General features: G+C 45.2%; 2 protein-coding genes and 2 long non-coding RNA genes across 5 annotated transcripts; 1 reads left to right on the top strand and 3 right to left on the bottom strand.

Moving 5' to 3' along the window:
• Positions 1-33,690: 33,690 nt before the first annotated feature.
• Positions 33,691-39,430, bottom strand: LOC148223067 (uncharacterized). The gene is made up of 3 exons (XR_015805038.1): positions 38,332-39,430; positions 35,952-37,706; positions 33,691-35,493 (listed from the first exon to the last, which is right to left on the bottom strand). It is a non-coding gene; the product is annotated as an uncharacterized LOC148223067 (long non-coding RNA).
• Positions 39,431-39,602: 172 nt separating this feature from the next.
• LOC148223066 (uncharacterized) lies at positions 39,603-44,410 on the bottom strand. The gene is made up of 3 exons (XR_015805037.1): positions 44,106-44,410; positions 40,753-40,978; positions 39,603-40,552 (listed from the first exon to the last, which is right to left on the bottom strand). It is a non-coding gene; the product is annotated as an uncharacterized LOC148223066 (long non-coding RNA).
• A 7,538-nt stretch (positions 44,411-51,948) lies between these two features.
• Positions 51,949-69,015, bottom strand: GLRX3 (glutaredoxin 3). Its single transcript, XM_088169470.1, has 11 exons — positions 68,827-69,015; positions 65,666-65,774; positions 63,294-63,368; positions 61,647-61,848; positions 57,277-57,449; positions 56,133-56,194; positions 55,934-55,991; positions 55,150-55,202; positions 54,203-54,242; positions 53,067-53,159; positions 51,949-52,176 (listed from the first exon to the last, which is right to left on the bottom strand). Exons 1-11 carry the CDS (start codon positions 68,964-68,966, stop codon positions 52,126-52,128), a joined length of 1,056 nt encoding a protein of 351 aa, XP_088025596.1. The 5' UTR covers positions 68,967-69,015; the 3' UTR covers positions 51,949-52,125.
• A 5,301-nt stretch (positions 69,016-74,316) lies between these two features.
• Positions 74,317-78,865, top strand: C8H10orf143 (chromosome 8 C10orf143 homolog). 2 transcript variants are annotated; one of them, XR_015805224.1, is made up of 5 exons: positions 74,354-74,452; positions 76,076-76,207; positions 76,334-76,399; positions 77,033-77,768; positions 77,810-78,865. XR_015805224.1 is itself a non-coding variant. In XM_088169469.1 (4 exons), exons 1-4 carry the CDS (start codon positions 74,375-74,377, stop codon positions 77,060-77,062), a joined length of 306 nt encoding a protein of 101 aa, XP_088025595.1. In that variant the 5' UTR covers positions 74,317-74,374; the 3' UTR covers positions 77,063-78,865. The 2 variants fall into 2 exon arrangements, 1 of the variants encoding a protein (XP_088025595.1); XM_088169469.1 differs by having other exon boundaries at positions 74,317-74,452; positions 77,033-78,865.
• The last annotated feature ends 23,960 nt before the right edge of the window (positions 78,866-102,825 follow it).

Here is a 102,825-nt window from a genome sequence, read left to right as displayed (position 1 = left end):
CAAGAAAATCCCAGAACCAAGAACCAGGAGATTTTTTTGGAGAATATTTCCATGGCTGTGACTAAGGGAGCCTGTGGGGCATGCTGAGCTGTGGAGACTGAAAAAAATAAAATAAAATAAAATAAAATAAAATAAAATAAAATAAAATAAAATAAAATAAAATAAAATAAAATTAAATTAAATAAAATTAAATTAAATAAAATTAAATAAAAATAGTAAGAGTAATAATAATAATAGTAATAATAATAATAATAATAATAATAATATTTTTTAAAAACCTTTTTCAACACCTCCAAACCCCCCAAAGCCCCCCGGTTCATTTCCAAACCGTTTTGTTCTTCCATCAGTTCAACCCCAGCTTTCTTTACCCAAATCCCTCCCTTCTGATCCAGGCACTGCTCTCAATTTGCTCCTCAGAACCAGAAGAACATTTTGGGAGGCCTGGCCCCTCCCAGGCACCCCAGTGCCCCCATTTCATCTGCTGCATTATCGAATTGCACTGCAGTTATGGACTTTATTTCGTGTTATTTCAAATTATTTCATATTTTAACGCCATTCCGCTCGACCTTTGCTCTAATAAATACCTGAGGCAGGAATTCAGACAAGAAATTCCAACTCGGAGCCTGCAGGGGAGGAAATGCTGAGGGAAAGGTGATGGTGCCCAAATCAATACAGAATACATTCATAAATTAACAATCACTCCACACTCAAACATTCATTGCTGCAGGAACACTGCATAATTAAACCACGGGAATGAATAACTAATTAAAATTTAATCTTCATTTTTGGTTCTTTTTTAAGCCTTTGGTTAAAAAATGAACTTGGCTACCTGACTTTATTTCTGCTGGAGGTTACGCTGGTCACGACTCCAAACACTGCAATTTTAAACTGGATTTGGGGAAAGGAGAAAGGAAAAGGAAAAGGAAAAGAAAAAAGAAAGGAGAAAGGAAAAAGGAAAAAGGGAAAGGAAAAGGAATAGGAAAAGGAAAAAGGAAAGGAAAAGGAATAGGAAAAGGGAAAAGGAAAAAGGAAAAGGAAAAAGAAAAGGAAAGAGAAAGGAAAAAAGAAAGGAGAAAGGAGAAAGGAAAAAGGAAAAGGGAAAGGAAAAAGGAAAAAGGGAAAGGAAAGGAGAAAGGAAAAAGGACAGGAAAAGGAATAGGAAAAGGAAAAAGGAAAAAGGAAAAGGAAAAGGAAAAGGAAAAGGAAAAGGAAAAGGAAAAGGAAAAGGAAAAGGAAAAGGAAAGAGAAAGGAAAAAGGAGAAAGGAAAAAGGAAAAGGGAAAGGAAAGGAGAAAGGAAAAAGGAAAGGAAAAAGGAAAGGAAAAAGAAAAAGGAAAGGAAAAGGAAAAGGAATAGGAAAAGGGAAAAGGGAAAAGGAAAAGGAAAAAGGAAAAAGGGAAAGGAAAAAGGAAAGGGAAAAAGGAAAAGGAAAAAGGAAAAAGGAAAAGGAAAAAGGAAAAAGGAAAAGGAAAAAGGAAAAGGAAAAGGAAAAGGAAAAGGGAAAGGAAAAAGGGAAAGGAAAAGGAAAAAGGGAAAGGAAAAAGGAAACCCCAAAGCAAATATTGCATTTGAAATTCTCGAAATGAAAACTCAGGAAACGCCTCCAAGATCACCCAGTCCAACCTTTGACCTTGTCCACTGAACCAAAGCAGCTTCTCTGAAATCATCCAGTAATTGCTCACAGATCTCTGGGTGTTCTGCTGATTTCCTGGGATAAATTCCAAACCAAGCCCCTTGCCTTGAAACTCTAAATCCCTTAGCACTCACACAGGGATGGAAGGAGCAAGGAACAGCCACACAGAGAGAAATTTGGGGAAATGAGTTCCATTAGCAGCCCTTCCACAGGGCTGAAATACAGGAATTCATCCTTTTGGGAAACAGCTGGGAGTTATACACTGAATTTTCAGCTATTTTGGGCAGGATCGTTCCTGGTGCAGAAAAACGGGAATGGGTTTGGGGAGGCAGCAGCCAAGGACACAGAATTGTGTGTCAGGGAGGTCACAGCACTGAGCATCGTTAGTGCCTCACTGGTCAGTGCTGAAAATCGAATTTCCCCCAGTTTTGCTCATTGCAGATAAAAAATATCTTTTCAGCAGGGAAAGAGAGAGAAGTAAAGCAAATAGGAGAGGGAAAGGGGAAAGGGGAAAAGGGGGAAGGGAGAAAGGGGGAAAGGGGAAAAGGAAAGTGGGGAAAGGAAAGGGGGGAAAGGAAAGGGGGGAAAGGAAAGGGGGAAAGGAAAGGGGGGGAAAGCGAAAAAAAAGGGGAAAAGGGAGAAAGGTGGAAAGGGAGAAAGGGGAAAAAGGAGAAAGGGGAACAGGGGAAAAGGGAGGAAGGGGGAATGGAGGAAAGGAGAAAGGGAGAAAAGGAAAGGGGAAAGAGAAAAAGAGAGAAAAAGAGAGAAAAAGAGAGAAAAAGAGAGAAAAAGAGAGAAAAAGAGAGAAAAAGAGAGAAAAAGAGAGAAAGGGTAATCTATCCCCCAGATAATTATCCAGAGGGAAAATGAGCTGGAAAACCGAAAAGCAAAGCCCTGGCAGCAGCTGTGCACGGGACAGGCCTGGAGCCAGATGTGGATGTTGTCACCCAGATCCAGGGAGGAAGGTAATGATATTCAAATGGGCTTTACCATAAAGCTGCCTCCGTTTGCACAGGTACAAAAAGAGTTTGCTCAATTGAGCTGACACGGGAGGTTTTATTGAGATAATAAAAGGAAGTATCAGGAAAAAAATAAAAGATGGATCTTGGCTGGAATTAATCAAAAAGCCTTGAAGAGAGTAACAGGAAAGGCAAGCGAGCCTGCCTGCCAATTCACGAGTTTAAAGGAGGCAGAAAAATACATTTCAATTATGCCATCAAAGATCACCCAACAATCCAAAGGCTATAAAAGCAGGGGCTGAAATATTAAAATAGATAAATCTGAAATGACCCCAAAAGACAGGCAGCTCGATAAAGACAACACCAGGGAGAAGTAATTACAGAGGGGAGAACTGAGCAGGCTGGGAATGAGCTCGGTCGTTTGCTTCTGAAGGAACAAAAAGTGCAAGAAAGAAAAAAAAAAAAAAAAAAAAAAAAAAAAAAAAAAAAAAAAAAGCAGTGGAATAACAAGGAGGTCATTATGGATTGAAAAGGAATAAGAGGAAAAGGGAAAGGACAGGTGAAGTTAAAAGTCCTATTGGGAATGAATGGGAATTAAGAGGATAATCGTTTATCTGTAAAAGATAAAATTCTGATAAGCCAGAACGCTCACAGACAGGAAAAAGGGAAGATTTTGATTGAAGGATGTGAAATTCTTTCTTCCTGGGTGTTGGTTGGATGTTTATTGGTGCAAATCTGGCTCTCCCTGGTTTTCAGAATTTCCTCTTCCTCCCTGAGTTTTACATTCCAAGGATTTCCCTGCCCCACTGGTGGCTGGAGCAGGATTTGTTTCCAGGATCAGGGAATCCAACTGTGCCCCATCCCCACCTTGTCCAGAGCACTCAGAATCCTCCAGGAATTGCTGGGACACTCCAGGGATGGGGATCCAACCCTCCCTGGGCACTTCCAATCCCTGCCCACCCTTTCCACGGGGAAATTGTGAGCATTGCAGCTTCTCAGTGCAGGCCCAGCAATGAGGCCACTCCAAAGAACTTGTCTGGAAATTCACTCTTCCATGAATTCCAAGGTGTCAAACTCCAGCCATGGGGTCAAGGATTCCCCTTTCCCCCCCCCCCCCCATACAACATCTGGAGCCACAGCTGGGCAGTCCCAGCCCTGCTCACGAGGTTTTTCCACCCCACAGAATCTCAGCAGCCTCAGCTCCATCCCACAGGTCCCTCCCAAGCCCAGCCTGCATTTTCCAGGTCGAGCTGTGGCCTTGACACTTCTCCACCCCAACCCTGCTCCATGGGGAAGTGAGGCAGGAATTTTATTCTTCCAGAATTTGGTATCAGAGCCAGAAAGACGAATTGTCCATGAAATTCCGACCCAAATGGTGCCACATGGGGCTAAAAAGGCGGGAAAAGGAAAAATCCTTTTTTTAAGGTTTTTTTAGATTGTAGATCGAGATTTTAGATTTTTTAAAAAATCTTTTTTTTTTTTTTTTTTTTTTTTTTTTTTTTAGGAATGTGAAGTCATTACTTCAGCAGCAATGGTGCATCAGCCCAGCTCAGAGACAAGTTCAGGACACCAGGTTTGCAGTTCTGTTCCACAGCAAAGGAGAAAACAGATTTGTTTCATCCAGGAAGGAAAATCCTGCCAGGTGCTGGGAGCTGTTGTGACCCAAAATCCCCTTTTTTCCCAGCTGGAACCCCAGGCTCACCACCTGAGCTGAGAAGAATCCACTAAAGCAGCAACTCCTCACATTTGGGTAATGAAAATCTGGCTACACCGACTTAAGGCAATTCGCAGTTGTTAAATTTAATTTCCCATCAATAAATATAATTACCTAATTCAATTTCTGCCTCTTAATAAAAATGGTTTCCAATGTCGTTAGAGCCTCAATCCCCAATATCTGAGACTGCTCAGGATTATGGGCTGTGTAAATACAATTTCTGCAAGCAGATGGATTTTCCATGCAGATGGAGAAACACAAATTGGAATCAGTGGCTCTGGCAGCTTCCAACACCTTCAACCTGAAAAAAAAAAAAGAGAAATAATAAAATTACAGAGGTTTTTTTTTTTTTTTTTTTTCTTTATCACACTGAGAAAGGAAAAGCTGTGCTTGTACATTCTTTAATTTGACCAGGCTTAAGAAGTTCCTTTTCAGGAATTTAATTAGCTCAAATATATCCCCAGCAGAAAAATTAGGAGTGTCCTCGAGGTTGATTTGGCACTCTGCAAACACTGGAGATTCCTCTTGAAATAATGGTGCAGATTTTAATGAAGCCACTTGACCACAGCTCTGGCAGCCAGGAGAGGATTTCTCCTCACAGATCTGTGTCAAAATGTGATGATGATAAAAAGGACATTTATCATAGCCTGGAGCTGCACAGGGGGGCTCGGTTGGACATCAGGGGGAATTTCCTCATGGACTGGAGGGGCTGCCCAGGGCAGGGCTGGAGTCACATCCCTGGACGTGTCCAGGGAATGTTTGGGACAGGGAGAGTGAGGAATGTGGAGATGGTTTGGGTGGGAATGGAACCATAAATCCTTAAATCCCACCCAGAGCCACCCCAGCCATGGCAGGGACACCTCCCACTGTCCCAATGTCCAACCTGGCCTGGGGCACTGCCAGGGATCCAGGGGCAGCCACAGCAAATCTGGGAATTCCATCCCCACCCTGCCAGGGAACAATTCCTGCCCAAAATCCCATCCAAATCTACCCATTGTCAGCTTAAAGCCATTCCCTGTGTCCTGTCCCTCCATGCCTTGTCCCCAGCCTGTGGGAATGTTTTTAGAGGAAAATGGATGTGCAGTAAACGATCTAACAAAGAGATCTGAACACTTCTATGAGCCCGAGCTGTGTAGTTTTGCTCTTGAAGTCACCTTGAAGGAAAGGTAAAAAGAAAGACAGAAAGGGCAGCAGCTGCTTCACAAGGAAACAAGGGGTGAGACAGGAAGAGCTGGATGTGATTGGTGAAAGCCAAGGAACTCCAAAGCCAATGAAAAATAGAAATGTGTGCCTTGTGCAAGAAGGCTTTTACCAAGAAGTTGCATGATCACGTGTAAAGTTAAAAAAAATTTGTATATTAAAGTTAAAAAAAAGCAAACCAATAAAGCAGCATTTGCTCAATCCATGTTAAACCATGCAGTGTCCAGTTCTTTATCTTCTCCCCAGTCCCTCTCCATCTTTTTCCTGTGGCTCCTCCAGGTGCTGTGAGGCCACAGTGAGGTCACCCCAAACCTCTCGTGGCCAGGTGAACAATCCCAGGTGTCCCAGCCTTCCCTCCCAGCAGCTCCAGGTCCCTCCTGTGCTGGGGCAGCTCTGCAGGTGAGGCTCACCTGGGCACAATCCCAACCCCTTCCCTGCTGCCCAAGGAGATACCTGCACAGAAAAACCAAAAATTTCCTCCCTGTGTCCCATTTCCAAGCCTGTGCAGAAAGTTTCCACTTCAGGGATCGATTTTGAACCTCGGCTTGGGAATTGCACAAAAATTCAGGCACGGAGTGAGTGAAAGGCCTCGATCCAGGAATGAGGTGAAAATCCATCACTGCCTGCACCTGCCACCTACAATCCCAAACACTCCTGAGCACCAGGAGAGCACGAGAGGAGGGGAAAAAAGGGAATGAAGGCAGCCCTAAAAAAAAAAACTAAACCAGAGCAAACTTTGCAGAATACAAATCAGAGCTCAACCACAGCTGCTGTGGAGCTTTTAATTGCTTTTAAGGGAAGCAAATCCCCGTGGGCTGGGAAGATGGGACAGCTTGAGGTCTGAAGTCATTTACCAAGTCTATTGTTCTGAGGTGCCTTCAGGCAGAATCACTTCTCTCTTTGCTGTTTGTTTTTGTTTTTTTTTTTTCTTTGTTTTAATATTATTTAGCTGTGGGAAGCATCATTGCAGCCTGCCCCGTTCAAATTTGTCTTTGTTTTCCTGGCAATTAGGCCGGTCCTGATGGGATGGGGAGGATGATTTGAGGGGGCAGGGACACCTTCAAACCCCACCTGCAGCTTCCCAGCCTCACTTCCATGTGCTGGCAATGCATTTTCCAGATGTGCAAAAAATGGTGTTTGCTCCTTTTCCAGCATAGGAAGCTCCGTGGGGAGTTCCAGCAGGGAGGAAAAGGATAAATGCACTTTTTTAACCACCCAAATTCCAAAGAGAATCTTTGTTCCATCCCATTCCTCTCCCTGCACAAACGTTGTTCCCTTCATCCTCTCTCTCCCCGTTCCCAGTCACTGGACCCAGATTTTCACTGGGAAAAATCACTCCAGACTCAGCCTCAAGCACAATGCAGATAAAAATGGCAAAAGGGATCCCAAGAATCATCCCAAGAATCCTTGTTTCCTCGGGGAAACAAGGCAGGAATCCCTCCTGGGGAAGGCTTGGCAATGTGGTAAAATTATTTTAACCCTCAGAGCCTTTGAACACCCAGAGTTGATTCCTGGACATCAGAGCCAAGAGAAAAGAGGGAGAGCTGGGATTTGGGGGAGATTTTCTCTCTGTGCTTGGATTATTGGCATTTCCTGCCAATCCATCCCAGATGTCCACGGGGGTGCAGAGGGAATTCCCTGCCAGCAGCACAGGGATGGAGGGGTTTGTCCCTCACCCAAAAACCTCAGCCAGGGGTCCCAGCAGCCCAGGGGGAGCTCCGGGTGTTTCTGCACTGGTGAAGATCCTGCCCTGCTCCCTGCAGCCCGCCCTGGGCTCTGTGCCCCCAGGAAAACAAGGGAAAAGGAACCAAAACTGCTGGGAAAATCCTGGATCCAACCCTTCTTCTGGCTCTGATATTGTACACACACCTGAATTTACACACATGGCACACACACCTAATATTACACACATTGTACACACATTTACACACACCTAATTTTACACTCATTGTACACACACCTAATTTTGTCTCTCTTTTATCACCGTTTTCATTATTGACAGGGGCTAATGCCAGCTGGGATCATCAATTAACACACATTCATCAAAATCCACCGCAGTTCCCCATTCCTGGGAAGGTTTGGTAGCAAGGACACTCCTCCCATTTCCCTTCACTCACCCTTTGTGTGAGGAGCAGCCCAGGACAAGGTGTGGCCATCACTCCCTGAGTTTTGGGATCAGTTCTACGATCCTCATGCAAAACCCTTCCCTGACAAGTCCCTGATTCCCCCACAGCTCCCTTTTATCCTGCTTTATCTGGCACCAGGGGCTGTTTTTCATGACAAAGCTGCTGCACTTCTTTGCTTTTCCCCTTTTCTTCTTTCTGTCTTTCCCTTTTCCATAATTTATTCCTTAAAGATAACACCAGTGGCAATGAAGAACTGCTCCTGAACTCTGACAAACTGCCCAGCAGCTCCTCAGCCACTCTGAGGAGTGTGCAATAAATCAGATGTTTCACCCAGCCTGAACAGACAGGTTGGAAAGCAGGCAGAAATAACTGCAAATGAAGTGACTTTGTTTTAAATGCAGCCAGGACAGGGCCTGCTGATACTGTGGAAATATTGTTCTCTGAATTTCCTTACTCTCCATAAGTTTCTTCCTCATCACGCTCCTGACTTGGAAAAGCAGATTCCAGACTCAGCCTCAAGCACAATCCAGATAAAAGTGGTAAAAGGGATCCCAGGAATCCCAGGAAGCTGGGGAAACAAGGCACGAGTCCACATTGGGAACGTGATAAAGTTATTTTAACCTTCAGAGCCTCTGAAATGCAAATAATGCTGGAGTGCCCAGAACCTGACACTTCCACACTTCAAATACACAGCAACACCCGGAAAAAAGAAAAAAAAAGAAAAAAAGAAAACAGGGGTGACAATCTCTCCTTCTCAGAGGGTTTCCAGAACCCCTCAGCACTCACAGAATTCCCCCCCTGGCATTTCTCCCCTCTCAGGCTGATATTTTATCCCACACATTTTGCTGTCTGTACCTTGGCAGGAAGGTGCTCTCACTGAACTGTCCCCGGAGGAACTGGGCTCAGAAATGCCCATCAGAGGAGTTAATTGCTCTTTACAATAATTATTATGAACCATCTCATGGATAAGATGTGGTTTATCCTGACAGCCCCTACGGCTGATGGCTCCAATAAAACATTTCAGCAGGACCTGGATGCTGGAAAATCCATGGCAGAACTGTTGGGTTGGAAGGGACTCCCCAGAATTCAAATCTCATTTTCTGGGGATATTTGATCCCAGCAAGGGCCAGCTAAACAAAGTAATTTGGTCCAAAGCCTGGGAATGCAGCATGGAAAACACAACAGCAGCTGATTTACTCCACAGCCTCAGAAATGTTTTCACTCCAACCCTGGCAGACAAACAGAGAACTGAGCCCAGGATCTCCAGCAGAGCTGTAGAAACAATTGATTTTTCAGTTCAGTAGCCAAATTGGAAAAGTAAATAGTTTGAAATTACCCAGAATGGGGTTTTTGTTGGTTTTCTTGTTGAACTGAAACATGGGCTGAGGAGCTGCAGCTTCTCCAGCAGCCTGGCCAGGGGGATTTTGCAGCCAGCACAGGAATGGTCAGGATTGATTCCTCCAAAAAAGGGATTTTGGCATCACCCTGCAGCCTGTGGGGAGGAGGGGCTGGGCCTGCCCTGCTCCTGTTCCCATGGGCTGAGAAAAGCCAGGACCAGGGCGTGGAATTATTGCTGAGGGAATGATTCCCCACGGAATTAATCTCGATGGAATTATTCCCAATGGAATTAATCCCGATTAATTATTCCTGACGGAATTATTCCCAATGGAATTAATCTCGATTAATTATTCCCGACTGAATTATTCCCAATGGAATTAATCTCGATGGAATTTAATCTCGATGGAATTATTCCTGATTAATTATTCCCAATGGAATTAATCTCAATGGAATTTATATCAATGGAATTATTCCCAGTGGAATTATTCCTGATTAATTATTCCCAGTGGAATTATTCCCAATGGAATTATTCCTGATTATTTATTCCCAATGGAATTAATCTCAAGGAATTTATATCAATGGAATTATTCCTGATTAATTATTCCCAATGGAATTAATATCAATGGAATTATTCCTGATTAATTATTCCCAATGGAATTAATATCAAGGAATTTATATCAATGGAATTATTCCTGATTAATTAATCCCAATGGAATTATTTCTGATTAATTATTCCCAATGGAATTAATATCAATGGAATTAATCCTGATTAATTATTCGCAATGGAATTAATATCAATGGAATTATTCCCAATGGAATTATTCCTGATTAATTATTCCCAATGGAATGAATCTCAATGGAATTAATCTCGATGGAATTAATCCCAATGGAACGATTCCCACTGAATTACTCCCCGTGCCCAAACCCGTGCCAGCTGCAGAGCAGCACAGGGAGAGGGGCTGGGATCCCCCTGGGAGGGCAGGAAAACCCCAAATCCCCGGACACTGCAGCTCTTCCCCAAATAATCATTGCAGCTTCTCAGTGCAGGCACAGCAATGAGGTCACCCCAAAGAACTTGTCTGGAAATTCACTCTTCCATGAATTCCAGCAGAAGCTCTGTGGCAGAAGCTGCAGACATGCTGCTGTTGCCAGCATGGACAGGGACTGCTGCTCCTTGGGGGATGGTCATGGCAGCACAATTCTGGAATCCCTGAGGCTGGAAAAGCCCTCCAGGATCATCCAGGGCTGGCTGTGCCCATCCCCACCTTGTCCAGAGCACTCAGAATCCTCCAGGAATTGCTGGGACACTCCAGGGATGGGGATCCAACCCTCCCTGGGCACTTCCAATCCCTGCCCACCCTTTCCATGGGGAAATTCCTGCTGCTGTCCCCCCTGAGCTCATTCCCTCTCCTGTCCCTGTCCCTCCTCCATCTGTCCCCTCCTGCCAGGGACTTGTGCAGAACCTGGAGCTCCCCCTGAGCCTCCTCTCCCCAAGGAATCCGAGCACAGCTTCCAATCCCAACCAAATGCACAAATCCCAGTTTGGCACCACCAAATTCCCAGCAACAACCGCAGGGATTGGCCCCCACACAGATCCAGGACATTTTGCAAGGCAGGCTGGGAAAACCAGCACGAAGGAACCATGAAGAAGGAATTTTTTTTTTTCCTTGCTCAAACCAACCAGACACAAGTGAGAGCTCCCAGCCAAATTAACTGTAGATTGCAAATTACTACTAAAAATTACTGGGGGAAAAAAAAAATCTCTGTTTTGAATTAGAAATGCAAAATCCTCGAGTTCTGCTTTATATTTATTAAAAAGATAATAATCTCCCGAAGATAATAAGAAATGCTTTACCAAAAACTCGGAGATGCTCTTTCCAGTATTTTCTTAAAACTAATCAAGTTGGAAATCCCACGTTTCCTTTTATAAACAAGGTCATAAAATGCCTTAAAAATCTCCCAGGAAATTCATGGAAATTTATTCAGTCTGGTATGAGAGAGTAAATCTCTGTTATGCTTGTGGATCCTTCCCCAATCCATGTACATTTTAATTAAGCCCATTAATTTTACAGGATTGCTGCTTGTTTGTTGCTGGATTGTTGCTCAGAAGAAAGCAACTTTTTTTTCAATGGAAATTCAATTCCAAGAGCTTCAAAGTAAGTTTTTCTTTCAGCCAGCACTGAGCAACACAAAATATTTCCTGCTGCATAGAAAGCTTTGGTTTTCTCTTTTGTATAAGATAATTAAAAAAAATGATTTCTTTTATTCTGGCTCCACTGAGAAAATCCATGTGCTTCCTCAAACTCTGTGTCATTCCAAAGGATCCTGATCCATTCACTCCTATCTAAAATTATTGGAGGAACTTCCACCTGTCCTTGTGGCTTCCAGGCCAAATTTCCTAAATTTCTAACAATACCCTGACCTGGTTTGATTATTTGCAGCAACTCTTCCACCTCTGACATTTGATTTTTATATCAATTTTTATCAGCACTCAAAAATTCAAAGCCAATTAAAACATCCTCAGGGAAATAAATGTTGATAGTTTGACAAATATTCCATAAAACTGCTCAGGATTGAGTGCTTAGAATCCTAAAAAAATGGAATTTTGAGGCTGGAAGGGACCTAAATCCCACTCATTCCACCCCAGCCATGACAGGGACACCTCCCACTGTCCCAATGTCCCAATCCCAATGTCCAACCTGGCCTTGGGCACTGCCAGGGGTGAATATCCCCAATTTTCCCTGGGTATTATTCTCACTATTGACACAAAATCCATGCAAAACCCATCACACAACAAATGCAGTGAAGCAGAATTGAAAATCTCTGCGTTTTCTGTCCAAATTACTGTCACCACTGGAAAAAAAAAACCAACCAAAAAAACAAAAAAAAACCAACTTAGTTCAGTGTAGGGACTTAAATTGCCAGAAGAATTCCTTGTGTCTCCATAAAGGGAACATAAATCCTGGCAGAACCCATTCCCTACCCCCAACAACTCATTCTCCAGGTTGTGTTTTCCCAGGCTGCCTCTGGAACCTGTGAGGAAAATGAAGAACGAGTACACGAAGGAAATGATAATTTACAATATGTTCTGAAGCCAGGCTGCATTGAAAACAACTGGAATTTGAGATCTGCTTGTCAGGGGGGAAAAAAAAAAAAAAAAAGCAGCTAACAAGGAAACGATGTAAATGCTGTGCATTTGTTTTGTTCCTGCTCTAAATGCTGGAAGTGTCTGACAAATCCCCATAATGAGCTCCCATCTCCAGGTGGAAGGAAAAGGAGATTTGTTCAAGGCTGCAGGGGGTGGAAGAACAGGGAAAACATGGAAAAGCAGGGGCAGCACCTACAGGAGCTCTGAGAGCCTTGGGATACAAAGAATAAACTGATTTTTTTGTTTGGGGAAAAAAATTAATTCTCAAGAATGGTGAAGTGTGGTGGCTTGTGAGGTTTCTGCCCTCTGGCAATAGCATTGCTCCAAGGGAATCAGATCCCAGAATCCCAGATGGTTTGGGTGGGAAGGGACATTAAAATCCATCCCATCCTCCCCCCCTGCCATGGCAGGGACACCTCCCAATATTCCAGGGTGCTCCAAGCCCTGCCCAACATCCCCTGGGCACTGCCAGGGATCCAGGGGCAGCCACAGCTGTGCCAGGGACACAGGACATGGAAAAAGCAGCGAAGTTGAAGGAAAATGTTCGGAAATATTATTTAAAATAAAAATAAAATTCCTGCCAGCTAAGAGCAAAGCCAAGCTCCAAAGCCTTGAAATTGTCCCTGGGTGCAGAGGGAGCATCCTCAGGGAGATCCACACAGGAGCTGCACTCTGTGATCCATGGGGAATAGGAATAACCCAGGAATATGAATATCCCTCAGAATATTCCAGGAGTTCTCCTGCCTGGCACTGCCACCTTCACCTCCCACCCTGTGCACTCCACTCGTGCCTGTTCCCCATCCCATCATCCCATCCCATTATCCTATCCCATCCCATCCCATCCCATCCCATCCCATCCCATCCCATCCCATCCCATCATCCCATCCCATTATCCCATCCCAAAGTTCTTTTTTGTGCCATTTGGGTGCCCAAGGTCTCTTTTTTTGGGGCTCTCTCCTTTCCTTCACCTTCTCTCCATCCCAAACCAAACAAGTTTAAATGGACCTGATGGAATCCTGGAAACTCCTGAGCTGGGGCCCTCAGGGATGATCCAGTCCAGCTCCTGACCCTGCACAGGACACCCCAAACTCCCACCCTGTGCCTTGTCCAAACTCAGCAAAGGCTCACCCATGGTGAATTAATTCTAATGTTTGGAAGACAAAAATCTCAGTCCTACACAGTTTTATCTCCCCCACTGCCAGTCCAGGCCTCAAAAATGATACAAAAATCCCAATTCCTCCTTCCAGCCTCACTCCCAACAATTGCTACTCTCCATTTCCAGCTCTTTGCCCAAGGCTCCTAAAACATCATGTGGGGATTTGGGAGCTCCATTTGAAACAAATTGTTTTAATTAAAACAGTAATTTCCAACCCCGAGAGATGCAAACTCTTAAAGAGTTGCCAGGAGGGAGAGGCACTGATGGAGAGCAGTGAGCAATTCCAGCCAAGCTGCTGTTGGTTCTCTGGGAAAAGGGTTGGGAAAGCAGAGCCAGCACCAGGAGCATCCCCAAAACCCAGGATTCTCCTCCCAGAAAGGCTCAGCTCATTGCTCAGCTGTTGAATCCTTGGGATATAAGGGGAGGGATCAGGAATGCAAGGAATAAATCTTCCCCTCCACGGAGCAGCTCCTCAAAACAGGCACGGAGAGAGGGGGAGCAGAAAATGTTTGAGCTGCTGGAAGTGAATGCTCTGTCTCCAACAACTCAGCTGTGCCTCTCCCAGACAGCCAGGAGCTCTGGAAGATTATTCTGGGATGGGCCACAGCTCAGGAGGATTCAGAAATGTCAAGTTCACGTGCTCTTTTCCCCATAAAACCAGATCTTATCCAACCCCAAATCAAATTCTTGGGGGCTACCCTGGAAACGTCAATATCAGCCAAAAGAAGAAAATAAAAAGTTTTTTCTAAATGTTTTTTTCAAGTTGTAAATGGGAGGAAAACAAGAAGAATATCCAACAACAATCAACAATAACAATTTGAACAATTTATCCAAGAGCTTCTTCCCAAACGAGCCTTCCCCATTTTCATTTCTAATTCTGGACTATTCACAAACTCAAACCTCAGAAGGCAAAATCTGCTTCTTGTTACAAAGGTCAGTATTTCTAATCTCCACTTGTTTGACGTTTGAGGGCTGAATTTATGTCATAAATGTGCCTTGAAGGAATTTTATTCCTGTTCTGATTTCTGGAATGGCTCCTTTTCCAAGAAGTGTTGGTTTGGGTTTAGAGCTCTGGGTACCCAGCTGTCCCTGAGAATGTCCAGCTGGAATTCAACCAGAGAGTGGCAATTAAAAATAAAGATATTTGCATTTTCCTGGTCTGACCTGCTGAAGCAGAGAATCATGGAATGGTTTGGGTGGGAAAGGATCCCAAATCCCACCAATTCCACCCCAGCCATGGCAGGGACACCTCCCACTGTCCCAATGTCCAACCTGGCCTTGGGCACTGCCAGGGATCCAGGGGCAGCCACAGCAAAGCTGGGAATTCCATCCCCACCCTGCCAGGGAACAATTCCTGCCCCAAATCCCATCCAAATCCAACTTTTTTTTAATTTAGCCATATTTCAGGGACTTGCCATCCTCCAGCAAACCACCCTGTTCTGGAAGCCAGGAGATTAAAATTTCACTTCTAGGCACCATCACCTCTCCTGAAATAATCCAGAATTACATTTGCAAACACACACACACAAAAAAATTAATCAAAAGCCATTTTTTTTTGCCAATGTGGATTGCCAGTGAGGAAAACTCAAGCTGCACCCAGGGAGGGACAGGCTGGGAATTAAGAAGAATTTTTTCAGAAGAATAAAGAATTGGAATTCTGTGCCTGGGGAGGGGTGCAGTCACCATCCCTGGATGTGTTTATAAAATCCTGGGTGTGGCACTGGGTGCCCTGGGCCACTTGAGGGGTTGGGGCTGGGTTGGACTCGATGATTTTGGAGATCTCTTCCCACCTGGTGATTTTGTGAAAACAATTCCATTTCAGAGTGAAAAGCAAAATTCCTGAGGGGGGGGAAAAAGTAAGAAAGCAAAAAATTTAAAAACCCCAAAACTTTTCCCAAGCAAAATCTCCATTTATTTTCTGTTTTCCCCTGGGTTTCTCTGCAGGAATCCCAGCTCATTCCTCCCAGGAATTCCTGCCTCGACCTCCTGGAGACTGCAAGGAGGAGAAAAATGGGATTTTGGTTAAAAATTCCCTCCTTGCTTGACTCAAAGCTCGTTAAATCCCGAGGAATTTTAAGCTGTTTTAGGGTAACTTTGTAATACTTATATCCCCAATCATCTGTTCTAGTAGGGTTAAATATTAAGTTCTGCAGCTTTAAGACTAGTTAAAAAAAAAAGAGAAAAAGAAGAGAAAAAAAGAAGGAAAGGGAAAGGACAAGGGGAAAGGAAAAGGAAAAGGGAAAAGGAAAAGGAAAAGGGAAAAAGGAAAAAGGAAAAAGGAAAAAAAGAAGTACAGAGTTTATTATCAGAAACTACATTTACTCCCCCACATCCTTCACACAAACTGTATTGTCGACAGTGAACAGCAAAAAAAAATAAATTTCTCCTTTGCTCTTAATTAGTTTCTGGCTAACTAAAACAAAAAAGCTCCCTGGGCTGTAGCTTTTTTTTTTCCTTTTTTTTTTAAATTCTTCAAACCTACTCTAACCTAAAAACCCAGCAGAGCACCAGGCTTGGCCTGGGCTGCAACATTTCCCAGCACCAAAAAAAAACTAAAAACAAACTAAGTCAGCCAGACCACAACCCACCAAAAAAAACCAAAAAAACAAAAAAACAAACACACTCTTCTAAATTTGTCACCTCACCAAAACAGCAAAAAATTTTGCTGTTCAGTATTGTTCATTTTTGTACTGAGAAGTGCTTTGCCTGTTAAATAAATAGGGTGTTTTTTTTTTTCCAAATTATCTCCAAAAAAGTATTTCCCCATACCAGTTAAAAGAAAAAAAAAAAAAAGAAAAAAAAAAAAAAAAAAAAAAGAAAAAAAAAACAAAAAAAAACCCACCAAAAAAAAAACCACCCAAAAAACCCCCCAAAAAACACATCTGTTTCCTAAAAAAAAACCCAATTCAACAATTTCCTCCCAGATTTGCCCAGTCCAGCTCAGCAGCCATTTCAGGCAGTGCCTTTCGAGGCTCTCCTGCCCTCCTTTCACAGCCTGGCTGCTCAGGTGAGGGCCACGAGCAGGTAAAGCTGCATTTCACCCAATTCTCTGCACGAATAAAATAAAATGAAACAGAATTACCAGCGGTTTGAATCACAGCAAATCGCGACTCTCAAAATTCCCCTGCAGGGTGTTGTTTAACCGCACATCCCACAAAGGCAAAGTGATAAATTCAGGTTGAAATTCAGGTTTAAATTCAGCTAATCCCGGGATCAACGGGAGAATGTTAAACAGGGAGCCAAATGTTTGGTCTTATTTTTAATTTTAATAGAGATGAAGAGCCTGGAGGCACCAAAATCAAAGCTCACAGGATGCTGAAGTGCTGGGAGCACTCTGAAATCACCCCTGCCCAGCACCACTCCACTCATCCGAGGAGGAATTTTTTTTTTTTTTTTTTTCAGAACAAAGTTGCTTTTTTTTGCCTTTCATTTTTTTAAAAAAGTGTTTAAAAAAAAAAAAAACCCAAAACCATGATTTCTCTTTGGCGAAAGAACCCTTTGAAGCGGCCCAAATAACCTTTGAAGTGAAAAACAGAGGAATCATTTTGTGTTCGTGAGCCCTTTTCCCTCTTCCCCTCCCTAAAAAAAAAATGAAGGTGCAGAACTCGGTGAAGAATTTATATCCTGGAATAGGCGACCTCGGGAACAAAATGGGACAAAAAAAAGGGAGTGGAGAGATCTGGGGGTGTTAAATCAGAGCCCCCCCGGGTGGAAACGCTGCTTAATTAGTGCAGATGAAGAGGCAGGAGACATTAATGGGCTGCTGAAAATGTCCCTTTTTGGAGCTGCCAGCCTCGCTCAGAAAGCTCAAAAATTTATGAAACCTCAGTGAACGCTGCTTTTCTCAGGCACAAAGGCCATTAAGAAGTCCTGGAAGTGGTGGAGACCACACAGCCCATTAGCAGCTGGATTTTAACGCTCTTCTCCCCTTCCTTCCACCCCCATAAATGTATTTCTCTCCTCTAATATTTCCTAAGAGGCTCCCGTGGCACTGATTTTTTTTTTTTTTTTTTTGCCCTTGTACATCTTTCCTCAGCCTCAGAACAAATGGGACCGTCTGGTGTCACTCAGAAACGAAAAGTTTTCAGGTAATTCTCTGCGGAATGATGAAAAATCCCACAGGTTCCAGAAAGCAATTGGTAAATACAGGCTCCTGCTTCCATAAAAAGCAATTTATTAAACACAAATGTTGGGCAACGTGAAGTGTTTTACTGCTGCAAATTCAATACTGCTCGAAACACACTCTGAAGTCAATAACCCAGCAGTAAAAGCAGCAGCACACACACAAATGTCTCATCTTATTCCACGAGCCACCATTTTCTCCCACACAAAATTCCCATCTAAACATCACCTTCCAATTCTTACCTGAGCTGTCCAGTGGAAGGAACAGCAACTTGGCTTTTTATTTTTACCTTTTTTTTTTTTTTTCCCTCTTAACAATACCCCATTTAAATTAATTTAAAATGAAATTTTAATTAATTAATTAAATTCTTTAAATCCTTTTTCATGTATATTGGATGCTTAGGAAGAGGGAAACAGTCTTCCTGGGAAAGGAAAAAAAAAAAAAAAATCACACAAATAAATCATGCAACAGGAAAGCTCATAAATCTGCATTTATATTGGAAGTAAAAACTGAACTCACCAGAGGTGATTTACTGCCTCTAATAATGAATGTGACTGTTGGGTCCTTAGATTTTCATTAGCGTGGTGAAAGAATTTATTTTATGTGCAAATATTTAAATACTTGTAGAAAGCAAATGTAAAAAATATTGCAAATATTAAGCCTCCAATTACTTCGAGTTATGCGAAAATTCATTGAAAAATAATTTCCTGCCTGGAGAAAAAAAAATAGATTGTCAAAATCTGGGGTTCCTGCTTTGCCAGGGAATCCGAGGGATTTGATGGCTTTGTTTGGAGACTGGGTGAGGAAATCTGAGCATTTCCCACAGAAATGGCACAGGACAGGTTTGGGGATCCCTTATGAACCATGGAATTGTTAAAGCTGCAAAAAAATCTCCCAGAGTCCAACCATTCCCAAGGCCAGCACTGCCCCATGAAATCCCCCCAGGGATGGGAACTCCAGCCCTGCCCACACCTCCAGTGAAAAAAACCCTTCCTAATACCCACCCTGGAGAATCCTGAGCCAATCCTTCCTCCAGAGGAGCAGAACTGAGCCCTGCTGATGGTTTGGGGGACAGGGGAGGGGATGGGCCCTGGATCTCTCTGGTTTTGTCTTGTCCTGATGGGATGAGGAGGACGTGGAATGGCTGGAGCAAGGCCAGAGGAGGTGAATTTGGAAAGAGAACTGCAAGGTCTTCCCTCTGAGCCAGGCTGGGGGAGCTCACCTGGACAGGGGAAAGTTCTGTGGATCCTCCCAGGTCTGGGGGATCACAGGAACCTCCAGCAGGAGCTGATGGGACAAGGAGAATGGGGACAAAGTGAATTTAGCTGGATTTTGGGCAGGAATTGTTCCCTGGCAGGGTGGGGATGGAATTCCCAGCTTTGCTGTGGCTGCCCCTGGATCCCAAGGCCAGGTTGGACATTGGGACAGTGGGAGGTGTCCCTGCCATGGCTGGGGTGGCACTGGGGGGGATTTGAGGTCCTTTCCCACCCAAACCATGCCATGGTGGAGGAAGATGAAGGAGAACCACAAACACCTTGAGCTGCTTCACAAAATGAACAGCAAGGATCCCAAAGGTCCTGCAGGCAGAGGATCCAAGTTCACACAATTCCCTGCAAGACAGAGCAGAAAAAACCCACAAATGTTCTCATTTCACATCTCCTGTGCTCACACCACAGCCATCAGGACACACGAGCCCTTTTTTTATTCCTTTTTTTTTTTTTTCTGGTGATTTGGAACCATTTGAGTTCAGCTCCAACCAAATATAATCTTAATGGCAACGAAAGTTCAGCTCTTCCCTCTCAGCACAGGAGAGAATTCCTGTTGGCTTTATGTGATTTCAGTTGATCACTCTGTGCCTACTTACCTTAAGCAACCAGCTGTGATGCTGCTTTATTTTTCAGAGCTTCAATAAAGAAAATGCAGCAATTTTGTAAATTATAGCCCCGCCATGGATAGCTCCCACTTCCAACGTGCTTATCTTAGCTCGTGCTTAAATCAAATCAAACACTTCCCTTAACGGCAAACCCTGCAAAAAAAACCTGACAGGACAAAATGCAAAACGCAGAGGGCAAATCTGAGATGTGATTTAACTTGATTGCAAAAGGCATTTGCCAGAGGAGGATACGAGCCCAGGGGGTACCAGGGGTTTATTCCAGCTCTCCCCGAGGGGTTAGCACAGAATTCCATCAGCTCAGCAATTAGGGAGGCACAATTCCACACCCCATTCCCATCGTTGCCTCAGGTATGGATATAGGACAAAAATGGATCGTGTGGGAAGGGATTTAAACCCAGCCAGGGTCACCTCCCACCATCCAGCCCCAATGTCCAGCCTGGCCTGGGACACCTCCAAGCATTTTAAGCTCTGAAATATGATTTTAGAAGATTTAACTCCTCCCAAATTTCCCAAAGAGCAGAGGGTGCAACAGGCACCTCACCAGCCTGTTCCCCTCCTCAAAACGCTGCCTGGTCACAGATTCGTATCCAAAATCAATGTTGGATTTTATGCTCACCTTCCATTAACTGCCAGGAGCACCTGAACTGGGATGAACGCCTGTTTATCCATTTTAATTGGATATTAAAGTGTGTTTTGTGGCTACAGCCCAAACATCAGTGGCATATTAACTTACAATAGCTCGAACAACAACAAGAAACCCAGCCCACCGTGGGCACACGGGCAATTATTCCGCAATTATCCAGAAATCACATTACCCACTAATTGTCTGACAGGTGCCTAATTGCTTCTCTAAATAGGGGGTGAGGTTCTACCCCTGGGCTTTCTCCATTCTTTTTCTTGACCACCTTTCCTTCAAGCACTGGAAAGAGGAAAGCAGAAGAACCAGTTTTGGTTCTGCTGGGGGCTTTTCCCAGCCCGAATCCGTGTGCTCCTTCCCCCAGCTCAGTGCCACCCACCGGGGGACAAACCCCTGAGGGTCCAAAAACTTTCCCGGGTTTGAGCCCGAAGCATCCACGGTCAAATTCCAGCAGGTTTTTAAGGAGATGGGGGCTGGGAAGGGGACTTGGATGTGCCTTGGTGTTCTTGGAGGTTTTTTCCAACCTTATTGATTCCATGCCTGGCACGTTCCCAACCCTCCCTGTGTGAGCAGAGCTGTCACACAGTAAAACCTCCCACACCAATGCAGGTGGAAATGATCCCGTTCTGAGCACAGATAAATAAATATCTTTGTGTATGTGTGTGTGTGTCATTTATCTCCTCTAATTTGAAAATTCTCTTTTTCCATGAGGGAAATGCTGAGTTAGGAAGACAAACACAGGAGGAAAAGGAAGACTCTGGTATCTCTGAGGGGCCCTGAGTGATGAGTGCTGCACATAATTGGCTGTAGCAATTAAGGCATTGGTGGAAAATGCTGCCCAGAGAGCTGAAAAAAGGCGATTAAATAGAATTCCATCCTCCACCATAGCTCTGTCTAGGAAAGGACAAACTCATTTCATAAGAGCACGGACTTCACCTTGAAGGCTCCACCCTGGGCAGTGCAGGAGCCCCAGATGGGCTCAGAGTCCCGAGTTTCACACTTGGATCACTTTGGGTCCATTCCCACCTTGGCTTCATTGTCCAATCCCAGCTCCAGGCTCTGCAGTCCCATCCTCCCACATTCTCTCCTCCACTCGCTGCTCTTTGCACTTTTTGGGGCTGGAGCTGCAGCGTGTCCTTGGTTGTGGGGCTGGCAAAGGATTGTTTGGTGTGCCTGAGCTGGGAGGAGAGCTGGGAACACTTTGTGTGCACTTCAGAGTGACATCCCAGGGCAGGATAGAATGTGGGAAATAGAAAAATTAAACTGAAGGCATCGAGAGAGTGGCCAGGCAGGAGCACCAGGGGTCCCAGGGGTGCTGGGGACAGGGAGCTGCTGCAAACCAGTGACAGAGGCACCAACCTCTGAACCTGCAGCTCCTCACTGTCAGAACCTCGGTGTGGAATCCCCGAGCTCAGAAAAGCCCCCCAGGACCATCCAGTCCAAGCTGTGACCCATCCCCACCTTGTCCCAGCCCAGAGCACTGAATTTGGGCTAGAATGCCATTTGCCATTAAAATCTGCCAATTTTAAGTACCTGAACAGCATTTATACTTCTTGAGAGAAACAAGCTTAACCCTATTATGATTAGAAAATGATTTGTTGTGTCACAGGAGAATGACCTCCCACAGATGATATCAATGGAGAAGATGCATAATGCACAACATTTTATGTTGAAATAATCTACATAGTCTCCATTTTAGTGTCCATGTTCCCTATTGGATAGCACTTTACCTAAAAAAGGCCTTTTACCTCCAGGGAAAGCCCCAGATTATTTAAATTTTGTTCCAATATCACATGGTGTTTGATAGAGCTGGTACTGATAACCTAAACACCTTTGTGAACCAGAAGGGTGTTGCTTCATTAAGCAACAATGAAGTATGAAATATTATTAATACAATGAAGTAGGAAGTATTATTAATACAATGAAGTATTCAATATTCTCAATACAGTGAAGTATTCAATATTCTCTCCGGGCCTTCCAGAGCCCCCAGTGCATCCCTAGCTGTGGAAATGAGCTGCAGGACACCCCCCATGAGTTCCCAGGCTGGTTTGCAAACACAAACTCTGCAGAGCCCCTCCCAGGGAACAATTCCTGCCCCAAATCCCCTCCATCCCTGTGTCCTGTCCCTCCATCCCTTGTCCCAACTCCCTCTCCCCATTCCTTGTTGGCTCCTTCAGGTTCTGAGTGGCCAAAATTCGCCCAGAGCTTCTCCTCTCCAGCTCCATCCCAAATCTCCCACCTTTCCCTCACTACAGAGCTGTTCCAGCCCTTGGATCAAATTTGTCACGTTGAAAGCAAAATTTAAAAAAAAAAAAGAGCCTTAATGAGGAAATCAGAGGATTTGCAGGAATTAGCTGTAGGGCACTCGGATTTCTTGTTAAGAGCAGCAGCTTTGTGGGAATGTCACAGAGTAAATAGCACAGCAAAGCATCATTACAGCAAAATTAATTCAATGCTACATTACAGCACATCTCATTTGACTACTGTAAATCTCCTTCTGTGCCTCCTAGTAGTTATTTAATGAAAAACAAGCAAAAAAAAAAAGGTGAATTGCTCTCATATCTGTCCCTGCAGCTCCCAGAAATCCGAGTCCCATTCAAACGTGACAAAAACACCATTTCTGCATCATTGTGGGAATGATCCTCATCAATCCTTCTGCAGCCACTGAACACACAGGATTTGTGCTTCTTATGACAAATAAATCTTAAATATAAATTCTCTTCTTAAACACAAAATTAACTCCCCGAGTCCACGTTCAGACAATTGACACCTTCAGTGATTGAGGCCAAACAAATCACAGAGCTAAACCGAGGCTTGACTTCATGGAAAAGCTGTCTAGAAACAGCTTTTGATAAATCTGAAGTTTTCCACGACTGTATCCAGTGGCCTCTAGCTCATCCCTCATAATTGTAAGAGCAGGAAACACAAATAAAACGATTTTTGTCTGTGCCTCCTTCTTGTTGTATTTCAGTGCTCTGAGCCCACTTGCAGCTTTGCAATGGATACAACTCCCCAATTTAAGGATGAGCTGCAAGGAAAGAATCCTTTATTTTGTTGTTAAACCTCACTCCTTCCAGGCTGTTAAATTACCCCAATTTTATGCACAGAATATTTGGTGTTTTCTGTGGCACATCAAGCATTACCCAGGCACAGCAGCAGTGTCTATCCCGAGCTTGCAGCCCATCCATCCTGCTTTTTTTTTTTTTTTTTCTTCCTGTACAGTTTTGTCGAGTCTCCCAAATGAAGTTTTACACAAGATGCTCAATTTTTGCACAGCAGACCACAGGATTTGGCTGGAGCCAGGCTTTAATTGCAGCACTCCAGGATTTCCTCGCTGGGAATGTAGAGTTCTTTAAATGAAAAATAAAAAATAGGAGGGATTGGACACCTGACCAAAGACACTGAGGGGAAAGAGCTGCAAAAGGGTCACACAAACAGCACAAAAAAAAAAAGAAAAATACAGAGCCAAGGCACAGACATCCAAAGGGAATTCCTCTCTCTTATGGGATCATCCTCCATTTCCCAAGTGAATAAAATCCCTGCTGTACTTGGGAGACCATGGACACCTTCAGGCTCCGGGTGAGCTGGAAAATTCCTGCCAGGAGTAACCTGGATCACGGCAGGGGTGGCACTGGATGGGTTTTGAGGTCCCTTCCCAGCCTCTGGAGCCACTCACCTCACTCTGGGATGAGCCTTTCCAGGAATTTTTCCCTCTTCCATGTAAATTATCCACAGATTCAAAACGTGCAACTGATTTCAGCTGAGACAACGACAAAAATATTGCTTCTAAACATAAAATGAATTTGTGTCAAAACTCTTTGATACCTAAACTGAAATCAGCTGTGAGTTGACCAACACGGGGCTGATCTACAAGAAAATCTCTGTTCTCTGTAAAAGGACGAGAATTATTTAAATTTTGGTGAAAAATCCTTTTTAAAATTTTGGTGAAAAGGCTCAGAAGAGAAAAGCACAATGACCAATTCTTCATTTCCCATGACAGCAAAGGGTCTGGACAGTTGTCAGGCACGAAACCCCAAACCTTTAAAAGATTTCTCTGAGCAGCTCTCCCTAATTCCAAAGTGCAGAGTGCCGAGGGAAAAACTCCAAAAAAACAGATTAAGGGATTTGAAAGCAGCACCACAGATCTTCAGGGGCCAAAACACTTGATTTATCAAAGAAGGGTGAAAGGGGCACTTTGATCACAGATTAAGAAGCCAAAAAGGATAAAAAAAAAAATCCCTGCTGGAGCAGCACTGCACCCAGACAGGAACACAGATCCATTTCCAGGGCTTAGAGGGGAAAAGTGGCAGAACCACAAAGGAAAAAGCGACTCTTGAAGCTGAGCTGTGAATAATTAATGACTGAAGAAAATTACCAAAGGTTCTCAGGGCTGCTCCACTGCCAGAGGTCTTTAACACAAGGCTGAGGTTGGGGGTTTTTTGTTTTGGTTTTTTTTTTTGTTTTTTACACGAAATGCTCCAGTTCAGCCAGAGCTGCTGGACTGGAATTAGCTCAGGGAAATCCCACAGGGCTGGGCACTGATCAGATCCTGACTGGGATGGGCCTCAACCCCAAACAAACCCCAAATTTCTACTCATTTGCTTTCAATACCATTGGAAAACACACAGAAACTTCAGTAGAGTGTATTTCCATTAAAAAAATGTTAATTTTAAAATTTCATTGCTGCTGCCACAGGAGCTGCATCCTCCTTTATTTTCCACAAATTCCTCCAACTCCAGCTCTGCTCTTTCCAGAGGCTCAGGAACCAGAGCTGGCCCAGCCTAAATAGCAAAGATAATTAATCTGAGTAACAAAGCTAATTACCATGGTCAGAAGCACTCAGGCTGTTGAATTATCTCCTCTTCCACGTCTCTCCCAGCAGCCCAGCCAGGCTCTTACTGGTTTGGGAGCCCCCCTTTACTGGTTTGGGAACCTCTATTCCCAGCCCACCCAAATTGCCTCGCCCTTAATTGATTCATTAAGGTAATCACTGCTGTCACCTCGAGTGCTCCTTACAAACAGCCACAAATTATTCCAAGGTTTTTTCCCCTCCTGGGGGAGCCTTCCAAGCCCATGAATCAGGAGCTGCTGGGCTGTTTGGGGCACTCGTTACCCACACGGAATTCCTGGGATAAAAAGCAGAGGAACAAGTGCTTTGCCATCAGTCAGTGACTTCATTTCCCCCCTGTGAGTTCTAAAATTTGTCACTTAAACAAGCACTGGTGCTCCTGATTTATAGGAGGGAGGGTTTGGCCACAAAGATATTTCATCCGTGGGCAAATCTGTTTTATAGCCAACGATTTGTCAGGTTCCTAAAGCTCTGCCAAGAGCTGTTATTGATTGGGAGAAGGCAAAACCAGCAAGGAGAAGCCAAAATTTTGGCATCACGCACCAGAAAAGTGACAGCAGCCATTAGAAAATTGTTATCCAAGAGGAGAAAATGCTTGGATATGGATTTGATCAAAATTCAAAAGCAGCTGTTGCCCAAAGAGGAGTTTCCCACACCACATCTTCCCAGGCAGGTACAAAATTACCACAAAAATCCATTTAATCATAGAATCATGGGGGGGGTCTGTAACTCCTAAAGCTACAGAAATCTATCCCCATATAAATATTTTAGGTTAAACCTCGAATTTTATATTCTCAGCCTCTGCTGAGGCCTGAAGACCACAGAGCAAAGCACTCAAGTGGTGCCACAGCAGCTGAAACCAGAGCAGCCTGGACTGGGGGCAGCTGCTGAAGCATCTCCAGGTCCCCAATTTTGTGTCAGACCCCTCCACGAGGGATGCAGCCCCTCCCAGAAATGAGGAAATCCAACAATCCTGTTCTCAGGGCTGCTCCTCCTGAAGAGGGAACATTCATTATTTTCAGGATTGAGTCGCTGCAGGCAGGGCTGGGCTCCTCCTTTCAATGTTTTGTTCCCATTTTCCCCATTTTTGAGGCAACAAAAGCAGGGAGGGAGGGAGGGAGAGAAGAGGGGAGGTGGCCCTGGGTGACAAATCCTCTGTCCTGCCACTGCTTCTCCTACAAATTGTCCCCCTGAGCTTTGGGGGAGCCCCTCTGCATGGGAAACAAGCCCTGGCACCAACCACACCGGCAAAATCCCCTCACATCAATTAAACTGCTAATTGGAGGGGCGTTAATTAGAGAAGAAGCTGGGCAAAGCAGACAGGTCATCCCAGTGCTGCAGCCTGGCTGAGCCTTCCTCCTGCAACATTCCTTTGCCTTGGAATGGCAAATCCTTGGGGGGTTTTTTGGAGCTACCTGTGAAGCAAAAAAAAAAAAAAGATCTTAAACTCTATTAACTCAACAGCTGACACGTTGTTTATAAAAGATCCTGAAAGCTTCATCCTTTATTGAAAGCTTCCTGGAGAGAGCAATAGCCAAGGAGCTGTAAATCATGTGGTTATCCATGGAAAAATCAGGAAATAAAGGATGTTCCAACCCTGCTCACATCGCTCAAAGGGAGAACAAAGCAGCAAAGATTTGTTTCAAATTTCTTGCCCGGGATAATCCAAAGAAGCCCCACACCACCAGCAGGGCCAGGATATTATCATGGAACAGCAGCATCAATAAAATACAGATTTACCCCCACACCCTTCTAGGGAATTAGGGAAGTAAAAACAGGGGGAATTAACCCAGAGATTCCCTAGGGAATCCTCAGTATCCTAATTTTTGCAGCACAGGGATAAGAAATGCTTCTTTCACTGTCTTTAATAACTCTGTTTTCTTTGCCCTTTAAAAACTGTAAGCCTTTGGTGCAAATCGTCCTGAGTGAGCAGTGGATTCAGTTTCCCCTCCTTACCCAGCATCAGGAGTCAGGCAGAAGGTTCACAGTCATTGTGGCTCTTTTATAGAATGATTAAAAAAAAAATTAAAATTCCAATGCCACTCTAGGAATTAGATCTTAACAGATTCTTACTTTAAGAAAACAGCTGAGACCTTAATTGAAACTTTCATTTAAACAGTGAAAATGAGGCAGGGCCTGGAATGAGATTTGCTCCAAGAATTAACCAATATTAATGTAGATCAAGCACTGGGAGAAAACACCACAAAAAAAGAGTTTGAGAGGGCAAAATGAGGCTGGAGGCCAGTTAGGAGAGAAAAGTGAGGAGGGGGAAGCAGCAGATTCCCAGTTTGGGGATCCCCTGGGAGGGTTTGGGGTTTGGGAAAGCCTAAGCATTCCACCCATTTTCCTGGTCCTTTCCTTGAAACTCCTCCCTTGGCTTTGGATGAAAAACAGGATTTCACCCTTTGGACCACTGAGAGAAGAATTTCTCCATTTTTACCAAGTTTTTCATTTTTTTTTTATCCTTTTCTAAGCCCAAGAAGCCCCACAATCAGCATTTCCCTGTGGCTGCAGGCAGCAAACACCCCCAGGTTTGTCTGGTAATTCCAAGCCTAAGCAGAAAATTCCAAACCTAAGCCGAAAATTCCAAGACTAAACAGAAAATTCCAAGACTAAACAGAAAATTCCAGGCCTAAACAGAAAGGCCACACTGGAACAGCCCCAAAATTCTGTCCCCCTCCCACCAACCCCCTCCAAAACATTCCCAGCCTCTTCCATGGAAAAAAAAAATCAGCCAAGCAAGGAAATAATGATGCAGTTTTGCACTGCTCTCAACAATGCAAGGTCAGTTTGTAGCATCTAAAATGGCAAAAATAACAATAATAACCCAGGAAGAAACACAACTGACATTTAAAAGGATTTGATTGATGCTGAAGCCCGTGGGGAAAAATCATGGAGATTCAGATGGGGTTGGAATGCTGCTCACCAAAATAGAGACTTTGAGACTGAAAGGTCTTAATCCTGGGAAATAAAAGGGGAAGTGGGGGGGGAAAAAGGGAAAAAAAATATAGATAAAAAAAATTCCTTGGACTTTTGTTCCTACAGAACAAAAATGTTCCCATAGAACAAAAGTATAATCCAACCCAATAACAAAAAAATATAAATGTAATGCTATTGAGCATGCAGTTTCCAAGCTCCTAAAAGCCATAATGCATCCTGGCTAGAAAACAAATTTTCTCCACAGCATTACAGGATTTGAGAGCAGCAGATTTTGTCAGTGGATTTCCATGATGAATCAGGGAAATTGGAGACTGAGCCATCATTACAGCCCCAGGCGTCTGCAGGGAAATGGGAAGGAAAGGGGAAATAAAAAATTAGAGAAGAACCTCAGGAACGTTCAGAAAATCACAGGCATGTGGAGTGGAAATCACAGTTTTGGGTTTTTAGGGATGTGGGGGGATTTGGGAACTAAACAGACACAGAGGGGTCTCCCAGAGCTGAGGGCAAATCCAGCAGGGAAAATGGAAAAAAAAGAAAAGACCTCTGGGTGTTTAGATGGATGCAACAAACTGAAATCTCCAGAAATTACTGAGAATGAATCTGAAATAACTCCACCAGCAACTGGAGCACCAAACCACATCCCCAAAGGCCAAATCCACGTGGATTTTAAATCCCCCCAGGGATGGGGACTCCACCCCTGCCCTGGGCAGCTGTGCCAGGGCTGGACAAACCTTTCCATGGGGAAATTATTCCCAAATATCCACCCTGAGCTCAGCCTGGGGCTGTTCCCTCTCCTCCTGTCCCTGTTCCCAGATCCCAAATCCCCCCGGCTGTCCCCTCCTGTCAGGGAGTTGTGCAGAGCCACAAGGGCCCCCCTGAGCCTCCTTTTCTCCAGGCTCAGCCCCTTCCCAGCTCCCTCAGGAATTCTCCATTCCCTTCCCAGCTCCCTCAGGAATTCTCCATTCCCTTCCCAGCTCCCTCAGGAATTCTCCATCTCCTTTCCCAGCTCCCTCGGGGATTTTCCAGCCCCTTTCCCATCTCTGTTCCCTGCCCTGGACACTCTCCAGCCCCTTCTTGTCCTGAGGGATGAACAGGATGTGACATTTAAGGTGTGTCCCTGTGTTTGGGTCAGTATTTCCACGTTAAAAACATTGATTTTTGTCCTGGGAGGGCAGAGCTGTTGTGGCTCTCACACCACACGTCAGCAGTGACTGGGACAGAAGTCACAACCCCAGATTTCAGTGCCACAGCCTCCTCATGAGGACACCTTGAACGACACAAAATTATTATTTCTTTTCATTGTACCCACAGAGACAGACCTGTGTGAGCCAGAAATATTCCCTGGGTCACCCAAAGAGCATCTGGAGCTGGAGATGTTGGTTTTCACGTTGGAGGGATAAATACAGAGAGAGAGAGAAGTCGAAGAGCATCTGTGAGACACAAAAAAGCTTTTCCAGTGAAACTTTAAGGTCCCTTCCAACCCAAACCACCCCGTGGTCCCATAATTTTGTGGCAGGAGGAGCCACAGGACCCAGAAGTAAGAGGGGATTTTCTGAGCTTACACCATCAAAATAATCAAGATCATGAAATGATCCATGAATAATAATGCAGTTCGTGGCTGTGAGAGGCTGAATTTTACACCAGCCCCACCACAACCCCCAGGCACTCTCCAGGCTCCCAAACCACCCAGGACTGTTCAAGTTCCCTTTTAATTTTGGCTCCAAGCAGCCTGGGAAGGTCTCTGGCTCTATTAATGGCTCTCATCTATCACTTAAGCCCAGAGCCACTTTCCAGCAGCCCTGTGATCAGGGAGGAAATGATCCTGACAAAACAACTTTGTTTTTTTTTATGGCTTTCTAATCATTTTGCTATTGTGGAGTTGTGGCTGCAGCGAGGACTCTGTGATTTACAAGTGATTGTTGTGGGTAGGGGATGTCACTTCCAGTGGCACCTACACAATTTAATATTTATGGGGGTGTTCATCTATCACACAGCATTTTAGGGGTTGATGGATGAATGTTGCCTGCTGAAAATGAGCTTTTCCTTAAGAATCACTGAATTATTGAGGCTGGAAAAGCCCTCCAGGAGCAGAGTCCAGCCTTGGATCCTCACCTTGTGCCCAGCCTGGAGCACTCAGTGTCACCTCCAGGAATTCCTGGGACACCTCCAGGGCTGGGCACTCCAACCCTCCCTGGGCAGCCCCTGCCGAGGCCCTTCCAGGAAGAAATCCTCCCTGAATTAATTAATTAATTAATTAATAAGGAATTAATTCCTCTGGGGAGCTTTCCTTAGCTCCACTGGAGCCCCAGGGTCAAGGGCACACACTCATGTTTTACACACAAATGTGTCCCCTCCCCATTTCAGGCCCTCTATGAACCAAAATTAAATTATTATTAATCATGGAAAAGGCTAAATTCCAGAGGAGAAACTCGAGTGCTGGGATCAAAGGAGCTGAGGGCACACTGGGGACCACGATGGTCACCAAGGGCTTTTCCACCCCAAAGCACTCCAGGATTCCCTGATTCCAGGATCAGAATTTATTTCCACATGTGCATCCAACCAAGCAGATTCCCGGGGGAGGGGTGCCCAGACCTGGAGAATCTGGGATGAATTTTGGGATAAGTCCAGCAGCAGGGTCAGATCAAACACCCTGGAGGCACCAGTGGTGTCCAGAGGAGCTGTGACATCTCGGATTTGTCTCTGCCCAGATAAATCATCTCCTCTGCAGATGAGTGACTTGCAGGGGCAGACAGAGCAGGGCACGCTGTGCTTGGGTTTGCAGGGCTGTTTTAGGGGTCACTGAGCCAATTCTGACACTCAGAACTGAAGTTTCCACTGAATAAATTCCCAAACCCATCAAACCCTGCACCCCTGAAAACACCCCTGAAAATACCTTCATTAAATAATCCTCCATTTCATTAATTATCCAAACACTGGAGACAACAGAGAGCCCTTTAATCCATTTTTTTAATGGCACTAAAATATTAGGACTGTCCCTAACCCGTCCATGGATCTCATTCCCTTTTTCCTGGGGGTTCCTCTGCTCACTGGAAATGGGAATGAGCAGCAGCCCAGCCCTTCCAGCCACCCCATGGCCTCCCTGCATCCTGGCTGCTGCTCTGCTCCCTGCTGGAAAAAAGGTGGAATGTTGGTTAATGTGCTCAGATGTTGCAGATTTCAAGAGATTTTGGGCCCCGTGGCACCTCTGGGGCCCTAAAAAGAATTTCTCCCATTAAAACCTCGGCCTGCACTGAGTTCTTGCCCCTCTTTTCCACACTGACTTCCAGGAGATTTTTTTGTGCTTCTCCCTTCCCATCCCTGCCCCGACAGCTTATCCTGAACCAGAAAATCTTTTCCCTAAGCTCCCACTCCTCCTTTTCCAGCCAGCAATTTGATTTTTCACCACTTGCACCCCCAGTTATCCTCTGTATCCCCTTGAATTCCCCCCTGTGCTTCATTCCATGGTCTCTGATTTCAAATAATTCCTTCTCTGGCTCGATCTGGACAGGAAAGTCCTGGAGGAGCCATTTCCAGAGCAGAGTGGATTAAGACAGAGACAAAACTGCTGCTGGAATTTCCTCGGTGCTGCCACTCCAGCTCCCACCTTTTTTTTTTTTTTTTTTTTTTTTTTTTTTTTTTTTTTTTTTTTTTTTTCCCCCGGTTCTTAAAAAAAAAAAATGAAAAACTCTGTTGTGATCCCAACACCGATTCCTTACGTGGTTCTTTTTTCTGAGGGAGGTGAATGTGGATGCTCAGCCAGTTCTGCTGCTGTTGGAAAATCAGGATTAATTAATTAATTAATGAATTAATTTCCTGCTCCCAGGAAAAGCACGGAGGAGTCCGGCAGCACTGACGCTCCGGGTGGGAATGCACCGATGGATTTCCCTGGATATTCTCTGTTTAATGGCTTAGGGAGCAGCAAACACTCAGAATTATGGAGATTTATGGTGGATTTTGCTGCAGATCCAGGCTGGGTAAAGCAGCTCTGAAATCCGGGAGCATCCTGGTGTGGGAGAGGTGAATAAAAATAAACCTCACACTGACAGCTGGGTTAAAAATTAATCAATAATTACAGGAGAGGGAGGAAAAAGAAATGAAAGCAACCAGTTCTGTGGTTTTGATGCTATTGGAACACTCACAGAGCACGGTGCCTCCAAAGTGATCCTCAGCACATGCAGGGATGAGGCTCCTCCAGGGAGGGAATTCCAGCTCTGGGCAGACACAAATTCCTGAGGCTCCGGGAATCTCTGAGCCCACAAACATTCCCTGAGCACCACAGCCCATCCCAGGCGTGCCTGGTACAGGGGACACCACCACGACATTGGCCTTCAACTGCTGCTGTTGGAAATTCATTTCCATCCATTCCCCTGAATTAGAACATTTAGGAGATTAAGGAGAAAAAAAAAAAAAAAAAAAAAAAAAGACTCTGTCCTAGGAATAAGGAAACAAATCTCTGATTAAAAAAAAAAGAAGAAGAAGAAGAAAAAAAAGAAGTTATCTCTTAATGAACAGTGAAGTCTTATTACTGCAGCTTGTTACAACTTCAAGGTTTCCAGCAGAAACTTCTCCAAGGGAGATAAATATCCCATTAAACCAGCCCTACATCCCAGAACTCCTGCATTTTAAAAGCACCCTGGAGGCCAGAACTTGTACAGTTCTCTCTGCAACTTCTGCTCTCTTCTGAAGCTCTGTCTCCAGAAGAAAGACTCTTTCTAGTCAGGGATGTCGTGGCTTCCACGCAGGCTCCAAATTTTGGCAGAACAGACCTTGCAAAGGAAATTCTGAGGGGTGGGGGTTTGCTGCAGAAAGGGAATATTGGATTTGTTAATGTGAATCCTGCTGTAATTCCACGTTTATCCTAAAATCCCAGAATCCCAGGATGGTTTGGGTGGGAAGGGATCCCAAATCCCACCCAGAGCCACCCCAGCCATGGCAGGGACACCTCCCACTGTCCCAATGTCCAACCTGGCCTGGGACACTCCAGGGTCACTTGGACACTTTCCCTGCTGCCCTGGACTCGATTCCACACCCGGGGCAGTTCGTGGGGATCTGCAGCATCCCAGAGAAGGCTCCTGGGACAGCCCAGCCCAGGATGGGCAGTGACCCCACAGAAACTCCGGGAATGAGCCACGAACCCCGTGCTTCCCTGGCTCCTGCCCTGCTCCCTGCTGGAAGGAAGGAGCAATGTTGGTTAATGTGCTCAGATGTTGCAGATTTCAAGAGATTTTGGGCCACCTCTGTGTCCCTAAAAAGAGTTTTTCCCCATTAAAACCTCAGCCTGCAGCGAGGTCATCACTCAGATTCTGCAGGAATTCAGATTTTTATCCACTTTTATCAGTCAGGATCCCAGAAGTGCCTCTTGTTTGTAGACACTGCTTTTCTTAAAGAGCTCCAGAGCTTAATTCTGCTTTTCATTCCAAGCTACACAGGCAGGGTCCCCAGAGATTCATTAGTGGCACCAAGGAAGCCAAAGGAGGGTGGGGATTTTATTTTCCAGGGTCCAAAATCACTGAGGCACCACCTCAGAGCTGCAGTTCTGGGGATTTGATTCTGTTTTGTTTCCTCTTGCTTTAGAAATTCCAAAAGTCGTTTGAAATCTCACCACGGTTCATTGTTAATCGCTGTTAAAGTTTTTCTGCCACCAGGTGGGAAATTTCTTATCGCCAGATGCCACCTTTTCCTGCTTTAAAAATAAATTAAAATAAAATATAATTCTTGTGTGTTTCCAGGATTAGTTTCTAACACACACAGAGCAAACCCTTCCCACCTTCAGCCCCAAATCACAGATTCCCAAATTGGGTTGGGAGGGACCCCAAATCCCCCCCAGTGCCACCCCAGCCATGGCAGGGACACCTCCCACTGTCCCAATGTCCAACCTGGCCTTGGGCACTGCCAGGGATCCAGGGGCAGCCACAATTTCCCTGGATAATCTGCCAGGGCCTCCCCATTTTCCTCCAATATTTACACCCCACATCAGCAAACCTGAGTACCAGAACGTCTCGACCATAATTAACCTTTTAATTAACATATCCACCAAACAAATTTACTACAGACTTGAAGGCATCCAAAGCACAGCTGTGCTGGCTGGAAGCTGGACGTGATTATTTTTGGAGAACAGAAAGCTCAGCTTCCACTCAACAGATTTGCAACAATTAAATCTCCACCACTGGCACTTATTTTACATTTCTTATCTCAGGAAATGACTTTTTTTTTTTTTTTGACCAATTGAGCACCTGCTGCTTCTCAGCTGGCCCTGGAATCCAAGTGCAAAAAATGTTGTTTGAATCATAAAGTTAGAAACAATAATCTGGGTTGAGTATTTAGTGAGAGTTTGAGTTTTCCAGGTCCCCACAGCTCAGGGATGTTCCAGGGGGCTGGAGCATCTCCAAGGCTGGAGACCCCACAAGTTCTTGGTGTCCATCCCTGGATTTCTGGGACAAAGATCCTTCAGGAAATCCCAGGTGGTTCCCAGCACTGAATGGATTCACCCTCAACAGCAAATTCTGGGATGTGGCAGCTCCCCACGGCCCCCCAGCCCCACATCAGCTCCACTCCCTAAGGATTCACATCCCCAGCTTTGCAGAAAATGCACAAAAGTGGTAAAATCCTGACGTTTCTGTGCCTCCATCCTGACTTCTTCCTGTCCCTGGAAGCAGCTCTGCCTTTCCAACCCAAAGATCTGACAAGTTTTCATGTTTAAGTAGCTCTTTACCCCAAATTTCCTGTTCTCCTTTCCCCTCTTGCCCATGACCATGCCCTCAGTGCACAGCCTCTGATGTTCCTCTTTTCCTTCCCTTTTAACTCGAAATCATTCCCTCTGGACTTCCACAACTCACAAATAACAGGAACCAGATGCTGCTTTCTGGTTTTCCCTTCAATTTCCAAATTACTTCTAAATTGTGACCTTGCCTACCAAGATTTTGCCTAAAGCAAGGTTTTATTGCTGTGTTATCAACGGCAGAAAATAAACCCCTCACATTAGAAAAAAGAAACAGACCTTTAATTAACTGTAATGATGGTTCTGGGGGCCATTATCACACATTCCAGCTTCAATAAAAAGCTTTTAAGAGAGTTGACAGCAAGTTCAGCCCTTATTTCTCCCTCCTCCCTGGCACTCAGACTGAAGGAAGGAGGAAAGCTCTCAGCTGCCTCTAAAAAGGAAAATTTGGAATATCTCAGACACTTGAGCAGTTGGTTGTACCACAGAAATGTCCTCAAAGTTCTCCCTGCAGCTTTTTATCCACTTCAAAATGAAAGAATATCTAATTATTATTATTATTATTAATTTTAATAAATTAATTTTGGTTACACCCCAGAGTTTGGTACCATCCCACCTCCGTTGCTTTTCCAGGCACAGAGCAGCAGGAATGGAGCACAGGAAAAATCCAAATTTCCTCCTGATGGCGAAGCATTCCCCGAATTTTCTATTCCATCATCAAGGATGCAAATCAGAATTGGTGCCAACGTTTCTTCCAGGCTACAATTCCATGACAGGAAATGGATTTAGATGCTGCATCTGGGAATTTGACTTTTGCATTTATAGAATCTGTGCGTTGGAATATTGATTAATTTCTCCAATATCCCCTTGGTTTTCCCAAGTAATAATTGTTCTAATCAAATATCTTCCACAATCATTCCAGGTGGGAATGGAGGGATTGATCCTGAATTGTCCTGGTGAGTCCCAGCAACGCCTTCAGCACAGGCTCATAAAGTGACATCATTGCTGCCATCCCAGTTACAAATTCCAGTCTCAATTTTTCTTCATTTGCATCCAAACCTTCCAAACCAGAGGGAAAGAAATGAGATTTTTAGCGCTCTGACGTCGATAAGGAGCAAACCCCTGCTAGTCTGGAAATTAATGTTTTCATTCTCCAGCAACCCCAGCAACCCAGCTGGGAAAAATAACAGAGGAATTCATCGAAAATACACTGCTTGACCAGGAGGAAAGCCTCTCAATATTCCACAGGAAAGGGCAGCCAGGGATAAAACAGAGGAATTGTGCTTTAATGTGTTAACCAGCCCCACAAAAGCCGTGTGTCCTGGTTTGAAAAGACAAAAAAGGTGTCTGCCAAGAAAGGCAAGAGCTTCTCTTGAAATGGAGACTGCAAACCCCCTCCCTCCAAATTATTATCATTTTGAAATTAAGGGGCTCTCAGGAAAAAGATATGGGAATAGGAATAACAGTTCTTTACCGGGAAAATTAAAAATAAAATAAAAAAATACAGTAATACAAACCACCAGAGCAGTGTCAGGGTGAGAATCCAAGGTGCCCCCGTCAGTCAGTCAGGGTTGGTGCAGTCCCATTCCATGGTGGCTGCATCCTCCTGCAGTGACAGATGTGGTTCTGCTGGAGCAGGGCTCCTGCACAAGGTGCAGTTTTCCTCCAAAGCTGCAGGGATGATGTGCAAGGCTCTGGTTTTCCTCTGTTTTAATCTCCTTTGTGTGTAGTGTTAGGGAAAATATAAAAATAAAAGCCATAAGGAGGAGGAGGAGGAGGATGCACAGGTAGGTGACAATGACTTTTCTGTTCCTCTGCCTTTCTCCACACAGGAACAGAAAATCCTTATCCCTAAAGTCCCTGGAGAACTCCAGCAGCCTCCAGGGAGACCCCCAGAGCAGGAACAGAGGAGCAGGGGTTGGACACCAAAAGGCTCTGAACTCATCCCACGGGATTTTCATTCATTGCTGCCTCTCACCTCCCTCACCTACCCTGAGACTTCACGGGGACAGCAGCAGGAATTTCCCCATGGAAAGGGTGGGCAGGGATTGGAAGTGCCCAGGGAGGGTTGGATCCCCATCCCTGGAGTGTCCCAGCAATTCCTGGAGGATTCTGAGTGCTCTGGACAAGGTGGGGATGGGCACAGGCTGCCCTGGATGATCCTGGAGGGCTTTTCCAGCCTCAGGGATTCCAGAATTGTGCTGCCATGACCATCCCCCAAGGAGCAGCAGTCCCTGTCCATGCTGGCAACAGCAGCATGTCTGCAGCTTCTGCCACAGAGCTTCTGCTGGAATTCATGGAAGAGTGAATTTCCAGACAAGTTCTTTGGGGTGACCTCATTGCTGTGCCTGCACTGAGAAGCTGCAATGCTCACAATTTCTCCCTCAGCTCCCTGAGGTTCCTGGAATGCTTGTGAGATGAGTGGTGGTGCAGAGGACCAGCTCTCCAGGCTTTCAGGGGTGGCTGAAGAATGGAAATGAAATAAAAAAAAAAAAAAATGAAACAGAATTCCAGCACCCCTGGGAACAGCGGGGGCTGCAGCAGCTGCTCCATCCTCTCCTCAAAGCCTCGATGCCTCTGGAGTCTCTGCAGGGCTCAGAACGGTCTCATTTCCAGCAGGCACCGAGTGCTCCGGGCTGGGGACAGGGTGGGGATGGGCACGGCTGGGACTCCATGGGCTGGGAGGGCTTTTCCAGCCTCAGAGATTTCAGGATTCTTGTCTCAGGGATGTGCAAGGATCTCAGGAACTGCAGCTCCCCTAGGAATTAACAATTAACAATTAGCAATGAAGGCACAGCAGAGCGTGAGGGGGTTTTGTGTGTCCTGGAAAGGAGAGGGCTTAGTCCTCCTGAGCAGGAATGAAACATCAATACGGCTGGAATTGAATGTCTGAGACCTTTAGACAAATGGGATTTCTGTCCCTGCTGCAGCTCCCCCGGCCTGGCACAGCCAGCAGCATTCCCTGCACATCTGAGGTGAATCCCTCCTGCTCCCAGCAAAGCAGGAGAGGGAGAACCATGGGGAGCTCCAGTGTGCAATACTCCCGGGATTTCTGCACTCCTAATCACATATTCACCCCCCCCCCAAAAAAATGAGAAATTCCACTTTTATCAGCTCTCTGAATCACAGCTCCCATGGATAATCTGTTTTATGCCCACCATCCATCTTCCTCCTGAATGAGAAACTGCTCCAAAATCAGATCTGCTGCTCTGGGGGCTGGGGGAAGGAGACAGATCACTCCTAATGCTGCCCTGGATCTGCTCACAAGAGCCCTGGAGATGGGGAATGAGAAAGCAAAGAACACATGGAGGAGTTCACTGATTAGGGAGCAATTACAGAGAGATTTCAGGATTGATGAGTGTGGGTAGGAGGAGGAAGTTTAAGCCACGAAACAAAGACACATTGAGTTCAGAGAAATTAAATTCAATTTTCCTGTCTTCTAATGCTTGGAAATACCCAAAGAGCCTTTGGGATGGGCCCTTCCAGCTAAGGGCAAAGGATGGGAAGGGAATGGAAAAGAGAAAGAGCTGAAATGCAGACATGGTGGGGCACAGCTGCCCCATGGGGAGCACAAACCAGTCAAACCAGTCAAACCAGTCAAACCAGTCAAACCAGGGGTGCCAGTTCCAAGCACAGAGCAGGGCTGGCACTGCCATTCCAGATTCATTCACCCCCAAGCAGAGATGAACTCAGGCCTCCAGAAGCCAGAGGTGAAACAACTGAGTGACAATTCCAACATTCCTGTTAGGATCAGAACTGATGAGATCAGGATTATTTCCTGATACTTTTCCTTTTCAGATGCAGCTTGTCCTTTATTCCAGCGTTTTCCCTCCAGCTGAAACCAAATTCTTGCCTTTGGCTGCTCCTGCAAGGTGAAAACCATCCTTTGGATCTCACCTTTGGATGCCAGGTGTGCCTGGAACTGGGACAGCAGCAGGGCAGTGCTCAGGGAAGGGTCCCTGCCCAGGGGAACCTCGTGGCCAAAGGAAACTTGAAGGCAGCCAGAATTGAGAGCAGAAACAAAAAGAGAAACAGAATCAAAGCTGCCCCTCAAGAGTCAGGCCTGGAAAGAAAAAAAAAATAGGAGCTTTCAAGCCTGACTAAAAATAGCTTGCTTGAATTTTTTTTTTTTTTTTTTTTTTTGTGATGCCTGCCAAGATAGGAAATGACAGGAGAAATGAGAAATCAGCCTGGCTGTGCCCAAAGCACGGCCTGGGAGGTCGAGGGGACCACGGAGATTGCCCCAAACAAATCAGCAGCACAGTGATATTTCCTGCCACACCTCAGCTGCACAGGTCCTCACTCCTTCCTTAGAATAACACCTCAACCACAAACTGATTATTCCCCTCCTCAATCCCCAGTCCAGGCACAAGCTCACTCTTTTTTTCATGTTCCCCACGGGTGATGGGAGCTGTGTTTGCTGTGGCAATTTCACTTTTGCAGCTCTATTTAGAGTTTTAAAACCCGTGTGCTTCTTTTAAGTCTCTCCTTCCTTTTATTCACTGTGCTTTGTTCATTTATTATTGCAGGTTCAGCCTTGTCACACACACCTTTTATTCCTCCATCTCATGAAGTTTTGATTGTGCCGTTGCAGCCAGGAACTTTTCTTCCCTCATGATTTAGAAAACTGCATTTCAGAGAGTTTACTCAATACAGGACGTGACAGAACCACTGCTGCCAGGGCCACCTCTGACCTGTGTCCCCATTTACACGGCTCTTAAATCCCCCCAGCGACTGGCACACCCAGCATTTCCCATGAAGGAATTTCTATTTGCCCTAATATCCAACCTGAACGTGCTGTGGTGGAGGAATTTCTGCATGGCAAGGATTGTTAAACGCTGGGAGGAGCTGCCAGGGACGTGCTGGAGGTGGCACTCAGTGCTGGGGACAAGGTGCCAGTCAGTCATGGTGATCCTGGAGGGCTTTTCCCACCTCAATAATTCCCTAACTCTGTGATTCCAGCACCTCCTGCGTCCTTCCCTTGTGAAAATTCCCTCTCAGCAGCCACAGAGCTCAGAGCCACAAACACCCTGAGGGTCTCTGAGTCCCTTCCCCTCTCCCCCCCATCCAAACTCCTCTTTTTTGCCCCCCTGATCCCTCCCTCCTGCCCCTCTGCAGGTTTGCACCCCCTGCTCATCAGCCCAGCCTGCTCTCCCCAGGCTGCCACGAGATGCTCAGCATTCATCAGTTGATTGTTATTAACCCAGTTCCATTGGAGCTGTGCATTAATGCTGCTCCAGCCCTAAATCCAGCCTCTAATCAGGCATTACAGCACTCAGCTCATTATGCTGCTTGTGTACTTGGCAATAATCCTCTTATGAAGGGATAGGGGTGGTGGTGTCGGAGCTTTGTGGGATTTCAGCAAATTTCTGCAAATTTCAGCAAATTTCAGCAAATTTCAGCAAATTTCAGCAAATTTCAGCAAATTTCAGCAAATTTCAGCAAATTTCAGCAAATTTCAGCAAATTTCAGGGCTGGGGAGAGGGGTTTTTGGGTCAGGATTGGGTGTCTAATAGAAAAGGCTGCTCAGGATTTAATACTTCCCCTAAAAAAAATCCCCCCAAAATCCCAGCAAACCTCATACAGCACATTCCTAGAAGACAGAAAGTCACCATTCCCAGGACAGGACAGGACAGAAAATCTCCATTCCCTGAGCATTTTTATATCCAGGACAGGACAGGACAGGAAATCTCCATTCCCTGAGCATTTTTATATCCAGGACAGGACAAGACAGAAAAATCCCCATTCCCTGAGCATTTTATAGCCAGGACAGGACAGAAAAATCACAATTCCCTCAACATTTCTAGGACAAAGCACAAAATCCCCATTCCCCCAAAACTTCCATTTCCAGGACAGGACAGGACAGAAAATCCCCATTCCCTGAGCATTTCCAGACCAGAAGCAGCAGATCCCAGCCTGGGTCAGGTTGGGAGGGTCCCCAGTGGGTCCAACTGGCACAGGATTGAGTCCAGATCCTCTGGAATATTCCCAGTGGGAGGTGGAATATTCTCTGGAATATTCTCCTGGAAGGTGTCCCAGGGCTGGGGGGGGGGGGATGAGATTTTCTTGGAGGTTCCTTCCAAGCCAAACCCTTCTGGGCTTCTGTGCTGACTGGAGCCTGCAGGGCCAGAAAAATGGAGTTGAAAAGGTGAGAAATCCACCTCTCCCTGTGCTCTTTCCTTATTTACAGCAGGATTTATATCTCTATTTATCCATCACTTGAGTTACTTCCCAGGGTTCCTTTACCCTGCAGCAGTCCAGGCTTGCAGGAATCCCACAGGGGAAAAAAAAAAAAAAAATTTTACTTCCCATGCTCACCTGGCCAGGTATTTGTAAGGAATCCCCTCCCTTGCCAGGCACTGGAATGCAGCAAACACGAGCCTCAGCAATAATTTAAAGGTGGAACGAAGCACTGGACTATCAGTTCAAATTAAATCCACTCCATCCTGGCAGGAAATCAATAGCCCACAAAAATAAACAGCACCTGGGGAAGCAGAGCCCTGGGCACGGCGTTTTCCTGGATTGCCTGGGAGGGAGCACAGCCCTGCTTGGAAAACACAGAATTGCAGTGATTAGCCCCATTATTTGCAAAATTGTTGTAAACATGTTAATAATTAATCAGTATCTGCAGCGTGCCCTCATCGATGTGGTGGTTATTAAAATCCATTCATGATTCCAGGACATTCATGAGGATATTTTGAAAATCCTTTTTTTTTTTTTCCCCGAGTGTAGCAGATGCTTTTTGTGGTTTTGTGGTTTAACAGCAGCTTTATTTTTTACCAAAAAAAAAAAAAAAAAAAGTAAAAAAAAAAAAGGAAGACAAAGCATATAGAGATAATTTCTCTGTAAAATGCATTTTAATGCATCGCTGCTCATTTTCTCAAAGTCATTTTTTTGGGGGCTAAAGATGTCTGGTAGCAAAATTATTTGTGATCAGACTTGGCACCGTGCAAAGCCTGATTGGAGCTGCAGGTAATAAAATGGAAACTAAAATATTTAAAGCAGATTCTCCCAAACCAGGCTGCTCCCATCAATGAGCTTTGTGGGATGTCTACAGGAGAGAGGGAAAAAAAAAAAAAAGAATTAAAAATTGGGATGACAGTTTAAATGTATTTTCCCTTCACCCTGTGATATGAGGAATGAAATCCAGAAAAACATCCCTGGGTTACAGCTGGAGGTGCTAAAATTTGCCAGCAGCTGTGCAGGCTTGGAGCCAGGCTCTGCTGGGGCACAGAACACAAATTGACAAATTGAATTTGGGCTGGACACCCCGAGAGGGGCAGGGAACTGCCAGGAGGCCAAACCAGGCAATGGGGAGAGAGGAAAATCCACCTGAGAGTGAGGAAAAACTCCTTTATTTGTGGGAATCCTGTGCCAGGGCCTGCCCACCCTCCCAGGGAATAATTCCATCCAAAATCCCACCTCTGGCATTGGGCACCAATTCACCCCAAAATACCTGGAAAATTCTGTGGCAAACTCCAGTTTCTGGAGAGAGCACAGAGAAACCCTCCCATGGAAAACTCAGATTTTTTCCTCTCAGCACCAAAGCCAGCCCAGCCTGACAACTCCATCCCATTCCAGCTGGAAATCTTATTCCAGAAATCAAAATTGGCATTTTGCAAAGTTCTCACGAAGGAAAAGGTTGGGAGATGCTGAAACTTAAAATGCTGCCCCTAAAAAGGGGGGAAAAAATAAATTTGAGACACCCAAAACCCAGCTTGGCTTTGTGAGGGAAGCAAGGGAATAAAAAACTGGATGCAATAAACAGCTCCTGGGTTTGGACCAGGGAGTTCTTTTGAGGAAAAGTGTGGATAAGGCTGGATTTGCCTCTGGAAACATCTGGCAGATGTGTGGGAAGGATGAAGGGAACAGGAATGAGTGGAGCAGCCCCAGCTTCCCGTGGGGGGACTCGTGTGTCACTGCTGGGAAACAAGAGCTGGGAAAAATGGGGGAAAATGGGAAAAGGGGGGAATGGGGAACTGGGAGAAGGTGGGGGAAAAGGGGAATAAAGAGGGGAGAAAAGGGGGGAATAAAGGGGGGGAATAAAGAGGGGGAAGGAGAGGGAAAGAGGGAGGAAGGAAAAGGGAAAAGAGGGGAAAGAAGGAAAAGAGGGAGGAAGGAGAAGAGGGGAAAGAAGGAAAAGAGGGAGGAAGGAAAAGGGGGAGGAAGGAAAAGGGGGAGGAAGGAAAAGGGGGAGGAAGGAAAAGGGGGAGGAAGGAAAAGGGGGAGGAAGGAAAAGGGGGAGGAAAGTATTTTCCTTTTGATTCAAGTAATAGAAAAGTAGATCTTTAAAAATTTAGGAGGAAAAAAAAAATCCATCAGCAGTCATTCATTAAATTCAGAGAGTAAATGAAAAGGGAACAAATGCTCTGGTCTGTGCCACTCAGCTGCTGTCCCCAGGGCTGGCTGCTAAGAGTTTGGAATATTTGGAATATTTATTTGGAATATTTGGAGGAGCAGGATTTCAGCGTCCCTGGGGAAATTTGGGTTCCACAGGAACATTTTGTGAAGTGGCTGCAGCTCAGGAGGAGTCGTCAGGACCACGAGGGGAGGCAGGGAAAGGCTGAGATTTCAGCATGAGGAATGTTCCCCCCACACAAACGGAGGGTGATGACCCCAAAATCGAGCCCTGGGAAGTGGTTTTATCCCCCAAGGAATTCTGATACTATTTTTATTGCCATTAGGAAGATGCAGAAGGGAAAAAAAAAAAAAAAGAGATCAATCCAAAATAGGATTTTCATTAAAGTCACTGGTGCAATTCCTTTGTAATGTTTGGAGCTAAATCCAGCAAATTGCCGGGGAGGGGAAGATTTCAAAGACATTAAAGGCATTTTCAGGAATTCCAGAATCGCTGAGGTTGGAAAAAAGCTCCAAAATCATCAAATTCAATGATCCCAGAGCAGTGCCAGGGCCACATCCAAAGGGTTTGAGATGCCCCAGGGATGGGGACCCCAGCAGTGCCCTGGGAGCTGGGGCAGGGCTGGAAAAGCCTTTCCAGGAGGAAATTCCCAGGAAGGAAATTCCAGGAGGAAATTCCCAGGAAAAAAATTCCCAGAAAGAAATTTCCAGGAAGGAAATTCTCAGGAAGGAAATTCCAGGAAGGAAATTCCCAGAAAAGAAATTCCAGGAAAGAAATTCCCAGGAATTCTCAGGAAGGAAATTCCCAGGAAGGAAATTCCAGATTTTCCCAGGAGGAAATTCCAGGAGGAAATTCCCAGGAAGGAATTTCTAGGAATTCCCAGGAAGGGAATTCTCAGGAGGAAATTCCAGGAAAGAAATTTCCAGGAAGGAATTTCCAGGAATTCCCAGGAAGGAAATTCCAGTAGGAAATTCCAGGAGGAAATTCCCAGGAAAGAATTTCCAGGAGGGAATTCCAGGAAGGAAATTCCCAGGACGAAATTTGCAGGAAGGAAATTCCCAGGGAAGAAATTCCAGGAAGGAAATTCCCAGGAAGGAAATTTCAGCCAGTCATTTCCTGAGCCCGGGCCACGAGGGGATTTTTGTCATTTTCTGCTCCTTTTTGCTGTGCTTGGCCAAAGCCCTGACACCTCCCACCCAGGCAGGGACTTGGTCCTGCTCCTGCACCAACGTCAGCTCCACGTTGGAATTGTTTCCCAACTCTTTTATGCATTTTAAGTCATCCAAAATGTGAATTAAAGCCTCTGCCTCACCTGGAAGTTCTCCTGGCTGTGCAAGGTCGGGTCACCCCACAGGTGTTGGGTTGGTGACATCCAGCTCCCCATTCCTTGGAGGGGAAAAACAAACAATGCAGAGCAACAGCTGGATTTGTTTGAAATTTAAAAATTATTTTTAATTTGTTTTAAATTTTAAAATTTGGATTGTTTTAAAGGTCTTTTCCAGCCTTAAAGTTCCCATGATTCTAACTCTTTTTGTCCTGAGATATCAGGCTACAGAAACAACAGATTCCATGGAATTCCAGACTGGTTTGGGTTAGAGGGACCCCAAATCCCCCCCAGAGCCACCCCAGCCATGGCAGGGACACCTCCCACTGTCCCAATGTCCAAGCTGGCCTTGGGCACTGCCAGGGATCCAGGGGCAGCCACAGCAAATCTGGGAATTCCATCCCCACCCTGCCAGGGAACAATTCCTGCCCCAAATCCCATCTCAACTCACTCAGCTTGAAGCCCTTCCCCTTTCCTGGAAGGCTCAGGGTTGAGCTCTGGCATAAATCCTGATTTAATCCCAGTCCTGAGCAGAGCAGAGGAAATCAGGATTCTGGTGACAGCAATCCCTGTGTTCCAACCTCGTGTTCCTATTCCACATTTTGCTGTTCCCAAAGGTCTCTTGTGTTTTATTTATGCTTTAAAAATGAAGGTGGAGGTTTCACTGATAGGAAACCACATCCTCCCCTCCCATTGTGCTGTTTCTCTTTCCCTGTTTTCCCTCAGCATTCCAGCTGCTTCCACATGCAGATCCAGTTCTTCCCCGGAGCTGGGAGAAACTTTTCAGGTGCAGCTCTTTCATTTGGCAAAAACCATTTGGGGCAGGCAAAGCTGTTTAAAAATTCAAATGAGGTTTTCAAATGGTTTTTCAGCTCAGGAATTCGGAAACATTTCCTGAAACACAGGAGTTGGTTCTCAGGGAGACTGGAAATGAATTCTGGATGAAAGTGAAGTGAGGAGAAAAAAGACCCCTTTTAACACAAAACATGTTTTGAAAATTACCATTTCGGGGCATGAAATTGTGTTGTGTTTGATCTGAAGTTAATGAGGTCTGCTCAGGTACCAGGCTGCCACAGAATCCTGAAATCCCAGCATCATTCCGGGTGGAAAACAACTCCAGGATCATCCAGGGCAGGCTGTGCCCATCCCCACCTTGTCCCCAGAGCACTCAGAATCCTCCAGGAATTGCTGGGACACTCCAGGGATACACAGCCCACGGGAAAAGATCCCAGAAATGCCAAAAGGAGGTGCCTGGAGGAGCAGGAGCTCCCTCCCTGCTGGCTCAGCGCTGCTCTCTCTGTGAGCTCCAGCCCATTGCAAGGGAGGGACAGGCTGGGAATTAAGAAGAATTTTTTCACAGAAAGAAGAATAAAGAATTGGAATTCTGTGCCTGGGGAGGGGTGCAGTCACCATCCCTGGATGTGTTTATAAAATCCTGGATGTGGCACTGGGTGCCCTGGGCCACTTGAGGGGTTGGGGCTGGGTTGGACTCGATGATTTTGGAGGTCTCTTCCAACCCCAAATTCTGTGAATTCTCGGATTTTCTAAGGCCTGTCTCTACATAGCACACAGCATTATTATTTCTTGACCTTGCATCTTTAACTCCCTTGCATTTCCCCATCCTGAGATTTGCTTGCACGCAGCTTTCTGAGAGTTTTCTACCTTTTCCATTTCCCACAGTTTAACACCCTCCTGGCACCCCGAGCGATTCAGAGGACAAAGTGTTACCGTGTGCAGCATCCTGCTGCTTCCAGCTCGTTTCAGTGGAATCCATCAGGCAAAAGCTTGGGGCTGTTTGGGAGCAGGGGCTGCAGGCAGAGATCGTTTCTCACTAAAAAGAGACAATTTCATTCCACTGCAGCCTCTCCTGCTCCATCCCTTCCACTGTGACACCTTTGAACTGCTCACAGGCAAAGCACAGGAGGGCAAGAAAAAGATTCAATATGAAAATGTCAGTTTTTTTCTTCTTCTAAACAATGAATCCTAAACTTCAGCATTTTAAGAAATCTGTCCTGCCACGCTGGAGTGTGAAGGACTGAATTCATTTCCTGTTCTCCCTCTGAAGAGACCAGAACGAAGTGATTCTATCAAATCCACCCCTGTCCCACTTTCCATTATCCCAGGTTGTTCCAAACCCTCCAGCCTGGCCGTGGACACTGGCAGGGATGGGGCAGAGCCATTTCTGCAGTTTGAAAACCTTGGCAGCCCCTTGGGGCAGAGGATTCCCCTCCGTGAGCCCCCTGCTCCTCTCTCAGAGCTTCCTACCAGAACTGCCCTCTCAGCGCTCATCCTCAGTAAAAACCGAGATCTTCTGCCTCAAATTTGTTGGCTAATTGCATTTTCTCATTATCCTCCCATCACTCTGGGTGCCAGCAAAGCGTCCAGGTTGTTTCCACGGGGTGTAAAGTTGGCAGAGAATAATGGAGATGCCACGGCTCATCCCAGAACTGATACTGCCATCCCATAATCTGCTTTTTTTGGGTGCTCTCAGAGCCTGGGGATGTGCTCAGAATGGTGACACCGCTCTGCTGCTGCAAGGGGAACGCTGGGAGGTGCTTCCCACCCCAGCACTGCCACCAAAGCCACCTTATCAAATAATCGGCACGCTTCGATTTTCCCGAGGAAAGCGGCGACAAACGGCCGGGATTTGGGGGCACAGGGAATTCTGCACATCCCTGCCAAAACCACGGGCACAACTCTTCCCTTCCACATCCTCCAAAGCCACGGAATTCCACCCTGCTCTGAGTTGGAAAGGACCTTCCAGCTCACCTCGTGCTGCGGGCAGGGAGCCTTAAAAATCCGCTTTAAAAACGATGTGTACAATGCAACCTCTTCAGTTCAGACGTAGAAGGGAAACTCCGGGTGATTTTTTTTTTGCCCTCTGCAGGTGTAAGAAATCCTTTCCCGGCGTGTTTTTCCCGCTGAACATCAGCGGTGATGGCACTGACGCGATTTACAGCGACAGCATTTACACGAGCTCCCGACTCCCCAAACTCCTCCCGCGCACACAAAGCTCCATCTAGCGTCACACAGGAATATTCCCGGGGAAAAAAAAAAAAAAAAAAAAAAAAAAAAAAAAAAGAGGAAAAGCAGGGGAAAGCCACTTGATAACAATTACTAGGGGGGTTTAGCTGCCCAGGGAAAAAAAAAATTAAAAATAAAAAAAATAAAGAAGAGTTTCCTGCCGTGCTTTGCAATGCAGCTCCAAAGCAGGTGAAGAGCAGATCTTCCATCCTGGCTTTGGAAAAGGGAGGGACAGGACACAGGGAATTGTTTCCCATTGCCAGAGGACAGCGCTGGATGGGATTTTGGGCAGGAATTGTTCCCTGGCAGGGTGGGGATGGAATTCCCAGATTTGCTGTGGCTGCCCCTGGATCCCTGGCAGTGCCCAAGGCCAGGTTGGACATTGGGACAGTGGGAGGTGTCCCTGCCATGGCTGGGGTGGCTCTGGGTGGGATTTCGGATCCCTCCCAACCCAAACCAGTCTGGGATTCTCTGATGGCTCACACAGACCCATGAATTCCGTAATTCCCCCAAAGTCTGCCCTGTATCCAACCCTGGAGCCAAATCCAAGAGGAACCTGTGCAGAGCTCGGGGGGCAGAGCTGGGCAGCCAGGCTGGGACCCCACAGGAGCCCGAAATCCCCGAGAGTTTGAATCGTCCTGACAGCTCCAGTCTGCCCAGTGGGAGCATTCCCAGTTTAACCCAAACCTTGCCAGGGCCACGAAAGCCTCAACTCCTGCCCTTTCCTTCAGAGGCACCCGTGACACCCCCGGGGGTTCAGAGCTGCTCCCTGGGAACACTCAGACTGAGCAGCGGCTGTTATCCCGGGACAGGATTCCCGGCCCCGCTATCCTATTATCCCGGGACAGCATTCCCAGCCCCATTATCGCTCTATCCCATCATCCCACAATCCTGGGGCAGAATTCTCTATCTCGTTACCCCTCAATCTCATTATCCCGGGACAGCATTCCCAGCCCCGCTATCCCATTATCCCTCAATCCCGTTATCCCGGGACAGCGTTCCCAGCCCCATTATCCCGGGACAGCATTCCCAGCCCCGTTATCCCATTATCCCTCAATCCCGTTATCCCGGGACAGCATTCCCAGCCCCGCTATCCCATTATCCCTCAACCCCATTATCCCGGGACATCATTCCCAGCCCCATTATCCCTCCATCCCGTTATCCCGGGACAGCATTCCCAGCCCCGCTATCCCATTATCCCTCCATCCCGTTATCCCGGGGCAGCATTCCCAGCCCCGTTATCCCGCGCTCCGCGGTGTGCAGCGCCGCCCCGTGGCCATTCCCGGTACTGCCGCCGGCAGGAAAATCCCCGGGGTTGAGTTTTTCCCTCAAATCCCGGGCTCGCCACCCGGCGAGAATCCTGGATGTGAACAAAGCTCCATTCCCGTCCTCCCGCTGGGAATCCCTGTAGAGAATCCTGGAAGTGAATCCCAGCTCCATTCCCGTTCTCCCGCTGGGAATTCCCAGCTCCATTCCCTTTCTCTGTATAGGAATTCCCAGCTCCATTCCGGTTCTCCCGCTGGGAATTCCCTGTAGAGAATCCTGGAAGTGAATTCCCGGCTCCGTTCCCGTTCTCCCGCCGGGGAATTCCCGGCTCCGTTCCCGTTTTCTCTATGGGAATTCCCGGCTCCGTTCCCGTTTTCTCTATGGGAATTCCCGGCTCCGTTCCCGTTCTCCCGCCGGGGAATTCCCGGCTCCCGTTCCCGTTTTCTCTATGGGAATTCCCGGCTCCGTTCCCGTTCTCCCGCTGGGAATTCCCTGGGCTCTGGCTCACAGGGACCCCTCCCAGCCCACTGGTGATGGCAGAGCTGGAATTCTGGGATGGCGCAGGGATTTAGGAACCCTGGGCTGGCAGTGGGGTTGAGGCTTCCCTGTGCTGACATCTCTGTCTCCCCTTTCCTGATTTTTTTTTTTTAGCTCAATTCCAGCAGTTTTCCCGGCTCGGGAGGGGACAGGGACATGCCCGGAGTGACACCAACCCTGGGACAGCCCCGGGGACGAGGGGAGTCACAAAAAAATACTTCTTTAACCAAAAAAAACTCCTTTAACCCCCAAAAAAACTCTAACCCAAAACAAAGCTACTTTGACCCAAAAAAGCTCCTTTAAAAAAAAAGCTCTTTTAATCCCAAAAAAACTCCTTTAACCCAAAAAGAAGCTCCTCTAACCCCCAAAAAAGCTTCTTTAAACCCCAAAAAAGCTCCTTTAACCCCATGTCCCCTGACCGTCCTTCAAATCCCCCAAATCTCACCCAAACCTCTTCCCTGGAATGAAAACTCAAAGGAAAAACAAGTCCCTGTTTCCCCCCTTTTTATCTCAGCCCCATGAAATGAAATCCCAATTACTCCCCATGAAATACCCAATTAAAATCATCACCTAACCCAAATTTCCCCATTAAACACCCCCTAATTACAATTATTATCTAACCCCAATTTCTCCTCGGCCCAGCACAATCCCTCAATCAATGCTCACTTGCTGCCAGGTGAATTTTTAATTTAAATCCCAGGTTTTGCATCCCTGATCCCAGCCAGGTTCCAGTACCCTTAAAAACCTGGAATATTCCATGGGGGTTTGAGGGAATTTCTCATCCCAGCACCGAGGAGGTGACAATTACCTGTTAAGTGAAATTATTTCATGTATTTATTAGCACAGAGTTTAATCATTGACTGTTCCTCTCTTCATCATCCTCAGGAATAGTTTGGGGTTTTTTTGTTTTTTTTTTCTCTCTAATATCCCAATATCAAAGTGCAGGGAAAAAAATAATCCAGATGAAATTAGGACAAGCAAGGGAAATATTTCAAAATAAGGAGGGAAATAGAAACGAGGATGGAACTGCAGCCACAGCTTCTCTGGGCACCCACAAAATTTTCCTTCCTTCCCAATATCCAATACTGGAATAAATAAAAAAATACAAATTTTCAGGAATCAACTGCTATCCCCTGCTGCTCTGTTGCCTATAAATCCATTAACAGGACTCCATAAACCCCAAATAAATTCCACTGCACCGAATTCTGAAGGAAAACTAAATAGCATTTGGTAGTTAGTATTTAATTAAAGCTTCTTACTCCTTATTTCACCACAGGGATGCTACGTTTTGCTGTAATAAATTATTTTTTTTCCTCCTGACAGCTACCTGAATGCATTTGCAATTCACTTAAGAGGATTAATTAAGGCTTGTTTTCACGACAAGTATTTTCTTTTAAAGCAATTAAAATCAGGTTTAAACTTATAACATGTATTTGATAGCAATTACTAAAACTAATCCCAGAAAATTAAATATCCATCCCTAGGAATCCTCTAACACAGGGAAGGAATTGTTTCCCTGCAGCCAAACTTTTCCAGGTTGGGATAAACTTAAAATCAGGTTTGGTTTAAATTTTAGGAACTGGATTATCAGGTTGGGATTAATTTAACACCAGGTTTAGTTTAGGTTCTAAGGCTTGGATTATATTTAGAATTTAAGGAAAAAAAAGCCCCAAATTTGCTCCCAAAACTTCCCAAGCTGCTCCTGAAGGTCTTGCAGGCACCTCTGGAAAAGTCAATCCTGGTCCCTCCTGACCAGCAGAGATTTCTCCAAGGATTTTGTGACCTGGAATTGAGCCAGACTCAGGCACAGAAATTCCAAATTCCATCCCCAGCACTGAGGATCCCTGAGGGTTCACCAACACTTCCAAAACCCCTTAAACATCCCCCAAAAACCCCAGGTTCAGGACTCAGCACCCCAAATTAGCAATTACTGCTCAAAAACCAATTAAACATTCCCCCAAACCCCCCAGGTTCATGACTGAGCACCCCTAATTAATAATTAGTGCTCAATAAACCAATTAAACATTCCCTAAACCCCCAAGTTTAGGACTGAGCACCCCTAATTAGTAATTAGTGCTCTAAAACCCCTTAAACATTCCCCTAAAAACCCCAGGATCATGTCTGAGCACCCCTAATTAGTAATTAGTGCTCCCACTTAACGAGCAGCTCAGGAGGAATTCCCTAAAGCCGTGATCCCCAAGTGATTTTCTTGCTCATTAAATCTGGAAACAATTAATGGGGGCAGCAGAAGGTGCTGGATGCTCCATTAATATTCCCCTAATGAGCTGAGCCCCAAAAAAAAACCAACCCAGATCCAGTTTCACCTTCAGGAATTCTGGGATGGAAAATATGGAATAATGAGATCATGGAATAATGAGATCATAAAATCATGAAATCATGGAATAATGAAATCATTAAATCATGGAATCATCATGGAATAATCATGGAATAATCATGGAATAATGAAGTAATAGAATAATTAAATAATGGAATAATGGAATCATAAAATCATGAACTAATGAAATAATGGAATAATTAAATAATGGGATAATGGAATAATGGGAATCATGGAATAATTAAATAATGGGATAATGGAATAATTAAATAATGGAATCATGAAATAATGGAATCATGAAATCATGAAATAATGGAATCATGAAATCAAGGAATAATGGGATAATGGGATAATGGAATAATGGAATCATGGAATCATAAAATCATGAACTAATGAAATAATGGAATAATTAAATAATGGGATAATGGAATAATGGAAAAATTAAATATGGGAATAATGGAATAATTAAATAATGGAATAATGGAATCATAGAACGATGAACTAATTAAATAATGGAATAATTAAATAATGGGATAGTGGAATAATTAAATAATGGAATCATAAAATCATGAAATAATGGAATAATGGAATCATAAAATCATGAACTAATGAAATAATAAAATCATGGAATAATGGAATCATGAAATAAAGAAATCCCAACACCCCAAATGCTGGAGCAGTGAATTTTAATTGACCTTTTTGTTTTCTGCACTCAAACTCTTTTCATACACAGAATATTTTGATTTATTTCCCGCCTCCTTTCCCTCCTGATGCTCCCCAGGGCTGAAATTGTTTCTCCAGGTGAATTTTGAACTGGGAATTTATTCCAGGGATTTCTCTTTCCCATTAATTCTCCCCTTTCAGCACAGGCAGCAATTCCCCATTTTCCTTCAGCTCCTGAAAGACACAAAATGCAGAAATTATGGATTTTTTTGGGATTATCCAAGGGGATTCCAGCAGGGAATGCATTGGTGCCTCACTAGAGATTTAATCAAATAATTCAATTCTTTATTTAGTAAATAAATATTAATATTTAGGGAAAAAAAATAATCAAAATATTTCAGTGGGAAATCCCAGCCTGAAAGCTCAGCTTGGATCCTGGGTCTGCCCCCAGGTGGAATTCCAGGACATTTCAGAATATTCCAGAATATTCCAGGACCTTCCAGAATATTCCAGGACATTCCAGAACATTCCAGAATATTCCAGGACATTCCAGCAAATTTTCCCCAAGGATAAAACACCACCCATGGATGGAGTTTGTTGCTCCCACCCATAAAATCCAACAAGAAAATAAAATAAATGAAAATAAAATCATTAAAAAAAAAAATCAAATGCAAGGGAATCAAATGATTAAAAAAAAAATCAAATGCAAGGAAATCAAATGATTAAAGGAAATCAAATGAAAGGAAATCAAATGATAAAAAAAAATAAAATGCAAGGAAATAAAATGTAAGAAAATCAAATCATTAAAAAAAAATAAAATGCAAGGAAACCAAATGCAAGGGAATCAAATGCAATCATTAAAAAACACAACAAATTTCCTTTATCCCAGGAATGGTTTTTGGGAACGAAATAGAAAAAAAACCCAAATAACAAAACAAAACAAAATCAGGAGCAAAATTCAGGATGAGAAAAATGCAAAAAAAAAAAAAGGGAAAAAGGAGCTTTTCCCACTCATGGATTGGAGATTTCCAGCTCCTTTTCCCTGGGAATGCAGAGGATGGAGGGGAGAGAGGCAGGAAAATTCCCAGAAATTGAGATTTTCCTGGAATTCATTCCATCCCTACCTTGACAATGTCCAGGCCCCCCACCAGCTCCCCCTTGACATAGAGCTGGGGGAACGTGGGCCAGTTGGAAAAGGATTTCAGCCCCTGGCGCACCTGGAACGGCAAAATGGGGTCACTGGGATTACTGGGATTACTGGGAATTATTGGGGAATTATTGGGGAATTATTGGGGAATTATTGGGGAATTATTGGGGAATTATTGGGGAATTATTGGGGAATTATTGGGGAATTATTGGGGAATTATTGGGGAATTACTGGGGAATTATGCAAGAATTCTTGGGAAATTCTTGGGAAATTCTTGGGAAATTCTTGGGAAATTCTTGGGAAATTCTTGGGAAATTCTTGGGAAATTCTTGGGAAATTAATTATTCAAGAATTATTCAAGAATTATTCAAGAATTATTCAAGAATTATTCAAGAATTATTCAAGAATTATTCAAGAATTATTCAAGAATTATTCAAGAATTATTCAAGAATTATTCAAGAATTATTCTGGGGAATTCTTGGGGAATTATTCAAGAATTCTTGGGGAATTACTGGGGAATTCTTGGGGAGTTATTCGGAAATTATTTGGAAATTCTTCGGGAATTATTGGGGAATTATTCAGGAATTATCTGAGAATTATGTGGGAATTACTGGGGAATTATTCTTGGGGAATTATTCTTGGGGAATTATTCAAGAATTATTGAGGAATTCTTTGGGAATTCTTGGGGAATTATTCCTGGGAAATTCTTGGGAAATTCTTGAAGAATTATTCAGGAATTATTCTGGGGAATTATTCAAGAATTATTGGGGAATTACTGGGGAATTCTTGGGGAGTTATTTGGGAATTATTTGGAAATTCTTCGGGAACTATTGGGGAATTCTTTGGGAATTATTGGGGAATTATTCAGGAATTATTCTTGGGAATTATTCAGGAATTATTCTTGGGGAATTCTTTGGGAATTATTCAGGAATTATTCAAGAATTCTTGGGGAATTATTCTTGGGAATTATTCAGAAATTCTTTGGAAATTCTTTAGGGAATTTTTCTTGGGAATTCTTTGGGAATTCTTCAGGAATTCTTCTCGGGAATTCTTTGGGAATTTTTTGGGAATTGCAGCAGGAAATGAATCCACAGCAGGGAAAAGTTTTTTTACCTCCTCATCCTCCAGGATGTCAAAAGTTTCGTAATCCACGCTGGGAAAAAGAGAAAAAAAAATTAATTATTGCTATAAATTATAATTACATATTTTATATATTTCTATATTTCATATAAATGAAGGGTTATTTCTATTTATTCATATTGGAGGTTGGAAGAAATGCTCAAAAAAACAACAAAACCCCACAAAAATTGCAAAGAAACACCATGAAAATCTCAGCTATACCTCAAAAATTCTCCAAAAAAAATTGCTAAATCATCAAAGTTTTTTTAAAAATTATGTTCTCAAAAAAAAAAAATCAGTTTTAAAAAAAAATCCTCAAATTTCTCCAAAAAAATCCCTCAAAGTTCTAAAACCTCAAGATTTTTTTAAAAACCCTAAATATTCTCAACACTCCTCCAAATTTTCACAACCCCCAAAAATCTCGAAAAAAACCTCGAAATCCTTCCAAAAACCCTCAAAAAAATCTCACCAAAAGCACTAAAAAATTTTCAAAAAGACCCAAAATTTCCCCCCAAAAATCTCAAAATTTCTTAAAAGCCTTAAAAATTCCCCAAATCCCTCAAAAATCTCAGACACTGCAAAATCTTGAAATAAAAAACCCTCAAAATTCTTCAAAAAACCTTCAAAATTCTCACTAAAAAAAACTCAAAATTTTCACCAAAAATCCTCCAAAATTCCCCAAAATTCTGAATAAAAAACCCCATTACAAATCTTGAAAGAACCTTCAAAAATTCCCCCCCAAAAAATTCCCTCAAATAATCTCAAAAAACCCCATTAAAATTCTCCCTAAACCTTTCAATTGCTTGAAATCCTCTTTCAAAAATAAAAATTTACATTTAGGGGATTAATTCCACTCTTATTTCCTGCTGGATTTTTTATAAATATCCAATAAATTCAATATAAAATTCAAATTTTAACCCCAAACTTACCCCATTACTTACCCAGTGTTATTCATGATTTCTATGATTTGCTTGCTGAAACCACATTTTGCCATCTAAAATATAAAATAAAGATATTAAATATATTTATTTTTTTAATCCATGGAATTCCAGCCACAGTAATTCCCTTTTTTTTTTTTTTTTTTTTTTTGCTGGCCTTTAATTCCTTTTTCCATCCTTTTCTCTCCTGATTTTTTTCTGGATTTATGGAAAAAAAAATCTGTTTTATTTTGATTCCACATGATAATCAACTAGAATAAATAAGAATGGCAACTTGTTGTATTTATTGTCATTAATTTCATTATAATTTAACTAGGAACAATGGCAAATAATAAATAATTTAATTATAATGAATTAATAATTAATGCCCACTGCCAACTCTTCACATAAGCACAGGAAATAGCAATTTCAATTAATTAATTAATTGACAGGCATTAGAGATCTCTATTATCTATATTAATGGAAATCTCAAATAATTAGATAATATCCATAGAATCACCTAATATTTAGATAATTTTCATTAAAACATTGACTATTTATAGATAATATTCATAGAAATAATTAATGTTTAAATTGTATTCATAAAAATATTGAATATTTAGATAATATTCATTGAAATAGATACTATTTAAATAATAATCAACAATAATAAAAAAATGGTTTTATTCTGTTTTTATGTTTTATAAAAACACCAACTAAAAAGGTGAAGAACTTTTCCAGCAGCACTGACTGGAATTAAGGAAGAAGAAATTAAAAATTCAATTATTTTCTGTATTTCCCACGTTACCTGTTTGTTTCCCTTCATAAAGAGCATCACAGGAGCTTTGTTTATCAAAGATTTCAGCCTAAAAAAAAAAAAAAATTAAAAATATTTTGGTTATCAGCTCAAAAATGAGAAGTGAGGAATCTGCAGGAATTGCAGATAAGTAAAAATTAATTAAAAATATATTAATTAATATTAAAAATTAGTGACAATTTTCCCCCACCTGTCCTCCAGCTTTTGTGCCTTTGGGCAGATCGTGTCCAGCTCTCCTGAGGCCTCGAGCTCCTGGGGGAAAAAAAGGAAAAAATTAGGGGGAAAAATGAGGGGGGAAAAGGGGGAAAAATGAGGGGGGAAAAATGAGGGGGGAAAAATGAGGGGGGAAAGGGAAAAATGAGGGGGAAAAGCACAAGTAAGAGGTGGAAAAAGGACAAAAAAACGGTGGAAAAGGGACAAAAAGAGGCGGAAAAAAGGGACAAAAATGAGGTGGGAAAAGCACAAATAAGAGGTGGAAAAGGCACAAGAAAGAGGCAGAAAAATCAAAAAAATGAAGGGGAAAAGGCAAAAAAATGAGGGGGGAAAGAAAAAAATGAGGGGGGAAAAGCACAAATAAGAGATGGAAAAAGCACAAAAAAGAGGCAGAAAAAAGGCAAAAAATGAGGCGGAAAAGGTACAAAAAAGGTGGAAAAAGGTACATGAAAAGGTGGAAAAGGCACCAAAAAAAGGTGGAAAGGGCACAAAAAAAGGTGGAAAATGCACTAAAGAAGGCGGAAAAAGCATAAAAAAAGGTGGAAAAGGCACAAAAAGAGGCGGAAAAAGCACATGAAAAGAGGTGGAAAATGCACCAAAAAAGGCGGAAAAGACACAAAAAAGGTGAAAAAAGCACAAAAAAAGGTGGAAAAGGCACAAAAAAAAGGTGGAAAAAGCACAAAAAAAAGTGGAAAAGGCACATGAAAAGAGGAAGAAAAAGCACATTAAAAGGCGGAAAAAAGCATAAAAAAGAGGCGGAAAAGGCACAAATAAAGGTGGAAAAGGCACAAAAAAGGTGGAAAAAGCACAAAAAAAGTGGAAAAGGCACATGAAAAGAGGCAGGAGAAGCACATTAAAAGGCGGAAAAAAGCACAAAAAAGAGGCGGAAAAGGCACAAATAAAGGTGGAAAAGGCACAAATAAAGGTGGAAAAGGCACATGAAAAGAGGCGGAAAAAGCACATGAAAAGAGGCGGAAAAAGCACATGAAAAGGCAGAAAAAGCACAAGAAAAGGCACATTAAAAGCACAAGAAAAGGCACATAAAAAGCACATGAAAAGCACATGAAAAGCACATGAAAAGCCCATAAAAAGCGTGGCAGGGCAGCGGCGGCTCTGGGCACCTTGACGATGTCCAGGCCCCCGATGAGCTCCCCAGACACGTAGAGCTGAGGGTACGTGGGCCAGCTGGAGAACTCCTTGAGCCCCTGGCGAACTCCCTCGTCACAAAAAACGTCAAAGCTGCTGAAAGCCACGCCGTGCCTGCTCAGGATCTCCACCATCTGCTTGCTGAAGCCTGAAAAGGCAAATTAAATGGAATTTCAGCTGAGTTGTGCTCACCTGATGAGGTCCTAAATGGATTTTTTTTTTATCAATGGTCAGCTGCGGGTATATGGGTTAATAAAGTGTAGAAATGTAGGAACTGATAAAGCATGGAAATATATAAATGAATTAAATATAGAAACTTATAAAGCATAGAAATATATAAATGAATTAAACATAGAAACTTATAAAGCATAGAAATATATAAATGAATTAAACATAGAAACTTATAGAGCATAGAAATATATAAATAAACATAGAAACTAAGAGAGCACGGAAATATAGAAACAAATAAAACATAGAAACTTATAGAGCATAAAAATATAGAAACAAATAAGATATAGAAACTAATAGAGCATAGAAATATAGAAACAAATAACACAGGAATATATAAAGAAATAAAGCATAGAAACTAATAGAGCACAGAAATATATAAACAAATAAAATATAGAAACTTATAAAGCATAGAAATATATAAAGAAATAAAGCATAGTAACTTATAAAGCATAGAAATATATAAATAAATTAAACATAAAAACTTATAGAGCATGGAAATATAGAAACAAATTAAACATAGAAACTAATAGAGCATGGAAATATATAAACAAATAAAATATAGAAACTTATAGAGCATAGAAATATATAAACAAATAAAACATAGAGATATATCAAGAAATAAAGCATAGAAACTAATCAAGCATATTAATATATAAACTAATAACACGTATAAATATATAAACTAATAAAACATATAAATATATAAACAAAATTTATAAATATATAAGCATATTAAAACATACCAACATGCAAACAGATAAAAACATACAAACAAATAAAACATATGGACAAAGGAAACATTCACAAATAAAACATATAAAACCTATTCAAACAACATAAAAGGGCCAGAAATGTTTAATACGTGGTAATTATTTCATATGGTTTCTGTTTAGGTATTTATTATTGATTTATTTTTGTTAATTTATTACTGTTCTCACTGATTCAGCTTAAAAACTTGACTTTTACAAATATTTTCTACTTAAATTTTCTACTTCACTTTAGGAGCATCCTTCCCTGCCTCACCTAGAAGGCAAATATTTTTTTATTTCTTCAATTTTCAATGTTTTCCTGAGTGTTTAATGTTCTTTTCTCACCTCTCTTTTACCTTCCCACCATGTTTTATTTTCCTTGCTGACACATTTCCATAGGAACCCTCTCAGAGCCCAGTGTGGGTTTGTCTGGAGCCTCTCTAGTTCTGCTTACAGTGAATTATTTAATTTTTATTACAGAGCATCTTAATGTATGGCAGCCAATTAATAATTTTATTATGACCTACAGACTAATCAGAAATACTAACATTTCCATATTCATGGAATTATTCTTGAATCACAAAAAGTCAGTGTGTCACAGTTTAAGCTACAAGTTGTTTTTTTTAGTTTTCTTGCAGTGGAAAATTTTAAGATCTTTCTTTCTATCTGCAACTTGGCATTTTTGTTTGTCTGTAAAAACCTTTTTTGCTTGGTAAAAATATCTTTTGTTAGAGGTGGATTTATCCTTTGCTCTGAGTCATAAAATCCCCTTCCAACTCACTTGCTCTTTATTTTCTCAGTTATCCAGTAAAACTGCCTCAACAATTATTTTCTATATTAAAACTTAATTTTATTTCTATTCCTTCTTCAGATTCCACAGTCAAAAATCTGTTATACACACACACACATCTGTGAGATTTTCCTGTCAAATCCTTCTTTTTTTCCAACATCAAGGTGTTGCTGTTGAAACACATCATGACAGAAAGATTTCTATGAAAATGTTTCTATGAATTATAGGCAGGTGATTTTATTGAAGAGCTCTGGCAATCAGGGGTGCAGACCCAAATCTGAACATGGTTTTATATATATATATAAAAAGATGTTATATATATATTTATATATATATATATACAGATGATTTTATATATATAGGTGTATTTTAAAAATGTTTTTTTTTATATATATAGACATGTTTATATATATATATATACATGTTTTTTTATATATATATATGTAGAAAAAACATGGTTTTTATATATATGGACATGTTTATATATATATATACATAAATGTTTACATATATACTCATGCATGTTTATATACATATATATAAAAACATGGGGTTTTTAACATACATATAACTATATATTAATTATTAAACCCATATTCTTCTATTGCATACATTGATCTTATCCAACCATGAACTCTTGTAATTTTTATTACACCCCCCAAATATCCTTTCCATGATCCTTGTTAGGATTCCATCGTTTCTCATGATTCCTATTATGATTAAACAATAATTATATCCAATTCCCAAATAATGGTTACATTGAACAATCAGATCATTGATTACATGATGATTGTATGATGATCATATGATGATTACATGATGATCATTTGATGATTATTTGATGATCATATGATGATTATTTGATGATCATTTGATGATTACTTGATGATTACATGATGATCATTTGATGATTACATGATGATCATTTGATGATTACTTGATGATCATTTGATGATTACTTGATGATCACTTGATGATTACATGATGATCATTTGATGATTACATGATGATCACTTGATGATTACATGATGATCATTTGATGATTACTTGATGATCACTTGATGATTACATGATGATCATTTGATGATTACTTGATGATCACTTGATGATTACATGATGATCATTTGATGATTACTTGATGATCACTTGATGATTACATGATGATCACTTGATGATTACATGATGATCATTTGATGATTACTTGATGATCACTTGATGATTACATGATGATCATTTGATGATTACTTGATGATCACTTGATGATTACATGATGATCATTTGATGATTACTTGATGATCATATGATGATTACATGATGATCATTTGATGATTACTTGATGATCACTTGATGATTACATGATGATCATTTGATGATTACATGATGATCACTTGATGATTACATGATGATCACTTGATGATTACATGATGATCATTTGATGATTACATGATGATCATTTGATGATTACATGATGATCACTTGATGATTACATGGTGATCATTTGATGATTACTTGATGATTATTTGATGATCATTTGAAGATCACTTGATGATTATTTGATGATCACTTGATGATTACATGATGATCATTTGATGATTACTTGATGATCACTTGATGATTACATGATGATCATTTGATGATTACTTGATGATTATTTGATGATCATTTGAAGATCACTTGATGATTATTTGATGATCATTTGATGATCACTTGATGATTACATGATGATCATTTGATGATTACTTGATGATCACTTGATGATTACATGATGATCATTTGATGATTACTTGATGATTATTTGATGATCATTTGAAGATCACTTGATGATTATTTGATGATCATTTGATGATCACTTGATGATTACATGATGATCATTTGATGATTACATGATGATCATTTGATGATCACTTGATGATCACTTGATGATCATATGATGATTATTTGATGATCACATGATGATTATTTGATGATCATTTGATGATCATATGATGATTATTTGATGATCACATGATGATCATTTGATGATTATTTGATGATCATATGATGATTACATGATGATCATTTGATGATCACATGATGATCATTTGATGATCATATGATGATTATTTGATGATCACATGATGATTATTTGATGATTATTTGATGATCATTTGATGATCACATGATGATTACTTGATGATCACATGATGATTATTTGACGATCATTTGATGATCATTTGATGATCATATGATGATTGTGAAGGTGTGGCTCCACATGATGAAGAAACAAACCAAGCTCAATATTGGTTCCCAGGGCCCAGTTCCCTTTCCCAGCCTTCCCAGACTTTCCTTTCCACCCCCTGAATGTACTGAATACAATTCCCAAGATTTTTAGGACCATTTTTAACCCTGTGCTGTCCGTGCCATCACTTCCACACCAACACCTCCAGGAGCCCTTTGGCTGAGCACAGCACTTTGGGGACACATCCCCCCCGAAACAGAAAGAACTGGGGAAAAGCTGCCAAAAAAAAAAAAAAAAAAAAAAAAAAAAAAAAAAAAAAAAAAAAAAAAAGAGAGAGAAATTCCGTGATGTGCTCACCACAGCGAGGCTCCTTGGGAGAGCCCTTCATGAAGAGCATGCAGGGGGCAGAGTTGATGAGCTTCTTGAGGCGGGCATGCAGCTGTTCCTGGGCACAGCTGGCAGGGCTGGGCACGGGGCCGGCTCCAGCTGCGTGCCGCTGCACCTTCTGTGTCAGCTCGGGGGCGTGAGCTCCATCCAGCCTGTCCACCTTCTGGGAGTTCTGCAGGGACACGACACAGCCCCCAGTGCACGGGGGGTGAAAACACAGCTCTGAGTGCACAGGGGGTGAAAATACAGCTCTGAGTGCACGGGGGGTAAATTAAATAACACAGCCCCCAGTGCACAGGGGGGTAAAAACACAGCCCCCAGTGTACAGGGGGTAAAAACACAGCCTTCAATCCAGTACAGATCAAAACCACAACAGACCAACAAACACAGCCCTCAGTGCAGCATGGACCAAAAAATACAGCCCTGAGTGAAGCAAGGGGCAAAAATACAGCCCTGAGTGCCCAGGGGGTAAAAATACAGCCCCAGTGCACAGGGGGTAAATAACACAGCACTCAATCCAGCATGGACCAAAAAACACCATGGACAAAAAAATACAGCCTTCAGTGCAGCATGTAGTAAATAACACAATGGACCTAAAAACACAGCCTTCAATCCAGCATGAACAAAAAAAAAAACCAACCCTCAATCCAGCATGGACCAAAAACCACAGCAAACCCAGCCAGCTAAGCCCAGCTTTGCAAGGAGGGGCTGCATCCTCGTGCCTTTCTGGTGGTGTTAATGAAGCCTTAGGGATTTCAGCTTTTCTCTTTTTCTCCTGTACTGCATTAGTGCATAACTCTGAAGTGAAGTGAAATGTAGTTAACCTAATCCTCACATTTTGGTCAGACAAAATCGTTCCTCTAAGCCTGAAACTCAAGGAAACTCTACAGCCTCAGGCCCTGAAAAGTACAAATAAAAGTGAATTATGGGGGAGTGAACTGGGGGTAAATGGCTTCATTACCTGGAGCTGTAATTGGAGCATTAACCCTGATATGTAAATGGACCAAAGTTTCAATTGTCTGAAAAATTCCTGATTTGTCCACCTTGGGTGCAGCCTCTGAGGCTTCTGACTGCCCAAGGTGGATGTACTGAAGGCCTTAAATAAATCCCCAATTTATTCTCTTAACCTTGTCCAGCCTCTCTTCTAGGGAGCCACTCCAAGGCACCAGGAACAGCAACAAGTTTGCCTCTAGAATGACTTATTAAAGAAAATATTGTCAGTTTTATCATCACAGGCAAACAGCACCCAAACAGAATTGTTATTCCTATTATTACCATATTTACTTGTTTTTATTTTCCCAGCTACAACACAAAGAAACGTTGCTCTAAGTTTTTTGACCCAAGTACAACAAGTAAAATAAAAACTATATATGAATCCCAAAGCACTTAAGGAAGCCCTGAAATATTCCATATAAAGTGCAAAAACCATTTCTATCTCCATTTTTAGGTTCCAGTGGATAGACTTCAATCAGTTACAGAGATGTTTCACTGAGAAAGCTCCTAAGGTTCAGCTAGAGTAATACAAAAGTGTAAGTATTAAGAGTCCACATGGATTCTATTTTCTTTTAAATCCATTTTCTCTTAAACTCATTTCCTCTTAAACCCATTTCCTCTTACCTTAAAGAACAAGAATGTTGGAACAGAACTAATTCCATATTTTTCAGACACTTCAGGCACAGCCTCAGCTTCCAGCTAAAAACAAAACCAAAAGAGAGAAAAAAAAAAAAAAAAAAACCCCGGATTATTTTTCATAATCTTCTTTAAAGTTTCACTGTGAGTGTCAATCCTGGAATGCTCTCCCTGGCATTTTATACATTTAAACAGGATCTGCTGCTGAAGTTTGTGAGATATTTACATTTAAATGAGACTCTCTGGGCTGCCTGGCACCCACTGAACCTCCACGGTGTCAAAGCAGGTTCAGAGGTTTTTATTTTGTTGCACATTCCAGAAGACGCCCGGAGGCTGCCAATAAAATCTCGGGTGCACTCCTGACCTGGGAAATTTTCAATCCTGTGCAGCTCCTGCTATATTGGAACCCATCAATCACTGCCCCCAGTTATGTCCCCATCACAGAGGTGTTTTTGTGTCCCTTTGGGGGGCTCTACATCACCCCTGACATCTGCAGCCTCCTGCAGACTGTGAGGGGTTCCTGCAAGCCACGGTGCTCAATTTGATTTTTAACTCCTGCAGGGCTGCTGAGTGCCCAGCCTGGGCTTACTCACTGCTCCCACTTTCCTCATGGAGGGATTTGCCAGGAAAATTTCTCTTAACTGGCTCAGATTTGGAGCTGCTCCAGCTACTCGGGTTCTTAATGAACCCACTAATTAGAGAGGCAAAGCAGGAGCATCAAAACTGAGCCCCAGCCTCCTCCCCCTGCAAATCACCATTGCAGCAGAATCAACTGAGAAACCACAGCTAGAAAATGAAAGCTTCCATTCAACTCAAATATAATTGAAAGAGAATAGATAATTCCAATTATTGATTCTTTTTCCAGAGGCACATGATGATTTATACCTCTAATATTCATTTTCTTTCCCAGCAAAATTTCCTGCTTGGATATTTATGTTCCACATAACACAGAACAGATTTCATTTTGTATTTGCTCTTACAGGCACAGCTTCCCAAAATGTGTTTTGTGAGTGTTTTGGGATGTGAACACACTCATTTCAACCAAACATCTCAGGGGGGTAACAGGTGCTTGCCAAGTCAAAGGCAGGCTGCATATTCTGGAATGCAAAAATCCCACCAAGAACTGCCAAAATCAAACCTATTCCTCTCTTCCCTCTAAAATATAGCAGTAAAATTCACCCAAGAATTTTCATCAGCTTATTTTCTCTAAGCAAGAACACCAAGAATATTAAAATTACTAGGAGGAGAGAAGTAAAGGGAAGGATGTGCCACTATCTTGGTTTTACAGCCCTGAATGACTTTGGAACCTCCTTATTAAAAAATAAATTACAGCAGAATAATAAAGGTCATAAGTAAATAATACAGGAATGATAAAAAGGCAACTGAGAGATTCCAGACTTTGTTGGGCTGAGTAAAGCTACTAAACTCTAGATAAAATTAAGCCTCTTGAATTTGCAATATGCTGAAAATTAGTCTTTTGAAGCTCTAAGTCATAAAATACCATTAAAATAATTCTGTCCTGTTTTACAAATATCAACTGAGAGGAATCATGGAAAAAAGAAAACCACACACACACATCCTAAAGGCTGGAAAAATCCCATTAAAATACTCACACACAGCTGGCTGCTCCATTGCTCCCTGCCCTCATCATCCCACAATTCATTAACCAGAGAAATTTGGTTTAAAAACCAACAGCACATGGATGAAGTGAATTCCTTTTTCCTTGCCCTGGATCTCAGTGGGATGTGCAGAGGGTGTCACAAAGCAGAGGGACAGCATTGCAGGGGCTGAATTCACCTTCCTGAAGGCTCATTTATTGGGAATTACTGGGAATCCTGAGAGCCCTTAACCAGTAACCAGGGCTGAACACCCTGGCACAGAGGGAGGTGTCCCTGCCATGGCAGGGGTGGCACTGGGTGGGTTTAGGGTCCCTTCCTACCCAGAGCATTCCAGGATTGCCTGAGCCCATCCTTGATATCAGCAGCACCTCTGGGATAACCCTGGATGGGTTTAGGGTCCTTTCCCACCCAAAACATTCCAGGATTCCCTGTCTGAGCCCATCCCTAATGGCAGAACACCTCTGGGATAACCCTGGATAGGTTTAGGGTCCTTTCCCACCCAAAGCATTCCAGGATTGCCTGTCCCTGACAGCAGCACCTCTGGGATAACCCTGGATGGATTCAGGGTCCTTTCCCACCCAAAACATTCCAGGATTGCCTGTCCCTGACAGCAGCACCTCTGGGGTTCCAGCTGTGAGAGGGCCATCAGAAATGTGAGCCCACAGAGACACTCCAAGAGGAACCTCCCCCTGTTTGGGCCCATTGCCCTCCCCCAGGGCTGGCCCCGTGCCAGGAGCTCACCTGCACAAAGGTGACCTGGCTGTGCTCCCGTGCCAGCGCTGCCATCACCTCGTTCATCTGCACACACTGAGGAGCCCACGGCGCCCAGAAATGGACCACCACCAGGGACCTGGGGACAGACAGACACACAGACAGCGCTGCTGGGGACAGACAGACACACAGACAGTGCTGCTGGGGACAGACACACAGACAGAGCTGCTGGGGACACACAGACAGATACAGAACTGCTGGGGACACACAGACAGAGCTGCTGGGGACACACAGACAGACAGAGCTCACTCCTGGGGACGGACAGACGGACAGACAGACAGAGCTCACTCCTGGGGACACACAGACTCACTCCTGGGAAAACTGCCCCACAGGAGCAGGATCCTGCAGTCACCCAGCCTGGGAAAAGCCTCCAGCACCGCAGCCAGGTGCCCCATGGCCACCTTGTCCCCAGCCCAGAGCCCCGAGTGCCACCTCCAGGATCTCCCTGGCCACTCCAGGGATGGGCACTCCATAAAAACCCGTCCCCACCACCTTCCCGACATTACAAAAATTAATAATTTCAGTAGAACCAGGACTTTTCCTTGCCCAGGAACACCGTGAGCCCAGCACTGCAGCACACACCCACCACACTGCAAGGTTCTTTTCCTGCTTTCTTTAGCTCCAACTCCTCATTCCAGCCCTGCTGGGATGTTTGGGATTGGTTCTACACAGCATTTAAAGGTGGGAGTAGAAATCCCATCACGCTGGGGACCAACATCTGGGATGCCAACAGTGCCAAGATTTTGGAATTTTCAATTCTGTTCACCATGTTTGCAGAGGTCAAACCCACCAGAGAATGGGAATAAGGAATTAAAGAGATAATGTATTAATGTTAATTTACTTAATAAAAGAGAGAAATCAAGTCACCCATCCCACAGCAGCCACTTCATGTCTTTTATTCCTAAAGAATGGAAGTTCATGCATGGGCAGCACAGCTGGAGCAGGTCCTGATCACACACCCTGGATGTTTTCACAAACTGGATTTCTCAATGACATTCTAGAAAATTCTGGTAGAAAAACAACAGAACAACTTTTCTTTTTTCCTCCAAGTCCTCAGTTTAAGTCTGTGCCCACAGCCTGGCCACAGGGATGGAGCACAGGACAAATCTTCACAGAATTATTTCATCCTCATCCCACCAGAGCCTGGTCCTTCCTTACCAACATCCAGCTGCAATATATTCATTTTTATCTTCAGGAAGAACCTATTTTAAATTCATTTGCACTATGGGTTTTGGAATTGTTTTGGTTTTGTGATTTTTTTTAATATAATTAATTCACAGAACAATTCAAATTTTGCAATTGAACTGCTCTCTGAGCACTTCAATTTCACCTTAAAAAAAAGTAAGAGTAATTGAAAACATTAAGAAAGATAAAAATAATGACTTAGAAAAATGAAGCACTTGAGTAATTCTAAACAAAGTGTTCCCTGCATTGAACCAAGGTTAAAAAAAAAAAGCTCCACTATTATACAGGTTATGACAAATCCCCAATTTTCTCTTTAAATATCAAGATTGACACTTCTGCTACAACACAAACTTACTGATAACTCGATGCAAGGAATGTCAATTTCCTGAAACAAGAAATCCTCTGAAACTAACGTGGAATTATAAATGTTGTTTTCAAAGGAAGCTGAGGAAGAGTTACCAGAATTCTCAACTCATCTTGGGTCCAAGAACATGGATAAAATAATCCATTCCTTTAGAGAGAAAATGGAATTATGTTCTGTGACAAAGGCAATGAGAAAATTACTGGTGGCTTTTTAAAAATAACCTTAAAACATTGTGTTTGTTCCTGAAGCCATTCTCATCTGAACACACGAGTTTCTTCTGTAATGTCCCTATAAAATAATCCAGCTGGAGCACAATTCCAGGAGGGAAAGAGGAAGTCCTGCAGCAAGTTTGGAAGAAATCCTGTTCCTTTTTCCCAGAGCCATCATTTAACAGCATTTCCTTCCAGCACACTTTTAATCACCTGTAAATCCGTGATTACAGAGGTGGTTACTGCAGCTCTTCCCTCCCAAAGCTGAACATGGCCATGGAATATTGGAATAAAAACACTGGGATTGTTCCAGGACAGGGCTGGGAACACCCTGGGACAGTGAAGGTGTCCCTGGATGAGCTTTCAGGTCCCAAACCAGGCTGGGATTGTAGGAAAAGCAGAGCCCTGTCATTAATCATTAGAGCACAAAACCAGATTAATGAGAGCCCTGGGCAGGAGATGAATAATTCAGAGTCACTTGTGTGACACTAAACACCCAAACGCTGCAGTTCCCACTGAAATGTCACTGCTGTTCCCACTGATGTCCCCATGGAAATGTCACTGCTGTTCCCAGTGATGTCCCCATGGAAATGTCACTGCTGTTCCCGTTCCCGTTCCCACTGCTGTTCCTGTTGAAGTGTCACTGCTGTCCCCACTGCAATGTCCTGCTGGTTTTGCTGACACCTTCCGCGGCTGGAGGACAATCCCAGCTCGCAGGGCACCTCTGGTTTATGGGATTTTTCGAGTCAATTCGCCCAATTTGGCCCCAAATTCCCCGCGGCAGGAGCAGCTGCAGGGTGGCACCGGCGACTGCTGAGCCAGGGGAACGCGGGGCGGGCAAACCCCGAGCCTAAACCGAGCCTAAACCGAGCCTAAACCGAGCCAAACCTGAGCTAAAGCCGAGCCTCTGCACAGTTTGGGGCTCGGTTTGTCTCCATTTTGGGGTTTTTTTATCTTCCCCGCGCAGCTTTCACCGAGCGCTGCGGCAGCACCGGCCCCTCCCGAGCTGTGCCCTGCGGGGACCCGGCAGGGGACACCGGGATGGCACCGGGGAATGGGACCCCGGGATGGCACCCAAAGAGGGGACACCGGGATGGCACCGAGGGATAGGCGCCGGGGATGGCACCCAAAGAGGGGACACCGGGATGGCAGCGGGGAATGGGTCACCGGGATGGCACCCAAAGAGGGGACACCGGGATGGCAGCGGGGAATGGGTCACCGGGATGGCACCCAAAGAGGGGACACCGGGATGGCACCAGGGATGGGTGACCGGGATGGAGCCCCGGAGATGGCACAGCGGGGACGGGACCCCCGGTAAGGGACTAAGGGACAAAGGAACGGGACCTGCCCTCCTCCCCCCGGTGTCCCCTCACCTGTCCGGCCGCTGCAGCAGCTGCTGGAACTGCTCGGCAGAGCCCGCGGCCGCCACCGCGCCCGCCATGGCCCGGCCGAGGGAGGGGCACGTGGTGTCACCGGGGGGGTCACGTGGTGTCACCAGGAGGGTCACGTGCATCCGCCCGGCTCACGCGCTTCCTCCCGTGTCATGTGATTCGCCGGTGTCACGTGTTTTAGCTGTGTCATGTGATTCTCCGCGTCACGTGTTCTACCGGTGTCACGTGTTCTCCCCGTGGCGCGTGACATCGCTGTCATGTGTCCTTCCGCGTCACGTGATCCACCACGCTCACGTGTTCTCCCTGTGTCACGTGTCCTCCCTTGTCCCTTGTGCCAGCCCGTCCCGTTCCAACGGGATCCCATTCCATTATCCCATCCCTGTATCCCATTATCCCATCCCATCCTATCCCATTACCCCATCCCAGTATCCCATCTCATTATCCCATCCCAGTATCCCATCCCATTATCCCATCCCATTATCCCATCCCAGTATCCCATCCCATTATCCCATCCCATTATCCCATCCCAGTATCCCATCCCATTATCCCATCCCTGTATCCCATCCCTGTATCCCATCCCAGTATCCCATCCCATTATCCCATCCCTGTATCCCATCCCTGTATCCCATCCCATTATCCCATCCCATTATCCCATCCCATTATCCCATCCCAGTATCCCATGAGCTGGGGTGCTCCAGGTCACGCCCAGCCTGGCCTGGAGTGCTCCCGAGCCTCCCAAATTTGCCATCTGTAAAATTCCCCTAAAAAACGCTGTTCTGGGCTGCTCCATCTCGGTCAGTGGGCAAGAAAAGAGATTTAATCCAGGTTTAATCGGGTTCTTCCATACCTGGGAAAACAAACCAAAAAAAATGGGATAACACTGCCAGGGATCCAGGGGCAGCCACAGCAAATCTGGGAATTCCATCCCCACCCTGCCAGGGAACAATTCCTAATTCCCAAATCTAGCCACTTTTACCTTAAAGCCATTCCCTGTGTCCTGTCCCTCCATCCTTGTCCCCAGTCCCTCTCCAGCTCTCCTGGAGCCCCTTTAGGCTCTGCCAGGGGCTCTGGGCTCTCCCTGGATCCTTCTCCTCTCCAGGTGAGCACCCCCAGGTGTCCCAGCCTGGCTCTGGGGCACTCCTGGAGCGTGTCCAGGTCCCCCTGGATGCCATCCCATCCTTCAGGGCTGTCACTGCACCCTCAGCCTGGTGTCACCTGCCCAGTGCCAGCCCTGCCACCATCCCCTCGTGTGTCCCCAGTGTCACTGGTCCCAGTACAGCCCCCACTGGTCACTGCTGGCCAGCAGCACTCGGAGCCAGTGACCCTCTGGAATGTCAGGCTGCTGCTCAGGATGACAAATTCCCATTTTTCTCTGCATTTTGCCAGGATATCCCATGGAAAAGAACGGGGGATGTTGTCAAGGTGAAATGAGATTCTCACCCTTGGAGCTCGCTGCCCATAAATCTGGAACCAGGATTACCCCAGCCATGGGAATTGCAGCGTGGATAAGAAGAGTGAATATTTATTTTGGTCTGTCCAATAATCCTCCTGATGCAGAAAGAGAGAAAAAATTAATCCAAACCACTCTGGTCTCTGTGTTGTTAAAAAACCATCATGAAACAGTCTGAGATTTCACTGCTTGGATAAATTGAATGTAAAATTTTGACACATTAATCAGCAGTGTTTTATCTGAATTCTCAAAAAACAAATTAAAGCAAAATAAACAATTAATATCTCCATTTATTGTATTTTCCTATGGACTAAAATACTTTCGAAGAGAACAAAGAAAAAGATATAAAACTGCCCATTTTACATAAATACATTATAGTTGATATCCATTATGTGAGTGGAGAAAAGAATCTAATTCTGTTTATTTTCTCAGCCATTTTAACCTGACAGAAACCCAGTGAATAATCAGAAATTCCAGCCTTTAGGAAAAGCATGTTTGGGATTTTATCCCCTGTTTTACTGAGTTTTGGCACTTTTAAAAATTATTGCTCCTCTCTCATAAAACAAGTTAAAAAACGTGAGGTTTTTTCCCTGCATAAAATATTTGAAGAAAATAATTTTGTTTAAATCCTGAATTCTTGTGCTATCAATAGGATTGCCTCATTTATTTTAGATTCCAGCTCATCCCAAATAAAATCCCACATGGAATAAAAGGGAAAACACCTGGGCTGGGACAAACCATTAGTGAGGCTAAAGCAGAGAATTCCACAATCAAACCTATTTTCCAACGGGAAATCCTTTTCCCTTTGGAGCTCTCCACAAATACAATTTTATTGTGGACATTCCCTCTGTATTACAGCCATTTTTTTTTCCATGGAAAAAACTGGAATTTCTGGAATTCCTGCTGCAGACGGGGTTTGGGATTCTTTTTCTGTGTCTCAGCCCCTCTCCTGATGAGTTCCCAAAACAGAGCTGAATTTTGGGCTGTGAAGGAATTCAGCAGAGGGAATCCCAAGGGTGTGGGTCCAGATATTATGGGATGGAGGCCAAGGCTCCGTGCCGTGGTTCTGCTGCAGGAATGAGGCGTGGGACAGATGGAAGCCCTGGAAATAAATCTCTCCCCTCCGTGGCCGATGTCAGCTCCATAAATCAACCTTGAGAAGCTTCCCGAGACCTTTCCCAACTTCCTTGGGAAGGGAAAGCCGAGGGTTGCTGCTCCAAATGGATTGGCCCACGGGGACAGGGAAGAGTTAAATGTCCCTGTCCTCCAGCTGTATTTCTGGGATCCCATATGGAGCCTTGGCAGCAGCGTGCCAGGGAAGCTTCAAGGACTCGGGATGGAGCAGGCAGGGGGACAAATGAAGCTGGCAGCTCCAAGGACATGCAGATTTTCACCCAAAGTGGGGTGAAGAGGAAAAAAAAAAAAAAAAAAAAATCTAAAGGGAAGAGGCTGGCTGGGTGCTCCCAAATCCCACAGCAATTTTCCAGTGGGTTTCCCAAAGAATCAGGTGTTGCCTTTACCTGTGCAAATTCTGTGGACACACACATTTAGGGAGCTGGGGAATTCCAGCTTGGGAATTCTTTCCAGGCCTGGATTTCTCCTGACTCTCAGCTCCATTCCCAGGCTGACAAGCTGACTGCAGCTTCAGTTAGGGAGGAGTCTCCCAGGGTGACAACACGGTGACAAACAGAGTGGAATTCATCACCAACATTAACCCCTGGTGTCTTTCCCGTGGGACACATCCTGAGGTGCTGTCCCAAGGATGTTTTTCCCAATTGTCCCATGAGCTCCTGTCCTGTCCTGGCTGCACTGACACACTTTAAATCCGGGCTGTCTGTACAATAAATTGGCCTTTTTTCCCCACAGAGCTCCGTGTGTGTCGCTGTCCTTTCTCTCTCTTTGCAGCACAGTGACCACAGAATTCCCAGGTTTTAGTGCCCAGCTGGAGGAGGGAAAGCTCCTTCCCTATGGACACAGGGTTAGTCTGACACATTCCAGCTAGGAATTCCCTAAAATATTGATATTTTAACCTAATTCCCTTTCTGGCCAGTCCTTGATCCCACAATTTGTTGCATGGCAGAAAAGTTCCTGGTGCTGAATGCTGTTCATATTATAGACAAAGACAGGAAAGAGACTGGAATTCCACTTGGAAGTAGATGGAACTTGCCAAGTACTCAGGATATATCCACACTCTGTTTTGATCCAGAAATAGTATTTATTGCAATGTAAAATACAAAAATAATAACTTCAGAATACACCTAGCAGCTTTTTTTTTTATGTGGCTACATCCTTTTTTAATTCCGATATTTTTACTGGGAACTGGCACTGGAAAATATATTTAATTCAAGCCAAAATTTCCTTTATATGTATATTTAAAAAAAACAGTATTTCTATATAAACTCAATTTTTAAAACTCAACTTTAGTTTCCATATTTTATTTCAAAACCGTTGCATTAAAAAGCATAAATTCTGTATTAAAAAATAATTTTTTAATTTGTATTTTACGTTGGTATAAGAGCACACGCCATAAAAAGTTAAGTGGCAAAATGTAATGGTAAAATGTAATGGTAAAATGTAATGGCAAAATGTAATGGTAAAATGTATTAATTTTTTTTAATGCATATTCTTATATAGAAACTTTTTAACAAGCTAAGACACAAGCTCAGGCCAATACTTTTAAACTTATTAGAATTTTAGTTTTTTAGCACGTATAAACTATACATATGGCCTATCTGGATCCATTTGAAAAATGTAAGCAATATTCTTACTATAGCTTTATTATGTTTAAAATTATGTTCTTGGAGCCCCCATGGAACTTTTAGTATCTAAGACTGTGTTTTTCAACCTTTACTAGAACATGTACTACCACGCTGGTATTTAAGACCTTTACTTACTAAAAACACTTAAAACTCATTTTAATTACTTTCTTATTTGCTTATATTGAAACTTAAACTTATACCTCTTTGTGTGAATGGCTTAACATCCTTCAATCCATCCCAAGGCTTTAATTCAATCCCTGCACTCTCATTTCTGAAAAATTCCGACTCCTGACTTGCTGATTCCAACAGGACACCTAAGCAGGCTCTGGGGTGGAACTGGGAGGTGGCTTGGAAATAATGAAATAAATCTGATTTCTTGTGGCTGGGTTTGGTTCCAGCTCTGCAGGGATTTGGGATGTTCTGCAAACTGGATTTACCTGGATTTTGGTTATTCTGCTATCAGGCATGGCAAGTGCTAAATGGAAAAAAAAAAAAAAAGAAAAAAAGAAAAAAGCCAGGAGAATGTGTGGATTATCCTTTGTGAGATGCCCTCGGGCGCAGGGAATGTGACAGAGCATCTCCTGGAGTACAACTGGATCCCGAGTGGGGGACAAGCTCCAGAAGGAACGAATGCCAGGGAACAATCTGTGCTCTCTCCTGAAAAAACTGCTCGGTGCAGTGGGAAAGGCAGCGGTGTTTTATTAGAGAGGGATGGAGCTTCTCCCCTGGGAGAAAGGCTGGGAAAATCGGGATTGTTCAGCCTGGAAAAGGATCCGGGGTGCCCCAGTTGTGACCTTCCAGTGCCTGAAGGAGGGACAGGACACAGGGAATGGCTTTAAGCTGACAATGGGTAGATTTGGATGGGATTTGGGGCAGGAATTGTTCCCTGGCAGGGTGGGGATGGAATTCCCAGATTTGCTGTGGCTGCCCCTGGATCCCTGGCAGTGCCCAAGGCCAGGTTGGACATTGGGACAGTGGGAGGTGTCCCTGCCATGGCAGGGGTGGGATGGGGGGGATTTGGGGTCCCTTCCCAGTGTGGCTGCTCCCGGATCCCGACGGGCCGGGATCAGCGATGGGAGCGGAGCGGCCGCGACCGGGACGGGTCGGGAACCGGGCGGGTCCAGAGGAGGCTCCGGGGGCAGATCCCGGGGCGGTGCCGGTGCCGGGGGAGGTTCCGGGACGCTTTCAGGAGCGCATCCCGGTTCCCGGGGCGGTCCCGGGGCGGTCCCGGTTCCAGGGGCGGTGTCGGGGCGGTCCCGGTTCCAGGGGCGGTTCCCGGGGCGGTTCCCGGGGCGGTTCCAGGGGCGGTTCCGGTACCGCCATGGCCGCGGGGCCCGTACGGGGCCGGCGCGGGGCGCTCGGGGCGCTCGGGCCGGGGGGAATCGGGGAACCGGAATGTGTGAGTGGGGAATGGGAATGGGAATGGGAATCGGGAAGGGAAACGGAAATAGGAATCGGCAACGGGAATGGGAACAGGACCGGGAGTGGGAATGGGGACGGGAATCGGGACCGGGAACGGGAACAGGGAATGGGAATCGGGAAGGGAAACGGAGAATGGGAAGGGAAACGGGAATGGGAGCGGGAGCGGGAATAGGAACAGGAATAGGAATGGGACCGAGAGTCGGGAATGGGAACGGAATTGGGAATCAGGAATGAGAATGAGAATGGGAATCAGAATCGGGAATGGGAATGGGAACGGGAATCGGGAATCAGGAGTGAGAATCAGAATCAGGAATGGAAACGGGAACAGGACTGGGACAGGGACCGGGAATGGGAATCGGGAATGGGAATCGGGAATGGGAATGGGGACCAGGAGCGGGACTGGGAATGGGAATGAGGCCGGGACCGGGAATGGGGACTGGGAATGGAGCCGGGAATTGGGAATGGGGAGCAGGAGCGGGAATGGGAATGGGAATGGGGAGCAGGAGCAGGAATGGGAATGGGGAGCAGGAGCGGGAATGGGAATGGGGAGCAGGAGCGGGAATGGGGCCGAGGCTCCGGGCCGTGCCACGCTCGGTGCCGCAGCAGTGACCGGATTGTGCAGCTGGAAAACTGGGAACGGCTGCCAGTGCTCAGGAAAAGCACAAACCCCATCTGCAGGGATGTCCCCATCCCTGGCGTGGCTTTTCCTGCTGTTCCTGGATTTAATGACTGTTCCACACCACTGCTCTGCTCCTTCCATGAACCCCATCCCAAATGCTGAGGGGTGGATGATGGAGGATGCTTTTCTGTGGGAATCGCTGCCTTGGGACGGCAGGGACAGACTCAGGCGCTCTCTATTGTGGTGTTGAAGTTTGCGGTTTATTTCCTAGGGCTGGGTTTATATCAGGCCGTGCTGGGAACTGCAGCCACAGCTCAGAGCAGGATGGAGAGAGGGACAGAGTGAGAGTGAGAGGAGAGAGTAAGAGTGAAGAGCAAAGAGAGAAAAGAGCGATTTTCCCCTTCACAATACATTAAATCTTCTTCTATGTTGAATATTCTAATTTCCACTAACCAATCTAATACAAGATACAAATTCTTTAACATTATAGGAATCACTATATTACCATGTTTTACTGCTTTTCTTATCTCTAAATTTCGTCTGGGACCCTTCCTGCCATGCCTAGGGAGGATGTCTGTTTGATTTTTGGTATTTGCAGCATTTAGCTTTATCTAAACAAAGGGGCCTGCAGGCATTCAGTTGCTTTCAGCCACAGAGTCAAAAATTGCTCTCATTTCTATTTCACTTCTATTTTCCATATTCTCAAAGCCTTTTGCTAGGCACTCATATTTACAAGGTTTCCCTAATTCATCCTTCCCAACACTTTTCCCAGGGGCATTCCACGGAGCTGAGGCACAGAGAGGTGGGAGATACAAAATTCCTGCTCCCAGCATCAGGGCCAGTGAGAAATCCCAAATGCTCAAAAATGCTGGGGTTGGGTGTTGTTCCCTGTGGATCCCTGGGAGGCACAGGCAGGGAAATGCTGAGGATTCGTGTCCTGTGCCTTGCACTGCCAGGTGAATTTTGCTTTTGGATTTCCAGAAGCGAGTGTGCCAGCTGCTGGACACCTTTCCAGGGGAGCCTGGTGCCCAGCTCGTGGATTGTGCCATGGATCTGGATTCCAGACACAAATTCCTGCCTGACCCTGCTGCAAAGACAAAGCACAATTCCATGGTGAGTCCCCAGTGGCCACGTGTTTGTCACAAAATCGCTTTTCAAATACGTTTTCTAATAAAGCTGCAAATAATTGCCCATTTTTAATTTTATTTGTATGAATTTGTGTCTGGTTTTGTTCCTCAGATTTTGGAAAATCATGGGAGCAAAGGCACTTCCCAGCCCTGCCCAAGATGTGTTGCTGGAGAATCTGTAAGTGTGGGAATCTTTTTTGGGACTCATTCCCCAGTATTAGATCCATGAAACATGAAATTAAGAACCACCACAACTGCATTGCTCAGGAATAAAGCGTGGAATTTAAAAATAAAGGAGATGGATTTAGCATTTCAGCAGAGCACAAATTCATATTCCCAGCAGCAGCTGGAAAATCTGGAGATTCTCAACACATTTTTCAAACTCTCTCTAAAAAGCAGAGTTTGGGAAGTAACTGAAAGAAACAATAACATAACACTTCCTCTACCCTGATTTCAGTTGTTTTTGATTTAGTGGATCATAACAAAATATTCAGGAATTTCATTCTGTCTCCTATTTTGTTCCTGTAATTGGATATTTCTTTCCTTAAGAGTAAATCCAGCCTTGAAAATATTGCTCCTTCCAGAGCCAAAATGAGGAGAGGTGTGGGGAAAATGCTGGATATCCATAGCAAAATCTGATTTATGGAATTAAAGGCAAATTTTCCACCAGGAGCTGTGAGTGAGCAGACAGTGATTGTGTTAATTTACTTCCACTCACCCTTGGAGAAAAAAAAAAAGGGATTTTTTTTTTTTTAATGATTTAAAGTTTTGCCAAATTCCTTTGTAATGACCTGAAATTTTCTCATTCCAGGGTCACTTCAGTCACATCCTGAGCTTCTAGAAATGGAGAAGGAGCAGAGGAGCAGCCCTGATTTCCTGCTGGGATCCCCAGGATGCATCTGGACCCTGGATCCTGGATCCTGCCTCAGCATCCCTCCCTGCCCTGCTGCCACTCAGGACACCCAGATCTGCAATTCTGCACCTGCTCAGAATGCTCTGCTCCTCAGGAAGCTCAGGAATTGTGTAAAAAGGACAAAAAAAGGTTGATTTCACGGTTAGGTAGCTCAGAATTTATCTAAAAAGGACAAAGTAAAGCATATTTCATGTACAGGTAGCTCAGAATTTATCTAAAAATGACAAGAAAAGGCTGATTTCATGTTTAGGAAATTCAGAATTTGTCTGAAAAGGACAAAGTAAGGCTGATTTCATGTATAGGTTGTTCAGAATGTGTTTAAAAAGAACAAGAAAGGCTGATTTCATGGTTAGGTAACTCAGGATTTGTTTAAAAAGAACAAAGTAAAGCATATTTCATGTATAGATTATTCAGAATTTATCTAAAATGATTAAAAAAGTCTGATTTCATCTTTAGGTAAGTCAGAATTTGTAAAAAGGAAAGGTATAGGTAGCTCAGAATTTATCTAAAAAGGATAAGAAAAAGCTGATTTCATGGTTAGGTAGCTCAGGATTTGTGTAAAAAGGACAAGAAAAGGCTGATTTCATGTACAAGTAACTCAGAATTTGTTTAAAAAGGCTGATTTCATGTTTAGGTAACTCAGAATTTGTTTAAAAAGGCTGATTTCATGTTTAGGTAACTCAGAATTCCTCCTGAGGGGGGGGTTCCAATTTGGGTTCTCTTTGTTTGGCATTTTCCAGGAACACCAAATAGGGGAAAGCAGAGCAAGGCTGCTCTGATATTTCAATTAATTAACTATATTCTCCTAATGATGCCATCCGTGTGGGATCCCAAACAGGACACGAGGCACAGGGAAGGTGGCTGTGCCCATTTCCAGCTGTCCCAGTCACCTCTGCCTGGCAGAATCCCAGCCTGGTTTGGGCTGGACAGGACCTCAAAGCTGCTCCAGTTCCAGCTGGGCCAGTGCCAGGGCTCCAGGGGCAGCCCCAGGTGCTCTGTGCCACCTCACCTGCCACCCCTGGCTCTGCAGAAATTCACATTTCAGTCCCATCCTGTGGGATTTAGCCCCAAGTGGAAACCCTGGAGCTGCTGCCCTGACTCCTCCTGAGCTCTTCTGAGTTTTATTCTGAATTAAATCACATGGAGCTTCTCTCAGACACCTCATCCTCCCTGATTTTTTTCCCAAATGGGAAGGCAGACACTGCTGGATAAATTTCAAAGTGAACTTTTCCTCTCAGCTGTGAATCCTTACCCCGTGTTTTCCAGCAGGGCAAGAAATGCTTTTTTAAATCAGGCTGGAAACAAATTGGAGTTTAATTGTCTGCTCCACTGAAAGCTTTTAATAGTGATATTTTTTTAAATAGATGTGTTTGTAATTTATTTTGGGATTTTGCAGGCTCATAAAGAGGGCACAGGCTGGGGCAGTGAATATTCCTTTAAAGCAGATTTGTGTCAAATCTGCAGTGGAACCACGGAGTTATTTTTGTATGCCTTGCAGAACTCCAAAATTTTGTTTTCTTGATGAAAAAATATATAAATTTTCTATTTCCTACTGCTGTGGTTTGTACACAGAATAACCAGAGTGATGCTTTATTTACCTGTACATAGAGAGAAAGGCCCCTGGCCTGTTTTTAATTCAGGTTTAAAGATCTAATTCTTATTTTTAACTTTGTATTTTGTAAATTGTTCCTTACAAAAGCAGAAGCATTAAACACCACTTTGGCTGCAGCATGGGATTGTCTGGTTGTGTTATTCCAGGAATGAATTCTGAGGGCACTGAGGAATAAAGGTGAATAAAAGCTTGGATGGGGAGAAGAAATATATTATTTATGTCATGTAAAATCTTTGTAGTAGGTTTAATTGCTCACTTTATTAATTTGATGGTAATTGCAAGTCCACTTGGCATCTTGACTGAGAAAAAAAAAGATGGAAAATCAAAATATTGGGATAAGTGGGGTTTAAAGGCAACCTGGGTCTGACAAGCCAAGACTTACCTATCAAAATAAATATAGTTCAAATATTGAAATTTATTTTTGTTTCTTTTAAATATTATTATTTATTGGACAGCTTTAAAATCCGTGGTGTTTATGTCTAAATGAGCTGCTTAAAACCTCAGCAGCTCTCCTGGGAGCGTGGTGTGATAACCCTGAGTTAGCAGATTCACAGTCAAACATAAATAACTCAGGGTTTGCCTTGATTACTGCAGGTAATTAGCAAATTAACACTCACACGGGGCATTTCCTCCCACGCCAGACGTGCCCTCAGCATCCCTGTGTGTGCACAGAGCTGGGCTTGGTGCTGGGAGCACCAAGGGATGGAGAAAAGTCGATTTTCCTGGGAATTCAGCTGCGGGGTTTGGGCTTGGGGTTGTTCCTTGTGTCCCACAGGTGACAAATGGCTTGGCCAGGGGTCCAGCAGCTCCTGTCCCCACCCCTGGGGCCACCAGGGCTCAGCCATTCCTCTCCCTGAGCTGTTCCCAGCTCTTCTCAGGGAAGCAAAGCAAAGCTGTGGCCACATTCTTTAGAAACAAAAATAAAAAATCCCAGGAAGATGCAAGAGGAGCACGGAAAATTTCAGGCTGGAAAAGGCTCTGAGACCATCGAGTGCAGACACTGCCCCGTGTCCCCAAGTGCCACCTCCACGGTGAAACCCCCCAGGGATGGGGACCCAGCCCTGCCAGGGCTGTACAGCCCTTCCCAGGAATGCTGGAATTCTCCCAAATATCCAACCTGGCCCTCCCCTGGGGCAGCTCGAGGCTCTTTGTTGTACAGAATCCCAGACTGGGTTGGGTGGGAAAGGATCCCAAATCCCCCCCAGAGCCACCCCTGCCATGGCAGGGACAGCTCCCACTGTCCCAATGTCCAACCTGGCCTTGGGCACTGCCAGGGATCCAGGGGCAGCCACAGCAAAGCTGGGAATTCCATCCCCACCCTGCCAGGGAACAATTCCTGCCCAAAATCCCATCTAATCCTGGGAAAGCCATTCCCTGTGTCCTGTCCCTCCATCCCTTGTCCCCAATCCCTGTCCCTCCATCTCCCAAGCCTGGAGCTCTCCGTGCTGGGCTCTAAAGTTCCAAACTCTGCTCCTGGCCCTGCCTTTCCAAGCCCAGCTCCTCCATCCCTCGGGATGCAGGATCAGCACATGGGATCCATCCACGGAGCTCTTCCTGCCCCTCAGGATGGGCAGGATCAGCTCCCAGAGCCTCCCCGTGGTGCTGCTGGCCCCGTGGAGGCAGGGGGGGATATTTGTGTGTGATTATGGTGTTGTTACTGCAACAGTTCCCGAAATCGCTGCGTGGTATTTGCTTGCAACACAGGGTGTCATTCATGAGTTATACATAAATGGCAGCTTTACATATTTAAAAGGAACATGGACTGCTTCATATCTGAAGTATGGTTCCCAGGGGAGAGCACCACCATTTGATCTATTTTTGATTAAAATGTAAAAATTAAAAATTAAATCAAATGGTAGTCAAATTCCTCGGGGAAAACATACTTCAGTTATGAAGTATTCCCCGTAGTAACCTTGAGAATCTTACAGCTGTATTGTCTCATCTGTAGGTGGTCTTTTTATGTCTCACATAATTAAAATGAATTGCTGGTGGAGAACCCCTACTACTGCATACAGATTTATGAACCTGGAGGCACCTCCACTCCCAGACAAACAGGGACAGCCACGGCTCCCTCTGCAGCTGTGCCGTGGCCGGGCAGCCTCTGGAATCTGGGATTTCCTGGGAATCGGGACTGCAGTGGGGAGGGAACCTTTCCCTGTAAAGCCACGCTGCATCCCCAGGGAGGAGCTGGGGCTGGGAGGAAAGGACAGGATAACTGAGGTGGGAAAATCCCTCCCAGAGCCCACCCTGTACCCATCCCCACCTTGTCCCAGAGCACTCAGAATCCTCCAGGAATTGCTGGGACACTCCAGGGATGGGGATCCAACCCTCCCTGGGCACTTCCAATCCCTGCCCACCCTTTCCATGGGGAAATTCCTGCTGCTGTCCCCCCTGAGCTCCCCTGGCCCAGCCTGGGGCCGTTCCCTCTCCTCCTGTCCCTGTTCCCAGATCCCAAATCCCCCCGGCTGTCCCCTCCTGTCAGGGAGTTGTGCAGAGCCACAAGGGCCCCCCTGAGCCTCCTTTTCTCCAGGCTGAGCCCCTTCCCAGCTCCCTCAGGGATTCTCCATTCCCTTCCCAGCTCCCTCAGGAATTCTCCAGCCCCTTCCCATCCCTATTCCCTGCCCTGGACACTCTCCAGCCCCTCCAGGGCTCTCCTGCAGTGAGACCCCAGAGCTGGACAGAGCCCTTGAGGTCCCTGTGGTGGCACAGGGGGACAATCCCTGCCCTGGTCCTGCTCAGGACTCAGCCTTTCAAATATCCAAGGAGCCCTTGCTGTACTAAGCAATGGCTAAATGTCACCAGAACATGATTGTGAAATTGGATTTCCTAGGAAAATGTGCTCTGCACAATCTAATGCAACTTATTTCTAGCAAGCTGCTTTATCAGGCTGCCTTGGAATATGGGAATGTATATTTGATCAGATTAGAGAATCGTGGGGATCAGGAAAAATAAGACTCTAGACTTTGCATTCCCATTTTCACCCAGCTGAAGGACAAACATGTCATTTATTTTGTGTTTGGTTGTGATTCTCATGGCCCTGTTAATGTACCCACAGCAGTGGCTTGTGACTGTGCATCCTGCTCAAGCTGTGACTAAAACTTCCCTAACAACATTTCTGTAAAAAAAAAAAGAGGGGTATGGAAGCGAAATGCTTGGATTTATAGAGAAAAGAAAACAATTCTAACAATAAAAGTATCAAGTCTAAGAGTTCCACAGTGCCTGGCAGAAACATTTTGTGATGAGCAGCAGGAGCACTCAAATTTCAGTGTAATACTTGAAAGAAAATGTCTCTGATCTCTGAGTTTCTTTGGAGAGGGGAGTTTTTAATGCATAATCAGACTAAAATCCTCCTGTAATTGCACAGTGAGAGGCCTGTGAAGTTTTGGGGAGGCTGCAGATGGAACACAGACCTCCAGAAGCTCGAAGGATTTTCCTCTTCTCTGGAGGCAGTGCTGTGGAGCCACCCTGAGGTTTTCCAGGTGCAGGCTGCACATGGAATTTCTCTCACCCCTTGCTGGCCATGATGGCTCTGAGAGGCTCCGTGGTCACTGAGCAGTGAAATTCTGTCACTGAACACTCAAACTCCATCCAGCTCCTTTTCACCCTCAGACCATTAACATTCACCTCTTAATTACATGGAATCCCAAATTGGTTTGGGTGGGAAGGGATCCCAAATCCCACCCAGAGCCACCCCTGCCATGGCAGGAACACCTCCCACTGTCCCAATGTCCAACCTGGCCTTGGACACTTCCAGGGATCCAGGAGCAGCCACAGCTTGAATCCTCATTTATTAATTAGTCCTTAATTAATAAAGAGGTGACAACACACCTGTCCTTTTGCCAGTGGTGCCCTAAGCCAGGCTTGTCCATGCCCTGGGAATAACAAGAGTTCATGGAATGTGAATATTCCACTACATCTCCCCAGCAGGGCAGAGCACAGCTAAAAACCCACGCTTAAAATCCTCCCTAAGCATCCCAGATCCCTCCCAAAAATTCTCCCTCTGCTCAAGAACACCTCCCTGAGCACCAGCCTTCATCCCCACCACCCTCATCTTCACAAGGAGAGAGGCAGGAATCCATCTCCAATCCCTCACCACTCACTGACTTTGTTTGAGTCTTGGACATTAAAAAACCTTTAAATAAAAGTTAAGTTCTCTGAACTCAGCAAGTGCCAGATGCTTCAGTCCCTGACTCAGTAGCTCAGCAAGGAAAGAGCCTGGGAAGATTTAAAATGTGCATTTCTGAGCAAAGGCGAGAAGGAAAAGAATTCTGAGTCGTTGTTAAGAGTTTGTAAGGAAAGGGAAATGGCTGCTGTGAGTTATTTCGTGAAGGGAGGTTATTTGACTGAAGATTGGGTGATTTAGGGTAGATAGCAAACGACATTCCGAGTTTTCTGCCTGGATTTATGGCCAGGGCTCCATCACTTGTGTGAGCATCCTGTTGAAATCGTTCCAGTTCTGGTAAAAGCTGAGTCACAAAATCCTGCCCTGTCCAAGCTTTGCTTTCTCAGTCCCTGTGTGCAGCAAATCACCTCCCCAGACCGGGACAGTCCCTTCAGGGAAGGGGAGAGAAAATTTTCTGTCATTCCTTGACCCCAGTGCTGCTCTCTGGGGTGGGTCTGGTTTAGTGCCAGCTCTCACAGCAAAGAATTTGGGGATTTGATTGTTCCTGCTTGGGATGAGGGAATGCTCCTGGAGCAGCCTTTGGGTTTAGGATCTGATTTCCTTGGGGGGATCCTCCTGAGCCCTTGGTGCCCACTGAGAGAGAGCTCACCACGCTTGGAATAAAATCCTGGAATGGTTTGGGTTGGGAGAGACCTTAAATCCCCCCCCAGTGCCACCCCTGCCATGGCAGGGATACCTCCCACTGTCCCAATGTCCAGCCTGGCCTTGGGCACTCCAGGGATCCAGGGCAGCCCAATTTGTGCTGAAAATTCCTCCTTGATGTGAGGGGTGGGGAATTGCTGCACCCAGAAATGGGCAGTGGGTTGAAATAAAGCTCTGCTGGGTGAGAGGCTTGTTTGAAAGGAGCACAACAATGAGTTCAGACAGTGGCAGTCGTTCAGGGCACTGCCACAATTCAGTACCAGAGTGGAAAGGAATCAATATTTCCATGGGTTTATGCTGAAAATAGAAAATGTCTGGTTTTACCATCACTACATCTTCAGTAATTCAGGTGTAGCAAAATCTGAGCCTGAAGGGAAAGCCAGGCAGCAAAAGTTCTGTGGAATTTGTGGCCTTCAGTTAAAAGAGGGCAGGGCTGGATGGGATATTGGGCAGGAATTGTTCCCTGGCAGGGTGGGGATGGAATTCCCAGCTTTGCTGTGGCTGCCCCTGGATCCCTGGCAGTGCCCAAGGCCAGGTTGGACATTGGGACAGTGGGAGGTGTCCCTGCCATGGGGGGAGTGGAACAAGATGAGCTTTAAGGTCCCTTCCAGCCCAAACCAGGCTGGAATTGTGTGAATTTCAGACTAACTGGACCCAATAAAATGATCCATGTGAAACTCCCCTCGTGATTGGGACTGACTCAAACACAAAACTTGGTTTCCTTCCAGAACAACAGTGGCAGGTAAAGGGAGCTCCGTGGCTTTTCAGGGTTTGGAGAGCAGATGATTCAACAGCAGGATGAATAAATAATGAAGGAAAGTGAGATTATAAATTGTACTTCCTCATTTGAAAGGCCTCGTCTCCTGATTGATCATTATAAATGAGTTACAAACTTCGGGTCATTTACAAAATAATGGAACGCTTTAAGATTACCCTTAGCTTTATGTAAATGTAATTTTAATATTCTATCTTCATTAATTATCTAATCTTGGGAGCAAATAAACTCCTGACACAATTCTGCAGCTATTTTGCCAGCAGGATTTCCTTTGAAGTCGACGGTGGTTGTAAGAGGAAGTGGATGACAGGACTGAGCCTCACCAGCACTTCTACAAGAAAAGGAACTTAAACAGAAGCTGAAAATCCAGACTTCCTATGGGCACAGAGCTATTCCTGCGCTGCCACACGTTCATTAGTGCCAAAAGTGGCATTTTATTCCCTCTGCTCCTGTTCCAGAAGCGTGGAAGGGGTTTGCTCCCACCTCCTCCCAGTGCTGCTCCTCCCTTGGCTCCCAGTGCAGAGCCTGGCCCTGAACCAAGGGAGAGGTTCAGGAGCAGCAGCTGGACCTGCTCCATGTGCACAGCTCGATTTTCTCTCTCAAGCACCCTTGTACCTCACAGTTTTGGCAGGTGGGGCTGGGTAAGCTCTGTGGAGCAGCGTCAGCATCACAGAATCCCAGAATGGTTTAACTGGAAAAAGGATCTCAAACCTCACCCAGCTCCAACCCCGGGCATGGCAGGGACGTTGTCACCACCCCAGGCTGCTCCAAGCCCCGCTGTCCATCCAGGTATTGGTGCCACAGTGGGCCCAGGGAATCCTGTGCAGGCTCCCACCTGTGCCCCTCCTCCGTGCCCCATCCCTGTGGAAATGCAGCCTGCATGTTTTCCACCTTCTTCTGAATTTCACCCAGCTCAACGCTTATAAATGCTCCCATTAAAAGGAATTCATTAATAACTTATATTCGGTTTCTTCAGAATGAGTGCATGGGATAGGAAAGTGCTGGGTTCAGAATCCCCACCTGGCCCAGGCTGTTACTGCTCTGCTCCCCCCCCCGAGCTGAGACAATTTCCAGGTGTGAGCTCTGACATTCCACGGCCCCAGGGCTGCTCGTTCCAGCCCCCAGCCATGGATATTCCAGGCTATTGTTGTCATTAATAACCCCACCCATGTCTGTCGATTATTTTAGTAATTATTTCTCCTAAAAGGACTACTGAGCATGATTACAAATTTGGCTTTGTTTTGATTGTCTGTTTTCTTGGTGAATAGCAGATTCCCGAGTGTCTTCACTTTGTTTAATATAAATAATACAAACTTTAAACTTTGTTTAATATAAATAATGTTCCCTGTGCTTTCCCAGTGCCCAGCACTGGGAGTATAAACACAATAACACAACACTGATAAACTCACCTGCAAACTGCTCAAAGTTCACAAATTAAACCTTATTTGCATACAAAAAATAACTCAAAAGAACATTAGGGGCCAAATTCTGTTCTTTTGAAGATGTGCAGGCTCATCTCTGCTGCTGTCCCTGTGGCCAGGGGAATGGGCAGGGGCTCCCCAGAGCTGCCCACTCCCCAAATTCCCCAGTGCTGCCTGTTCTGGGGCTGGGCACACCCCTGTGTGCCACACTGAGTGCCCTTGCCCCGTTCCTCCATCCCCAGCACCAGCCTGACCATTCCTGACTGGGAAGATGTGTGACACCAGTAAGAAAATGACATTATTTAGGGAAAACACCATTGTAACAGCTGAGGGAGTCTTTCACTGCTTAATTAGTTGTTTGTCTTCGGTTTTTTTTGCTTTTACTTAGAGCTAAGATTAACAAAAACTTGATAAAAATTGGGGTTTTTTGTTTGGGTTTGGCTGTTTATTAAATTTTATTAGAAAGTACAGAGGGTTTGACAGCACTTTTAGCCTCTTGTTAGAAGCGAGGAAAAATGGAGAAAGGTGCAGCTGCTAGAAGGCTTTTTAAAGCTAAGCAATCTAATAGAGAATTAACACATATTATATATTTTTTTAACTTAATAACTAACTTCTTATGACCTTTAGTGTGGCACTGACTAATTAGAACCTACTATCTGAAACCTATGCAGAAGAAGGAAGATGAACACTGAAAAGAGACAAGGCTCAAAATCTTTCATTTTGTTCTACACTTACCACTATTTAAAACTTAGCACTATGTTTCACTACACACCTGTGATTTCAATTTTATCACTCAAATTTCGAAGCTGGCTCGAAGCTCTGAGGTGAAAAGCAGAGTTTTTCCAGGGGGTTGGTACCTGAGGGCACAGAAATCGCGGCTTTGCGGGATGGGCTGGCCCAGGGCAGGTTGGGATGAGCCCCCCAATGCCCCGGAGTGTCCCGGGGCTCACCCTGCTCCTGCTGTCCCGGCTGGATGTGGGGATGGATGTTCATGCTCAGGTTGATTCCCGAGCCAGGCTGGAGCTCCACAGCCGTAACTCATCTCTGCCACCACAGGAAGGAGCTCCAGCACCGCTCGTGGAGCCTCGCTCAGCGCTGCAGCTGCGGGCTCACATCTGCCCGCACTGCTCCGTCCCCTCCGTCCCCTCCGACCCCTCAGGTTTCAGCTTTTCTATTTCCCACATTCTATCCTGCCCTGGGATGTCACTCTGAAGTGCACACAAAGTGTTCCCAGCTCTCCTCCCAGCTCAGGCACACCAAACAATCCTTTGCCAGCCCCACAACCAAGGACACGCTGCAGCTCCAGCCCCAAAAAGTGCAAAGAGCAGCGAGTGGAGGAGAGAATGTGGGAGGATGGGAGTGCAGAGCCTGGAGCTGGGATTGGACAATGAAGCCAAGGTGGGAACGGACCCAAAGTGATCCAAGTGTGAAACTCGGGACTCTGAGCCCATCTGGGGCTCCTGCACTGCCCAGGGTGGAGCCTTGGAAGGGCTTTTAATAAATCCCTGCTTTATTCCTTTTAATAAATCCCTGTTTTATTCCTTTAGCTCTGCCCAGCTCTGCTCCAGCAGAGCATCCCCTCCCCAATCCCTGAGGATGCTGCAGGAGCTCCCTCCTGTCCTCGCAGCCCTGCACGGGATGCAGCTCAGCATCCTCGGCTGCTCCAATCCTCACTCCGGAGCTGCCTGCGAGTGTCCCAGCCTGGCTCGCTCCCAGGATTTGCAATTCTGAGCCAGTCTGAGGAAGACATAACGTTCTGTTTTATCTGCAGGGAGAGCTCCCAGGATAACCTTTGCAGCAGCTGAAGATCGGCTCAGATATCGATCAACCCTTCAGGAAAGCCGGGAGTGCTCCTGGCACGGCTCCATCCACACCTGGGCTGGTGCCATGGGGAGGAATCCTCATGGGGAGGAATTCACGGAAGAGACTTTTGGGATCATCAGCCCCTGCCCTAACACCTCCAATAAACCACAGCACAGTCCCTTTTTTAAACACATCCAGGGATGGTGACTCCACCACCTCCTGGGCAGACAATTCCAGAATTCCCTGGAACTGGAGCAGCAGCAGCAGCTGGGTTGGAATCAGCTCCATGAGTTCACAAACTTTATTTGGCCTCAGCAGGAGCTCAGCTTCCTGCTCTCCAATGGGAATATCCACAGGAAAATCATCCCCAGAGCCCAGCCCAATGGGGCAGGGGCCCCAAAACCCACCCAAACCCATCCTGGCACCAGCTTGACCAAAAGGACTTCACAGAAATGGAAGGGGATAAATTAAATTAAATTAACCCTAAATTAACAATTTCTGTGAAGCCATCCATGGAGCCCAGCACCCCAAAACCCACCCAAACCCATCCTGGCACCAGCTTGGCCAGAAGGACTTCACAGAAATGGAAGGGGATAAATTAAATTAACCCTACATTAAAAATTTCTGGGTGCTCCAAGGGGTCCCCCTGTGCTTCCCCTCCCTGTTGCTCACACTTCCATTGAATCCCAGAATCCCAGCCTGGTTTGGGTTGGAAAGGATCCCAAATCCCACCCAGTGCCACCCTGCCCTGGGCAGGGACACCTCCCACTGTCCCAGGCTGGATTTGGACTCCTGTCTTTGCCCAAAAATGTGAGAGGATGAGATCTGCAAATTCCACACAGCAGAAGGTCAGGGGGAGATCCTGGGGGGGGTCCTGGGGCTCCAGGTGGCTCAGGGACCCCCATCCCTTCCCTGGGGACACCTGAGTGCTCCCAAAGGCTGCCCCAGCCCCGTGCCCTGCTGCCAAATAGATTTAAACACCTTTTCTCACGTCAGTGTTGAAGAAAATGTATTATCTCCAGGAAAAAGTGTCCCTTGGCTGCCTTCCAATCACCTCCTGCCATTGCCTGATACCAGGAATTACAAAACACAGGCAACGAAAAAAAGGAATAAAAATACAGCAGATAAGTGGGGGTTTGTATAAAAATGAAATTAAAGCAGGTTTACAAAATACACACGTGGAAAGCACGTGGTCTTTGGCCCTAATGTGTTACAGAGAGAATTGTGGTTCCAGGACACCCCCAAAGGGGACAGGGGACTTTATTTAGGCAACTGAAAAAACCCAAATGCGAAGCAAATTTAAAAATCAATTACTTAAACCAACGCTTCTCACTTCTTCTTTTTTTTTTTTTTTTATTTAAATCATGATTAAAAGCAGTTCCTTGGCTGATTTCAATCAAACCACACAGTCTCTCTCTGCTGATCTCAAGCTGTTAAATAAGAAACAGAAAATCATCAATAACCCATCTGTGGCACAGATGAGAGCAGCCCCACGGGGACTGTTGCTCCCTGGTTCTCATATGGCAATCCCTGGATTTTTGAGGGATGGCAGGAGCCCAGAGGAGCCCTCAAAAAGGAGTTTGTCCCCTCAGGTGTGTGACAGGAGCCAGAAGTGAGGGCTCCCACAGCAGGGTGGTGACCAGGTATTTATTTACAGTCCCTAAAAAGAGCCCAGATCACCCTTCAGAGACACAGGCAGCAATTGTAGTGCACCAAAATTCACTTTCCTGAGGGTGCCATCCCTGCTGTGTGACAATTCACACAGAAACGAGGGACAGGGATGGGGACAATGGAAACCAGCAGGTCAGAAAATAATTTAAGGAAAAAAAAAACCCAAAAAACCTCCAAGATCATCGAGTCAGGATGATAAAAGGAGCAGGGAAAAACTTGTCAGGGAGAGGAGGAGGAGCAGGGGAGCCCAGGGAGGGCGGGTGGGTGCTCAGAACCTTTTCCCATGGTTGGGAAATTCCCTGATGGCTGCAGCTCCCCGCTTGTCTAATTGTCCTTGATGTATTTTCTGTCCCCCAGGAACACCATCCAGACCTCCAGATGTCTGAATATTATGCAGGAAGCTGGTAAACAAATTCCTCCTATTTTTCCTGCTAGCAATTAGGAACGTAGGAAGAACACATTGCTGAGCAGGCGAGGGATCCACCACAGATATTTCATATGCATTTATAGCCACTTAACGCCTCTGGAAGGGTGATAAACACCGACTATTGTAAATCTGTTTGATCACTCCTTGTTGCTACAAAATCTGCAAAAAAAAAAAAAAAAAAAAAAAAAATCAAAATAAGGGGGGGAAAAAAATCAACAGAGCAAATGTTGAAAGAAGAGTTAAAATTGGGACAAATGAGTGATTATAATTCCTTCTGTATGAACTATCGAGCACTTGGTGACAGAGCAGCTCTGCCATTCCCCCCTCCCCAGCAGATTTTTTAGGTGATTTCAACTTTTTAGCCCGACTTTAGCTCGGGAGCAGGTCCCTGCCTGGCTCCTGAGCCTCTCCTCTCCATTAATTTCTCTGCCTGCTCCAACAATCCTGTCCTAGGAGGGATGGCTTAGGTGGCTTCAGGAGTCTTTGCCAGCATTAATTGTTATGATTTTAGAGCCCCAGAGGGTGCAGACTTGGAAAAGGAGAATTTGTTCAAAAGATTGGGAGGGAAATGAAAAAAATCCAACGCCATGGCCGTGCAAAAACCAGCCCAGGGACAGAGCTGGGAAAGGTGGAAAGGGAATTTCAGGGCTCCAGCTCACAGGGTGAATGCAGGGATGGTGCTCCTGGAAAGCACAAGCCACACACAGCCACATCCTGGAATTCTACCAGATGCAGAAATTTGGGAGCAATTAAATACATTTTGTGGTGAAAAGGAGTTTTATCCAGCCCAGATGCTCTGAAGTTATCAGTGCCATGGTGTTTTCTGGGAAAATTAAGTTTGTCTCTGTTTCAAACCAAGAACTGAGCTGAGATCTCTTTTCATGGCTAAAAAACCAAATAAACAGCTGTGCCAGAGTGGATTTCTCATCTTTTTTAGGCTGGGTTTTGGTCCTAGGACAGATAAATTGCTCTGAAGTAGAAGGAAAATCTCCAATGAGAAGGAGGCAGCTTCAGGGTGTTTGCCCTGTGGCAGCCCAGTGGCCACCAGATCCTGTCTGAGAGTCCCAAAGGCTCTGTCTGAGCATCCCAGCCCCCATCTCCTGAGCCCTTGGCTCTGTCCCTGCTGTCCCCAGCACCCCAGGGAGCCCTGGCCACCCTCTTTGGAGTGTCCCTAGCCCCAGGGACACCTGTGCAGGTGGGACATCCACACCCACCTGCCCCAGCATCCCCAAAATCCCAAGGGCTCCCATGCCAGGAGCTGCAGAGGGGCTGCAGGGCCCTTGCTGGCCATGGAGGTGGTGCCATCACCTTCATCATCATCATCATCATCCTCATCATCACCCCAGGCCATCTGACCTCCACACTAATCCACCTTTGTGCCCTGCTTTTGTCCACTTTTGTTCTCACAGCTGAAGAAATTCTCCTTTTTTGACATTTCTGGGCACTGCCCTGCCCAAGCAACGAGTCCCAAATCCAGGGGCAGGAGCCAAGGCACGGCAGCAGCAGCTCCTGATGCCTTTGTGAGGTTTTACCCATCCCTTACAAGTCTCCCAAGCTCTGGGCAGTGTCCTGGACAGTGCAAAGGCTGGGGCTCCAGGTGGCTCAGGGCCCCCCACCCCTTCCCAAATCCCCTCCCTGGACACACCTGAGTATTCCCAAAGGCTGCCCCAGCCCCGTGCCCTGCTGCCAAATAGATTTAGGCACCTTTTCTCAATTCTGTGCTGAAGAAAATGTATTATCTCCAGGAAAAAGCGTGCTTTGCACTTTGCAAAGAGTATTTTCAGCCCATTTTACGTTTATCCCCCCAAACCAAGGTGTTGGTGAGGCCCAAGCTGGCCCAGAGCATCCTGCACTGGCCGTGTTTGTTTTGGAGCCAGGCTGCAAGGCTTTGGTGCCACCCCTGCTTAGGGAAAGGGCGCAGGAAACCCGAGCCAGGGCTTTTCAAGCCTTCTCAAATAAAGGTTTAAAATAGCCCCGGGCCCTGGCCGTGAGCAGAGCAGCTGAGCTGCTCCTGTCAGAGCAGAACGGAGAGGGCAGCACGAGAATGAAGTCACGGAGCCCAGTGATGTCTCCATCCAAGTGCACTCACAGGGTGCTCAGAGCCCCCCCAGAGCCCCCAAACCCCAGCTCTGCAAAGGGCATCGAAAAATCCCTCCCAAAATCAGGATCCCGAAGCAGAAATAAACGGCAACTGTGCAAAATCAGTGTCCATTTGCAGCTTGCATCCCTCTCCTCTGGCTCAGGTGTGTGTGTGTGTGTGGAGCACAGACCTGTTGGAGGACTCAGATCGCTCCCGCTCCTCGCTGCGATGAAGGAATTAAATACAAAATCTTCTGTAGGAAGCAATTGTGAAGTGTGGAAGTTTCTAGTCAGGCAAATAAATTGGATTTAAGTATATTACAGTCATAATCTTTTTCTGCCTCTCTCCAGACAGCCTTTGTACATGGAGAAATGAGAATGTATTCTCAGACAAATCTTGACCTGAGGGAGAAGGCTGCGGGAATCTGGATTTTCAATAACATAAGACAATAAAGCTCAGACTTCTAACCTGCCGCAATATGGTAAAAGTATAAAGAGCTTAGCAACTAATAAAAGAAAAGGGTCTTCCAACTCATATTTGAAGATCTAGACCCCCAAAAGGACACTTCATAAAGATCATAATGGGTTAGTCAGTATCTAACAGATACCATGTACCTTGTTGACCAATTGTCTGACAGTTGTCTTCTGCAGGCCTGGATATTAATAAGCCTTGTGTTGATTTCCTTGGGGTATTTTGTCTTCGTAATTGTACATCTCCTTGTTGTGACACTGCAGCCTGCTATGTATTTATTTAATGCCACTCCTGTAGCAGGGAAAAAAAAAAAAATTAAGAAAAGAAAATCAGTGTATGTATGGCATTGTTTCCCTCAGATGAGATGCACACGCTGCAAATTTCCTCCCCCTCTAAGGTAGGGGAATCAAAGCCAGGCAGAGGGAGAGCTCCTGGACTTGGGGCAAAGAGGAAACCCAGATGTGTTTTCCCCTCAGGTGTGAATGTGTCTTACTCCCTGCATTACACAGGGAATACAAAGGGATTCAATTATCACTGCATTTTGATTTCTAATAATAACAAAAACTCCTTCTAGAAGGGATTCCATTAAATAATGTTTTGACAGATAATGCTGCTGTAAAGTAGCTGCCAGTCAGGCAGCGAGATCAAGGGGAAACAGATGCACGAGGCAGATCACAGGGAGGCTTAGGGAGTGCAAATGAAGCCTGGAACAAACTCCTCTCACTAACAAAACAAAGGCTGGCTGGGGCCTCATCCTGCTCCCAGCATTTGCTGGGCAGCTCCAGAGGAAAATGCAAATATTTAGAGATTGCCTGTGAGAGAGGAGCTGCAGCTCTGCACAGGTACAGGGTGCTCAGGGCACTCTGTGTCACACCAGGTGTGTCACAGCACAGGTGCAGGGTGTCCAGGGCACTCTGTGTCACACCAGGTGTGTCACAGCACAGGTACAGGGTGTCCAGGGCACTCTGTGTCACACCAGGTGTGTCACAGCACAGGTGCAGGGTGCTCAGGGCACTCTGTGTCACACCAGGTGTGTAAAAGGACCTGACAGGTGCTGTATGCTCAGCTCTGCACAGGTACAGGTGAGCTCCAGGCCCCCTGTCCCCTGCCCCTGTCCCACCCCAGTTCCTGGCCAGGACACCCTCACTGCCTGCAGGGCTGAAAATCCCAGATTTACCCATGATTGCTTTTCCTCACCACTGGAACAAAACTCAGCCCCCATTTGCTGCCTGGCCCCTCTTTTATGAACATCCCTGCTCTGCAGTGAAACGGGAACTTCATCCCATCATTCCAGCATGGAATCCAGACTGGTTTGGCTGGGAGGGACCCCAAATCCCCCCCATCCCACCCCTGCCATGGCAGGGACACCTCCCACTGTCCCAATGTCCAACCTGCCCTGGAACTTCAGTCATCTTCACCACCTTCACCTCTAAGTTTATCCTGTGATTAAGGATTTCTCTTTTGCTCCAAGTGCTGCACAAAATTCCACACAAATGTTTTATCACGACCCCCTTTCACCACTGCCTCACCCTGGCTGTGCTGGTCCCAATTTCCAGACACCTCAGCACCCTTGGGGTGGCTCCTGATGCTGCTGCCCCTCTCCTGAGCCTTGCCATGCTCTGCCTCCAACGTGGGATTCAATGGAACAACACAGTGGAAGCAGCCTGGAAAAGGAAAAGACACAGGAGAGCACTAAGGAGAAGATTAAATTTAAGAATATTTTGATTTATGGCAGCATCCAAAGTCACAGCAGAGTGTGATGTGAGCCTGATGCAGATGGGGCTGCTCCAATCCTGATCCTGGCACATCCCAGGATAACATAAATTGTGGGAAAGAAAAGAAAGAAGAGAAACAAGAGATGTGTTTCAAGGCATTTGCTTAGGGGCCAGATTAAATTACAATTAATTACAGTCTTTAAAAGTAAATCTCCAAACTTTCCATGCAAGTTCTGAATGAGCTTGTTGAAAACTTTTAGCTATAAACTATATCTAAAAGGTACTCAGCTTTTAAAATGTTTTTTTCTTTTTTCCATTGCTGAACTTCTCCTGGAAATTGAGCCCAAAGTTTAATGTGGGATTGAGAAAGAAAACACCCAGGCAGAAGATTCACTGCTCTTGTCTCTGGAATTTCATGGGTCAGACAATTCCAGCAAATTCCAGTTCTCCCAAAACAACTCCTCCATCTCACCAGGGTTAAGAGATGTCTTAACCTGATCTAGAGGAATATCTTCAATTAAAGTGTTTTAACTTAAATTTCTCTGTTTCTAGGTAAAATTTCACGTGGGGAGGAAAAATCAAAAAATCAGTTAGTTTCTTAAAGGATGAAATGAAGTGAGGAAGGGATCTGATCCACCAGCTCCAGATTCCTCCAGCATCTTCCCCACCAGTGATGTGGGTAAAAATACAAATATTTATAGGAGAAAATTGGAGGGGGGGTGTATTTTGAGGTGCTGGGCTCATGGGAGGGTGCTGCAAATTATGGGATAAGGCAAAGGAATAATCCAGCTGGAGAATCCCAACAAAAACTGCTTCAGGATTGAGCAAGAATCTCAAGGAAAATAGGAAATGTTTCTTTTAAATGGATTATTAATACACATCGAATTAAAGCTCAAGGCACTGCCAGTGCTTGAGGAAAGGTCAATAAAACTGCGTTTTTAGGATATGTGATATTAGGAATTTTTATTAGTGGCTGGAGGATGCTCAGCCCTGGAGCCCCAGCAAGGACATCCCATGGCCTTGGGCTCCAGGAGCTGCTTTTTCATGAAGCTTTTTTTAAACCCTCAGACAGAATTACAAGATAAGAGAAGTGGAGCTGAACTTCACGAGCAGCTAATTTTATCCTTTGTTTTGCCTGATAAACATCAGCTCCAAAAGTCGGAGCTGGAAAGTTCAGCCACACTTGGGCAGGAAACAACACGGTGTATTTATAGTAAATTATCCTATTCTAATCATTTTGCACAAAACTGGAGCTGAAAAGTTTGGCTTCATTCCCCTGCTTTACCTGAAGCTGTTTCCATAAATAAATCCCCGTAAACACATTTTGCTAAACAAACATTAAACGGGGTTTATTTTGCCCCCAAAATTCATTTGGACACGAGGGTCTCTAAGCAGCCAGCCCTCCATGAGAAGCAGAGCTGGGCACACACAGGTTTTCCAAAAATACTGTGCCTGAAACTTGAATTTTAATGCCACAAAAGTGCTGAAAGTGAAGAAAATTCTGCCTGATAACTTCACTTGTGGAGCCTGGGATGTGATCAAACCACCCGTGACTGAACTAGGCAGAATTTGGGGAAAATGTCCCATCCCTGGATGTGTCCCAGGCCAGGCTGGAGCACCTGGGACAGTGGGAGGTGTCCCTGCCGTGGCAGGGGTGGCACTGGGGGCGATTTAAGGTCCCTCCCAACCCAAACCATTCTGGGATTCTCTAAAAATGCTGAACCTTCATCCCCTCAACCCCACCGGCAACTCCATGCAAAGCAGCACTGCTGGAATTCGGTGTGCCAGGACTTTGGGAATGCTCCAGGCTGGAGCAAAAGCACAGACAAGCACATTCCAATGCCCCAATATTGTATTTCTAATTTATTTCGATATTATCACTGTATTTAAGCTTTATTTTAGGCACTGTTCTGTGGCAGGAGCACTGGCCCTGCAGGCTGCCGATCATCTCTGACACTATTCCCTTGACCTACGACTTTCACATCTCTATTTTCAACCTGAAATCTAACTTGAGGACCCCAACCTGGGATTTGCTGTCCCTCTGAGGATGTCAAACCCCACTGTCACATCCCTTTTCCCTTCTGCATCCCAGCAGCAAAGCTGCAGCTGGAACCACGAGCAGGGATTTGTGGTCCAGCAGCTAAAAGCCCGTGCTGGAGCAGACAGAGGGAAGCAGCCTAATGTGCTCTTGCCATGTGGTAATTTTCCAGATAAATGGACAGTTGCTTCAGCAGCTTCCCTGTTGAAGGTCAATGATCCATATAATACGGGCAATTACAGAAGTATTTCCATTGCAGACTCGGTGACAAATTTTCAGTGTGAGACAACAGAGAAACTGGAGCAGCAGCACCAGGATGAGGGGCAGAGGTTTGGGATCCCACAGCCCAGTTCCTGCCTGGAAAATCAGCTCCTCCTCCCCAGCTCACCTGGGAATTCTGTCCCTGTTTCCTCTTATTTGGGCATTTCTTAATCCTTGTTTGATCCTGAGCCTGAGCTGCCACCTCCTGCCTTCCACACTCCCACTTTTTCCTGCCTTCCCGGTCAGAGTTCAGCACTTCAGCGTTTTATAAAGATTCTCTGGGGCTGAAGGAAAGGGAAAAAGATATCAAATACGGGAAAAGTGCTCAGCAATTGGGAAACTTGGGCTCCCAGCAGAGGCACAAACACAAACACAATTCTAATTGCATTCCAGAACAGGGCAGGAGGCATTTTTGGGGAGTGTGTCCTGCTGATGCTCTGACAACAGCACCAGAGCTGGCTGGAATCGCAGCTCATGGTGCAGCCGTTGGATGAACATTCCCAGCAAAATGTGGACTGAAATAAATAATTGTTTTGTGTAATGAGCTGTGCATGAAGGCTCTGGTGACAGGACCTGAGGGAACAGCTGGAAGTGCTGCCAGGGGAGGTTTAGGTTGGAATTTAGGGAAAGGTTCTTCCCCCAGAGGGGGCTGGCACTGCCCAGGCTCCCCAGGGAACGGGCACGAGGCTGCCCGAGCTCCATCTGGACAATGCCCTCAGTGGATTTTGGGGTGTCTGTGCAGGGCCAGGGGTTTGTCTCCATCCTTGTGGATCCCTTCCAGCTCAGGATACTCAGTGATTCCATGAAATAACAACGTGCATGGGTTGTTTTGTCATCCCTTGCACTCCCAGAAAGCACAAACCCTCCCTGCCCAGAGTCACAAACCCACGGGGAATCAGCACCAAACCTCAGGGAAGATTTCTGAGCTGCACCAGCAGCTCCAGCTCGGAGTTTGTGAAAGCAAAGAGGTTCCTGCAGCTTCAGCACCTGCCTGCAAACCACCCCCACACCCCAAAAATGTGAACCACACAGCTGCCCTCAGCCAGGCAGAGCTGCACAAGTTTAACCATGAACACACGAGACCCTGAAAGACTTTGGTGATTTCTGGGGGGAATACATTAAACCTGTGGTAGTGCTTCCCTTGTGGATTGTACTTCTGTTTCAGTTTCAGTTTACTGCAGCTTTTACCCATCATGTGAGAGACAGAACTGCCATTTCATTGCACCAAAACGAACGGGAAACATCCGTAAAGAGCAGCCTTAATGGTGCAGGAATTCACCAGGGAGGGCCTTTGGAGCTGTTCAAGAACCTATTTCAAAATTTAAGCAGATTTCGCTAAAAAGGAAAGAGAAGAAAGAGCTGAAATGCAGGATTTTAACCTGCATGCAGGAAATGAAAGGATGTTTGCAGGGGTACCAGCAGCAGAGCCATCCCTCCCTCCCCAGCAGCACTCTGAAGGAGCCAGGAGTGGGGCTGGCTTGTGCAAATAAGTGATTTTGGATGAGAATAATTAATAAAGGGGGTAGAGTTTGATATCTTGTGAAATTTGCATGGATAACCCACGGCCATGGAAGAGCTGGATGGCTCTTGGGGCACAGACTGGGTTGGGTTGGGTTGGAAGGGACCTCCAGGACCATCCTGTCCAACCCCCTGCCACAAACAGGGACACTCCCTGCCAGAGCAGATTGTCCAAATCTGGCACAATTAGCCCCAGTTTGTGGTGGGATGGGACAGCCCAAGGGTTGAGCACCTCAACTTCCTCACCCTCAGGCCCCTCCTGCCCACCAGCCCCAGAATTAAACATGCAGGGAAGAGCTCTCCCTCCAGCACCCCAAATAATTAATTAATGATTACGTATCTTTTGATATCAGGAAGAATTTCTTCATGGAAAGGGTGGTCAGGTATTGGCAGGGGCTGCCCAGAGAGGTTTGGAGTCCCCAGCCCTGGAGGTGTCCAAGGAATTCCTGGACAAGGTGGGGATCAGTCACAGCTTGGGCTCGATGGTCTGGGAGGGATTTTCCAACCTCAGGGACTCTGGGATTCTGCACAGTTGCCTTCCTGGAATATCACTGGGCTCCTGAGGCTCTCCTGTAATGTACAGTGAAATATGAGATGTCCAACCCAGCACAATCGGGGAGCTGGACGTTTGGCAGACCTGTCATCAGAAAAACACTTGGAATCACATTAATTCCCAAATTTAACATGTTTTAAATCACTGTTTGATCACTGATGTCTCGTTGCTGTGCAGAGCAGCCACAGCCAGCAAGTCCTGCACGTGTGCTCCAAAATCTTGAGGAAACCACATCCAGGACAAAACCACGGAAAGGATAAATTGTTTAATGTGTCTTTAATGTGAGCTGAGGCTGCTGATGGGAGCTAAACACCCTGGCTCTCCCTGTTTGTCATTGGACAAACTGTCTGTACACAAAATCTCCTCCCCTAAAGCATCCCCAGCCCTCCTTGCCCTTGCACTGATTATGTAACTCCATGCTGGTTCAGAAATTGCATAAAAGTTGCCTCTGTTGTGATTAATTGTCCCCACGGCTTCTTGTGAAATTTTTCAAAGTTCCAGCTGGTCACACAGGGTTTGGTTCACAAAAGTGTTGCACATTATTAGATTTTCTGATCAAATGGGCTCTTTTGTGATTCAGAAAGCCTCTGCTCCTCCAGACAACTGGCATGCTCTTTGTTATTCACCCCAGAGAGGAGGCAGCCGAACTGGAGTGCACTCGGATGGAAAGAGGCATTCCCAATCAGAAATGCAGATGCAGCATCGCTTGTGCAGCGTCAACAAAACAGCCCCGAAGTTTGGGAATGGGCTGGAAGGAGGCGTCAGGGCTTGGGTGGGGTTTGCTGCCCTCCTCACCACCCGAGAGGGAGAGCTCAGAGCTGCCTCAGCCACAGCAGGGGATGCCAGGGAAGGTCCTGGCTCTGAATCCTGCTCTGGTTTGGAACTTGTGGTGTTTGACTGGTGATAAATGCTGGTTAAGGGTGGCAAAAACTGCTGAGCTTGGAAAAGATCTCCGGATCGAGTTCAAGCTGTGCCCCATCCCCACCTTGTCCCCAGAGCACTCAGAATCCTCCAGGAATTGCTGGGACACTCCAGGGATGGGGATCCAACCCTCCCTGGGCACTTCCAATCCCTGCCCACCCTTTCCATGGGGAAATTCCTGTTGCTGTCCCCCCTGAGCTCCCCTGAGGCCGTGAAAAGGAGGGAGGATGCAGCACTGCCCACACCTCTGCTGCCCTGCTCAGAATCCCTGAGGGGCTGGGCTGGAAGGAACTCTGGCAATTCTCTGCTCCAAGCCCTGCCAGAGCAGCTTCACCCCGAGCAGGTTGCACAGGATCAAATCCAGGTGGGTTCTGATCACCTGCACTTGGGAAGGAGACTCCACAACCTCTGTGCCAGCCCTGCACTGAACCCTCTCCAGTTGTTCCTTTTCTCTTTCTGAGATATGGAAACAAAAACCCCAAGCCCAAAATTAGGTTTCCATGAAGGATCCAGCCCAGTAAAAACGGGAGCATTAAGGATTGCAAGGAAAGAGAACAAACATTTGCAGTTGTGCAGATCCAAGGTGTGTCTGCCCATTGGACACTACCTGTAGCTCCAGCTCCTCCCAAAGTCAAGATAAAAAAAGAAAAAAAAAGTTTAAAAACCTGTAAAAACTAGAAGAACTTTCCTGATTAGAAGAATTACCGTGTTCAGGGGATATTTCTTCAGGATGGAGCCTACAACAAGCAAGAATAAGTTCAGGGGAGAGTGATCCACGTGGGGTTAGCACCTCAGAAATTCCCAATGCACCACCTCAGGTCTCCTATAACTCAGGTCATTTATCCACAGCAACACAAAACTTTGGGGTAAAACCCACATTTTCCATTTTTTCCACCTGCTGAGAGATCCCTGTCCAAAACACAAGCATTTACTGGTGTCTCAACTTCCAGAAGCAGAACCTTTCCCGAGGATACTAATAAATAATCCAAGTCTCCTCATCTCCTGCCGCCTGTTTCCCACCCCCCCCATCCCTCCACACTTTGCATTATGCAAAACAGCAAAATATTATCACCCTTCTAGCATCCTCCTTGAAAGGCAGGCGCTTCAAATATCATAAAGGAGTATTGTCATAATGAGGTTAATGACAATAGGGTTTCCAATATCAAAGAGCCAACACGCAGCTGCTTTATAGCGTGCAGTGATACAGAGCACAGCTCCGTAATGAGGGGAGAGAGTTTTTTTGGGTTACGCATTTTAATGAGCCCGTAATCAGCGCACGGCGGAGGGAGCGGAGATTTGCATTTCACAGCCATTCCGATGGAACGTTTCCCCGCGTGGAGAAAGGGGGGGAAAAAAACATCCCAAATTTCGGGGGGGGGGGGGGATTTACAGAGGGAGCACGCACAGGAGGCTGTGGCCGGATGCTCGGGGATTCGCAAGGGGACGGATGCGATACCTGCGGGATTGAGAAAGAACAACAGCGCCTGTTCCACATCCCTTACTCCTCCTTTGCACCTCGGAGTAGTGAAGCACGCCAGGGATGGTGGGGAAGGTGCCCCTGGAAGTGTCCAGTACCAGGCTGGAATGTGGGATTTTCACTGGGAGGTTCACAAGGAGTGATTTCCCTCTGGAAAAGTGGAGATTTAAATGGATTTTGGGAAGGAAATCTTCCCTGTGAAAGGCTGGGCTGAGATTCCTGGCTGGCCCTGGATCCCTGGCAGTGCCCAGGGCCAGGTTGGACATTGGGGTTGGAGCACCTGGGACAGTGGGAGGTGTCCCTGCCATGGCTGGGGTGGCTCTGGGTGGGATTTAAGGTCCTTTCCCACCCAACCCTGTCTGGGATTGTAGATCTGGGCTGCCCGAGGGCTGTGCTGAGCTCTCAGCATCCCCTGCTCCTTCCAGCTCACTCGATGCAGAGCTGTACCTTAAGAACAATGCATTCCTCTATTAATGTTCCTTATGGGAGACATAATCAGCTTCATTAGGAGTCATTATTATGGGAAAACCCTGGAAAAAAACCACCAAGTACAGGGAGGCAGCGTGATCAATTAAAAAGCTGGAATATGTGACTAATATTGACAGATGTTTACAGGAACCGCCGTGGGAGGTCTGGCAGCTCCCACAGGCACAGCCCACCCTGTGCCCACGGCCTTTCTGGGGACAGCCAGAGCCACCACGGGGCTGGCAGGGCAAGGAGGGCACCGGGGTGACAGCACAAACTGGGGTTGCCATCACCAGCTAGTCACAGTGTCCAGAGGTGTCCCACCACATCCAGATGTGTCCCACTATGTCCAGAGGTGTCCCACCACATCCACAGATGTCCCCTCACAGGAGATGCTGTGTCCCCACCCTCGCTGCCATCCCTCCAGCCACACAAACAGCAAACCGTGCAGGAAGATTTGTCTGAAACAAACAAACAAAAAAATTAAAATTAACTGTTGCAGTCAAAAGCTGAACATTTTGAACTGATCATCGCGATTGTGTGATGGGTTAATTTGGGCGATTCAAAGCTTCAAACTGACAACCCACAGTGCCCTTGGCTGTCCTGGCAGCCCGAATTTGTTATGGAGCAGCACAGAATGGGCAGATTGGGGTGGATGCACCTTCCAAAGCCACCCCCAGCAGAGATGCCCAGGAGAGCCCCTGGGGTGGTCCCTGCCCAGCAGCAGGACAGGCACAGCTCTGGGTGATGCCAGGAGCCCCTGGCAGGGTGCAGGATGCCCTGGGAGCAGTTTTTTGATGCTCCAGGTCAAACACAGCCCAAGCTGCAGCAGCACCACCCCCTTTGCCGAGGCTGAGCATCCTCACCCATAAGGCCCAGGAAATTCCAGCCTCTGCTTGGTGAGATGATATTTTTAAGCCTTTACAAACAAGGGCTTGATCTTCCTAAGCAGTTTGGATCCTCTGTGCCACACACACTCACAGCAGCAGCTGACTGGGCTTGGGGGCTGTGTCTGGCACGGCAGAGCAGGAATTGGGCTGGGCAGGAATTCAGTGGTTGCCACTAAAAGCTTTTCCCATGGCATCTCTGGGGGTGAGAGCTGAGAGCTGTAATTCTGCAGGACTAATACATCAGGGCTGGGCAGTCGATTGCATTGATTTTGGTGGGACCAGTGCTTCACTCAGTTGCAAAGAGTTGTTCCAGGAAGAGCTGGGTAACGGGGAGAGCTCCAGGAATGCAGGAGCCAACAGCTCCCAGGGAAGGTTTTCCCATGGGGAGCACAGTGGTGCCAAAATTACAGGGAGCAGGGAGAAGAATTGCTCCTTTTTAAGCATTATCCCCACAGGAATTCTCCCTACAATCTCTAGGAAAAAAAAGTATGGGGACCACAGGGATGACCCCAGTGCCCAGTTTAACACATAGCTGGAAGAAAAGCCTTGCACTGGGAACAGCTGATTTCAAAGAAGGAAAATAGAGCACACAGTAATATGGAACTTCAGAAGGAAGCAGAGTCCAAGGAAAGGACATTTTTATACTCTCTTCTTATAAAAATCATGTGGCAGCAGGACCAGGGCAGGGATTGTCCCTCTGTACTTGGCACTGGTGAGGTCACACCTTAAATGCTGCATCCAATTCTGGCCCCTCTGGACCAGAAGGAC

This window comes from Sturnus vulgaris, chromosome 8 (genome assembly GCF_052056855.1).
Source record: "Sturnus vulgaris isolate bStuVul1 chromosome 8, bStuVul1.hap1, whole genome shotgun sequence".
Classification (NCBI taxonomy): domain Eukaryota; kingdom Metazoa; phylum Chordata; class Aves; order Passeriformes; family Sturnidae; genus Sturnus; species Sturnus vulgaris.
The sequence above is the reverse complement of the archived record's forward strand: the minus strand, read 5'-3'. Positions and strand labels throughout refer to the sequence as shown.

Coding starts and splice junctions, on each gene's coding strand:
- GLRX3 (XM_088169470.1), bottom strand. CDS start 68,966: ATGCACGTGACCCTCCTGGTGACACCACGTGACCCCCCCGGTGACACC. Junction 61,849..63,293: donor CAACATTCTTGTTCTTTAAG/GTAAGAGGAAAT, acceptor GTGTCCCTGCAG/AACTCCCAGAAGGTGGACAG. Junction 55,203..55,933: donor TTATGAAGGGAAACAAACAG/GTAACGTGGGAA, acceptor TTTATATTTTAG/ATGGCAAAATGTGGTTTCAG.
- C8H10orf143 (XM_088169469.1), top strand. CDS start 74,375: ATGGCCGCGGGGCCCGTACGGGGCCGGCGCGGGGCGCTCGGGGCGCTC. Junction 76,208..76,333: donor AGACAAAGCACAATTCCATG/GTGAGTCCCCAG, acceptor TTTGTTCCTCAG/ATTTTGGAAAATCATGGGAG. Junction 76,400..77,032: donor GATGTGTTGCTGGAGAATCT/GTAAGTGTGGGA, acceptor TTCTCATTCCAG/GGTCACTTCAGTCACATCCT.